This window comes from Thamnophis sirtalis, unplaced genomic scaffold (assembly GCF_051295495.1).
Source record: "Thamnophis sirtalis isolate CommonGarterSnake01/CBP01778 unplaced genomic scaffold, rThaSir2_p1.2 scaffold_6, whole genome shotgun sequence".
Taxonomy (NCBI): Eukaryota; Metazoa; Chordata; class Lepidosauria; order Squamata; family Natricidae; genus Thamnophis; species Thamnophis sirtalis.
Window position 1 is genome coordinate 100884603 of NW_028261386.1, and position 144179 is coordinate 101028781.

General features: G+C 38.0%; 4 protein-coding genes across 11 annotated transcripts; 3 read left to right on the forward strand and 1 right to left on the reverse strand.

Moving 5' to 3' along the window:
- Window positions 1-2407: 2407 nt before the first annotated feature.
- LOC148045119 (uncharacterized) lies at window positions 2408-5489 on the forward strand. The gene is given in 3 exon segments (XM_087719030.1): window positions 2408-2444; window positions 2447-3705; window positions 5301-5489. Coding segments are annotated over 3 exon segments (1485 nt in total).
- A 1473-nt stretch (window positions 5490-6962) lies between these two features.
- On the forward strand, window positions 6963-59306 carry FAM184A (family with sequence similarity 184 member A). 8 transcript variants are annotated; one of them, XM_087718563.1, is made up of 20 exons: window positions 6963-7148; window positions 7813-7986; window positions 16908-17762; window positions 20902-21037; window positions 25545-25726; window positions 26535-26732; window positions 30032-30154; window positions 32481-32642; window positions 33677-33802; window positions 34170-34316; window positions 36745-36786; window positions 41668-41880; window positions 42178-42331; window positions 44320-44447; window positions 46887-47071; window positions 47500-47646; window positions 50929-51046; window positions 51643-51747; window positions 55994-56193; window positions 57666-59306. In XM_087718563.1, exons 2-20 carry the CDS (start codon window positions 7813-7815, stop codon window positions 57745-57747), a joined length of 3477 nt encoding a protein of 1158 aa, XP_087574689.1. In that variant the 5' UTR covers window positions 6963-7148; the 3' UTR covers window positions 57748-59306. The 8 variants fall into 8 exon arrangements, 5 of the variants coding, with proteins under 5 accessions (XP_087574689.1, XP_087574693.1, XP_087574691.1 ...); XR_015697057.1 differs by lacking the exon at window positions 6963-7148 and adding an exon at window positions 56957-57039 and having other exon boundaries at window positions 7186-7986; XM_087718567.1 differs by lacking the exons at window positions 6963-7148; window positions 55994-56193 and having other exon boundaries at window positions 7186-7986.
- Window positions 59307-62536: 3230 nt separating this feature from the next.
- MCM9 (minichromosome maintenance 9 homologous recombination repair factor) lies at window positions 62537-104013 on the forward strand. Its single transcript, XM_014060833.2, has 13 exons — window positions 62537-62607; window positions 64585-64902; window positions 66355-66671; window positions 67349-67430; window positions 68701-68901; window positions 70581-70706; window positions 72911-73030; window positions 89510-89684; window positions 93830-94032; window positions 96197-96400; window positions 98418-98500; window positions 100358-100503; window positions 101338-104013. The coding sequence occupies exons 2-13, from the start codon at window positions 64590-64592 to the stop codon at window positions 102797-102799; spliced, it is 3432 nt and encodes a 1143-aa protein (XP_013916308.2). The 5' UTR covers window positions 62537-62607; window positions 64585-64589; the 3' UTR covers window positions 102800-104013.
- Window positions 77305-83560, reverse strand: ASF1A (anti-silencing function 1A histone chaperone). Its single transcript, XM_014060834.2, has 4 exons — window positions 83134-83560; window positions 82044-82159; window positions 79725-79901; window positions 77305-77705 (listed from the first exon to the last, which is right to left on the reverse strand). Exons 1-4 carry the CDS (start codon window positions 83240-83242, stop codon window positions 77493-77495), a joined length of 615 nt encoding a protein of 204 aa, XP_013916309.1. The 5' UTR covers window positions 83243-83560; the 3' UTR covers window positions 77305-77492.
- Window positions 104014-144179: the final 40166 nt, after the last annotated feature.

Here is a 144179-nt window from a genome sequence, read left to right on the forward strand (position 1 = left end):
ACAGAATATGTGCACAATTTGTGGGTCCTCCTTCGTCTGCCCAGCACAAGAACAACCCAGAACAACCTAGTTCTTTATTTGTTTACATTATAGAGACAGAATCTTGTCAGATTAAATCTATACTAGTCAAACCCTGACAGATATATCCTGGAAGACCCTAGGGCAGCGATGGCAAACATTTTTCTGCTCGGGCACCAAAAGTGTGTGCATGCGGCTGCCCATACCCATAATGCAATGTCCTCCCCACTGCGGATGCTCGCACAACCCCCCATTCCTCCCCCCCCCCCCCAAGCATGCGTGCAGGCCTTACTGAAGCCTGTGGATTTCCGGTAGGCCCATTGGGCCTTTTTTCACGCTCCTCAGGCTTCAGGAAAGCCTCCAGAGACTGTGGATGGCAAAAAAACCGCCCCAACGGGCAGGTTTCAGGAGGCTATCCTGAAGCCTAGGGAGGGTGAAAAATGACCCAACGGGCAAACTAGAAGTTCATTTCTGAACTTCCAGTAAGCCCATTGGGCCTGTTTTTCACCATCCACAGGCTCTGGAGGCTTTCCTGAAGCCTGGGGAGGGCGGAAACGGCCTTCCCCTGACCTCCAGAAGGCCAAAAATCAGCTGGCTAGCACACACATGCATGCTGGAGATGATATAGGGCAACACCTCGCATTTCTTTAGATATGGCTCCATGTGGGGAGTGGCTACCCTAAATCTCTTCCTCTGTCTCCAATCCAGTTCTGAACTGTGTTGTCTTTTGTCTCATCCACCTCCTTGGAATGTGTTCCCTCCTTCCTGGAAAACTGCCTCTTCACTGTAGTCACAACACTTCCCCCTTCATAGCCACAATCCATTACATCTTGCTTGAAGAACAGGTGGCAATTTAGCTATAAGGATTTTCTCACAGATTCATTTGGTATGCTAAACATGTCCTTTCTTGGACAAGGAGTCTCGTGAACTCTCAGATCTTGGTCACTTTATAATATGTTCTAGCTGGGACTGCTTTTTTTAAAAAAACAACTTTATTTTAATTCAAACATCATCTTCCATTAAACAGTGTGTCACCTGGGTACATATATTTTGTGCAAATATGTATTTTATACAAGAACAATTACAATTTACAACCATATCTATTCTTTTATCTATTCTTAACTTAATACTAATACTAATATATACCATACCCAATACTATAACAATCCTCTTCTTAACTTATTTAACTTTATTTAACTTCCTCAGATATACAAGCCTTCTGTGAACGGTAGCGGCGGGAGCGACGGCGCTTGAGCAGCATGTTTGGAAGAATGTGAGCTTTTGACTTTTGGAGTTGGTATACTACATTGGGGCCCCGAGAAGGAGCGGTGAGTGAGTTAACTATTGACCATGTCTGCCAGGATTGGGCGACTGGCCTGTGCTGTTGCTGTTGCAACAGGCTTTCCAGGCCTCCCCCCTCCCTTCCTCCCTCTCTTTCTACTCATTATCCGCCATCTGCTGCTCCTCAAGAAGACTTTTTACGACCACACCCCAGGCCGGGTTGGTCATCATTGTGAGGAGGGGGAGGATGAGACTGTGATCTTACCATCGATTTCAACAGGCGTCCACCACCCCCCTACAACCACTCCAGCCATTTTTGGACTCTGGACCTTTGGAACTTTTGCCCCCGCCCCCTCCCCCTTTCACTCCATCTCCGGACCTACAAGAGGGGGAAGGGCTGTGGAACTCTCCCTCCTTTTCTTTCTATCATTGGTTTTCGACCGCGATTTTTGCACTATCCCACTTGAGTGGTACCTCTTGTTAAGATCTGCGCAATTTTTGTGTATGGGGAATGTATGGTGTGATTGTTGGACGAATGAACCCACCTAATTTGAATTACTTTTTTTACTATACTATTGTATTTTTATATGTTTTAAATGGATTTTGTGGGGTATGTATGTGAGAGTGACTGGAAGTGCATCTAAGAGGATTGAGGGTACGACCTGGTGCCTCCCCCACTGAGTGCACAAGGAGAAGTGGGAGGGGGGCCCAGGCCTGCCCCTCATTCTAGAATGAGTGATAGATGTGTCCTGCCGGGTAGAGTGTGGGCCGTGGGAAGGGGGAGGGACCCTCTCGGATGGAGGCGGGCCAGAGCATTCTGGTCATGTTGGGGAGGGGCAGGTATGATGGGGGCTACAGAGCTAGCCATTACCGGGGAAGGAGGGCTTGCTACGTCACAGCCATCCCTCGTTCCGGCCCTGTAAGCTCAACTCTAGGGCCAGATGGCAGGAGAAGCCAGGGCCCTGGTCTCAGGTTGCTGTTGCTAAATGCCAGGTCTGTGATCCAGAAAGCTCCCCTTGTCCGGGACTTAAAACTTGATGAGGGGGCAGACCTGGCATGTATTACTGAGACCTGGTTGGGCCATGAGGGAGGAGTCCCCCTCTCTGAAATGTGCCCAGAAGGGTTTCAGGTGCTCCATCAACCACGACACCAGGAAGAGGTGGGGGAGTGGCAATTATTATCCAGGAATCTTTAGTACCTCGCAGGAGCCCTGCTCCGGAGATTGTTGGGTGTGAGTCCCTTCTCTTGAAGTTAGACCTAGGGGTTCAAGTGGGTGTGTTGCTGATGTATCTACCTCCTAGCTGCGTCACAACAGCCCTGCCTGCGCTCCTGGAGTCAGTAGCCAGGCTGGCGATTGAGTTCCTCAGACTGTTAGTACTGGGGGACTTTAATCTGCCATTCTTAGGCAAACGCTCTGATGGGGCCCAGGAGTTCATGGCTTCCATGACAGCCATGGACTTGACCCAAGTAATCCAGGGCCCGACTCATAGAGCGGGACACATGCTTGACCTAGTGTTTCTCTCGGGGCAGTGGAGACGTGATCTCGAGTTAAGGGCAATAGACATCTCGCCCTTATCATGGTCGAATCACTACCTGTTGAGGCTTGATTTTTGGAAGCTACTCCCCCACCGCAGGGAGGTGGAACCGATTAGGTGGTTCCGCCCCAGACACCTGATGGACCCGTTGGGTTTTCAGAAGGAGCTTGGGGAGATACCTGACTCTCTTGCCCACAATCCGACAGAGTCCCTGGTCACCGCCTGGAACACAGCGGCGACTGGGGTCCTGGATCGGATTGTGCCTATGTGGCCTCTCCGCGGCAGTGGATCCAGGAGGGCCCCTTGGTTTACTGAGGAACTCCGGGAGATGAAGCGCCAAAAGAGATGCCTAGAGAGACGCTGGAGGGCTAGTAACTCTGAATCCAACCGAACACTGCTAAGAGCCTTTATTAGGACTTATCTCGTGGCGATACGGGCGGCAAAATGTGCACATTTTTCTGCTCTTATTGCATCCGCGGAATCGCACCCAGCTGCCCTGTTTAGGATAACTCGTTCCCTCCTAAATGGGGGGGAAACAGGTGATGCCTTACAGGGTCGAGCTGAGGAGTTTGCTCAGTTTCTGTCGGACAAAATCGCTCAGATTCGGACAGACCTGGACTCCATTTGGACAGAACCAGCCGAGTTGCCGAGGGAGGGTCTTGCTCAGATTTTCTGGAATGAGTTCCAGCTTGCCACCTCTGATGAAGTGGACAAGGCCATGGGAGCAATGAGTGCCTCCACCTGTTTACTGGATCCGTGTCCCTCCTGGCTGGTCTCAATCAGCAGAGAGGTGACACGAGGCTGGCTCCAGAGAATTACAAACGCCTCCTTGATGGAGGGATCCTTTCCACGTCCTCTTAAGGAAGCGGTTGTGAGACCCCTCCTCAAGAAGCCTTTTCTGGACCCAGCTATTTTTAAAAACTATCGTCTAGTCTACAACCTCCCTTTTTTAGGGAAGGTTGTTGAGAAGGTGGTGGCCCTCCAACTCCACGGACCTTGGATGAAGCAGATTATCTAGACCCTTTTCAGTCTGGTTTCAGGCCTGGTTACGCCACCGAAACCGCTTTGGTCGCACTGACCGATGATCTCTGGCGGGCCATGGACAGAGGCCATTCCTCTGTCCTTGTGCTCCTTGACCTCTCAGTGGCCTTCAATACCATCGACCATGGTATCCTTCTGCGACAGCTGGAAGAGGTGGGAGTGGGAGGCACCGTTTTACGGTGGTTCTCCTCTTACCTCTCCGACAGGTCGCAGTCGGTTGGTCAGAGGACAGAGGTTGATTCCTAGACCCCTCAATTATAGGGTCCTGTCCCCCCTCCTATTTAAAATCTACATGAAGCCACTGGGTGAGATCATCCGCCGGCACGGGATTAAATACCACCAGTATGCGGATGATACTTAGCTGTATCTGTCCGCCCCATGCCAACTAAGTGAAGTGGTGGAAATGATGTGCCAGTGCCTGGAAGCTGTTAGGGTCTGGATGGGAGTGAACAAACTCGCACTCAATCCTGACAAGACCGAATGGCTGTGGATGTTGCCCCCTAAGGACAGTCCATCTAGTCCGTCCTTAATCCTGGGGGGAGAAAACTTGCCCCCCTCAGAGAGGGTTCACAATTTGGGGGTCCTCCTGGACCCGCATCTGACCTTGGAACGCCACCTGTCGGCTGTGACCAGGGGGGGCCTTTGCCCAGGTTCGCCTGGTGCACCAATTGCGGCCCTATTTGGACCGGGAGGCACTTCAGTCACTCATGCCCTCGTCATCTCAAGACTGGATTACTGTAATGCGCTCTACTTGGGGCTGCCCCTAAAAAGTGTTTGGAGACTGCAACTAGTCCAGAATGCAGCTGCGCGAGCGATACTGGGTGTGCCAAGGTACACCCACATCACACCTATCCTCCGCGAGCTGCACTGGCTGCCCATTGGTCTCCGAACACGATTCAAGGTGCCGGTTATCACCTTTAAAGCTCTACACGGCCTAGGACCTGGGTACCTACGAGACCGTCTTCTGCCACACACCTCCCTTAGACCGATAAGATTGCACAGGATGGGCCTTCTCCGGGTGCCTTCAGCAGGACAATGCCGGCTGGCGGCGCCTAGGAGTAGGGCCTTCTCTGTTGCCGCTCCGGCCATATGGAATGAGCTGCCCCAGAGATCCGGGCCCTCCCCACTCTCATGGCCTTTCGCAAAGCCATTAAAACCTGGCTTTTCCGGCAGGTCTTCTGATTGGGTGTTTGTTGAGTTTCTTTTTTAACTTTGTGTGTCCTATTGTTTTTAAGTTCTTTTAATTTCTTTCATTTCTGTAAGCCGCCCGGAGTCCTTCGGGATTGGGCGGCATAGAAACCAAATAAATTCAATTCAATTCAACTTCATTAAACCATTTTCTTTATTTCAGTCCTCTGCTTTTTTCACTTTTAATATTTGTTCTCTACTATTGATAAAATAATTCCCATATGTTATAATAATCAGATTGTTCCTTCTCTACCCAGGACTGCTTTTGAAGACCACTGGGAAGCTATAGGCGATCCAGAATGCAAAGGTATGAGCAATTTTGGGTTCACCTCAGAACAGCCAGGTAACATTTCTGCTGTGTTAAGTGCAATGGTCATCAGTGAGCTTCTACATACAATTCAAGTTCATGCAGTTTATGAACTATAAAGAACTCAGATATACAAGCTCTGTGCCTTGGAATGCTTCAGTCCCATCATTTCTGCCTGGATCATAAGATCTGACATAGCAAGGTTGCCTTGTGTCTCATCCATTAGGCAATGTCATTTGATGGGATTAGGAAATGCACCTTCTCTGCCACAGTGCCTGCCTTTAGAGTAGCATCCCCACTGGAGATTCAGACTGCCCTAACCCTGCAAGCTTTTAAACAATCTCTGACCTATTATTTCCCCCAAATCTGAGATCAGTTAGGGCAGCAATGCCCATCTGGAGTGTAGCGTGTCATTCACATATTTATGTTTACTATTTTTCTTTTTCCTTAGGCATTGCACTTTTTAAAAAAATCAGCATGCTTTCCAAAATCAATTTTGAGCTGGACAGTCTTTGTTGTTGTTGTTAGTTGCAAAGTCCTGTCTGACCCATCATGATCCCATGGACAATGTTCCTCCAGGCCTTCCTGTCTTCTACCGTCCCCTGGAGTCCATTTAAGCTCATGCCTACTGCTTCAGAGACTCCATCCAGCCACCTCATTCTTTGTCATCCTCTTCTTCTTTTGTCCTCAATCTTTCCCAGCATTAGGCTCTTGTTTCTCATTGGGTGGCAAAGTACTCGAGTTTCATCTTCAGGATCTAGCCTTCTAAAGGGCAGTCATGGTTGACCTCCTCTAGGACTGACCGGTTTGATTGCCTTGCAGTCCAAGGAATTCGCAGCACCATAGTTCAAAGGCCTCAATTCTTTGGCACTCAGCCTTTCTTATGGTCCAACTTACACAGCCATGCATTACAACTGGGAAAACCATAACCTTGACTATCCGCACTTTAGTTGGCAGGGTGATGTCTCTGCTTTTAATATTCTGTCTAGATTTGCCACAGCTTTCCTCCACAGAAGCAAGCGTCTTTTAATTTCTTGGTTCAACTTTTATTCAAACCCAGGCGCTTCATTCATGCTCCAGTTCTTCAGAGGATTTACACAACCTAGGAGAGAGCAGTTCCTCCTCCTGCCTGAGAAGGATGTGTAGTTCACTTCCAAAGTAGTAAGTGTCACACAAAATCCTGGGGGTGGGAGAGATATATTGTCTTTCTTGGCCACTACTGTTCGTGGAGACCAGAGTAGTCTCAGCCTAGCAACACTGTTATACACCTGTCACTGTTGATTGCAGCCCAGGAAACAAAGCTGGCTGCTTTGAGGCTTGACGCCGGGAGGAGGGGAGTGGCAGATTCCAGAGTGACATCCATAGAAGACCCTGAGGGATTCCTTTTCTTGCCCCCTGCCCCTCCCCCTCCCACCCACCCCCACCATTAGCGCGGAAGTATCCATAGCAGGCGGGCGCGCGAAGCGCTTCGCTCCTGCGGGCGAGTCACTTTTTTAAAAGCCTCTTTCCGAGGTTCTGAAAGGGGGCGGAGACCGGAGGCCGACAGAGCCGGAAATGACGTTCTCCGTACGGTGTAAACAGTTTGGTGGGACCCTGGTAACCGTCGGCTCGCGACGGCGGTCTGGAGCGCGAGGCGGGGAGGGTGACTTAACAGTCGCCGCGGTGGCCTCTTCCGTTTTCTTTCTTTGCGTCGAGGAAAGAGGAGCCCTGGAGGCGCAGGCCGGCTGAAGAAAGGAGCTCCCCTCAGGGTCTCTCTTCTCCTTCCGCGCGAGTTCAAAGTGGGTCCCGCGGGGAGTGATGCTCCTGTGAGGGAAGAGCGGGGACCACCTTTCCTCCCCCTCCCCTTCCCCCCTCCCACCTCGCCTCCTCCCCTGCCCCACGTCCCTGCCATCTCTCGACGGGAGAAAGGATACGGACTGCTGGGACTTCCCGGGGGACGGGAGGTGTCTTGCAGGAGGCTGTTTTTAATGCACCCTTAAACGGAAGTTCAGTTTTTTGGGGGGGGGGCGGATTTTTTTTCTCTCTCTCCAAATACCGGTCTCCCGCATCACGGTGAAACGGGGGAGGAGAGGCTGTAAGCCCCTTGGGGGGGGTTGTCCCCCCTTTTTCTTTTCTCCTCCGAGCCGAATAAGATACGGAGCAGAAGATGCTAAAATGACCACTTGGGCCTGAAAGAGAAGACAGGGAGGGGACAGTGCTGGTTTTGTGTGTGAGCGCGCGCGCGCGGGCTTCTCCCTAAAGCGGGGAAGGGGATGAGGGGGTATTTTCACCACCCCGCTTTCCTTTTGGCACCTTCCCTTTCTTGCCCAAAGCGCTAGTGCCCGGTCTCTGTCCTTCCTCCCTTTACCCACATTTGCGTTTCATCCTCGTTCCCCTCAACTCCCCCCCCCCGCCCCTCCGGTGCCTGCCAACTCCGTTAACCGGGTCTCTTTACTGTGGAAGATGGCGACACCAGGGATGAGCTGGCAGCAGCACTATTACAGCGGCAGTTCTTCGACCAGCACTGGGAAATTCAACACCAGCTCTTCTTCCTCTGTGATGTCCTCCCATTTCGGCATGGAATATAACCAGGATCTTCATCTCAAAATGAGCAAGAAAATAGCTCAGTTAACCAAGGTAGGAGAGAGCCCACCCCCCACCCCCAATCCTCCTAAGGCTTTTCCTCCTCAGTGTTTCTTTTGCTCACTCATACCATTTCTGTCTGTATGTATTTTGAAACTGCATTTCAAACTCTGCATAGGTTAAAAGAGAATACATATCATTTGATTGAACATCTGAATCTTTCAAAAAAATTAACAGGTTTATTACACGTGACTGTTCTGTTATTTGTCAGTGGATCCTAGTAGTAGGCATATTCTTCTCTGCACTTCTATTTTCTCCCAATTCAGTATATGATGGCCTCGGATTAGGTGGAGATAATGAAAGTTGCAATCTAAAATTTATTCACAATGATAAACTCCACTGAAGGTAGTGAGATTTGACAAAATGTACAAATGGATAGTATGTTTGTATACCTGATAGCCAATGGTGCATAATTGCATTTATTTTTATTGTTGTTTTTATAATGCTTAACAACTATTGATTTGTTTCAGAACTGCTATTCATGCATATCTTGGCAGTTTTCAAATATTAAAATAAATAGGTTTGCCTTTAGAAAGGAATTACAAAGTTCTCTTGGGGAATGTTTCATAATCATAACCTACTACAGAAAGGCATTCGCCCTGATCATATAGCTTGTCATTTAGAGGTAATTTGGAACAAGTGTCATCAGAGGATTGCAAGCAATATATTTCAGCAATCATATTCCTGGTTATAAATGTAAGATGTATTTTACGTATTTATTTCCTATACACATTGTAGGAGACTGCATATGCTGTATATAGACATGCCTTGACAGTTTGCAAGAATATTTTTCAAGAATATAAATTCTTTTTATAACCCAACCATAGTTTAATAGGCTTGGTAAAGTTAAAATGTATATTAATCAACCTCAACTAATGTACATATCCTTCCCAAACTTCGCGTCTTCAAATGTGTTCAACTACAGCTGCTATAATCAATAGATAATTCAACCATATGGTTAATTCCCAACACATCTGGAGGCACTAGATTCCAGAAACCTGATATTTACAAATATTGCTCACTTTATGACAAGCTCGGTATGTTAATTTCAGCATTGTTTTATGAAGCATGTCTGAATGACTCTGATATTGTGGGGCAGCTCTATTTGAAGAAAGGGTTAATGATAATTTAAATGGTTGAATCTGTTTTATAAATATGATTTTAACTTTTTTTGGTATATAAGAAATGCCCTGTGTTTATTTGAGTGGCAGATGATTGCTGTGAATTTTCTTTCTTGGTTAACTATTGGATTTCATCGAATTTATGTATACTCTTAATGCAAGCATAGCCCCATTCACAATTGTATTTTACATTTTAAAGAGGCAGCTGTCAACCAAATACTGTATAAACTTACATGAAATGTCAAATTCAAAAATAATATGGTTCCAAATGCAACTTCTAGGACTAAGAGTGGATGAAGAATACTTTTAAACCCTACATAAACATTTCTCCAAACAGCTGAGTAGCTCTGGTTTCATATTGAATACTGGATGAGATTAAACTTCATTTTTTTAGCTCTATATAATGTGGAAATTCTTGAGCAACTTTTTAAAATGGTTGTTACAATGCAAAATATATTGAATGTGTGATGAGGAGAAATTGATATGCCATATCATTTTTTAAAACCACTAAGACAGGTAGATCTGAAATTATGATCATAATGGAGCCTGGACATTACTGCTGAAAGTTGTAACAGTCATAAAAGTGATTGGTCATGTGACCAACATGATTTTTTTTTTGCGGCAATTGATAAGCAAATGCTATGATTGAAAGTGCAAATGCCACAGTCATTAAATGATCACCATGCTGTTAAATGAACCTGCTGTTCACTATGGACACAATTTTGCCAAAAAGTAAGTGCCACTTTTAAGCAAAACAGTTATAGAACCCAGTCATGTAAGCACAGGACACTGCAAATGTTTGTAAATGCAATTGTGTTACCATTGTCTGAAGTGCAGCCATGTGATCATTGTGGGGGAATCCAACTGTCAGAACCTCACATCCAAATTGCAAGTTCCTTTTTTCAAGTAGGTCCTAACTTTGAATGATCACTAGGTGGCCTATTGTAAGTCAATGACTACAGGTAGCCCTCGACTTATCGCCATAATTGGGCCCAAAATTTCCATTTCTAAGCAAGATTCAGTATTTTTCAAACTATAAGACGCACCAGAATATAAGACGCACCATGATTTTGAAGAGGTAATTATTATTATTTTAAAGGATTTGCCCTCCCTGGCCCCGGGGAGCATTCTTGAGGCCTCCCAAACCCTCTGCACGCTCTTTTTTTTGTGAAAAACGGAGCATGCAGAGAGTTTGAGAAGCCTGTAGAGTGCTCATGGGGAGGCCAAAAAATTGGCTGGGGAGACCAAAACTTGAGCAAAAAAGGCCCGTTTTTCGTGAAAATGGGCCGTTTTTTGGAGGAAAAAAAGGGTGTGTGTGCAGAGGGGGTGGGAGGCCCGTAGAGTGCTGCCGGGGGCTGGGGAAAGCAAAAACTGGCCTGTTTTAAAAATGGGCCCATTTTTTTTTTGCAAAAAATAGACATGCAGAGAGTTTGGAAGGCCTGCAGAATGCTCCTGGGGGCTGGGGAGGGCAAGCCCCCAGGCCCATTTTTCACTCATTTGTGCCCTCCCCAGCCCCAAGGAGCACTTTGCAGGCCTCCCAAACAAACTGGATGCGCATGGTGGGGTTTGGGGAGGCAAAAAATGCTGTATTCAGTGTATAAGACACACCCAGATTTTCATCCTCTTTTTTTTGGGGGGGGGGGGGGAAATGGTATGTGTTACATTCCGAAAAATACAGTAGGTGTTAAATGAGTTTTGTCCCATTTTATGGCCATTTTTTGTTAAGTGAATCACTGCAGTTAAATAAGTAACATGATTAAATGAATCTGACTTTGCTTGTCAGAAGATCGCAAACGGTCATCATATGACCCCAAGATACTACAATCATCCTAAATATATGATGTTACATGCATCCAACTTTTGATCATGTGACCATGGGGATGCTGCAACAGTTGCAAGTGAAAAAAATAGTCATAAGTCACTTTTTTCAGTGCTGTTGTAACTTTGAACTGTCATTAAATAAATGATTGTAAGTCGAGGACTATCCATTACCTGTAAATTTATGCTTATTAAAATATTCCCTTTAAAAGCATGGTCATACAATAAAATCATTCCAATATTGGAAACTGAGTTTTTTGGCACTTCATATTTATTCCATTTATTCTCCTGAATTTGATGAAGAGTTATAAAGGAGCCTGTGCTATGCTAGCCCTGTGTATACTGTGTCTAGCACCATTAGGCAGCACATATTCTAATTGAATCCTATCTAATTATCTTTACACTATCACCAGATGCTTCAGGGAATAAGTTTAGATACTCATTTGGTTTACTTTATGCTACATTGCCTGAGGTAAGGTTAAGCTGTCTTCTAGAAACGAGAGAACAGAAGAAGCTGCAGGACCTCACTAATGATATTTACCTTTAATCCAGAATCCTTCATAAAATGGTCAGATGACCGGAACTGTGCTGAACAGTACAGATATGTTTGTCTATTTCCACCCTTTGTTGATTTACTTTTTTTTCTGTTATGTTTTGTTCCCTCTACTATATAACATATTATAGCCAGTTTGGTATAGTAGTTAAGATGTCATCTTAGAAACTAGGAGATTGTGAGTTCTAGTCCTGCCTTAGGCACAAAGCCAGCTGGATGACTTTGGGCTAGTCATTCTAGCTGAGTTCTTGAAAGGGTGCAAAACACTCCCAAAAAGTCTTGCCAACTGCAGAAATTAGTTCAGAAAGTCACGAGGAGTGATAATATGACTCGAAAGCATCCTGCACGACCACCAAAAAAGAGTAACAGTTTCTCAACTGTAAGAAATTTGAGTAACCATTAGATGGCAGCTGTTAATTGAAACTTTCTTATCTCTTTGCTGCCATCTTTTGGTTGTCTGGATTTTTACAGCCCAGGTATGGTATCTCTACTCTCCTGACTTTTCATGGCATCAGATTTGGAAATAGAAGAGCATGTGCAGATATAATACTGACCTGGCTGGTGTCCAGGGAGTCTGCTTATTATTGAAGCAGAATAGTTTGGGCAGGGAGGAAACAAGAAGACAGAACAATCAGATGTCTTTAAGGCAAAATTCCAAGGCTTTCTTTCTTTACTTGGCAGCTACTGGTGCAAATTTTAAAATTTTGTTATAAGGCAACTTATTACCTGCTAGGAAAAAAAGCTAAACATCCCACCTATGTATTAATTGAGGGTGCAGAGAAATAAATAAATTTTGTTTATTCTTTATTCCTTTATTTGAATGATTTATAGAAGATGGCTGCCAATCTCATAGCAATGACTCTGGGAGGCATACAAAAAGTTAAAACCAAAATGATAAATAATAATCTACATAACAAATGCCCAAGTTTGAAAAAGAATGTTCCCAATTTTCAAAGAGAAATAAAAGCCATTTCATGAGAGAAAGTGCCACGTGGCAATAATGAACTTTAAATTTATTAGCCGTCCAACTGTGGGTGGCACACAAAACTAAAAAAGATACATAAAAACTAAAATATTAAATCAATAGGCAGCCCAAAATTAAATGCATAGAAACAAAATCCATAAAGCAAATAGGGGCCATTATTCAAATAACAAAAATCAACTTCAATACTGAAACCAAAGCCAGTTTTTTAAGCATTTTGGAATCCTAGAAGATATGCCACTAACCTTCTCTCTGAAGGATGCTATTTCAGAGGGAGGAAGCTGCAACATATAAGGCACACTTCCTAGGTCCCACAAAATGGAAATATTTAGAAGAGCATCTACTCTGCTGGAATGTAGTACTAGGATGGCAAGACAAGCAGAGACAAGTGGTCTCCCATTATCCAGGCCCTAAGCCCTATGCCATATAAGGCTTTATAGGTAATAACCAGCACCTTCAATTGCACTCAAACCCCCACTGGCAACTACCCAGCTCACACATAAATAGTGATAAATCCCCAACCAAGATCCCCTCCCACTTAATTGCTTGCATCTCTTTGAACCATCTGTAGCTTCTGTGTAGTCTTTGAGAGCAACCCTCTATAGAATGCATTGCAATAATCCAACAGTGAAGTGACCAATGCAGGAGTAAATGTCTAAATGACACCATTCCTTTTATGAGTACCTATACACTAATAAATCTATAACTCCTTGAAGAGATTGTTTTTAATTAGGGAGAGGCAGTTGAGTTCTGATGTCAGATTGGAACCCCACTATCACAGAATTATGAAATATTTATTGGAAGTTAGTGCATTCAGAGGCTTAAAATATCTTAATCTTAGAAAGATATAATGAAAAATTTATTTTAATCTTTAAATGTATTGTTACTATCTATTTTGTTTCATTTTATTTTGTTTATTTTCTTAATATAATTTTTTAACTGGCAAGTGCTTAGGGTTTTATTCCTTTCATTTTATTTGAACCTGCTTTTAGATGTTTTATTTAGTGTTGTAACTACTTTGCTGGTCATTGACCATAAATAAGTAAAGTTTAAAACATAAGAAAAACACCAATAAAATTAGTCAACCAGCAGAATTTGCTTAACCCCGAGATCCAAATGCCTGAGGGAACAGTCAAGTCTTTAGTGCCTTGTGAAAGGCTAGCAGCTACGGTATGTGTATATGTGAAAAAAAGTGTTCTTGTGAGTGGAGAGTGTCTATGTTGTTTGATGAAATACTAACATTACTCATTGCTGTTATAATTATTTTTAGTTGGGGTTAGCACTTTATTTTTTTTTAAATATCACTCAATTTCCTCCTCTTTTCATATCCTCTTTCATAGGAAATTTTAATTGCTATTCTATCCCTTCATTTACAGTAGATTTGAATTTATTCCACCCTCCAGCAATTAAAAATTGAGAGACAGAAATAGTTCTAAGTGGCTTTAAAATGCAGTTAGAATATTTTCCCGATGTACCTTTATTTGTGATGGAATACTTGGCAGTGATAAAACAATTAAGGAGGAAATATGATATTATTGACTTATGACCACAAATGAGCCCAAAATCTGCATTGATAAGCAAGACAGTTGTTAAGTAAATAACATGCTTGTCAAGTGAATCTGGCTTCCCCATTGACTTTGCTTGTCAGAAGGTCACAAAAGGTGATCCCATGACCGTGGAACACTGCAACCATCATCAATACATGATAGTTGCAAAATTTGATCATGTGACCATGGGGAAACTGCAATGGTCATGTCACTTTTTTCAGTGCTGTTGTAACTTTGAACAGTCATTAAACCAATGGTTGTTATCAAAGACTATCTATATTTGGATACAGATATAGATATTTCAGAAATATATGAAGCCACTCATTTTATTTTGGATTTTATTTTCTTGTGGTATATAAGCAAGAAGAAGCATAAAGGAGTATAAAACAATCAGAGCAATATGTAGCATATTCTACTACAGTTTTATTTGGTAAACTATTAGCATCTTCGATCAAGCCAAATCTAAAAAATGCTAGAGAATTCCCAGAAGTGTAGCATTCAGACAAATGAACCATTAGTACCTATACAGAGATAAGCCACATTTACACACTGTTCACATCACAGAGGGTGGGGAGGTGATGGCTCAATGGTTAAAGACTTGGTTTCAAGACCCATGTGCCTTGCAACGTGGTAAGCTCCTGTTATCTGTCCCAACTCCTGCCCACTTAGCAGTTCAAAAGCATATAAATCAGAGCTGGTATTCAGCAAGTTCTGACCGTTCTGCAGAACCGGTAGCGGAAAATATGAGTAGTTCGGAGAACCGGTAAATACATACCACCTCTGACTAGTCCTGCCCCCATCTATTCTCTGCCTCCCAAGTCCCATCTGATCAGGAGGAAATGGGGATTTTGCAGCAACCTTCTCCTGAAGTGGGGAGGGAATGGAGATTTTACAGTATCCTTCCGCTGGAGTGGGGTGGGGATGGAGATTTTACAGTATCCTTCCCCAGCCATGGGGATGAGCAGTGCCCCCTAGAATTGGACATGACTGGACAGGGGATATCTTTACCTTAACACACTATTCAAAAGAGGTAATAAAAACATCTAGAAAGGAAACAAGAAGACTAGTACACATCTCCTCTAGCAGCTAACATTTAGATAAGCAAAGATCAGCACCAGACAAGCAATCAAGCATCCCCACCAAAAGTGGCAAAGCATATAAATAAGCAACAAAACCCACCATCATTGCAGTGGGTAAGAAAGGAGAAAATCTTTTTGCACAAGAGGACCTCAATATTATAGCTTGATTCTATGACTCACAGATCTTAATTATTTAAATTAATTAGTCTTGTCTGTTTTCCAACCAAACAGCACAATCATAGCCATGTGGTTAGCAACCACTTTGCCTGTCCCAATTAGGGTTATTAAGTGAGGACTACCAGTTTGTTACAGCAGGTTTTCATTACATATTTTCATGTGTGGATATTTTGATGCATATCTACAATATGATTCATTTTTCTGATTTAAAAATATAAACCACTATATCAGATATGGGTATTTGGGCACTTAACCCTTTACTCCACTGCTCCTTATTTAATTCTCTCTTTCTCTCATTCACACTCTTTCATAATTTTCTTAATATGAGTTCAAATGTGATGAAGAACTAGAAACATCACTGATGAGAAACTAACAGAGCTAATAAACACCAGTCCTTGCAATGGATGTACCAATTTAACATAACCTTGAGGAATGGGGCAGTGGCTGTTTGAAATGTAAATAAAGTGCAAGTGGTCCTCTTGGGTTATATTATTCTCCTGCAGGAAGTACACTAAATGTTCTAGGCAAGTTGTTGTTGTATTCTGTAGGTTAACTTATATCATCTGTTATAGTATTAAATTATCGGAAGCCTTATGAGTTGTAATGAACATGGTAATTGATGCCTCTAAAGACCGAGAAACCAAACATTTTAGGTTGGTATGATTATTGTCAGAGAAGAAATGCAGAAACAGACTTGAGAGCAATCCTTACAAGATTGTGTGGCTACATATTTCAGCTTTTGGGTGCAATTCAAGATAGTGGTTATCACCTTTGAAGCCCTTCAAGATATAGGCCTATGAGGAACCACATAGTTCCTGTCGTCTCTGCCCAGTAGTACAGTCTAGCAAGATAGATGCTCTTCATGTCCTGTCAATTAAATGACACAGACTGTCATTTTGTGGAATTCCGAATGTCTACCAACATTGTTACAGTTCCTGCCCTATAGAATGACAACCCCCTCCCCCAAAGATCTGTGTGCTCCCCTTCCCCCCACACTTATGTTGTTCAGGGAAACTCTTCAAAACCTTGTTCTCCCAGATGTTGGAGACAAGGTGATTGTAGAGTCCCTTTTTGTTCCTTTGCCTGTTTGGTTTGCTTTTGGATACTCTGCTCTTCCAGTCTGTTGTATCTTTTATATGCTTTTTGGTATATATTGGTTCTTAGTTGCAGGCCTTTCAGAGTCATTTGGGAATCAGATGCCCAGATAAAAAGATGAATATATATATATAATGTTCAATTGTCAGTTTTCTGCTTAGGTGCTTCATAGGATTTGCATCTTAGAGAAGTCTCAGTCTTGACTTCTGGCCAGTCTCTGTCCCAGACCTGATCTATGGAGAATCTTTTTTTTTTTTGTTTATTTGCTTTCTGGTTCAGGTACACACATAGGTTAAATGTGCTTCCTCAATTTAGGTGTAATTTAGCAGCTGTAGTACACATACTTAGGAAACATTATAACATACTTAATGTATTGCATTTTAAAATAATTATTTTTTCTGCCCATTAGATATTAATTAGAAAATAGCCATTAATCTTGTATATTATATTTTTATGTTATTCTGAACTGCACCACAGTTTCTCATTGTATTATTTTGAAATAATTTATAAGAAAATATCTTTTTATATATTCATTATATGCAGGTAATATATGCTTTGAACACAAAAAATGATGAACATGAAGCTGCTATGCAAGCTCTCAAGGATGCTCACGAAGAAGAAATTCAACAAATTCTTGCAGAAACCAGAGAAAAGATTTTGCAATATAAGAGTAAAGTTTCTGAAGAAATGGATCTAAAAAGAAAAATCCAGGTTTTAGAAGAATCATTAGAAGATCACAAAAAGATGAAGCATCAAGCCGTAACTGAATTTGAGGCTTATAAGGATAGAGTTGAGGATATGCAACTCTGTGCAGAAGCTCAGCATGTCCAACGGGTTGTAACTATGTCACGTGAAGTGGAAGAAATTAGAAAGAAATTTGAGGAAAGATTACGAAGTTTTATACAGCTGCAGTTACAGTTTGAGAAGGATAAACATTCAGCTCTTGAAGATCTGAAAGCTGCACATAGACTTGAGGTCCAAGACCTTATGAAGACACATCAAAATCAAAATGTTACTTTAAGCAAAGGTCAGGAAAAAATGGAAGAATTGCACAGGCAGGATGTTGGACAGTTGAATGTTAAAATAGAAGAGCTAAGAATAGAAAGAAAAAAGCTTATTGAGGACTATGAAGGTAAACTCAGCAAAGCTCAATCTTTCTATGAACATGAACTGGATACTATGAAAAGATCACAACTGTTTACAGCTGAAAGCCTGAAATCTTGCAAAGAAAAGGAAGTGGAGCTAAGAAAGGAATTTCAGAGTCAAGAATCAGTTATACGAAAAAATCTGGGGAAGCTTAAAACTGAGTTGCAAATGGCTCAGGATGAAGCAGGGGCTCTTCGAGAAAAATGCCAGAAGCTTCAAGTGGCTCTAAGTACCTCAGAAAACAGTGCACAGGTGAGATAATTATTGTTATGCTGTTTCTTTAACAATAAATAAATACAGTTGTTAGATTGATGTTGACAAACTTTTATGTTGCTCAGCTGGGTGTAAAATCAGATTAGTTTACCTGCAATAGATTGACAAACAAGTAATTTCTTCTATTTTATTTAAAGCTGTGACAAAGTTTGCTTTTCTATATGAAACTGCAGTAGCTTTTCTTCTAATAAGGAAGGCCAAAGGCAACTGAAATAGTTAGTGTTCTGTTAAAATTAATGGTTTAGATTTTTAGAGCTCATTGCGGAAGCAATTTTGGTTCTAATATCCTTTCCCTTCCCTGCAGGAGCCACTAAACATTCTATTCTGTTTTATAACATCTACCGAGGTAAAGGAGTGGCTTAAGAGGCCGCAGTAGAAGAAAGCAAGTAGGGAAAGTCTTGTTTCTCTAATCTGAGCGAAAGAGTAGATTTTCCCTCATTATATCTGGAACTTTTATGTAATTATTGTTGTTGATTGCATGTACATTCTACCTTTTTCCTTATATATGCAAGTCTTCTTACTTGGCCATCTTCTCTGATGGAATTTGAAATGTTAGTGTATGTATATGCCCACATACACATGTGCACAGATCAAAATATTTTTACTTGTTTAAAAATTAAGGTTTTATTGTTCTACCTTTTCCTAATTTTTCTTGGAATAAATATTTTTATAGAAATAATTGAAGAATGGAACTGAAATACAATGCTGTAAATGTCACTTGATTAAAAATGCTTACCAAATAAAAATACTAAATACTGAATTGGATAAAAGTTACAATATGGATGTATTGTGTTTATGGGATGGCTGAGACTTTTCTAAAGGTGTAAAGTTTATCTGACAATTGGAAGAAGGCTGTTTATAGTTTACTAATACAAAAGAAAACAGCAAGAACAAATGAAAAACCATAATGGGGTTATTTCATTAAGGCTGACTGGAATCATGCTTGGAAAAATTATGATTGAAAGTTACAGTATGTGACAATGAGTCAAAGCTGTGAAGTACACTGTGTAGGATATGTAGAGCAATGTAATGTATAGGCAATGTGTGTAGACTAGATTTTTGCTCTTTAGAAAGATACTAAGAAATGCATGAATATGAAAGTTTATGTTCATTTGTTGATATAGAGAAGGCATATGATGCAGTGAATAGGCTTGAATTGTGGAAATTTTACATGAATACAGAATCAACCATTGATTGCTGAATGTACTAAAATATTAGGCATAAAAATAATACTTTGCAAACTGTTCACTACTAGCCAACAAAGTAAGGCAAGTATGTGTAGTGCCTTTTGTTTATTTAATGGATTTGTGGATAAATATATCATGAATGTTTGTGGTGAGATTTGTTATCTGGTGCCAATTGGTGTTGAATTTTTTTGGGTAGATTCTTGCATATAGTCTTGAGCAATAAAGGCTGAACTGCAATTTAATTCATGGTTCTGATTTTTGTGTCATATAGTCAGTAAGTAAATCTAGCTCCTGCAATTGACTTTGCTTGTTGGAAACAGTCTGGGAAGGTTGCAAATTGTGATCACATGACAGCAAGACCTGTAACTATCCAGGTCTCAAACTGGCGGCAGTGGGCTGGATGCGTCACGTGCAGGCCATGTCCACGCCAGCTGCGGAAATGAGAAAAATATCATGAAACTTCATGTGACAGTGACGTGATACCGCAAGTTTGACACCTGTGTATTAGATATTTGCCAAGTGCCTGAATTGTGACCACGTGACCATAGGGGAAGTGCAATGGTCATAACTTCTAGAACAAGTTGTAGGTTACTTGTTCCAAGACCACTTTATTTTTTTTAGCTATCGTTAAACGAATGGTTGTAGTCAAGTACTGCCTGTATAGTTTATTTTAAAATAAGGAGGAGTTCTGAAAGCGTAGTGGTCAAAATGCAGTATTGCAGGCAAACTCTTCCCACAACCTGGAGTTTGAACCTGACCAGGGCTCAAGCCTTCTGTCCTTTGAGGTTGGTAAAATGAGGATTCAGATTGTTGGAGGCTATATGCTGATTTTGTAAACCACCTAGAGTGTGTGTGGAGAGCACTATGAGGTAGTATAGAAGTCTCAGTACTATTGATACTTGTCTAGATATTTCATTTGCTTTTCTTTCTACAAAATTGAGCAGTTTTAAGTATTTTGTACTTACAAATTTGAGAAAGATTATTGTGCTAAATGTTATTTTTTTGCCCAATGGTATTTTCACTCTCATCTTCTTGCATTTTAAGCACTTATCAGTTTTCCCTTGTTGTCATCTAACACAGCCTGAAGAAATAATTAAAACATTATATAATTCTGATTTGTAATCAGTAACAAATGTATTAATTGGTTTCAATCTTGCTTCTAAACTGCATTTTAAATTGTCATGGGTTTTTATTTTTATTTTTAATGGAATATTTATACCTAATTCACATTTTTTCAAATTTTATATTAGCTTTTCCTAGGGCAAAATGCTAACATATCTACAGTATTATTGGAAAATTTAGTATAACTTGCCAAAATATCCTTAGCATTTTTTCAGTATATAATGATATACTTATATCATTAGTAACTATATTATGTGAAGCCTTTTTGACACTTCACAAAGACAAATTCTCTTTTAAGGAATTCTCTTTTAATAAACCTATTTGATTTATCCTACAGTTTTTGGAATTTTGTGATTATCTAATCTCTTTATAATTTAATCTTTCAGTGTATTTCTTTTATAATATTATTGTAAAATTGTAATATTTTATAATATTGCAATTACAAAGTATAATCCAGTTTTTTTTATTTTCAGTAGAAGAATAAAATTGCTGTATGTTCAGTAATTTATCCTCCCTTTGTATCTATCTGCTTTACTTTGGATGGGATTATTTTGCACCTGAGATTGCAACAGGGCTACACATAAAGGTGGAAAACCATTGAAAACCTTTTTCCTTCTTTTGCATATGAAATTAGTTTGCAACTGGAAGAACATTGATCAGATTCCACACAATATCTTTTTTTAAATGGCCTTTGTAGGGGTTTTTATTATTACAACTCAGCCAAGATTTGAAGAAAATATTCCTCTAAAAGGCAATATCAGAAAAATGAAATAAACCCAGGTTTTTTTTCTATTTTCCTGTTTTCTTAGGCTCTTCAAAAACAACTAGATGATGTCAAAGAGGAGGAAATGTCATTGTTAAGCAAACATAAAGAGGTTGAAATTGAGTTAGCAGCTACAAGAGAACGCTTACAACAACAAGCCACAGACCTAGTGCTAAAAGCTAGTATGTGTGTATGTTTCTATTACTTTGTATATAACCCATTTTATGTTATTATTGCTAGAATGTTTGCTCCTAGGTAATATTTGATGCATAAGAAAAATGTTAACTTTTTCATACAAAAGTATCTTCATTTTTTATTTTTATTAAAAAATAATTTTTTTAGTCTGTTTCCATTGTTTAGGAAAAATATCAGATCCAGCACAATCTACAGGGTTTGTTATTTTAGTGAGGCTTACAACTAGCAAATATGCAGACGATTGCAGTCTTATGACCTAAGACTTACTTAGCCAATATCCTCCTTACAGAAATGTTGGCAACATTAATCTATAATTCCAATATAATTGGAAAAACACTAATTTGGGGGAGCAGGGTTTGCAAGTGAAATCTAATGAATTATAAGCACATGGAATTATTTTTCATGTTTTTCTGGAAATACGTTACAGTTTGAATTTTACAAGATAAAATATATTAAGAACTCAGAACTTAGAATTTACCATATTTTTCGGAGTATAAGACGTACCCTTTTTCCCAAAAAAGAGGCTGAAAATCTGGGTGCGTCTTATACACTGAATACAGCATTTTTTGCCTTCCTGAAGCCCCGCCCCTTCACCAAAATGGCCATGCATACCCTTATGGAGGCTTTCAGAGACCACCTGGGGGCTGGGGAGGGCAGAAATGAGCAAAATATGGGCCATTTTTTGCCCCCCCCCAGCCCCCAGCAGCATTCTATAAGCTTCCATAAGGCTATGCATGCAATTTTTTTTTCAAAAAACACCCGTTTTTATGCTCGTTTCCAACCCCCCCGCCCCCCCACAGGAGCACTCTGCAAGCCCCCTCCCAAGGCTATCTATGCCTTTTATTTGAAAAAAAGGACCGTTTGGGGGAGGTTTGCAAAGTGCAAAAACTTTTTTTTTCCTTTTGGAAAGCTCTTTAACTGATTAATGAGAATTACTTGGATCAAATGCTGTGCCAGCAGGAACAAAGTTAGGTGCTGCAGATTGTCAGCAATTTCCTTCTCCGGCGCATGGATAAGTACACCTGGAAACATCTACCTACCTACCTACCTACCTACCTACCTACCTACCTACCTACCTACCTACCTACCTACTTACTCTCTCTCCCTACCTATCTACTGTATATATATCTCTCTCTCTTTCATTTTTCTCTCTCTATCTCTCTACCTACCTACCTCCTACTCTCCCTCTCCCTACCTACCTACTGTATTTCTCTCCCCCTCTCCCTCTATCTACCTACCTACCCCCTCTCTCCCTACCTATCTACTGTATCTCTCTCTCTCTATTTCTCTCTCTATATCCCTCTACCTACCTACCTACCTGCTCTCTCTCCCTACCTACCTACTGTATTTCTCTCTCTCTTCCTCTATCTACCTACCTGCCTACTCTCTCTCTTTCTATTTCTCTCTCTATCCCTCTGCCTACCTACACTCTCTCCTTATCTACCTGTTCTGACCCCCTCCTCCGTCCAGTAACGAATGCCGAGACAAGTTTAAATGGAATGTCCTTTAATAACAAGACACCAAAACCTCGGTGGCTGAAAGCCAAGCAAAACAAACAGATAAGGACCTTGGCAGCAACTCAGACAAACTCAGGCAGCAATAAACACAGATAAGTCTTGGCAGCAATCCAGCTTGCCAAGCTCCCAGTACTGTCCTCCAACATTCAATCCTGCATTGACTTCTGCAAAGAGGGCCCTGTGCACAAGTAGCTTTTTATAGTCTGGAGAGGAGCCTAATGACCACCAGCTGAGTACAATCACCTCCTGTAATTGCGTAATTGTTCCTGACGCCTAGTAGCTCTTCTCACTGCTGGCCTCCGCTTCACTCTCCCTTGTCTCCTCCCCACTGGTCCAAGGCTCAGGTGCCTCCTAGTGGCCAACCAGCCTCTCTGCGCCCTGCTTGGAGTCGGAACCCTGTCCAGGGTCCTTCACATCTTCCAGAGCCGACTCAGGGCCCCTCGCTGGGCCACAACATCTACCTACTATATTTCTCTCTCTCTCTCTCTCTCCCTCCCTCCCTCCCTTTCGCTCTACCTACCTACCTACCTACCTACTTTTTTTAAAAAATTGCCTCTTCAAAACCTTGGTGCGTCTTATACTCCAAAAAATATGGTAGTTAATTTATATATAACATGCAAAAATGAATATTTAAAGAGTCCATTTGAACAAAATATCCACATTGAAATAATTATGACACTATTTATCATCTGACTATTACAATGGCCTAGTTCTGTTTTTTAAACTGGTTGGATTTTGGATATCTGTTATTTTGTACATGATATACCATGTTTCATTCTAATTAACTATTCCACATCTATCTTTTTATGTGAAAGACTATAAGGTTCATTGTAAATTTTGCTGTAGTCACACGTTGTAATGTTTTGTTCGTTATTACCTCTGCGCATCATTCAGCTAATATTTGTTGACGTTGGATACTGTTCCAGCTAACAAAGCTAGATCTGGCGGATTGTGGATATTATTAATATGTGAAGGACCACAACCTTTGTCTTAAGTGATTGAGTAAAGGATCCTTTACTTTTATCTTTAATATAGTAAATTGGCAATTTTTCTATTTCCGTGATGGTGAACCTATGGCACGTATGCCAGGTTTCAGAGGGAGAAAAACAGCCCAAAAGGCAACTCAGAAGTCCGTTCCTGAACTTCCGGTTTATGTGTTGGGCCATTTTTGCCCTCCCCAGGCTCTTAGAAAGTCTCTGAAGCATGGGGAGAGTAAAAAACGGACCTACTGGGCCCACCAGAAGTCAAAAAATGGGTCATTTCTGGCCTCCAAGGGGCAGGGGAGGCTGATTTTTGGGTTCCACCACAAATGCGCGTATGACAAAAGCACGTGTGACTAAAGCGCGGTGACAAAACCGCGCCGTCAAAACCGCAGAGACGAATGAGTGCTGAAGCGCGCCGACAACAGCGCGCTGACAGAAGCGCGCTGTAACATAACCCTAAACCTAACCCTAAACCTAACCCTAAACCTTACCTTAACTTAAATTGCGCTTCTGTTGGCGCGCTGTTGTCGGCGCGCTGTTGTCGGCGCGCTTTTGACATCGCGGTTTTAGCGCCGCGGTTTTGTCGGCGCGCTTTTGACGTTCGCGGTTAAGTCGTGCCACGGTTTTTTGCTCTCTCCAGTCTCCTAGAAAGCCTGTGGAGTCTGGGGAGGGTGAAAAACAAACTAAAGGGCCCACTGGAAGTCGGAAAACGGGCCATTTCTGGCCTCTAGCGGGCCTCTGGGGGGAATGGGGAGGCCATTTTCACCCTCCCCAGACTCCAAGAAAGCCATGTGTGGGGCAGCAGCGGGGGAGGGCATTAAATTGTGGAGGGCGCACACGGGTGCTTTTGGCACCCGAAAAAGGTTCGCCATCCCTGCTCTATTTTATTTGTTTTGACTGTATTCCACCTCTGTTGAAGAAACAGATGATTCATAATGTCTGCAAAATGTCCATAGATCTGTCTTTCAGTATCTCACCACTGTTTCCTAGGATCTACTGCTTAAGATAACTGCCTCATTACACTTAAATTCTGAAAGAATTTAGTCATTTTGACATCTTTTTTCTAAAAATGAAACTAAAATTCTTGGTGCCTTAATTTGTTTCTAATTATCTTATAGGCATAGACATTGATTTCTTTTTTTAAAAATGTGATATATAACAAACCAGAAAAGGATGTCTTTTTGATAGCACCTTGTGTTTTTTTAAGCAGAATTTGTTTTGCATTGTATGGGAAGCCTAATAAATAAGCAGTATGTTATAAAGATAAGCATTTCAGTCTCCTATACAGCTAACACAATTTTGTTTAGCGAGTAACAGCAAAATATATATAGTATATAGAGAAAATGTATATAGAGAAATATAGTATATTTCAACTTTAAATCATGAAAGGTTTATGTGATAACATCATAAAAGTGCTTCCTAGAGGTGGGGGGTGGCAGGTGAACTCCTGAAATATTTTTATTTCTACACACCTGATTGTAATTTTGGTTTAGATAAGATGGCATTGTAACTAGAATGAATTCTTATTAAAAGCATCTGTTTTTATGAGAAGCTTTTTTCACTACTTCTTTTATGAAACAAGTAGCATCACAATAGGAGATCGTGAAAATATGTACAGGAAGGAGCAAAGTCACCTTACTTCAGATTTTAGCTTGCTTCTGTTGTACTTCTGGTCAATGAACCAAGTCTAACATTGCATGATATTGTAGTGGGGCATTTCAGAATATTTTCTGTTTCAAATATGTCCCAAAATGAATGGGATTAAGCCAAAATCTATATAACCATTGTTCACTGAATAAAATAATGCCTGGATTAATACAATACCTGGAGTTATCATCTGCGTTTACAAATTTCAGTGCCTATACTCTTACAACCCAGTAAGTCAAAATCAGCCATATTATAGCTTGATACATTATGTGAACCAGGCCAGTACGAGAAGCCATTCAAGTATAAATATTAATATTCCAGAAATACTTAATATTTCATTTTTACAGGTCATGTTGGAATGCTTCAAGCTACTCAAATGACCCAGGAAGTTACAATATCTGATTTGGAATCAGAAAAATCTAGATTAAAGGAGAAATTGTCTCAATTGGAAGAGGAAAGAAATGTGTTACACAGTAAAACACAAAGTCTGGATGAAAGACAAAGGCAGCAACTTCTTACATTGGAGAAGGTAAAATATTCATGGGTGGGTTACAAATGAAAACTGAAATTATGTAAATATGTAAACTATTTGTTCTCTTTTTTTGAATGGCCTCCATGTTTTTTAAAAAAAAACTTTAATATTCAAAAGTGTCACCACTTGCATAAAAGCTGCATACCTTGAAAGGACACAATTTTGATCTTGGTCCATAAGAACAATAGTAGTATCTTTAAGTCTGCTTGTACAACTTATTATACAATTAATGCTATTTCATTATTGTAAGCATTAGTTGTACAAGGTGTTAATTAGCAGTTTCTTAATCTTAATATCTGGTATAACATACAATTGCTATTGCATAGCTGATTAAACTACAAGCTGTTAGAAATATTTTGGGAGTTACAGTTAATGAGGACAAGAATTCTAGATATACCAATAATCACCACCTTCCACTAGAGGTGGAATTATTGAGAAATAAGGTTTCATTAGTATGTGGAAAAGGCAGGGGAATAGTCCAAATTTATAATAGAGAATACAAAAGGCCTGCATCCTGATTTAAGCTGAGGGCATTTAGCTGCTTAAATGTGTAATAAAGATTCATATCTAGATCTGCTATATTAAGTAAGCTTCTATGTGAAAGTTGAAGGAAAGAATCTGAAGACTTGATTGCCTTATCATTCCAACATCATTAATATATAAATGATATATATATGATATAGATTAGATATTGCACGCATAGGAAAAAAACCACAATGACAACTTAATATAACGAACTCAAGACTATATAGTTTTCAAAATACATTTATCTGATTTTGATTCTGTTGTATTGTTTAAATTAAAGAGAGTAAATGAAGCAAGGGAAACACAACGAGAATATTATGAAAAGGAGATAATGAAATTGCAAGTCAAACTAGAAGGAGAGACTACGCAGATAAAAGAAGCTCATTCCAAGGCTTTGGAGGAGTTGGCATGGAAACATAATACTGCTCTTGAAGCAGCACATAACAATGCTAATAAGGAAAAAAAGAAATTGCAAATGGTAAGAGAAATATATATGATTGTTCCTGTTTTACTTTAATAACATATGTTGAGTTGTGTTTAATTGTAATAGCAGATTTTAAGTTGTTCCACATATTTTGCAGCAAGAAAATTTCTAGCTTCACAGATTATTTTAGTCAGATAGAATAGACCAGTGATGGCGAATGTTTTTCTGCTCGGGTGCCAAAAGGGTGCACGCACTCCTAATAGCACCCACATGTGTACCCACACTCACAATGCAATGCCATCCCCCCTGGCACATGCATGCACAACCTCCCTGCACCACCACCCCCGCGCATGTACGCAGGGCTCACTGAAGCCTCTGGACTTCCAGTAGGCCCGTTGGGTCTTTTTTCGTCCTCCCCAGGCTTCAAGAAAGCCTCCTGAAGCCTGGGGAGGGCAACAAACGGCCCAACAGGCGTACCAGAAGCTCGTAAATGAGTTCTGGTAGGCCAGTTATGCCCATTTTTCACCATCCACAGACTCCAAAGGCTTTCCTGAAACCTGAGGAGGACAAAAATTGCCTCCCCCTGCCCTCCGGAAGGCAGAAAATCAGCTGGCCAGTGCACGCATGCGTGCCCTCAGATATGGCTCTGTGTGCCTCCTAGGTTCGCCATCATGGGAATAGACTGTTAATATCAATTAAATAACCCAGACAACTCTTTTTTATTGCTGATATTTAAAAAGATTAATTACATTTTTACACCGCTCCTATAAATGGATGATTATGGATGACTGGAGTTTCATGTAAGACTATGGATTGGGATTGTTTATAAATTCCAGAAGGACTTCAGATTGGTAGTAAGTAATTAGATTCTTGGTCATTAGTTTTGTCATTTGGTCTGCACATCAAATTTAAAAGTAAAACAAAATAGGCAAAATTACAGTTTATTATATTTATTCAAGGGAACGCCATGGCTCAATGGCTAAGACGCTGAGCTTGTCAATCAGAAAGGTCAGCAGTTTGGTGGTTCGAATCCCAAGTGCCATGTAACGGAGCGAGCTCCCGTTACTTGTCCCAGCTTCTGCCAACCTAGCAGTTCAAAAGCATGTAAAAATGCAAGTAGAAAAATAGGGACCACTTTGGTAGGAAGATAACAGTGTTCCATGCGCCTTCGGCGTTTAGTCATACCGGCCATATGACCACGGAGATGTCTTCAGACAGGAGTTGGAAACAACTAGCACATATGTGCGAGGGGAACCTTTACCTTTACCTATATTTATTCAATAATATATTATTTAGATATATTAATCAGATACAATAAAAATGTAGCACTGAAAAAATTAAAATACGTCAAACAATTTAAAAGTTAACATTAAAAGCAATCAGTCTAAAATAAACCAGATTTTATGATTAAATCGATTGGATTGAGAGTATAGCATCATAGACAAGAAATTTTAGGGCTCAGGAATTACTATAGAAAGGTCCTATCCCTTGCATCCATCTTCTCTCTCTAGCTAGACCATTTGTTTCAACAGAAAAAATGTCATGCAGACCAAAATCCCCATTAACGTATATCCTAGGTTTACTTCTTTTATGACTAATCCTAATATTGTAGTCATATTGTAGAATAATCTAGAAGAAATCAGGTCAAATCATCCAAGTTACTGATGGTTATTTTGAATTTCCTTCTATAAAACTTATTTGCTTTCCTTTCTTTAGGAAGGATACTCATTTCCTTTGGCAAAGATAAACTACTTTTATTTCTGAAATATTTTCTTTTCTGTCTTCTATACTTTTGTAAAATTGCTGCAGAAGTTGTCCCAATTTTAGTTACATAAAGAAAACAAGGCATCAAAAAAATCTATCACCATGAAAATGGTTCTACTTCTAAACATATTAACTGCCATTTATTCCGGCTCTCTGTTTCATGTTTATTATCCAAAGAGAAAATAGGTAACTCATTAATTTAATGCTTAATTCACAACTAAGGATAGGGAAGAAACTTTGATGAGGGGTTTTGTAAAAAAAATGGAAATCTAAATAAGCTATCTACTAGATACCTATCTACTACCTACATAGTACTTCACATTAAAACACTATAAAGTATAGAGATTTGGCAGCTTCTTTTATTAAGCTGCAGTTACAGTTGCCCTGATTGCCCAACTCCATCTACCTGTAGAATTAGGTCTAATGTGCCAGCTGTGAAATTGCTGAACTGAATGAACATGGCAGTAGTTACCCATATTTTTTATAAAACTTGATTTTTTTTAATTATTTAAATTATTTATAAGGTCACGCTTCTTGTGTATCATAACCCTGGACAACTCATGGAAAGAGCAATGAAAGCATAAAGAGGTAATGAAACCAGCACCAAAATTCCTGGTAGCCCATAAAAAAGCCCTTTTCCATGCAAGTAACCTTTGTCTGATGACCTTATTCACTTAATAATAGTTCAAAGTTATGGTGGCCTCAGAAAAAAGTGACCTATGATCCATACTTGTATTAATGACTGTCATATCCTCCATGATCACATGATTTCAGCTGGGATGCTTGGCAACCGGCTCAAATTTACAACCAGTTGTAGTGTCCTGTGGTCATGTTATAGTGATTTGTGGTTTTTGGGGCAATTTCCAACAAAAAAACCCTGGTTTTGCTTAACTGTCATCAAAATTGTCATGAAAGTGGGTCTGACTTGACTTATGACTGAAGTGACTTATTAAGAAAGTTTAGTTCCAATTGTTATCATAAATCAAGGACTACCTGTATAGCAATATTTAGATTGACCATACTCTACCATCACCCTTGAGGGAAGAGTCAGCTTTTCAAGGCTTTCTAGAAGGAGAGAAGGCTAGGGATCTGTTAGAGTTCATCAGAGAGGATGTTCCACATGGCAGGAGGTTCTACAGAGATGTTATGCTTTCTAGTCCACCAAATGACAAAACTTAGGGGAAATGATATGGCGCTCACCTACCCTATTTGATTTGGTAGAAAAGGCAGGCACCGCCAGGGAGAGAGATAGTCCTGCAAATAGCTTGGTCTTGTGCCATTCAGAGCCTGAAAGGGGATAACCAATACTATGAATTGCATCCAGAAAGAAACTAGAAACACCTTATGCAACAGAGGTATAATGTAGACTTGATTGATGAATTATCTTTCTCAATAAAAATCTTTCTATGCTTTAAGGTTATCTAGAGAGGACTGCCTTAGATCCATTTGCTCTCTGAAACCAATTTCTGAATTATATGGGAGACTGATTAGGAAAACAGAATTTAAATCGTTAAGCAATATTTTTGAAGAATATAATCAATAAACAGTAGAAGACTTAACATTTTTCTGCCTTGTTTTTTTTTTTTAAGGAGCTGGAGCAGCAATTTGAGAAAGAGAAACAACATTTTGAAGATGAGAAGAATCAGCTTCGACAGCAGTTGGAAAGCCTAAAGGAAGAACTGACAACCAAATTGACTTCCTCCAATCACGAGGTAAGAATCAACATAATCATATTACCTAAATGCTGTGTGCATTCAACTAAGTTTAATTAATGTTTTTTTCTTAATTGGTATTTTAGACTTCTGTTCTGCTTCTTTTTGGCTATGTAGCTATACATATACACATACACACACACACACATATGTGTGTGTGTGTTTTCGTAGATTTTCACGGGTGTATGTATGCTGGTCTTGTTGTATTCAGGTCTTTTCCCAGATTGAGATTGAGATTGTCTTGGCAACATTTCGGCAAGGTCTCACTTGCCATCTTCAGGCTGGGTTATACGCCAATATCTAAACCCAGCTGTGTGGTTGTATCAGGATTGGTGGATTGGTGCTGATTGGTGCTGGCTGTGTGTCCGTTGTTGTTTTGTGTTGTAACGGTGTGGATGGTGGGTGGGTTCATTTGTTGACTATGGCTGAATAAACGTGATGATACCTCCCACCTACCAGACATCTGGAAACCAGCCCTAGTCAACAAACGAGCCCCACCCACCATCCACACCATTACAACACAAAACAACAACAGACACACAGCCAGCACCAATCAGCACCAATTTACCAACCACACAGCCTATCAATCCACTTACTGAAACAAAGCCAGCACTCCACACACCCCCACCAAGATTTATAGAAAGATGGCAACTCAAACCACGCTTTAAGCCGAAAACACCAACCTGAAGATGACGAGTGAGACCTCATTGAAACATTGCCAAGACAATCTCATTCTTACACCGGAAAAGACTCAAATACAACAAGACCAGCATACCATACCCGTGAAAATCTACGAATATATATATATATATATATATATATATATATATATATATATATATATATATATATATATATATATATATATATATATATATATATATATATATATATATATATATATATATATATATATATATATATATATATATATATATATATGTGTGTGTGTTTTTATTTGTGCTGATAAATAAATAAAGGAAGACTAGTATAGATCTATTTCAAGCTATTTAGCTCTCATCAGCTAGCCATATCCTTACTGGGATTCGAACCTGTGCTCTATTGCTTCCCAGGCAGGGAGTTAACCATTTGAGCTACAGAGAACGACTCCTTTTATCAGCCAGCCAGGGTGGGAGGTATATACTTAAAGTCACAACCCCTGGTATGCCCAAGAGTGGGAGGAAGGTCACACTTCCACTCTCTGTCATTAGGCTCGTCACAAGAGTCCATCCAGACAGAAACCCAATATTTTTACTGTTGCCTTTGTTATATTTGTGTTTTTATTTGTGCTGATAAATAAATAAAGGAAGACTAGTATAGATCTATTTCAAGCTATTTAGCTCTCATCAGCTAGCCATATCCTTACTGGGATTCGAACCTGTGCTCTATTGCTTCCCAGGCAGGGAGTTAACCATTTGAGCTACAGAGAACGACTCCTTTTATCAGCCAGCCAGGGTGGGAGGTATATACTTAAAGTCACAACCCCTGGTATGCCCAAGTGTGGGCATACCAGGGGTTGTGACTTTAAGTATATACCTCCCACCCTGGCTGGCTGATAAAAGGAGTCGTTCTCTGTAGCTCAAATGGTTAACTCCCTGCCTGGGAAGCAATAGAGCACAGGTTCGAATCCCAGTAAGGATATGGCTAGCTGATGAGAGCTAAATAGCTTGAAATAGATCTATACTAGTCTTCCTTTATTTATTTATCAGCACAAATAAAAACACAAATATAACAAAGGCAACAGTAAAAAATATTGGGTTTCTGTCTGGATGGACTCTTGTGACGAGCCTAATGACAGATATTACAAGTGATAATATTAACCACATTTTATTTCTGTCATATACATATATGCACATGTGTATAGATTACAGATGAATTTCTGCTGTCAAATGTGGTTAATATTATACACTTTCTGGCTATGCACTATTATTGTTGGATTTACTTTGTGGGGATTATTCCCTCCCTTATTTCTTCCCTCAGACTTTGATATAACTTTTCACTAGTATTTTCTATCAGAGCATACTGTATGATGCTGGTAATAAATATGTTATTTATTACCAGCATCATATAACACATACATAATGTGTATGCATTTAGTTTTTCTAAATGGATAAAGAAAACAACTGAATGTTAGAGATATATTATGTCTTCATTTGTTTTACGTGTTTTAAGAACAATTTTTTAATTAATTTTGGGTTCAGTATATTAAAATGATATATAAGTGAAGACCAAAAATGTAAAATAAGTTCTGAGAATCTAAATATACGTTCATCAAATCTGATTTCTTTTTTTAATAAACAATCATTATTTTCTTTCTGTATTATAGGTGGAGCATCTACAGGATGTCTTAAAAAAAAGTGAGCAGGGCCTTAGTACTGCAGAAGGGCACATTTCTAGCCTCCAAGAAACCCAAGAAATATTGCAAAAGGAATTAGAACTAACCCAGGCAAAACTAAGAGAAACCGCTGACTCCTTGTATAATGTTGAGGTAAATGCAGAATTCTATCAGATGTATTCACTCCATTAGGCAAGCTCAGGTGGTCATATAACCTTCCATGCCATATATGGAGTAATATATTTTATTTTATTTCTTGAATATGATAATGATTTTCAGCCTAATTAGAAGGGTGTTAGACAAAATATGATATTTCTATTAAATAATGCTTGCTAATACACTTGTTTGCAACCTTGGGGTTTACAATAGATCTACCTTAGCAGTAGTTGGCAGGAGCAAATGAAAGTGTTGCTTTCATGTTCTGCTAATGGTTTTGCTAAGATGTTGGTCAAACTAGGCTTTATTTAGCAAGTATTGTATCTTTCATATATAGGTCACATAGTGGTTAAGCTGTGGGTAAAGGTCTGTCTTATATACATATCAATATTTTGCAAAACTGTTCTTACAGTTATAGACATGATTCTGTGATCTCCCTTCTAATATATACATAAAGCCGATGGGTGAGCTCACCCATGACCATGGGGTGGGATATCATCAGTACGCTGATTATACCCAACTATATATCTCTGCCCTTGGCAAATTAAGTGAGATGGTGAATATCTTAGTGTCCAGAGCTTGTGAAGGACTGAGTGGAACATGGTAGGCTTCAACTGAACATCAACAAGACTTAATAGTTTTAGGGTCTTACTTTTTCTAGGACTACGCCATTTTGGCATTTGGGATGGGATGCCATCTACGATGACACCAGGCCTGGGAATCTTTGGGAACTGGAGACATTCTTAAGATGATTGATATTCTTCCTTTTTCTGGGATTTGTATATTTATTTTTCCTCTATAATGGTCTCATTGTAACAATTACATTTTATCATTCACCGTGATTTATTTTATTTTATTTATATTCTGTGTTATTTAATTGCTGTATGCTACCTAGATTTGCTTTGTTTGAAATGGGCAGTCACATTAAACATTTCCATGTTAATGAAAAAATACTAATAATTCTGCATTTTGAAATGCATTAATGTTATTTCTTAGCATAATATTGTTATAGATTTTTATTTTATTTTAAGGGGGAATTAAATCAGGAGAGACAGCATCATGAAGCAATGATTGTAACCATGAGGGAAGAGGAAAAATTAAAACTCGATAGAATGGCTCGTGACCTGGAAATAAAATGGACAGAAAATCTTCGGCAAGTATTGTTTCCATTTATTTTCTCTTTTAAAGAAATGTGAATCTTAATAAAAAGGAGCCAATTCAGTGCAGTAGTTAAGGCATCTGGCTAAATACCAGGAGACCTAGTCCTGCCTTAGGCATGAAGCCTGTTGAATGACTTTGGGTCATTCCCTTTCTCTTAACCCAAAGGTAGTGGCAAACCACTTTAGAAAATCTTGTAAAGAGAACTGTAGGGACTAGTCCAGGTAGTCACCAAGAGTCAAAAACTGATTCAAAGGAACAAACTTATAGCTTAATAACAATGTTTTGACCAAGACTGTGCATTTCAACAAGGTTCCTACAATGTTTTAAATAGTAGAATAAGTTTTAGCTCTTTTTTTTAGGCAGGAATGTACAAAGCTTAGAGAAGAATTGAGACTTCAGCATGAAGAAGATAAAAAGTCAGCAATGACACAACTCTTGCAATTAAAGGAGAGAGAAAAAAATGCCGCCAGAGATAGCTGGCAGAAAAAAGTAGAAGATCTTTTGGATCAGGTAACCAGAATAATTAGTTGATAAATTAATGTCACTTTTAGATTAATTGAATTGAGATTTTTGTTGCAAAATTAATTCTCTTAAAATTTGATAAAAATAGTTGTTAAATTTGATATGAAATGTGTAGATTTCTCTGTATGAATATATGACTCAATATTGTTTTATTAATTATTAAAAATAGGAATGTGCCATACAACCAGCACACTAGAATGCTGCCTATAAAGGTTATGATATCATTCAGTTCTGCTCAATGTATAATGTTACTTTAAAAAAACAGGCAGGAACCATTCCAGATTTTTTTTAAAAAAAATAAGTAAATAAGTTAATAGGTTCTATATAAATAAATCAATATATTCAATTACAGAGATGCAAAAATCACAGTAAAGGACAAGTAAGAAATGTATTGAAGCTTATTCCAATACAGATAGTCTTTGACTTATAACCACAATTGAGCCCAAAATTTCAATTGCTAAGCAAGACAGTTATTAACTCAGTTTTGCTCTATTTTATGGTTTTCTTGTCACAGTGGTTAAGTGAATCACTGTAGTTGTTAAGTTAATAACATAGTTGTCAATGAATCTGGCATCCCCATTCACTTTGTTTATCAAAAGGTCACAAAAGATGATCACATGACTCTGGAATACTGCAACTGTCATAAATAAATGTCAGTTACCAAACATCCAAATTTTGATCATGTGACCATAGGGATGCTGCAACAGTCATAAATGAAAAACGATTGTGTCACTTTTTTCAATGCTGAACATTGAATAGTTACTAAATGAATGATTGTAAGTCAAGAACTACCTGTGTAATTGTTAGCTGATGCACACATTTCTTCTGCTAGCAGACACGAGGAAGCATGTATCTTTTTTTATTCTGTCACATGTTTTAAGAATTTCAAATTGAAACCTTTTGTGTTTCTTTTTCTGAAAGAAGTAATTTAGCTTCATCCATTACTAGTATTACGTATCATAGCTAGATACTGAAAACAATAACTAGGTATCTGAACACAAATTAAAATCCCAAGAAATAATGTATACACTAAGATTAAATAGGATATGGGATGTACATTTGTGTGTTCAATTTACACATTTTAGAAATTAATAGCAAAAGATAATTTTAATTCTGAAATCCTTTAGAACAATCCCAGTAATTCCTAGGATTGTTCTATTGAATTCAGTGGAAATTCTTCCAACGATACAAAAGTAAGACTCTATTGGTAGATAATTGCATAATAGCAAGAATTCATGCTTTCATCACTAAGAAAAAATAAAATGGTTGTAGAATGTCCAGTAAAATGAGCAGCCATACTGAATAAAGTTTGAACTTGGTTTTTAAAGTATGTATCTGGAAATATATCAGCCTACTTAACCCCAAGTAGTTGTGGTTTCTTCTTCTTAATTATGGTGTCATAAATGATTTCATTTTCAGTAAAGGAAGCAGGTTTTGTCATTTGCCAAGATCTCCTAGTTTTTCTGGATTAGAGTATTTTTTAATGGCTGAGATTTTCTGAATTAATTTTATTATTAGCTAACGATTCCTATGAGATTGGTTCAGCAGCTACAAATAATAGTTTGATTAGTACATAATTTTAATAGTGAACTGATCTCTTTGTAAATTGTGATTTTAATAAAACATTAATTAATAATTTAGGAAGTATCATATCATAGATCAGTAAGCATTTTAAGGTTGTTAATAATTTGATTGAAAGAACATATGACTAGAATGAATCATGTATCCAACAGTGAAATTATCCATTATTCAATTTTAACAAATATGGTCCTCATATCCATGTTACATTTAATGTATATGGTGATGTACCCCTTATACATGCTGACAATACATCTTTAGTTTGTTAATAAATGGCAGGATATAATAACTTTCAAGTATAATTTTGCTATGGAGTAGATATTATAAAGTAAAGTTCATATTTAAAGAAGGAAAGAAAGTATTTATGAATTAAGTTGGTATTGGTAATAGTAAATTATGATGCAAAATTATTTTAGAAGTAAAAAATTGTATATGTTCAGTATTGAAAAATGTAACTGAACTCCCCCCCCCAAAAAAAATCTAAACAGATATGCTAAGAAATATATTTGCCAGTTTTTCAGGAAATTATTTATTACATTTTATGCAGAATACTATTTGGGCTAAAAGATAAAATACTTTCATTTAGAAACTATATAATTCTGAAATAATTTAGATATTTCTGATTTTTATCTTTAGATTCAAAACATTTTTATTAAGTAGATTTTTAGAAATGTTCAGAAGATTTATAAAACCATAGCAAAACTGTTCTGTATTAGTTTTTCTCAACATATTTCCTTTATCATATCAATATGAATGTTCTGTCTTTTACTGCCCCTTTTTATTCCATCTTAGTTATTTCTGAATTATTTCTTTTATTCTTGTGATCTTTTCTTCATAGCGGCACTATCTTGGTGAAGCTTTGCATAAATCTATCAGCAATGTAAGTGAGTTGCACTTACAGTTTGTAATAGCATACAAGGGCATGCCTGTACTTTTCAGCTTGCACACTGGGCAATGTTGCTTTAAAATCTAACCCTTTGAAATAAAATAATTAAAATATTTATAGAAAGAGATTACATATTTTCATAAAAATCTGTGACCTGCTTTCACTATGTCTGTATTCATATTTGCTATCAGATATCAGTCATTCTATATATTGAAAAGAAGCTTACAGCTAATATATTTGCAAATTACATAGCCTTTTTATAAAGCATGAACTAATGCGACTCAGTTATGGATGAACTATTATAAATCTTGGACTTCTGATATTCAATTATTGTAGCAAATATTTTACGGGCAACTTCCTTTAATATGCCACTTTTTGGTAATGCAAAATATCTCTTGAACTACAGTATCATAGATTTGCTGGTATTTTTTTCTGTTTGGTGCAATCCTATAGATGTTTCTTCAAAAATAAGAAACTTTGAGTTCAGAGATTAGGAGGTATAAGATTGCAATCTCCATGGCTGTAATTTTTGAGAAGATTATAATCATGGCTTGCACTTTGAGATGATGACTTATAATTTAAAAGTAGCATACACATATCAAGAAAATTTATTGTGGCAGCCTTTCAATTTTAAACAAGGTATTAGGTCATATGAATGCTCAATTCCGGTAAAAAAAAATCAAAAATATTACGATACATGTATGTGTTCAATCAGTGGTGCAAATAACTGTTCGAGTTGCAGGTTGGGGAAAAAAGAAAATAGCATTTCTTAATGTTATGTTTATGCCTGTGACTAGAGCAGGACAAAAAAGATTGTGATTGAAACTTTGGAACAATTGTTCCTACTTCTAAATGATCTTTAAAAATAATCTAATCTTGAAATGGAAATTGGAATTGGCCCATTTCAAAGCCATAGCACTTTCAGCATACTGTTCCAAAATCATAAGAAACATTCCAATAGCATGGCAAGATATTAGTTTTGTAATTTTGGCCACTAAATACATTTGCACTTCTGTTTTTGGCTTAAAAATTAAAGTGTTAAGTTAAACATATAAGAAAAAACATTAAAATATGCATTTCTAACTCAAGTCAGTACAGGTAATTCTCAACTTATGACCACAGTTCAGCCCAAAGTTTCTGTTGCTAAGTGAGACAGTTGTTAAGTGAATTCCTGCAGTTATTAAGTTAGTAACATGGTTGTTAAATGAATCTGACTTCCCCATTGATTTTGCCTGTCAGAAGGTTGCAAAAGGTGATGCTGGGACATTGCAACTGTCATAAATATGAGTAAACTGCCAACCATCTGAATTTTGATCACATAACCATGGAGATGCTTCAGTGGTTGTAAGTGTGAAAAATAGTCATAACTCACTTTTGTCTGTGCTGTTGTAACTTTGAATGGTCACTAAATGAACTGTTATAAGCCAAGGATTACCTGTATTCAAAATATCAACACGATTAACCAAGTTAAATTAATTTGATAGATTGCATGTTTCATATCTATTTTTGTCAGTCTCTCTTATTTGTTTAATCTCCTTGACGCGATTACCTCCCTAAAACTGGCCTTGAGAAATTTATTAGGATGTGATCTATACAGCTACAGAAAGATTAGAGTTAAAGGTATTGGCAAACATTTGGTATCCAAGCTTGTGAGAGTAAAGCATTTTTCACAGATATAACAGTACCACTGGGAATATTTCTGGGCAAATCTCAATATTTCATGCAGCTTCACAAAATTTAGTCATCCTTTTTCCTGTTCATTTTTCAAAAGGGAATAATAAATTTATAAAATTGTTTCTTTGGTTAAATGGTTTATTTCATGCATGTTTGCATTCCACATTAAATATGTGGGGGCTGAATGTGATTTTTTTGTGGGAGAATGAGGGATTTCTCTTTATACCAAAACATTAATTAAGAATAAGATGTTGCTTGTTACAGTAATACTGTAGGTAATTTTCATTAATACATTGCTATTAGGCATTTTATAAAAAACATGATTCATGCATAATCCTGATTAGTGCTGTGGAATGACCAAGTGAATATGGATCGTTGGCAAAGGGGAAAAATAATGGGGCATTTGTGTGATTAGACTTCTTTTAAAGCCTTATTCAGTTCTGGGTAGAACACAGCTCCTGTGGTGAACATTGTTAAACAATGTGAACAATTTTAGTATTCCGTTGTGTTTGGAAATTCAACGTTCAAATAGTGGGGGAAATGCATCAGATTAGGCACGGGTATACCTTTACTATAGCTGTCAGTATTACCATTAAAAAGCCACATCTTTTCTACAATAGCTATGCATTGCATCCCAAGGTATTTTTTGGATTTTAGGAGGCAATTTCCCAGAAGATTCATTTACTAAAGGGATATTAACTTTAAAATTTCCAGAGATTCCATTTCCTCAAAGGCCTCCATAGCAGAGATCTAGCGAATAAAAGTAAAACAAGACTAATACCCCTTTTACCCTTCAGGCTTTTTGACTTTGGAAAATGTTCACGATATATAGATTTTGTTCTTCCTCCTTGCTTCAAGAAAACTATCTAGTTCTACCATGCAGTTTTCTTATAGTGATGGACTACCAATATAAACTACTCTAAATGCTACAGCAGTTAAATAATATACATTGTACAGTAGCAATTTGACAGGCTTTTTTAAAAAAAAATCAGGACTCTAAAGGAGCCATTAGCTCAAAATTGTTTCCAGCCGTAGAAGCTGGATGATCTTCTGTCTGAAATACTCTAATGTTAAGTTTCTGAGGGTTCAATCGAAACAGGCATATAATCAATTGGTCATAATACATATATCTCATTCTCTGTGCTAATTTCAGCAGTATAGATATTGAAAATTACTTCAGTTTACAATGATTGAGAAAAGATTGAGAATCCCTGCTGTAGTGGATCCTATAATTCTAAGATTTTATAAAAGAAAATGGTTTGGTAGAAGGAAACTCAAACATTTATCCAACATCTAACAGAAGGTACTGAATTTGTTACAAATGCTTTTCTACTGCACAAATAGGTCAAGGGGGTAATTTGAATTTCACATTGCCCAAAGCAATGAGCCTCTGTTGTGTTGAAGCAGCTGTGTTCTCAGGAAGATGGTTTGTGCATGGGTATCTCCAGACAAAACTACTTTGGGGACCACTGATAAAGTAAAGCAGTTCTGCATGCACAGACATGTGAAGACAAACTCCTTAGAGTACCCACATCCACCTGAGAATACTGCTACCTCAACATTTCAATGATGAATTGTTCACACTATTACATTTGACAGAAGTGCCTTCAGAAATTTTGCACAGGTGTAATACATTTAGCATTTATGTTATCTTGTAAATGAAAGCACAATAGAAATCTTAAATCTGAATTAACTTGTGTATTAATTCTTTCATCTATATACAGGGTATCTGTACCTTCACTGAATTATTTGTGAGTTCATCTGTGTTAAATAATACTCTTGTAACTATTTGGCATTATGATCTTCATAATAAATATTTACAGACCAATGAAGTATAATGCTTGCACTGATCATATGAACTAAATTTAACCAGTTTGCCCTACAGTTAAGCTATTTGAAAGCTGATATACTATGAATGAAACTAGTGATAGTGCCTGTGGTCTTTACTAGTAATTACTTTATGTGAACTTATTCAGAGAGTGACAGTAGTACCAATATGATATTATAGTAATATTGGAACATTACACACTATTGTAGTGTAATGTGGTTTTGATAGAAAGAATGCCAATTGGATCTAAAAGCAGCATAGCTCTTCCTTCTGATCTCAGCTGCAGTACTATTATTTTCTCCTAATCTCAATCTCCAATATGAACTTCCCATCCTGAAAATACCATGTAAGATCTGTACATTACTGTGCATAGTTAGCACATCACTCAATTTATAACTGTGTTTTAGTAAATTATCTACCATAGAAAGGTGTGGATTAAGCCACAAAATCATAATATGGAAATAAGGAATTACAAATTAGGGGGATTACATATTATTTTTCCTTCCAGAGTTTAAGGCATTGTATATAGTACTTCTACTGCTTTTCTGTAAAGATATGCTTGTGAGGTGCATTTCATTGTCAGATAATACCAGATGTAGTCAACTGAGCAACATGTCTAAATAGCAATTTGAAGCTGGTTGTCCTTAGTCCATAGTTGAATACACTAAGCAGTACACTACATTAAATATAATATATGATTATTCTTTTTCAGTGTCCTAAACAATTCTAGAGGTAATATAAAAGTCTAATATTTAATTTCTTTGAAATTATTAGTAATTTACTCTAGAATCCAAAAATAAGATTGTAAACCCAATTGAGTTCATTAGAATTCCTGCCTAAGTAAGTGTATTGAAGATTTTTCATCTATTATTTTTATGAAGCAATCTTTTTGTACTTTTAAGAAGACTTTCTCTAACTCTGACTAACAAACTTTAGATATTAAAAGAAACTGTCTGAGTACTTTAAACTTGACTTTTAGATATCTGAGCATGTCACGGACAGTTGGGGAGAGGCAGTTTATAGAATGCAAAGTGGCAATCTTTGTAGTAGTTCTCCTATCTTTTGTATCATAAATGTTTGTTTCATGTTATAATGTATACCCGAACATTTTCTAAAAGAAATGTGTTGAACAACATATGCCAGAAGATAAGGATGCAATGTTTAAAAAGATACAAAATTTCTGTGTACATTGTACATTTCCTCTCATATCTCAAACTGCAACTCGGATTGCAGTTGATTAGTGGACTAGTAACATGTTTATAGATTTCTGTACTTTTCCAAAATTAATCTTAGTTTTAATAAAAATCTATGCATACATTTAATTAGAATTTTATTTTGATATTTCTGTGTCATTTTGCTTTTCTGTGAATTAGATCACTCTGCTAAAGCAAAACCTAGAAATGCAACTTTCACAGTCTCAGAACACAATGCAACAATTGCAGGCACAGTTTAGTCAAGAGCAGCAGAGACTGACTCAAGAAATTGAAGAACTGGAGGAAGAGCATCAGCAGAGACATAAGTCCATGAAAGAAGCACATATCCTTGCCTTTCAGAGCATGGAAGAAACAAAAGAACAAGAGCAAAAGGTGTGTTTAATGGGGGTTGGCAATATAACACATTTTCAAATAAAAGGTCATTAAAAAAAGAAACATGAACATTATTTTAATTAAATATTTAATTTTTATTTTGAACATCAAGAGACCCTCACCTATTTTCATCTACAGTTGTCTTGGAACCAAACCACTTTGCTAAATAGCATCCAGAGTATAGTGAATTACTGCATAAGATAGGGAAGCTACAGATAAGATTCCATAAGATAAAAACAAACATAATTTTATATGCTTCATTGTAAGAATATCCTCATACTGATTTACTTCTCATAGGAACTTGAGGAACACTTGCAACAGAAGTATTCAGAAGAACTTCAAGCACTGAAAGATGCACACAGACAAGCGATGGATGTTTTCAAAATAGAAATGGAGCAGGAAGTGCAGACTCTTCGCTTTGAATTGGAAGACGAAGGGAAAGCAATGCTTGGTACTGTACTGTACTTTCATGTCACAATTTAAAATGTAAGCTTTGATTTAGAAGGGCAGATATAATTTTCTCCCTGATACACAACAATGTAGGAATTTGGCTTTAATTTTGCTAACAATACAGAAATGGTTTGCCATTGTCTTATTATGGGCTGTTTTTTCTGACTTTCAAGCTAGTTTTTAGAGTTTGGTGGCTTTCAATGTAAAAACTTTTTGAAATCGACCAGCCTTTCCTAGATCATCTGCAACTTTCTATGTTTGGAGGACATACATACAGAGTACAGAATAGAGAATAACAGAGTTGGAAGGGACTTTGGAGGTCGTCTAGTCCAACCTTCTGCTCAAGTAGGAGATCCTATACCATTCTGGATAATTGGCTGTCCAATCGCTTCTTTAAAATCTCCAATGATGGAGCACCCACAACTTCTGGAGGCAAGCTGTTCCATTGGTCAATTATTCTCACTATCAGGAAATTCATTCTTAGTTTTAGGTTGGCTCTCTTTGAAACCATGTAGGTTTTTAAGATGAAAAATAGCATTCCTCAAGGTATTCCTTGAAGGGCAATTAATACCTCACAGTTTATAATATAAATAAGATACTATAATTCAGTCTTTACAATTGTTATGATTTATCATCTCTTAAATCAAGTTGATGACTCTGCTATGAGATTTTTCATAAGATTCTGCCTGGCTAAATAAAGCTTTTCCATAGGTGTTTTAGATAGATGTGTTCTGTTTTGATATTCTCCTTTTTCATTATCTTTGATAATGTAAAGTAGTTTCTTTAGTGTTATCTTTATATCTGTTTTTTTTACTATCAATATCAGTGTCTCATTTCAACAGAAATAGAGCAAAATCAGACCATAAAGAATTAGGGAGAAGTATCCACATCATTAGAGAAACTCAAGGTTTGCAAAAATACAATGCAGTATTTAAAATTTCAGAGAAACAAATCACTAAAAGTAGTAGTGGTGATTGCTCAATGTCATCAAATTGAATATTAGAAAAGAAAAGAGAATACTGGCTTAAAAGGAAGATAATGAATAATGTTTCCTTGAGCCTTTCACAGGTGATATAATATACTTACCTTGTATGATTCGCTTATCTGGTTGCTATTATTATCTCTCTGAGCTTGGTTGTTTTCTTGCAGACATTTCACTACCCAAACTAGATAACATCATCAGGACTAGCAACTGATGATGTTACTTAGTTTGGGTAATGAAATGTCTTCAAGAAAATCAAGGTCAGAGACCACCTCATTTCAACCCTTATCTACAAATATTCTTTATTGGCTTTAATTATCATCATCATTATCTTCTTTGGATTATTTTTGTTTCTCTTTTTGGAATATGCAACTGATGTTCTTTGAAAATATTTGCTTCCAGCTTTGAATGTGCATGGTACAAAATATTGAGTTGTAAGTCTTTTAAATATAGATATATAAAATATATACATGTTATGTAACTATCCTAGAAAATAGTATGACTCCCTGAAAAAAGAGCACTTTTTCCAGAAATAGAAATTATATTTCTGGTCTAATAATATCAAGATAATAAGGATAAAGCAGAAATTTAAAAATATGTCATCCTTTATTCTGGTATTTTGCCTTTATGAGTTTCCTTCCAAATTCATGAGTTCTCTACACAATTCTTTTATACAAAGTTCACATACTTGGATATGAACAATTTTACTTCACATTTTGAAATGACTTTCTTGCTTGAGCAACATCAAATTTTGAACAACAAAAATAAATTGAAAGTGTGGATTGCAAATACCATAAATATAGAAGACACAAATTGTGGTACTCTGAATGAATGTCAGGGTAATACACTTATTATAAAAGGTTTTCCCACCAATGGCTGGGAAATAGTAAGGAAATCAGTGAGCAAATTGTGCTACATATATTGCATTCAGTATACGATAATAATATGTATACCCATCAAAATATTAAATATTTATGAAGTATTTTACAATACTTTATATCTCTCAGCTTCTTTGCGCTCTGAACTGAATCACCAACATGCTGCAGCAATTGATCATCTCAGGCACAATCATCAGCAAGAAGTAGCAGCAGCTAAAATGGAACTTGAAAGAAGCATAGAACTCAGCAGGCATCAGGTATATATACTCTATGCCCTAAAGATTATTAGCATATTTAAAACTAAAGCATATGTGTTTGACCTTTATTTTATCTTTTTGATCAAGAAGTAACAAAAAAGCTATTTGATCAAAAATTGATATATGGTATTTGAGTCATTTCCCAGTTAACACATTTGAATCTGTCCAGTATTTCTTTCGACATTTTCTCATCTTTTAAGGCATTGGCATCGAGCAAGGCTTGATGTTCACCACTGTTGATCTAGTTGCCAGCTCATTGCCATTTAACTTTCATTGTATTGCTTTTGCATTTAATTTCCAGGTTTCAACCATATATTAATATACACTAATTGTAAATTAGCATTAAACATGTTACTATGTTGCTTTTGAATGAAACATGAAATTGTCCACATGCTATAACCACATGCTGCAACTACACCAATCTAATCATGTCTGATTCAGCATTTACCTTACACCATCACCTCAATGGTAATTTTTTGACTGGTGTAATTGTAACTACTATTCCAAAGATAAGTAACAGAATTAAATGACAGCAGCAAATTATCAAACTAGAAAATGAAGACGTTTGGCAATAAAAGTTTCCCAAACTTTGCCAATAAAAATTGAAAATCACAAATTGCAGAAGATCTGTAAAATGAGTACCCAGATTTTGGGGGGCAACATGCTGACTCTGTGAACCGCTTAGAGCAGTGGTCCCCAACCCCCGGTCCGCGGACCGGTGCCGGGCCGCGGACCGGTGCCGGGCCGTGGAGTACCTGGCACCGGGCCGCGCAGCGGCCGGGGGCCATGATCGCTGCAGCGGCCGGGGGACATGATCGCTGCAGCGCAAAGGCTCCTGGGCCGTGCGCAAAGGCTCCTAGGCCGTGCGCAAAAGCTCCTGGGCCGTGCGCAAAGGCTCCAGGGAAGAGAGCGGGCCACGGTAAAATTATCAAAGGCTGACTGGTCCGCGGCGATAAAAAGGTTGGGGACCACTGGCTTAGAGGACTGTAAAGCACAGTGAAGCAGTATGTAAGTCTAAGTGATATTGCTATTGCTGTGTGTCTGTCTGTCTACCCACCCACTTACCCACTCACCCATCCAAATCAAGAACCTGTATCTCCATTATGCACTGCCTGCTTCCTTGTTTTATCAATCTAGGATACCAATTCCATTATTCTGTTAATTTATATTTCATTTGCCATTCAACCATTCACTCTCTACCCACCAACATTCCATTCCCTCTCTTCAGCAATAAAGATTAAAAGAGGATGTAGATGAATTAAAGAGATAAGATAGTTGCATAAAGAAAAAAAAGTGAGAATAAAAAAGGATAAAATGACACAGGGGAAAAATAAACAGACAATTGGGGGGGGGGAGTGCTGCTTAAGCATTATGAGAGAATTAAATTGAACAAGCATCTCAAACACCAGCCAATTATTATGGCAATCCTTGGGATAATCCATCTCTTTCAGCAGCAAGTCCACAATAATTTAAACCAGCATCTTCCAGAATGCACTGTATATTTTATACTAATGTCTATAAGCTTAAAGCCTGATCATTTATGACTGAAATTTCACTCATAGAATGCTTCTACAGGAGAAGGGCTATAGGTGGTTCCCCCCCCCCTTACTCCTTCTGTTTCCCTGAAAGAGATTGGGGGTGGCAGGAGAAATCTGTATTATTTGTTAGTTTTAGGAATCACTTATGGCAGTAAAAGTAAAGTAAAGAGAACTTTAGTTCAAATCAGCTATTTTATTTACAAAAGAACAAGTCTGGATCTAAACATTTTTGTTGAAATATGTTTTGGTGCTAAATAAAGGTGAAGGCATAATAACAAAGATAATATAGTAATTGTAGACACTACCAAACTTCTGGACAAATAACAGAAAACCTGAATTGGAGATCAGTCTTAGTAGACTCTCTAAGTCTGGGGGAAGGGGGTGCTTGTGTTGGCTGAAAAGATGAAAGCACAGTCTTAAAACTCAATTGCAATCTCATAATTCTTATTCAGTATTCCATTTAACTTTATATTTGATTTTTCACAGATGAAGAGGAATAAAGAGAAGACAAGAATCCCCTAATTTAAGGAAGATACATTGTCATTTAAATCAGGAGTGTACAACCCATGGCCCACAGGCTGCATATGATTCTGGACAGCTAGTAAAGTAGCCCCACAAGATTGTAAACTTTTAACAGTATTATGTGATGCATTATGTATTAATTAATTATATATGTTATATGTGGCCCAAGACCATTTCTTTCCACACAATGCAACCCAGGCAAGCCAAAAGGTTGAACACCAGTGATTTAAATATTCTGTTTTTAAATACAATCTAAAGTACTAATAAGGAAATAGAAATATTTTAATAAAAAAACTGAGTATGTTTTTTTCTGCAGAAATGAATACACTATGCAGAACTACTACAAAGTGTTCTTTGATTATTAATATTTGCTTATTAGGAGAAAGAATTTATGTGCCGAATATCAGATGTACAGGATGACCTGAGGCATCGAGACCACCATATATCAGAATTGGATAAGGAAATACTTGCTTTGCATGAGAACATAAGTGCATTAACTAAGGAACTGGAGTTCAAAGGGAAGGAAATTCTACGAATACGTAGCGAATCTAATCAGCAAATTAGGTATGAGTATTTCTGATGTCAGGTAACAAGGTCTAATTAATGCAGTTCCTAAAGCTGATAACCTTTTTTTTTTAACTTTACATGGAATATTTTAGGTACTCAAATTCAAACTGCTGTACTCATCAAAATCTAATATCGATTAATGTAAAAATGCATTTAGGCTGGGATTGCCTGTCATATGGCATTGCACATTATTCTAGACATTAGCAAGTGAAAAAACTATTTTGAAAATTTAATTAAACAAATTTTGTTTGCTTTTCATTATTAAAGCATTAAAGGAGATGAAAAAAATTATAAAAATAAGCTAAAGGTTGGAGAAATAGTAATTTTTCAATTATCAGTATCACTGTGCACAAAGCCTTTCAAATATCAACATTAATGAACCCAACTGACATAAGAATAACTGTTTTTAACATAAAATGAAACAGGCTACATGAACAAGATTTAAGCAAGAAACATGAGAAAAAGTTGGATGTCATGACAGCTGACCACATCAGAGAGAAACAAAGTATGCTGGCAGATTTTAATAAAACCCAAGAGCTGCTCAAGGAAATTAATTCAGCTTTGCAAGTTTCGTAAGTTTTACTCCCTTGAACAATTTCATATATGGGCTGAGTTTGAGTGGAATAATATATAACCATTATCTGTTTCCAATTGATACTGGAGAGGCATAGGCTTGTAAAATTACATATAACTGAGAAGCTTAGTGTATCTGCTATCTTTGACAACCATTTCAACAAACATGCAGAATTGAACCCATGGGAAAAAATAAGAAGACATCCAATTCATACTTTCACTTAACCCTTGTAATATCTTAAGTATTGGAAGCTAATACAAAATAAAAGTACAATGGGCATTCTCATAAAATCAATCAGTCAGCTAGATGAAGCAGTTCAAACAGTTCTACACACTCTTAAAAAGTATTTGGAAACTTCAATTACTTTCCCAAATGCAGCAGCCGGCATGGTTTTTTGCAAGCCTAGTTTTGCACATGTGTCACTTCTCCTGCGGGAGCAGCATTGACTGATGATTTGCTTCTGGGTCCAATTCAAGGTGTTGGTTGTCACCTTCAAAATCCTATATGGCTTGGGACCACATCTTTTCCCAGTCATATCTATTTGATCCACTAGTATGGGGAGGCAGGAAAAGCTATGGGGTCCCCTCTCCTAACGAGGTCCATCTAGCAGGATAAAGAAGGGCCTTCCTCATGGTGGCTCCTCCCTTATCACTGCAGACATAAGATTGACCCACACTTTTAGAGTCTTTCACAAGGCCCTGAAGATATGGTTCTGCCAACAGGCCTAGAGACCCAAGAGTGATAGGGAACCAATTAAAAGGCTTGAATGATTGTTATTGCTGGGGAGCGGTGGGGAGTAGTATTGTTTTGGTATTAAGATTTTATCCTTGTAAACTGCCCAGAATCACAGAATGAGTTGGGCAGATATTTTTAAAAAAAAAAAATACCACCATTTAATACATCCTTTCATTAGGACTGAACATCACACTAAAGATGCTTGGTAAGCCTCTTATTTTATTTTTGTGCCTCTGGTTAAATTGATGCAATATTTTTAAAACTAATAACTCCCATATTACATAATGTTGTATATATTAATGGTTTTAATTAACTGTGTCTTCCCACAACATCTATGTCACCGTATGATCCTTATATTTCTGTGTTTCATGTTTCTCTTTGTAAAGTCAATTTCATTATACTGAAGCTATGTCTTCTAATTAAGTTTCCAGTTTACTTTCCCAGTTATAAAGCACTGTTTTATCTTAAAATAGTCTACACTCTCATTTCTTTTTGGATACTTTTATTATTGGAGAAAAATATGTCTTTGGGAGGGAAATGCAACTAAGGACCTTTTAAAATTCTCAAGCGTTATGGTTACTGACTAATAATTATTGGCTATCTTTACAGTGCAAGGACATAATAGATTGTAAACTCTTGCCCAGCTCTTATTCATCTGAGTCTGAATCTTAGAGAATAATGTACAAGCAAAGTTAAATAGCTGTTTGTATAGATATGCTTTTTTTAAAATGGTAAGATTCCATTTGTAATGAAATTTGAACTGACAAACTGCCTGAAATAATACTGTTTTCTATTTAAGTTTTGCTTCTTGTAATAAAGAAGCGTAGAGATTTCTGTAAGAAGAATAGTCTAAACTAGCGGTCCCCAACCTTTTTAGTTCTGCAGACTAGCAGTGTTAGAGGTGAGGGGAGAGGGGATGGTTTTCTGTGTGTGCCTGTGGCTTGGGCAAATGGAGCTTCGTGCACTCACACACTTGCCTGTCGCTTGCATATCCCAAGGGTTGGGGAATCTGGTCTAAACTGCCTCTTCAGGAGAGGATAGAAGATTTTGTTCAATATAATAATATTTATCATAAAATATAATGAAATCAAAATTAGTTTTACTATATAATAACCCAATCTTAAAGCAGTAACTTTGGAGACATGACCACAAATAAAAGCTGAAGATTTTAAGGTATAAAAATATTTCATAAAAGTTTTTAAACTTTCCAAATATAGTCTGTCTGTAATTAGGGAATAAAAGAGTTATGTTACTATATGAGCCTGGCTGATAGAAAATATGCTATGTAGTAATGACCTGAAGATGTTCTAGGATTAAGCTTTAGAAGATAGTGTTAACAACTTTTATGAATTCTGGTAATCGTCAGAAAACCTGATTAAAGTTATGAAGAACTTTTAAAACCAAAGCAGATTTTCAAATTTATGTATAGTAAGAAAAAGGCAATTGGTATATTTAATATATATTTAGCATAATACAATCTGAACATCTCTTGCATACTCTGGAATTCAACTGGAATTCATAAATTGACACTAATCGAGCCAGATACAGTATTCTAAACTATCTTCCAATTGGGCCACAGAGCAAGTTGGCAAAAGGTCTTCTTCAGCTATTAAAATCATTTGAGAGGATAAAATCCAGCTTTCAGAATATATACCCTCTTCATTTATATGGCCTCCCATCTTTCAACCAACTCTGGGCAGCTACCAATTAAAAATTAAAATACATATAAAATCATTTTAAAACTATAAAACTCAGCCGATTAAAACATTAAAAGCAACAAAAACTTGACACCAATCAGTTCTAATGTGTGTCCAGGCACTTAGGGGGAAACCTGAACTCTATCTATCTATCTATCTATCTATCTATCTATCTATCTATCTATCTATCTATCTATCTATCTATCTATCTATCTATCTATCATATATATCATATATATAAAAACTCCATCAGAAAACTGGTTCTTCAACTGCCTCCAGAACCAACGCACCTAATCATATGAATCCATCATATCAGCATATAGCTTCAGTTTGTTCGATGTTTACCCTTGTCTGTTAGAATCCATATAAAAGTCCAAAACCAGAAAGCAATCTGAAAGGTTAATTCAAAACTTATTAATCTTTCTACAAATTCAAGGGTCTGTTTTTTGGCCTTTCAGTATTTTTCTGTAAATTATTTTTTTCCATTCACTCCTTTAATGCTTCTTCACTGTCTTTTTAGAACTTTTCTGCAATTTTCTTAATTTCTGCTTTCATTCTGTGGTGTTTTGACTGCTTATACTAACTTTTTTTTTAGTTAGCATGATACTTTCTCACTCATTAGTTGATTTATTATAATTTTATTATTGAGGTTATGTTGTTTTAACTGTAAATTATGACAGCATTTTCTTTAGCATAACCAACCAAAAGACGTTTATAGGTATAAATCTATATCTCTTTTTATATATAATATTTATTTATTGAATCAATCTGATAATATGGATTTATAGTATTATCTTTTAACTTTGACACACTACTAATGCATTGGTGATAATTTTGTCTTTATAAAGTTTAGAAGAAATGGAAGATAAATATCAAAACAGGGAACCAAGGCCAGAAGACCTGAAGCTTATTGCAGAGCTGAAAGATCTGATTGCTGAGAGGGATCAGCTGATAAAGAAGCTGATTGTAAGATAATTTGGTGGGCTTTGTTTTGAGCATGTGAGATGCTAGTATTTTTTTGTCAAATATTCCAAACATCTATTACATGTGAAAGACAACAATCTAATGAAAGTGACTTTCAGTTTTAATCTCAGTTATCTAGGCTGCACACACAATTCCACATCTCTTTTTGTACTATTAAACAGTTGTTGGAAATGTTACTTATAAAATTGTATCTTTTGTACTGTAGATAAATCACAATGCTATCGAAATTTTAAAACATTTGGGGGGAGTATCTTTTCCTTCCTGGTTTGCATTTATATAAACAATGTCTATTTTAATGTTTTCTAATAAGTATGTTCTGAATTTTGCTGATAAGAAATTTGCTAATATGAATCATTTGTGGCTTCCTGTATCACAATTGTCTTCTAGAATCTTTGAACTCAATGCAAAGTTAGAATGCTAATGCTGCTATAGAGGATTATAGGAATGCCACAAATTATTACATAAATGGAACAAATGTTGCCAATCTTAGTTCAGCTTCAACAGTTTCATATTTGAAGTGAAGATTTTTTCTGTAAATAGTCACCCTAACAACATGAACTTATACTTTTCTTTATTAGGATGACAAAAAATTCTATCAACTGGAACTAGTCAATAGGGAGACTAACTTCAACAAAGTGTTTAATGCAAGTCCTAATGTTGGTGTTATTAATCCTCTAGTAAAGGTATGGAACATAATTATTACCTTAAAAGTAGAAAATGGGGGTTGGTAATATTACAAATAACAGAAGTCTATTAACAACACAGGTTGGAAATAAGCAAGTTTTTCACAATGTGGTCAATTTTTCTTTTAAACAGGATATATAAGTGTGCTTGTATAGTATATTTGTTTAACATGGGATATCTTTTTTTAAAAAGCAACATTTCCTTAAAGTCACACTCAACCTGCCACCCTTTAATTCTTTTAGCAGCAATACATAGAGATTATTTCATGCTGCTATTTTTTTTACTTCCTGACCTCCTCTATAGGCTGTTGATGAGCCATCCAAGGACTAATTTATTTTGAGCTTGTTTAGCATTTGAGGTGGTTCTATCATCTACGTGGGTACTGTATTTTAGAATCACTTTATATTTTATTTCTCAGAAAGTTTGTTCCTGAAAACTTTCTCAAACTACATTGCTAATTATACCCATTTTTGCAACTGCACTTTGATTGCTAATATCCTCTTTCAAAATCAAATTTTGATATTTATTTGGTTTAGCATTTACTAACACTGTAGTTAAGTGGACAGGAAATCTTAGTAAAAGTATCAGTATAAGGTTGCTTCTCTTCCTTCTTCTGGAGTTTCTGTTATAACAAAGTCTCTTCCCTGAAAAGAAGAAATACTTTGTTACATAGCAGCAATTCTGGACTCAGACTATTATCTTTATTTGCAGTTATGCCTTTGCATATTAGCATTCCAGTGTTGTGGATGTGTTTTCTTTAGTAAATTGTTATAAAAGAATCAAATGCTTCTCCCAGAAGAAAAAGCAATGGGATGCATGTTAGTCCAAAGGAAAAAACCTCAAAATCCACAATTGAAAAATACTTGGAATTATTGGATTGACTTGAAGTATCAAAAATTGTGGAAATCGTGTGCTGTATTCTGTTTCAGAATATAAAATAAATAATATTTAATGTTAGGAAATATGAATAATTATTGCTAAAATCCAAGATTTTGTTATATAGTACATTTTCTATAACAAAAAATGTGCCATCAAGTGAAAGAATTATCTTTTTATACTTCCTAACATGATGCTGAGTTAATAATAGACCTCATTGCTTCCCTTTCTCTACAATTGTCATCTATTTTTCATTTACATTTTATAGAGGATTGCTATGGTTGTTATTTCCAGTTGATGTTCTCATAGTACTGGCTACAGTACACAAAGTGAACATCTCTTTAGAATCTCATACTTGATTTAAGTGTATTCTGTCTTCCTGTAATGGAATCCTTTAACATTGTTACATGCATCTGTTTAATTTTTATTGTGTGAAATACGAACACAAGAGTTTTGATTTGAAATCTGTTTTATCTTTTTCTATACTTAAATATAAACTTCTTGACTTTTTAATTTTTTTGTCAGTTTTGGCACTGGAAATATCTTTACACCCTCTCGGTAATTTAATTATATTTTTCAAACCATCTTTGCTAGACATTTGAACAGTTCTTTTGATTCAAAAAGAAAAAGAAAGAAAGCAGTTGAAATGGGTGTGTACCCAATTAAAAATAATTAAATGGGTCTACTCTTGAATTATTGTAGAATGAGTCTATTTCAATATACCATATTTTTCAGAGTATAAGACGCACCTTTTTCCCTCAAAAAAGAGGCAGAAAATTTGGGTGTGTCTTATACACTGAATACAGCATTTTTTGCCTCCCAAACCCCGCCCCCTTCACCAAAATGGCCGTGCAGAGCCTCTAGAAGGGTTTCAGAGAGCTCCTGGGGGCTGGGGAGGGCAGAAATGAGTGAAAAACAGGCCCATTTTTTGCTCATTCCCCCCCCCCCAGCACTCTGCAAGCCCCCTAAAGGCTATTCATGCCTTTTGGGGGGGGGGGGGAACACAGCTTGATTGCAAATTATTACAAATGAAATAGTATCATTTACCCTGCTACAATATTATGTAAATGAGGCTGGGTGATTGTACAGTGAAAACATTGATAGCCTGACAGGGTATAAAAGCCATCAGTCAAATCATTGCGATCCAGTATTTTCTGCAATATACTTTTATGTTTTGTTAATTAATAACCTTCCCCCCAACAATAAAATACTGTGGAACTAGAGAAAATAACAAAGCACTGTTGCAGTTTTTTCAGATTTCATTTGTTTATTAGAAATTTGCCTTTAGTAGGTTTTTCTCACTCTGCTTCTAACAGGAAGATGGTTAACTCCTTATGTTGTCACTGCAATTCTGCGGGGGAATATAATTACCAAACTCCTTTCATTGACATGATCGTTGTTTTTTTTAAATACAGCAGATTTTTTTTTATAAAACCATGAAAGAAAAGCAATAGATATGGTGAAATTAAGAATGGCTTTAAAGAATTTAAAAATACCTGTGTCAACTTGAATCAATAGTAAACAGTTACCAGGATCTTCAAACTAAAATTAAAAGGCTATCTCCAGTGAGGATCATTTTGATTGTAAACAGGGCACTGCGCCCTGGAGAATTGTACTGCTAACTAAAATAGTGTTAGTTCCGTGAGGAATCTTTCAGGTAAAATTATAGCAAAGCATGGCTTTGCAAGGTGACACGGCTTTTGTGTGGAAGCAACCTAAAACTGAAAAAGTAAGGGATCTTCACCTAAAACTATTTAATTGGGGAAAATTCTTCCATTTAAACTAAAATAAAATGAAGGAATTGGACTGCATTAGTTATCTATCCAAAATAAGAGTTCTTAGAACATTTTATGATAAAGTGTTTAAAAAGAGGTAATACCAATTAGTGTCAAAAATTATTATATAAAAAACTTAGTACATGGCTATAGAAATCAAATAAATAAATCATATTAATAAAAGATAACACTGAATTGTTTTCTGATATGGAAAAACCTTGAGACTGAGCTTAATGCCAAAATCTCTACTATATTATTATAAACACTAAAAAAGAAAAAAAACCCTATTAAATAGTGTAGGTAAGTATTTAATTTCTGACTTCACATGTGCACCAACCAGCTGCTCTCTTTCTGGCATGCGCATGTGCACACTCCAGTTTTGGCACTCAGTGCCAAAAAGGTTAACCATCACTGGTATATATGAAGTAGTTTTATTAAACATTCTTTGTTTAACAAAATTTAGTTAAAATCTATTATGTATATAAATAGGCCCTACTGATTTTAATATAATTAAATAGTTTATGGCCAGAGTAATTGAGATCTTCTTCGCCTGACCCTAACCTTGACATAAACATGCCCTGGCAAACTGATAGCTAGCTAAATCAGCTATTTTAAAGATCTGACCAAACTCATAACATACATGTTTAGGGATGGTGATTGGTTTTTATTTTCCAATTAACAGGTGATATTTATCATGGTTTGCTCTTAATTGATAAATTGGTTTTCCCATCTATATGTTCAAGAATATAGAAAATGAATTAGTTGTATCTGGTAGACCATTATTATGTTTTAGATTATTCTGATTCTAAATCAGTACCTTCAGCAAAGTAACAAAGAACAGATAAACTTGAATGATATTGAAAATAGAGAGCAGATTTTTTTGTGAAAATCTGAAGGTTGTGGAATTAAGATCCTTAATCCAATCAAAAGATTTGTAATTTTTGAAGAACTATCTTATAGAAGAGTTCACTTAAGTGAGGCACTGCGTGGCTATTGGAAGCATTTTATTCAACTCTTCACCTGTTTTTACTCAGGCTGGCAGAATATAAGAATTTGGTACCAATATGGCAACATCTGTTATATTCTCTTATCAGTTAAAGCCAGAAAAATAAAATAAATGGAAATTAAATATTTTTGTTGCAAGCTCTTTTTTTCCTGACAAATGAAACATACTGGGCAAAACTTTTGCTTATAATCCTAGTTATTTATTTGTGGTTTTTTTTTAATTGTCACTTTCTATGAAAATATTTTGAAGCGGGATTTAATTCATTTTATGGCAACCAGGAACCATGATTATGTAAGGAAATGACTGCAAATAGAAAGTAAAATCAGTTTTTCTGATACACTTAAAACTTTCCAAATTTTTTGGTTGGGAGATTCAAAATTATAACAACAGTGTTACTTTTAACAGAAAAGTAGTTTCCACTGTTCTTCGGGAATTGAAGCTAAATAAGATAATCTACTAAAATTATTGAAAAGTCAGGCATCGTATTGCAGCAATCCCCAAACCATTAATAAAGAATAATAATTTAAACATTTCAGTAATTTCCTGATTTGTACACTCCCTTCCCTACATGTGTTATTTTTAATGCAGCAAAAGAAGAAGAATGATAGATCAGCAAACAGGTTTGTGAGTGTCCCCAATCTAAGTGCTTTGGAATCTAGTGGAGTGGGCAATGGACATGCTAACCGCCTGGACCCTATTCCTAATTCATCCATCCACGATATTGAGTTCAACAGCAGCAGACCACTTCCACAACCAATACCACCCAAAGAGCCCAAGATGGTTTTGAGGTGAGCAGAGCCTCACCAGTTTTTGATTATTATTTTTCCTAACTTGGAAAACAAAAATTGATTTCTTTTTAGTTGACCCCACCCACCCACTTGGTTTAGGAATACTGGAGTATAGATATTATTTTAGAATCATAATTTTTGCACTCTATTTTGCACTCTTTATAGTATCCCTTTTTATTGTAAAGCTTGTTGAAATATGATTCCCCCAGTAAGTCTTATTTCCCTTAAAATTTCAAAGTGTTATATTATTACCAATGTGTTGTGTGCTTTTACCTTTATGAACAATTGTTAAATGTTTGTTATTTCTACCTGCCCTTCGAGAATATGTTACAATCCCCCAAATCAAAATGATATTTTGTAATAGTGCTTCTAACAAAATATTTACCATATTAGATTTGTATTGATTTTCCTCACCACAGAATATTTTTTTCGATAAAACAAGCTTTGAGTATATGTGAATATAGTATGTGCATGTATTACATACCATTTAATGCTATGCTTCAGCATTAAAATATCAAGCTTCACTTTGCATTACAATTGGAATATGTTTTATTATCTAAATGAAATATCATTATATAATGCTAGATATCCTGGAAAAGTAAATGTTTCTTTATTCTGCTTTAATGCCTTTTTGCAAATCTGGGGCAGAAAAAAAAAATAGGAAGTTTGCACTATAACATTTTATTTCTTAACTTGAATAAGAATCCCATAAAATGTAATCTTCCTTATTTTCCCTTTGCATGTAAAATGCATGTATGCTCAGACGCCATTAACAAGCATGTGCATGAATTATGATGACGGAGTTTCCTTACAAATTATTGTGTTCCCTGATTTGTCCTATAAACGGTAGGGATTATTTTAATGTTCTAGCTATATAATGTAATTATACTAAAGCAATAAAAGTATATGTAGTGATTGTATCGATACAGGTTTACTCGATAATTATGGGTAAAAAAAGAGCTTGCTTTGTACTGAATCCCTTGTTCTATTGTATCTGATTTCATATGCATGCAATTTCAATAATTTACTCTGAGTATGTATTATTTAAAGTATGTAATTGTTCAGTACCAGATAATTCAGCATGACCTAACGAATATGATGCTTGCATCATATTTGACAACTAACTTGACCAGAAGAAAAGGATGCTAAAAGAGGATGCTCTTTAAAAACAAACTTTCCCTTGCTCTTGCTTTTTTTTTTTTTTGACAAAAGCAGCAACTCCAATTTTTTCCCCCCAAAACACTATTTTTCTACCCTGTTGTGTGGCTTAGTGACTTGTCTATGCTGCTGATGCTCTCCAATGGAGTGGATGACCGAAGGTTGAAAATGGGGAATTAAACTACCTCACAGACTAACGTGACTTTGAAATTATAAAAGTTGATTCTGTGCTGTTTTTATATGCTTTTTCCAGGCAGTTTGCACCTTGACTCTTGGTTGTGGGTTAAATCTGTCTTTTCTTTTTATGAATCTAGCCCTCCTCAGACTGAAGCTTCCCCAATGGCTTCACCAGATCCACAACGTCAGGAATGGTTTGCTCGTTACTTCACATTCTGAGAGATTATTTTGAATGGCACAGCATGGTGTGGACTGTACTGTTCATAATAGCATGACCTTAAAATAAACCCTTATGTGAAACAAGCTTCCTTGTAATATGTCAAACACTGTGAATGAGAACGTATTTGTCTCTCTGATTTGAAAATGCACTCTATTTTATGTGATACTTGTTGGAATCACTTGACATAGTTATATAAATGTGCTTAATGACACTTATTTTTATTTAAAATTGAAAAGTATTTAAACTTTGTAATTACTGCATAATAAAATTTCATAGAAGAAATACAATCTTTCCTTCACTTTTCCTATAAATATGTATTTTCTTTAGTTTCAGAGAAGATTTTCGCATCCCATTTCTCTCAAATGCAATTAATTGCATGGTTACTATATATTAAAATAAATTGTTAACAATTTAAAAATCAGACAATGGCAAAATATGTGCAAATCCATATATTTTTAATTAAATTAGAGAACAGACTTTAAAAATTGTGGTTTATTCTAAAAGTGGAGAAGAGTGCTAAATTATAATAATATATAAAGCAAGGTGGTGATAAGATTATAGTAAGAATAATGATGGATATTTTAATGTTGAAATTCATCAACTTTTGTCATAAATATTTTATAAATACATGCAGAAACTAATCTCTTTAGACATTTAACATTTGGGGTTACTACATTAGGTAATGCTGTTATTAATAAAGTGAAATGTATGGAAAGCTGCATTTTGAGGATATTTAACTTTTGGAAAAACTCAGGCATTAAGGAAAAATAGTTCCAAACAAAATAATTATGCATAATAAAGCATGCAAATCTTTCATTAGAGTTCCAGCATAAATGTTAACATTTTTCTCTTCCATTACAAAATTAAGCCACGACCATGTAATCTTTTTCACCTGGAGAATGAGCCTGATTTTCCACTCTATTACATTTATCTTATAATTGTGCAGGTTTTCTGAGAGAAAAGATGTAATATACTGGCAAATCTGGTTTTTATATATTTTGTTAATACTATTGATGTTATTTCCAAGATTACCACAATAAAACTAACACTGGTAATCTCAGGGAGAAGCTTTTCTTTGTTTTATGAGTGTACTTTTAAGATTTGATCTTTGTATGCATAAAGGGGGAGTAGGAAAATTGTGTTGTTATTTTAAAAAGTTTTTATTCTTAGATACAAAAATATAGCTCTCCATTATTTCTGCTAAAGCCTGACTGCATCTTCCCATTATGCAACAGCATAATCAACCAATGGTTCCACCAATAATATAGTAAATTTTATATGTAGCATATGTACAAAAAATTTGTATGTTTTCATATAAAATGTCCTAATCAGACTTTTCAAATTGTATCTCCTGTAAACTCATCCTGAATGCTTCACTGGAAGCAGTGTTCTAATGCTTTCCTGCTAATCTAAAGCAGTATTTGGCAGATATTCTATGGTCTGTGTAAAGGTACATACAACCTTTACATTAGAAGAAAGCCATATTAAGTTAAAGTTGGATTTCTTGGCTGTTACGTATAATAAAATATACTGAATAATTTTGCAATGATGATTGCAATACTATTGTGTTATGTTTTTCTTTAAAATTGTATGATTTGTTTACCTTAATACTAAAGGATTGGCTGGAGGGCACCAGAATTCTGTAGTTAACATGTTGAATTAGAACTACTAGTAGGCAATCCCAAACAGAAGTAGATCCACAACAATGGAAACTTATTTGGTGACTTTTTATCCAGTTACCTTCTCTAAGCCCAGCTTACCTCATATGGTTGTTGTGGGAGGAAAATGGAGGAAGGATATCTTATATATCATCTTAAACTCCTAAGGAAAGGTGGGATATAAGTCAAATGTTAAACTTCAAAACTATAATAGTATTTTAGTATTCTTGTTCACATTTTTTCTAGTGTAATATCAATGAAATCAACTTCTTTTCTATACTGAGAATATGAAAGAAGACATTCATTTGCATATTTTATTCTGCCGCAGCAACTTTCTACAAGACAGAAACTGTTTTATCAGAAAACACAAGTCATCTCCCCATACCAATTTTAAATTCAGTCTTCAAATTTAATAAACTAACCTTCAAAATAGTATTATCCAATGTGTTAATGCATAGAAACTTGCTTTCATATTATATATCAAAATTATGGAAAACATTCAAAAGAGCTTTGCAAAGCAAATCACTACAAGCTTTTCTCCACAATATACTAACAGTCACATCCTTTGGAAAGTGTGCATGGCTACTGCAAAAGCTGTTTCCAGGATGTGTTCAGACATCTCTTAAACTGTTATAGCACCAAAGTAACTGTATATGGCTCAGGCAATGGGAGACAGCCTTCAAAGCAGTTTTACATGCTTTCCCAAGGTACAGTTGCTTTAATACCTCAAGGATGAGCGCCTCACCATGCCAACACACTTTGCAAGGCACCTTTTTTCAAGATTTCACAGATTCAATTTTGTAGGAAGCTGAAAGTGAGCTTTAAAAAGCCCAGTCATTTCAATATGAGATGGCAAATAAATAGATAAACTACTCTCCTTGCAGTCTAGTCATTTGTTTTCAACAATTTGCTATAAATGATACAATTTATTCTCATTAACTTATAACGTTCAACCTATACATGTAAAAGTTGTTCTGTAAATAGCAATCTGCTAATACTGTGATCTCCAATATGGCAACTTGGAATGCTAGTGCTCTTGCTGTGCAACAGGTTCTATGCTACCTTTTATAATTTTTTAAATTAAAAAAAATTGGTGATGCTGCAAAATGAAGTATTAGTCTCCAGAACTGGAAGCACCTCTGGTTATTCTAGAAGCTTACTTTTATAACAACAACTTAATGCACAGCAGTGTATTAAATGTCATATATTTTGAAGCCACATACAGCACCTTCAAGGCAACATACGTTATGTGACATCGTGTCACTTTCTAAAAAAATATTTTATATATTTAAACAGCATGTTTAAAAGCATACATCATATGATTTATTATGAGAAAGCAGCATACATTTCATTACTGCACACTTAGCTTCATTTCTACAAATGTAAATACTGGTAGATTTGAGAAATCTATTTTACTTGTATTTCCTTTTTATTTTGCAAACTTTTTAAGGCATAAGCAATCTCTCACTATCATAAACAGAATAAAAGAAATGTTAGTTTCAAAGTTTGCCTTGAAAATTCAGCCATTTTGACTGTCAAAGGTAGATTGCTCAAACTATTCCTATATCTTGGACCTACTCCAATATGTCCTCTAGATATATCTTACTGTACAATCGCCCTACTTGACATTTTCCAGTGGGATCAGATGTCATTTTTGGTTCGTTGGTTTTTAAATGATGTACAACTAATGGAAAAATGTGTTAGAAGTAGGAAACGTGGAGGTTTATACAAGCAGGAATTTTATAGGACAATAGACTTATCCTTAAATTTCTCACTACCAACACTCAATGGTACAGAAAAGGTCCAAAAATATTTGCAAAGCTTTTTGTTTGTTCATGCAGTCATCCAATCCCTTCCATATGAGCCTATTACTGACTGACAATTTCCCATGAAAAAATCCTGCTTACTGATTCCCATGAAGAAATATTGGTTATATCCTGCAGTAATTTTTCCACCGTACTGCCTCTTTTCAAAATAAATGCAGTTCTTTTTAAGTGTGCATAAGCTCTAGCATATCATAAACTAAATCAAGTAAAGTATATACAGCAGTGTAAAAAACAGACACAATTCCCTTCAGACATAGAAAAATGTTCAGCTCTTCTAACTCTAGGGCCGCATGTGTGTTTATTAACTGATACCAACTCAGTAGGAACCCTAAAGATAGTTGATACAAAAAAGTAAAATACTGGTACATGAGGATCATTGCTGGTATTTCCAAAACAGGATTCAAGTATTAACCTTCCTGAGGACTTCCCATCACACTTAATTTCGCGTTTTCTTTCTCTTGTGTCTTAATCTGAGGACAAAGCTCTCTTCCACTATAGTACTTTTGGTATGTTTGTGCTTTCTAGACTAGGGGTCTCCAACCTTGGCAACTTTAAGACTTATGAACTTCAACTCCCAGAGTTTCTCAGCCAGTTTTGCTGAGAAGTCCATAAATCTTAAAGTTGCCAAGGTTGGAAACCCCTGGTCTAGACAGCGATTCCTGGAATAAGCCCCTGCGATTTTCTTGGCAAGATTTCAGAAGCCACTTTGCTTTTTCCTAGTTCTGAAAATGACCGGCTCAAGGAAGACGAGAACTCACGGTTTCCGGCCTACACCGAATTTTACTGCTCAAAGAAATAATACAGATAAGAACAGATTGGGGGGGGGGGGGGGAACAGCCACGGATAATTAATTTCTGCTTTTTTCCGGTCTGCAAGAGAAACAACTCTTCCCCCCCCCCCCAATTCCGGTGCCTTCACGTTGTCTAACTGGAGGACAGCTTCAATTCCCACTCTCCAATTTTAAAGTTCAATATTGCAGCCCACCTGCTCCATCTCACGCCTATTCACGGAGTAGCAATTTATTACAACCCAGTCAAAAAAGTGAAGTCCCGAGGACGGAGCCGGCAAGCCTGCTTCGATTTTTCTTCGAAGGGCTTCATTTACTCAGCGAGGCCTGATCACCGCCAATCGTCGTCGTCGTCCCCCCCGCAATCCTCGCCCCAGGGGCAGCACAGACAGATCCAGCAACCCAAAAGGGGAATCGCCCGCCCTTTCCCCGCCTGTCATCAAGCGGCGAAGCCGGAGGAGAGGAGCCAATCTTCGCCGGTCCCGCCTCCTCCTTCTCCTCCTCCTGCCGGCTGGTTCCTGGCGCTCGTTTTTGCCGCCAGACGGGTAAAAGGTTTTCCCGCCAGCCCTAAGCTTCGCCTTGCGGATGGTAAGTGGCGTGGAGTGACGGAGAAACGTCCCGCTCCGGGGAGTTCGCGCTGCTCCTCTTTTGCAGCGCGGCCCCCCTATTTCTCCTTCACCGACCCGGGTAAGCCCGCCGGCGTGAAACTTGAGGGGCAAACTTCGCCTGCCTCTTAATTGAGCCGCTCGGAGCTTGCCCGCCCCTCCTTCAGCCCCGCCCTCGTCACTTCTGATTCTCCAACAGGGTTTTCTACAATAACGGTAGCACCTAGATGTGTAGACCGCTTCACAGTGCTTTTACAGCCCTCTCTAAGTGATTTACACAGTCAGCATATTTCTTCCAGCAATCCCTAGCCCTTATTTTATCCATCTCGCAAGAATGGAGGGGAGAGGTTGGGGGGGGGGGGAGAAGTATCTTTGAGCTCAGAAGGCTAAATTGGAGCGAAAGAACCTTCACTTGCGCCAAATGCAGCCTTGGACTCTCTCTCACACACACACAAACACTCACTCAATCACTCACCTGAAGATTGAACTATACAAATCTGGGGAGAAGCAAAAATATTTTGAGACACGATGCTGCCCTACCTTTTCTAAATGTTTACATCAAATTCTTATTTATTTAGTTGTTCTATACTTTGCTGCATTCAGGACTATTCTCAGAATATTTTTTTTTACCAGTTTGGTAGGTCTCCTTTTCTGGATTTCCTGGAAAATACCTGTTTTCTCTTCATTTGGTTTTAAATATGCCTGGCATAATATAAGTAGCTGGTTAGATCGGTAATTATAAAGCACTAAAATGAGTACATTTAATAAAAAAAAAATGTTGCAGGTTGATTACCCAAAAATTGAAGTGAAAAGGGAGACAACAGGGAACAGAGATAAACAAAAACTGGATCTGAAATTGCAGTTAATCTAACAATCTGTTTTTCTGCTTCTGTTGGCCAGATCATTGTGGAAGGCTTGATACAATAATTAATATAGCTCTGTAGCTACTTAATGCTCATAAGAATGCTCAGGAATCTTTTTATGAAGTTACGATTGAAATCACACCAAAAGCAACAGTTGGAGCTACCCTGTATTTGGCTAATTCTTGAGGAGTAAGAGGAAATTTTTCTGTTCACTGTTTCACATATATATTTTTTCTGCAAATTAGGAATGTTTCCAATATTTTGATATATTTTCTCTGTTAACAAGAAATGTTTTTTTTTCCTACTCTGGAGTTACTGCTCTGTTGTACTGTTTCTTATGAAACTGTTCAACGCTTTAAAAACCAGAAATGTAAAAAATAGCTTTTAAAAATTGAAGGTCTTCCAGACTAGATTTCTCTTATAGAATCACATCACTACACAGAATTTTACAGGAGATCCAGCTCTTAATAATAATTCATTCATAGTTCCCCCAATTCTGTTATTTATTTTATCTAAATAAATTCGGCAAGAATGATAAGGTGTAAGACCTTTCCTTGGTTACCATCAGGAGCTATTAATCTGGAAGCACCCTTTTTCAAAGAGAAGAAAGCTTTTTTTTACTGTGACCCTGAGATCGAATAAGTTCTGCTCTTCTGTACACGAATAAACATTGTTTGAAAGTACTAACATGCCAACTGAACCCAAAATGAGTTGACTCCTCATCTGCTATAGTATGTTTATCTTTGATTATTATTTATTTGTACAGATTTTGCATTTGTTAGCTATTCTGAGTCAAATTTGTAAGCCATATATACATACATACATACATACATACATACATACATACATACATACACACACATACATACACACACACACACATACATACATACAGTGTATGAACATAAGTATTATTGAAATGTGCTGGCAAGGAGATAATAAAAAGATTTTATCCAAGAAAGGAAGCAAAATAGAGAGCAAGGATTCAGGGGAAGAGTTGAAATATAATTATGAAGCAAATTAGTTTGATGCAATGCGCTAGAAGCATAATTTAATTAAGTTAGTTTAATACTGTTTTGTATCTCTTCTAATTATAGGATTCATGATGGTTTTAACTACAGAGCAAATAAACCTGATTGGACAAGTATTTGAATCATATATTCTGGCATATCACCAAAATGACGTCTTGCAGATTTTAAGGGAAAAAGATGATGATGCCCATTACCCAGTTATTGTTGATGCATTGACACTTTTTGAAACCAACATGGAAATTGGTGAATATTTTAATGCCTTCCCCAATGAAGTGCTTCCCATTTTTGATAATGCATTGCGTAGAACAGCTGCGACAGTTTGTCAGTCAGCTTCCCAAGCCCAGGAATTCATCATTAAACAGAATCTCCATGCCAGAGTATCAGGTAAATTGCATTTCTTGTGATACATAAAAATCTTGGTTAGTTTTGTAAAAAGTTTCTGTGGATTATGTAAATATACTTTTATAGCAGGACTCTGCTTTTCATTAAGATAGCCTTATTGCACATGCCAAACTTGAACAATAACTTTCATAATTTCCAATTAATATTGGTAGCTGAGGATAATTGGAACAATTTTTAGCCAGAAAAGGCTGACTTACAGAATTCAAATCCAAGAGCAAAACTGCTGACTAGACTACAGAATTGAGAATAGGGACCAAGATGCTTTTTCTTGGTCCTTTCTCAAGAGGTTTGGGGTGGTTTATGGAAATTCTGCACACACACACACGCTGATGCACACACACTGTCTTCTTTTTCTTCTTTCAGTGGTAATTTTCAGTATACTTCCCCAGTTCTAAGCTTTTTTATTTATATATCTATATCTTTATATCTACAGTACCATTGATGGCATGCTCTTTTTCCAGTTTCAGTTCAGTGATTTAATTTCTTTCCTTCACAACAGTCAACACTTTCCTAGTCAACCTTCATATCTCTTATAATTTGTTAAACAAATTGGATGGACGGACAGATAGACAAACAAGGCACACAGACAAATAGTTATAAAAAAAATATCCACACTGCTTATATTTTATTTCTAGATTCCAAATTCTTGTTTGAAGGGGTTTTTTTTTGCAAGAGAGGCTGGTAGTTCTTTGAAACAGTGTATCTCTTTTTTCTCTTGACATGATTAACCCCTGTTTTAAAATAGGTCACATAGCTTAAGCCAATTAATAGAGGGGAAAGGATATTACAGGGAAAATATGGGAAACAAAATTCCACTTTTAATTTTATAAAGAGTATAATCTATTTGAATCTATAGAAATATAAGGTCGCCTCAAAAAGGAGCAGGAGTTCTGATGGAATATTTTTTTTGTTTTAAAAAATCTGTTTTATGAAGTAATTTTAGATGATTTAACCCACTAAAAATTATATATTGTGTCTATTGTTTTTATATGATAGCAAGTTCCTTTCTGATGCTGAGTCTCTTTAATGTTTGCTGTTGAAGTTTTGAGTAGGAACACTAAAATATTGTTAGGTGGTGTTTCTAAAATTTTTGACAAATATATCCTTAAATAAGGGATACATAAAAAACGATCAGCAAACTTCTTCAACATCTGATTAGATATTGAGTTTACAGATTATATAAATCCATTATTTTTTCATTTGGTTTTAGCTTAGCATGCTATGTGTAGCCAGCCTCTTTAGTTTTAAATGATCGTTTAAATCTTAGCATGTTATCCAAAGAAAGTACTTGGTCTCCTGTATTTGGCCATCCACACTTAGATGAAATGTGTGAACCAAGAATTCCTGAGGCCAAGTTGCTAAATCAAAATTAAAAGTTAGTGGAAACTGCCAATGAAATAATCTCTCTTTGTTGTTTGATTGTTGTTTCAACAGGTTTACCTGTGTGCCCAGAACTAACGAGAGACCACATCCCAAAGACTAGAGACGTAGGGCATTTCTTGTCAGTCACTGGCACTGTTATTCGGACCAGCCTAGTGAAAGTCCTGGAATTTGAGCGGGATTACATGTGCAATAAATGCAAGCACATCTTTGTGGTCAAGGCTGACTTTGAACAATATTATGCCTTCTGTCGTCCATCAACCTGCCCTGGGAAAGAAGGTTGCACCTCCTCAAAGTTCACTTGTCTCTCTGGAACATCCTGTGCTCCCAGTAGATGCAAAGACTATCAAGAGATAAAGATTCAAGAGCAGGTTGTAAAAAAAAGTATTCACACAGATTTGGTTGGCTATACATTTCTTGAGGGATTTACTGGGTAAATGGTAGAAGCCATGTAAGATCCTTTCTCCGTGTTACTGTTGCCTTTTCCATTATGTGAAAAATGTTTCATAGGGAACTTAGCTGATGGAAGTGTAAAGTCAGATCTAGGGTTCCTTTTGTCCCCCTTTTGCTATATTCTTGTATCCCATAAATATACTTTTAAATCTTTTAAAAGAATCAAATGTTTTAAAGCAGATTTGTAGGAGTATAATGTGAAAGGATTGCATTCTAGTTATTCTTCCAGAGGGCAAGCATGCTTCTAATTGCAGTGTAAATGCAAGGGCATCTGCTTCTGAATCAATCATTCAATTTTTATTAGAGTCACAGACCAACATTGGAATCTGATTCTGAAGAAACTTATATAAGATAGACTCTAATGGAAATTTAGATCAAATGAAAACAGATTTCTAAACAGTTGCTTGTCTAAATACCCACAGGGTGATCACTATTTATTTCTAGTTCATCATACCTTCTGTAAAATTGGACTCATAGCCAATACAGTTGGCCACTGGTTCTCATCTGGTAACATACATAAATTTAGTTGTAGTCCTTGAAACTTGTAAGTATTTGCTAATCTTACAATAAAATAAATACATTTTATGTTGTCCAGGCTCAAAGGCTTTCTGTTGGAAATATTCCCCGTTCTATGATGGTGGTCCTTGAAGATGATTTAGTTGACGGTTGCAAATCTGGTGAGTTCTATGACATATTCTTTTGGAAAATAACTTCATTTTAGGCATTCATACTTAAAGAAGAATTCAAATTAACATTTTAAACATGTTCTTCTCTACTAGTAATGTTCAGGTCATGTTGTTTCATTGTTGTTACAATTTTATTGATTGTATAACATGAAATGCCATTGTCTTAGATCAAAACTTCAAATTATATGATGATTGATATTTAAAATTTCCAAGTCTCAAAAAAACTATTCGTCAATAATGGACACATTGCAATACACACTCTTCTATGCCAACACCTTTCCACAGAATTTGAGCTGATGTGTTCAAAATACTGTTCCCCGTTAACAATCTTTATTTTTTATGTTTTAATATAAATTTAAAAGAAAATAAAAATTTAATTGCATGCAAATATGTGGGGTGGGTGGGGGGAATGGAGTGTAGATTCCTCTAGGTGTTTACTTTCTTGTTAACATTTTCCTGCAATTAATTTTTTAAACAGTCCAATAGCCAGAGCTCTCTGGATTTACAATAAGCACATACACTCCCTAAGAGAGAAAATACAATTTGTGTTAAAACATATCCAATAAAATAAAATACAAAAAACATTACACAAGTTAGGCAAGCTGGTCATCACCAAATATAATTAAAAGCTGATGGTAGCATGCTAACATAGGGATCATTTGGGATTCTCTGGGAAGTGTTGCATAAATAGTGCTACCACCTTGTAAACATCCTCTTCACCTCCTTTGGTATGGAGAGACTCCTCAGAAGATAGTAAGGTCTGGGTACATACATACAAGAGAAGGCACTCTCCTTCAGTTCGTCCAAAACAGGTTTCAAAGTAACTGCTTTGTAATTTCCTCAATTCCTTCTCTATCTCCTTTTAAAGATTTGAGTGATATTGGCCTTTTTTCTAATCCTTGTGGAAGGATTCCTGTCTTTTGTGAGAAGTAGCATATATGGTGATCAAAAAAGTTTTTGAATTCCTTTAGAATCCTGGAATGTCTAGAAAACTATAGCCAGTTAGAATAAACAATAATATGCTAAATTAACATAGGGATTAGCAAGATATACGAGACCATTATGTTCCCAAATGCAAATAATTACGTGAGTTGATGTTTTGACTTGACACAATGGCATTTCACATTGTAACATCAGTATAATTATAATAATAGCAATGAAACAATATGACATGTACATTACAGACAGGCAAAGCTTCTATACTATGGGTGCCGAATTTTTATGACAGTTCTTGGTGTTTGTTTGTTTTTGTCTTCCTTAGGTGATGACATTACAGTTTATGGAGTAGTGATGCAAAGATGGAAGCCTTTTCACCAGGATTCCCGCTGTGATGTAGAGATTGTTTTAAAGGCCAATTATATTCAAGTCAATAATGAGCAAATTACGGGCATCACAATTGATGAGGATGTTCGCAAAGAATTTAAAGATTTTTGGGAAAGACACAGGAATGACCCTTTAGCAGGTTTGGGAAAAAATAAAAACATTTGTACTGACAGCTTGCTTTTGAAATGCACCAATTTTATCCTTTATAATCAAATTGTATTCCACACTCTCTAAAATCTATGAGAAAAAGGGATAAGAATAGTAATTTTTAACAAAAAGAATGGTGGCTTAAATTAGCTTTAACTAGCTTAAAGCATGCAGTCTTAAATTTTAACCTTGCTATGTGTATTAGGTTGATGTATAAAGAGACATCAAACAGCAACCTTCTTCAATTTAGTACGCTATAGATTCATTGAACTGCAGCTTCCTTTATTAGTTGCACTAGACAAGAATGATGGAAATTGTAGTCTTGGAATGCCTTAGACTGGGGGAAGATGCCGTACCATGTACTGCTGTTGTGGAATTGAGATGCTAGCTTGAGCATAGATAGAATGCAAATAGCCTTGTTTATTGCTTTTTCATAGTTGTAATCAAAGAAACAGAAGACAGATGCTGGCATTTGTGTATATATGATCAATACATTTTTATATATTATTTCTCCCACCTAAAATTCTATGTATCTTCCTAAATTGCATGTTGAGTTGTAGAAGTTCCAGTTCATTTCACTGGAGACACCTATTCCATTATCCAACTAAATGAAGAAAGGAAGCTTTTGTTGATGTAACAATTCTGCACCTGGAGTAAAACTCTTAAGGACCAATAATAATCTCTGGAATCTTTCTTAGAATCCTTAATTCTACCCTTTTAGAATATTAAGCTTTACCCAATGTGTTATCTGCCACATGTTTTCAACTACTTTTCATTATTATTAAATTCCTATGCTGCCCACTTCACTGGAATCCAGTTCATTAGACCACGTTAAGGTAAAATGTGGTTAGGAATGATGGGAGTTGTCATTCTAAACATCTGGAAATAACGATTCAATAAATCAGTGAATAAACTGAAAGAAAAAAACACTTTCTCACTGTTATCTTTGTCAAATTATCCATAAAAAGCATTGGATCTAGAGGTTTATTTTTACTATAACTGAGTCAAAATGAAATTTAAAGACACTCCAGTGATTTCTAAACCATCTATATAAATGCTAAGATGAATTAGGCATGGTTAGTATTTGGATGGGACACCCGAGATTACAATATTGTCTAGATTGAGAAACTGAAAAAGTGTTGTAGAAGGAAACAGTGGCAATGTTGCCTTGAAAATTATATAGATGTTCGAAAAATCAGCAAGATCGCTGGAAATCAAGAGACTTTACTGATCATTTTTCAGTTTAAACCAAGCATAATAAATAGAGTAATAGATGGGATTGTATGTATGTCACAGAAAGATATATGTGTGTGTGTGTGTGTGTGTGTGTGTGTGTGTGTGTGTGTATATGTATATATGTATGTATATATATATATATATATATATATATATATATATATATATATATATATATATATATATATATATATATATATATATATATATATATATATATATATATATATATATATATATATATATATAATGTATTTGTGCTGATAAATAAAGGGAGACTAGTATAGATCTATTTCAAGGTATTTAGCTCTCATCAGCTAGCCATACCCTTACTGGGAATCGAACCTGTGCTGTATTGCATCTTAGGCAGATGTGTTAACCACTAAGCCACAGAGCTCGACTCCTTATATATATATATTATTCTTTTCTTTGCAGGGAGAAATGAAATTTTAGCAAGCTTGTGTCCTCAGATTTTTGGATTATATCTTGTGAAACTGGCTGTAGCTATGGTGCTCGCGGGAGGGGTACAGAGAACAGATAATACCGGCACTCGGGTTAGAGGTTGGTATACAATATTCTCTTCCTTCTTATTCCCACACCGTAATAGAACTCTTTTCTTTCTCTCTCTCCTTGTTAAACAGTGGCCTGAAAAATAGTTTTAAACTTAAGACTAGTTTTCTTCATTGTGTACATTCTTGGGGAACTAAATAAGTTAAAGATTCTATTTTATGTTTTGACAAGGCATAGGAATAATAATGCATACCGGCAGAATCAAGAATATATATACAAAATGCATATGTTGCCCTCCTTTTTTTTGCCCTAACCAAATTTGCATCTCTTATTTAATATTGCACCTTAACTTTACCCAAAGCAAATTTTTGCATTTAAAATTAATATCCATAAATATCATATTGTTGAAAAATTGTTATTGTTATGTCTCTGTGTATGTTTAATCTGAACAATATTTTAGGCATAGTTAATGCCATAGTCTGAATTTCATTTATAATGAAATCCAAAATATCTTTAGATCTTGAAAAAATAAAACTCTTTGTGATATCTTAATACATAAGTTTCTCCCCTTAAATTGACAAAAGAATGATGACCTCATGGTAGACATCTTTAAAAAATGCAAGAGGTTAAAAATGTCTGAAACAGAAGAAAGTGCTCAACAGGGATTCTTCTGTACATAATGCTAAAGATACATAATATAGTTTGAATTTTAAATATACTATTCCATAGGACAAGGTCCCACTTGTTTGAAAACTTTTAGAGTATTTAGCTGTTAAAGGTAAAGCTATACATTTTTATCACTACTTTAAAATTAACGATATATTCAAATAATATTCAAACAGAGAAAATATTAATCAGTTTCAATCATTTGTAATCAAAGGAGCAGCTTTTTTTATCTCAAACTAGAGTGTTTGTTTAAATTGGTTATGATAAACTTTCGGCCAGTTTTTATTTTATTTCATTCCTTTGATATTGAATGCCTGAATTACTGCTTACAAGAAGGTACATTATCTGCCTCTTGATTCTCAAAGGGTTTTGTTAATATGTCTATAAACATAAATTTAAATTTAAAAACTTATCTTTGAAATAATGGTATCATTTCTGTCAGGGGTGGGTTCCTCCCAGTTCGCACCGGTTTGCACGAACCGGTTCATGGGTGAACCCGGAAGTAATTAACTTCCGGGAACGCCGGTACCGGTCCTGGCCCGTCGCTGCAAAGCGCCCTTTTGCCAGCGCGTCGCAGCTCACTTGCTCATTCCCCCGCCCATCCGCAGCTCGCTCCCCCGCCCACCCACACTACGCCCAGCCTGCCGCTCACTGATTGGCTGGAATCCAGCGGTCTGGAGGCGAAGCGAAGCTTTTTTTGCGCTTGACCTCCATTTGAAAATTCCCTTCGGCCCTCGCTTGCTGCTTCCCCCTCAGGTAAGCAACAAAGCCCAAGCAGTGGGACTCGGGAGGCTTCGGGTGGGTGACGGGTGGCGGGCGGCGGCCCAGCTTTCGTGAGGGAAGGCCTCCAGGCTTTCACTCACGAAAGTTGCGGGCTCGCATCCAGCTCGCGGCCGAAGCTGGGTGGGGGGTGGCGGTAGCGGCGGCAGCGGCGGTAGCAGCGGCGGTAGCAGCTGAAGTGGGGGGTGGCGGCCTAGCTTTCGCGAGGGAAGGCCTCCAGGCCTTCCCTTGCAAAAGCCACGGGCTCGCGTGCACTACGCGGGCGGCGTTAGCGGCAGCGGCGGTGGCGGCATTAGCATGGGTGGCAAGCCACGCCCACAAAGGAGGCCACGCCCGCCGAGTAGGTTCAAACAAATTTTGAAACCCACCCCTGATTTCTGTGTAGGTGTAGAATATCCAGAACGGCTTTTTGGAAATTAAGGTTCTTTTCTGAATAAGAGATGTTTTTGTCAACTCTTTTGTTTGTTTTTGTACCTGGCCATTTAGAAATGATTGTCAGCAAATGTTTTTGCAAAGTATCAAAAGGATGGACAATTCTGTCATTTTAATCACAGTTTTACATTTGCCTTTTCCCATATTACGATTAAATTAAATTAATTAAATTAAAAATGTACGTATTAGTGTTCAGTAAGATCATGCAGTTATCTGCATGAAGAAGAAAAGGTGATTCATCTAAATAAACTTCCATGGTTTCCCTATGAATTATAGACTACATGTGGGGTTATATTTCTGCATTTTATATTTCTTCAATACAATTCTCTCTAAAATTTGGTCTGTAGAAAACTTGGGCATCTTTACTCTACCTCCAGGTGAATCACATCTTTTATTGGTTGGAGACCCCGGTACTGGTAAATCTCAATTTCTGAAATATGCAGCAAAGATTACTCCACGATCTGTACTTACAGCAGGAATTGGATCTACTAGTGCAGGTAAATAACGCTGCGTGGGTATCAATTTTTAGAAAATGGGTAAGGGCCTCAGTGGCGCAGTGATTAGAATGAAGTACTGCAGGTTATTTCAGGTTACTGACTGCAATTTGGCAGATTGAATCTCACCAGGCTCAAGGTTGACTCAGCCTTCCATCCTTCCAAGGTCGGTAAAATGAGGACCCAAATTGTTGGGGACAATATACTCACTCAGTAAATCACTTGTAGAGGGCAATAAAGCACTGTGAAGCGATATACAAGTCTAAGTGCTATTGCTATTGCTAAAAGCCAAATTTCCCAAATTCTCCACTAATATGTAGCCTTTCACAGACTAGTACAGGCAATCTGCTTGTCTTACTGTTGACAATCACAGTTGTCCCTGATCACATTTCTTCCTGCTATGGTTCATGCCCCCACCGGTGCTTCATAACTTCCCTCTTTTTTACCATCACCCATATGATGTTGCTAGATCTCCAAAACCCTTGCTTAGCTTCCTCCACATTCAGCAAGCCCAGATATTCCTGTGATCTAATATGTCATCTCTTGTTCCACGGTTGGCTGCAAATGCTATGATAGAGAAAGAAGCTGGTGCTGATGGCAGGCAAAAGTGCAGCTCTAGGCAGTTTTTTTTCCCCCCATGCAGAAGAAAACCGTTCCTATTTCAGTGATTTATGTTTGGGGAGGCAGATGACAAAGGATGCTCCTTGAATTATATTTGAATTGTAATGTGTGACAGATGTGCCCAGTCCAATAATGCATCTTCAAGTTAGCTTGTAATTAAGGAGTGATTCTGTGCATAATCATTATAGCACTATTTGGTAGCTCAGGAAGAGAACTTTCATTTCTAAACAAGAGAGAGCAACTCATGTACTTTAGCCTCTTTTTTGCAGTGCCTTCAATTTTCCAGTTCACCAACCCTGAGTTAACAATGGCAGAGTTTTTCTCTGATAAATGTGTTCACACATCTTAATATATTTAAAAAACCCAAATACAAGAACAGTGGGAGAAACATATCAAAGTATCATCATCCTGCCTCTGTAGCCCTCACGGGCAGAATAATGGATAGATATATCCAAGGCAAAATTCTCCAAAGTAAAGAGGGGGGTCGGGTGGATTCAGGCAGCAGAAATTAGGAGACACTGGAAATGCACTGCTGCTCAGAAAGAATTAAGAGTATGTGCTGATCAGATTCATTATAAATCAGTAGTTTTACTTAGGAGGTGGTAGCCTTCCCAATGGATTTTATAAGCATCATCAAATAATCTGTCAAAGTTTGGAAACTACATGCAGAGCTTCTTTTCCACTGACTGCTCCTAGGAATTCCCACTAAAAAACAGAGTTGAAGTTCACCCAAGTTGAAGATTTTGGTTTGGGGAAGGACAATCTAGGGATAATGGGGGTAAATGGTGGGATTTTTCTTTTGAAAGTTAGTCTCACTTGGTAATTTCTAATAGCTGATATGTGAACAGAAGAAACTGCTAAGCTCCATTGTTTTTTCCATTTTCCTTTAGAGGGATGGATATGGTCTTCATATAGTCAAACAACAAAGAATGAAGGTGAAGTTCAATACAGAAATTGTTGGTTGCCTAGCAGACAAGGGTCTTTGTACCCAAACCATAATCTTAAAAGATATGGATAAATGCATCAAAAGTCAGGTGTGTAATTCTAAGACCCTTATGTTAAAAGTAATTCTCCCTTGGTGCCAAAAAGAAGGGAAAATCCTGGTACTTGAAGATGAGATGGAGCAGTGGTGGGTTGCAGGTGGTACGCCCCAGTATGGGCGTACCGGAGCCTGCCCAGAATACCGGGTACTGTTCCGGTATGGTGCTCCAGAGTGCCTGCCCGCCCTTGCTCCTTACCTGTCTTTAAAGTCTTATGCGCATGGCACATACAGCACCTGTGCGATACTCCACTGAGCAGCTGGAGCATCGCGGAGGCGTCGCTGAACAGTAAGACACATGTGCGTGTTGCACCCGTTCATGTAGACAATACCGGGCCCATTCCAACTGTACCGGTTGGAACAAGATCCAAAACCCATCACTGAGATGGAGGCTCAGAAAGGGACATTGTAATTTAGGATATGTTCCCAATGATAAACTCTTGAAATTGCCTGAATTGCTGAATGTTTTGGGAGTAGATTATGCAAAATCCTACGTCCTCTAACATACCTCTTAGTAGATAGTTATTTAAAAGGATGGAGAGCTGACTAAACCTATGTGGCTATCTAGGAATGCAAGCTCCTAGTTCAGTAAGCACCAAAGTCCCCTGCAGAATAATAGCTTGTGCAACTGATGTTAACCTAGACTTCATTATCAGAGTTGATTATGTCAACTGACCAATTCTTGAGCTGATTACTAAATGATTAATTCTTGACAATCAGCTCAGGAATTGGTCAGTTTGATATATTCCTTCCCTCTTCCTAAACATTTTTATTGAAACTAGGGGATGCTAACTTTTCTGATATTTCTGAGATATTTAACAGCGAAGAAATTAATATACGTACTGAAAATGCTGTTTCACATACTAACATTTTCACGTCTTTAAAATTCCTACTTAAATCATTAAGTCTTATTTCCACATTAAAGCCAAAATTCATTTTCTTCCCATCTTACTTTGCACAGCCACCTTCATATATCAATTTTAATCTTAGTAGTTGCTCGCTGAATTCCAGTAGTGGCGTGATAAGCTATATGGCACTTCCCTTTTCACATTGCTAAACTTTATAGCAGAGTAAGCTGCATGGAAAATCATGAGATGTATGGCAGACCCAGTGATACTGAATCCTGAGCTTCAGATACAACAATTCATATCAAATGTAGCCATTTTGAATCTTAACTTTCCTTTGGCCTTGTCCCCTCTTAGGTTTTCACCTGGAAAACACATGACATGCCTTGCAACCTTTGTTGGAATATTAAATAACAACAAAAAGCTAAAAAGAACAGAAAGTTGAGTCCCAGACCAGAAATCTGGCCATCTCCAGACTCACGTCTGTTCTTGTGTAGAGATTCCACAAAATTTCAGGCCATAGTAATTTTAGCACTTTCTTCTATCTTCAGGGAAGGGAACTTTTCAAGGAATAGGAGCGTTCTAAGATTAGCCAAGAGGGGCAGCTTGGTCTAGTGGTTAAGGCACCAGACTGAAAACTGGGAGTCCAGGCGTTCTAATCCTACCTTGGCCCAGCCACTTTCAACTCTTGAGGACATAAGACAATGATAAGCCATTTCTGAAGCCTTACCAAAAAATCTCCAGTGATAAGTCCAGGCAGTTACCAGGATTTAAAAAGCAGGTGTGTGCGCAAACACACATACATACACACAGCCAGACATGGACAATTTTGGTGTGCCCATATTACTAACCAATAGTTTCAACCAAATAATGTAATAATAATTTACCGATATAGATTCGTAACACAAATATACTCTTAAATATGAATGGCATCATCTAGAGGAGTCGCACTGATCATGTTCACATCTTTATTCTTTGCAAGTCCTACATTCTACCAACTATATGTAAATCTTTCATCCAAGAGCCAACAACAAAGCCTGACATTTAAATCTAATGCACTAAGTTTAGCTGCTTAGAATGAGAGAAGAGGCCAATAGTTACAAGTTAAAGAACAATGTCCTTGTGGATAATCGTACTGTACTTATAAAGATCTGGGACTTGTGTTTCTTAAATCACAAATTCCTGTAACAGTATTTGTCACCTCATCAGGGAAAAAAGTCTGGAGTACCTTGACCAGCCAATGCTATTAAAATCCTCTATTTTTGGTTTGAGATACTATACAATCCCAGTAGCAGCTGTGCCTTTTCCAACATTGCCTGGGAGCTTAAAGCTTGAGAGTCTTTGAAGTTTTAGTCATTGGTCACATTCTTTACTTTTACTTGCTGTGACCATCATAATCTGACAAGAGTGCAATGGCATCTCCCCACCCAAGGCCCCTTTGACAGCCTGCATATAACACTGTTGTCACTGATAAGAGTGATATTAAGTTGCATTAGACTGGTCTCATATGAATCTTAAAATTAATATCTGCAGTTTGCAGGTAGCTGTCACCTTTTGTTTGGGCCAGCTCTGCCCACTATGCAAAAATTCACATTCAAAGCTTCTAAAGCATAAAAAGACCATTGCATTCAAGCTAAGCTTATATAGGCTTCACTAAAGCCCACCTATAATTTACAACTAAAAACATGTAAACGTTATCATCCCTGCCTATGCCTAGTTTGCATATCTTTATTGATACCTAACACTAGATTTTAAAAAAAACCTCAGGCAGCTACTTAAAAATAGTTTTATTTATACATCCACTCAAATACTTTTCCTTATAAACTTTCTACAGGGTGTGTGTTCTTTAAGCAATTTTCACATTTGTTTAATATGTAATTCCAAAGAAAAAGTTTCCGTGATGGTTGTGTTCTGTGTACTGTGTGTGTTTAGAGCTCAACATATAACATAGCGCAGAAGGTCACATGCAGTCCATATGAGATTCCAACATGACATTTAAAGAGTTTTCAGATGTTGGCCACCCTTTTGAGGCTGAAGGCAGGGCATCTGTAGAAAGAAGTGACTGGAGGTTTGGGTTACTGCTCTCAGCATCTGTCAGTTTTTCAGTGTTGTCCTCCCAATTAATATGGAATCTTGTGACTCTGGGATTAGATGCCAAAATATTCCTCTGGAGCTAGAAAACAGAGAGATGAATGTTTTAGAAGATGCAGACTTTCTTTTATATTAGATAATGTGCACAATATAAACCAGGAAAGAGAAAGGTCAAGGTTGAGAAAAATAATATAGCTGTTTAAACATCAAAAGGCAGACTATTCAAAACAGGCTTATGCTCTTCAACAAGATAGCAATCAATTGGTGCAAATGTGGGTAGCAGAGAAACAAACCTGTTTTGCTCTAAAAACAAAGCCAACTGTCGTGTCGTCTCCCTGCCCCACTTCCCCTTATGTTTTCACTGAAGGTTAAATTTGTGATTCATATCTACAAAAATAAACAGGTTAACATTTTTTCCCAGTAGGAATTCACACTCCCTGTATCAGTTCAATTAATGATGAAAGAACTTTATGAACACAATGGGTAGTTAAGTGAGAATGTCACATAATCTCCATAAGCTCTTGCAAGCTTCCCCATTTACATTGCTTGTAGGAAGCTGGCAAAGAAGGCCACTAACAACGATCATGAGACGTTGGGATCACAAGGCCTTGGAGTCATTGCAATGACCAGAACTTGAAGGACTGGTCATAAGTACTATGTGTTTGATGCGACTGTAAGTTCAAACAATTGCTAAACTAGTGGTTGTTAAGGGAGGATTACCTATAGATATTACATTGTATAATACCAAATAGTACATCCAATACACTCTTCCTTTCAATAAGGGTAACTTAAGAGTTGGGATATTTTTGTTCGGCAAAGTGAAATACTAAATTTACAGCAAAGTCTAGGCAAAAGGAGGAAATTTTTATGACCGGCCTGCAGTGAAGAATTTAAAAAATCCTCCCAAAATGAAGCCCCTTTAAGCCTACCCAGAAATGATATGGCCAGGCTTAGAACCTGCTCCATCATCATGCTTTCTGCTACAAATTGTTAATAAGCAGCATCTGTCACTAGGCTAAGGGCATGTTTACTCTACAAAAGAACATATGGATATTTACACGCATTCCTAGACTAACTCGAGTTGATTTATGTTCTAGGCCTTTACGTCTAGCTCACATTTAACTTTATCATAACTTTGAGACATTATTAAAATTGTTATGGTAATTTCGTGAGGCCTATACACTAAAGATGAAGTAATGAGATTTCTCTGAGCATATATGCTCAAGTTTGTCATTTGTGAATAGAATTAAGATTTAAACTCCATTTGCCACAAATCCATCCTTGTTGGTTTAGGGTACAAGTTCATATAGCAAAAAACAACAACAATGCTTTCTTCCACACACAGAACAAATACAGTAGAGGCGACATAGGTCTACTTGCAGGAAACCCGAAGGGTGGTTTGGGTTTCCCCTAAAACAAATCTGGAAGAGTTTTAAAGAGCAGGTAGAAGAAGGCTAGTGCCTTTTGTTCCTCTCTCTTCATCTTCTAGCTGTGCAACAGCTTCGTTCCCTTTATGTTCTCTTTCAATTACTCTGCACCAATGCACCTTCCCCTGTTATGGGCGCTTGTACTCTAAACCTACCAGGATGGATTTGTGGCAAATGGATTTAGACTCTTAATCTCAGCCCCTACCAGCATACCAGGCCCTCACCCACCTTTGACAGATGTACACCACCAGCCTGCCTTTTCCCTGCTGGCCCTGGGTCCAAGCCCAGAGTGCTGATACTCACTGAATGATGAATGCTTTGAATGCTCAGTGCCCAGAACAGTTTGTAAGTTTCTAGTTTGGAGGAACACTTTTCTCAAGTAGTTCTTTTCTTTTTAAAATCACAATATAATGTAAGGGACAAAGGCCAAATTTTGGGGGAGGGCCTATCCTCACTGGTCTACCAACATTCCCTCAGCTCATCCTGGAGGAAGAAATGGCCCCAGAGGTACAAAATGAAACATTATCACTAATAAATGACTAAAAGCTGCTTAATTTTTCCCTATTAACTGTTGCTTACGTTTAAGCAATGTTGATTAACCAATTCTATTTTAGTTTATTGTAGTTTTAAAAAATGGACATTTGGATGGATTTACACAGTATATAATATCCTACCTTAGAAAAGTCTGGCTTTACTGGAGGGTTTTCCCTCAATTCTGTTTCAGTATATTCATTGTTTACATAATACCCAACTCTGATAAATTCTTGGCCTCTGTAAGTGCAGGTGATTAAGACAACAGTTACACCTACAGCATCTGCATCAGGAATAAGTCCTGGATTAGGAGCATCTGCCTATAGTAAAAAAATAAAAGAGAACAGGATTAATCAAGTTACATAACTTAGATTTCAAATGCTATCATTATTTCATTTCCTGGGATCAGACCAGTTAATTTTTAGAAGACTTAAGTGTAACTAGCCTTTTACCTTAGAATTTTTGAATACCACCACCAAGTCACTATACATGTCATTAACCAGACCATTTAATTAAGAAGTTACCTACCTTAATCTCTTATCTCAAAAGGCAACTTCTAAAGATTAGATGAACTCCAACTAAACTTCATATTCATACACACACACACACACACACATATTTGAAGTGATACATCTCAAAAATGTTTTCCAGACTTCAGACATACAACGAAAGTATATTATAAACAGGTTCCATAACAACTATGGTTTACAGTGTTAGCTTTAAAATTATAAAGTTTAACGTGTAGCTAATATAAACTGACGAATGCCATGTAAATTTTAAAACATCATTCCCTCTTCACTTCACACAAAGTATTTATCTGGAATGAACCTGATCACTTTATGTTGAAGTTTAGAAATATCCCTGACTTCCAATTTCCTCCCACTCAAAAAGAGATAAATACTATATAACATGCATTTTTACATGGAAACTCATTCTCATTCACCTCTTTTATAAAAGTACATTTAAAAGAAATTTCCTTTTGCTTACAAAATATAATTTCTTCAAGAGCAAATACACTGCATTTCAAATTGCCTCCAATTTCTGCTAATGGATAGAAATGTACATTCACAGAGTTTTAGACAAAATCATGCAAGAAAAAAATTATTTTTATTGGCAATGCGCAGTAAAGCAACATGAAGGATGGTGATAGAAGCATTTTGGGATTCATTTTTTAAAAATATATCAGTTATGTGTATTTAACTGATTTTGCAATGTGTTTTTTTTAGTTATACATTAGGAAGATAGCAAGTAATACAATTTGTTCAACAAACAAGTTAAACCAAATCACTACAAGATAAAATTAGATGCTCACAGTACTTTAACTAACTGTACTCCCCATTTTTGGTTCTAGATAACCAGTTAATAACCAATGATAACTAATAATATTGAGAAACTACCGGTAAAAAATAAGAGCCAATCAAAAATTTTGTCAAAAGTGGAATCAACTAACCCAGGGACTTAATGCATTAAATAATTATTGTATTTAGTATTTCTGAAAGTTGATTTCCAGTAATAGGAAGCTGCAGAACTTAGAAATATACCAAGAAGCCTTCATTATCTATTCTAGCAGCAAACTAGTTCCTATTAAGAGCAGCCCCTTTTAATAGTATCTTAATGAGTAAAATTTTGTCCTGTCTGGCACTAGCCATGGTGCTGGACAATTGTAGAAAACTTAAGCGGCCCAGATTCGTTTGTGATCCACTGATATCGTAGCTGCTTTTGCAACTATCTCTTCTCCTGCCTCTCATGTTCAATAAACAAAGTGGTTCACTTAAAGTCAGAGCAAGGAAAAACAAGTGGGAGGCTTAGCTTTAGCCACCATAGTTGTGGGGAAAAATGTTTTTAACAGAATAACCCATTTTGAGAGATATACCATTCTTCTACTTCTAGAGATCAAATAAGAGGGTTATCTTAACAGAATAGAAATATTTAACAGAATAAGAGTTGGAAGGAACCTTGGAGGTCTTCTAGTCCAACCTCCTACTCAATCAGGATATTCTATACTATTTCAGACAAATGATTATTCAATCTGTTCTTAAAAACCTCCAGTATTGCTGCCCTCATAACTTCTGGGGACAAGTTGTTCCACTGATTGTTTTAACTATCAGGAAATTTCCTCCCCAGATTGATTCTACTCCACTTATGGACTCTTCTGTTCCTTAGCAATTACTTTTCCTTTGGTCACTTATTGTTCACAGGCATATATATGATTTAAATTAGATTTCAGGTAAAGATGGTTATCTAGCATTGGCGGAAACTGTTTTAAATAAATGGCAGCTCTAAATTTCAGTTCCATTTAACCAATGAATTGGTGACATTTGATCATGAAAAAATTATTTCTATTATATTTTTACCATGATATATGTGTAAACTCAGTAAATGTAAGAAATATTCCTGCCTCCTATTTACCCCCAAATAATTTAGAGGAGCAACTATTGTGCGGCATTTAAGAACTGACTTACCTGAAATACAAACATGTGTCTTCCTGCAGGAACAGGGCCTACTAAAACTGAATCTAAAACTTGATCGTATTCCTCACTTTCTGCTGAGCCCACATAAATGATTTTCCATTCCAAATCTACATTTGGAGAAAAAGACTTTTAAATGAAACATTCAACATTTAGGTTTTATTAAAAGCCCCCTTCCTCCCCACAACAGTAGTAACAAAACCCCTTCGAAACCACCCATCTCTTTGAACTCTACACTTGAAAACAAAAATAAGAAATCCTATCTTTAAACTTAACTTCGATCAAATCAAACCTTTACAACCTAATGCTGACATCAGTGGCACTTGCTGAAAATTAGTTGGGTGGGGTGGGTAATTGAACTTTCAATTTCAATTTCAAATTACAGCACCAATTCTCCAATACCATCGCCTCCGTCCAAAGGGGGAAGAGAAGACAAGGGTCTCTTTGCCCGCCAATTAAGTCCCAGTTTGCAAAGGTTGAATTGTCTGGGTGGTTTTATTTCGCCACCGAGGGGAGCGAAAACTGGAATTGCTCGCCTAACTCCCGACCTGAAAAAGGACCGTAACCGAAGCGCTCTTCCGAAAGAGGAGCTTAACGGAGGCAAAGCAGCGCCACGGTTACTCCTGCCAGTACTTTTCACGCTTTGCAACCGCGAGTCCCCTGGAGAGAACAGCAAACCGCGCTCGGGGGGGCATCCAAGCCCACCCAAAGCTAGGCCAACGCTGGCGGGAGCCTTGCCCTGCCTCGGTGCCCCTTTCCCGGCTCGGCGGGTCCTGCTTGGGCGGGCACTTTAAAAAGCCCCCCCTCTCGCGTAGGCGGCAACATGGCTGCTCCCAGCACCCGAGCAACTTCCCTGCAACTTGCGGCTTCCCTTTTTTCCTCCCGGGCGCTCGCCCCTGGTCCCGAGCCGCGCGGCTGGAGTGCGGGAAAACCTAGCGCCTCCGGCTCGCTTCCTCCAGGCAGCCCGCCCGGCGGAACGCTTCCCCCACTCCCGAGGAAAGACGCTCCCGCAGCCGAGGCCTTTTGCAAAGTTTTAAGCCTGGGAGCCCGAAAAAAAGGGGTGGGTGGCTCGGCGGGGACTCACCTTCGGAGAGGTCCTCTATGCACTCGAAGGTGATTTCGAATTGGAAGGGGTTGTAGAAAGGCGAAGGGTTGTCCAGCACCACGACGTTGTTCACCTGAACCTTTGCCATGTTGGGCGGGGAAGGGGAGAGGAAGCGCGGGGAAAGAGGACCCGCGAACAATAGTCGGAGCGCGTCCCTCCTGCCGCCTGGGAAAGTGCAAGGGAGCTTGCCTTGCGCGGGAGGACGGATGCTGGCCAGGGATGGAGGGATGGAGTTAGGAAACTTCGCCGCTGGCCCTCCCTTCTGCTCCCGCCGCCTTTGGTGGAGGCATCAGGCGGGCGCTCGCTTCTATTTCTCTTCCTTTTTTTCCCTCCACCCCGAGAGCGCTCCGCGCTGTTTTGCAGCTTTTGCTACTCCACCAAACTCCAGCCCATTCTCCTCGGTTAACTGGCAGCGCGGGCCCGGATTGGCTACGGGCGGAGCCGTGACCCTCCTCCCGCTGCCGAGGTTTCCCTGAGAGAGCAAGAAGGGCTCCGTGACTGGAGCGGGATGCCGAAGCTTCGCTGGCGCTCCACCTGCCGGGCTCGGCGCCGGCTTTCGCCAAAGAAGCGCCCGCGGGACTTCGCTGGAGGGAAGGGGGCGTGAGCTGCAGGCCCGGCCCGGGGATTGCCTGTCGCCTCAAGACCGAGAACATTACCTTAGCTGGAACTTATGGTATATGTGGGCAACAAGGAGAACAGCAGGGACTTAAAACGGGGAAAGTTAAAAGTGAACATGGGTATTGCAATTGATCCCTGAATTTTGTAATGAGAAGATGTGGCTTAGAGACCTAACAATGAGGAAGGAAAAAAAAGTTGGGCTGTGAATGACTGTCACCGCGGGGGGGGGGGGGGGGTTGTATGTTTAAAATTGTATTTGTATTTGTATGTTTTACTCTTAAAAAAATGTATAACTAATAAAGATTACTTTAAAAAAAAAAGACTGAGAACTCTTCCCTCCTGTCCGCCGCCTCTTTTATTTTGCTTGAAAAAGTGGCTCGGTTTTAATTTGAGAGATTTGGTTAGTAGTTAGTAAAGCGGTGTTTTTTCCATCTTAGTGCAGAGGACCTGATAGTGATGGGTTGCAATAAAGAGAATATAAGGTAGTCCTCAACTTACAACAATTCACTTAGTGACCGTTCAAAGTTTTTTTTTTAAAGTGACTTATGACCATTGCGACATTCCCTGTGGTCACATGATTTACAATACAATACAATATAATATAATAGCAGGGTTGGAAGGGACCTTGGATGTCTTCTAGTCCAACCTCCTGCCTAGGCAGGAAACCCTATACAGTTTCATACAAATGGCTATCCCACATCTTCTTAAAGACTTCCAGTGTTGGGGCATTCACAACTTCTGGAGGCAAGCTGTTCCACTGATTAATTGTTCTAACGTTCAGGAAATTTCTCCACCGTTCTAAGTTGCTTCTCTCGATTAGTTTCCACCCATTGTTTCTTGTCCTGCCCTCAGGTGCTTTGGAGAATAGTTTGACTCCCTCTTCTTTGTGGCAACCCCTGAGATATTGGAACACTGCTATCATGTCTCCCTTAGTCCTTTTCATTAAACTAGACATAGCCAGTTCCTGCAATTGTTCTTCATATGTTTTAGTCTCCAGTCCCCAGTCCCCTAATCATCTTTGTTGCTCTTCTCTGCACTCTTTCTAGAGTCTCCACATCTTTTCTACATCGTGGCGACCAAAACTGAATGCAGTATTCCAAGTGTGGCCTTACTAGGGCATTATAAAGTAGTCTTAACACTTCACGTGATTTTGATTCTATCCCTCTGTTTATGTAGCCTAGAACTGTGTTGGCTTTTTTGGCAGCTGCTGCACACTGCTGACTCATATTTAAATGGTTGTCCACTAGGACTCCAAGATTCCTTTCGGTTACTACTATTGAGCAAGATACCACCTATACTGTACTGTGCATTTCATTTTTCTTGCCTAAATGTAGAACCTTACTCTTTTCACCATTGAATTTCATTTTATTAAATAGTGCCCAATGTTTAAGTTTGTCAAGATCCTTCTATATCTTAAGCCTATCTTCTGGAGTGTTGGCTATTCCTGCCATCTTGATGTCATTTGCAAATTTGATGAGTTCCCCATTTATTCCCTCATCCAAATCATTGATGAAGATGTTGAAGAGTACTGGTCCTAAAACAGAGCCTTGGGGTACTCCACTGCATACTTCCCTCCATGTAGATGCAGTTCCATTGAGAACTACATGTTAAGTGCGCTTGGTCAGCCAATTACGAATCCATCTGGTGGTGAAGCTGTCTAACCCACATTCTTCTACTTTATCTAGTAGTAGATTATGGTCTACCTTATCAAATGCCTTACTGAAGTCCAAGTAAACTATATCAACACCATTCCTCTGGTTCACTAATTTTGTCACTTTGTCAAAGAATGCAATAAGATTAGTCTGGCATGATCTGTTTTTGACAAACCCATGTTGGCTTTTGGCTATTACTTTGTTTACTTCTAGTTTTTCGCTGATTCGTTGCTTGATCATTTTTTCCAGAATCTTCCCTGGTATTGATGTCAGGCTGATAGGTCTGTAATTTCCTTTTTTGAAGATGGGAACTACATCAGCTCTTTTCCAGTCCTCTGGCAGTTCCCCGGTGCTCCAGGATCTCTGAAAGATATAGTTCAGTGGTTCTGAGATCTCGTCTGCCAGTTCCTTCAGAACCCTGGGGTGTAATCCATCCGGTCCTGGTGATTTGAACTCGTCTAGGGTAGACAGGTGCTCACTTACCATTTTCTTCCCTATTTCAACTTGTGTTCCTAATCTGACTTTTGTGGTGCTGTTTTTGATAGGTTGGACTTTTATCCCTTTGTGTAAAGACAGATACAAAAAATGAATTAAATAGTTCTGCTTTCCCCTGTTGCTTGTCACCTTCTCCCAGCAATGGACCATTTGAATGCATGGCAACTGACTTATATTTATGACTGTTGCAGTGTCTTGGGGTCATGTGATCACCTTTTGCAACCTTCTGACAAGCAAAGTCAATAGGGAAACTAGATTCATTTAACACCCATCTTACTAATTTAACAACTGGTGTGATTCACTTAATATATGTGCAAAAGTTGTAAAATGCAGCAAAATTCACTTAACAAATCTCTCACTTAACAGTATAAATTTTGGGCTTAATTGCAGTCGTAAGATGAGGACTACCTATACATGGATGCGTGTCTGTGTGTGCGTGTTTGGGATTAGACTTCAGCCTCTGATAAATGCGTTGCATTTTTTAAAGGCTTCAATTCTTCTTTAATTCTGCTTCTGGATCAATGGACGTGTGTGTATGTGTGTCTGTGTGAGGGAGAGAGAGAGAGAGGGAGAGAGATTGAATTGCATCAGGACTGTGGTTCATACATTTCTGGAGAAAATCTTTATGCTGTGGCTTGTAGCTTTACATTTTTTGGTAGTATTGTTCCATGGTTAGGAATGAATCTTGGTCATACTAGTGTGGCTGAGTTTGAGTTTCCTTTTGCCCCAAAGTAAATCTATAAGTAAGGGACGCAGTGACTCAGTGGCTAAGATGCTGAGTTTATCAATCAGAAAGATTGGCAGTTTGGCGGTTAAAATCCCTAGTGCCTCGTAACGGAGTGAGCTCCTGTTACTTGTCCGAGCTTCTGCCTACCTAGCAGTTCAAAATCACATAAAAATGCAAATAGAAAAATAGGGACCACTTTGGTGGGAAGATAATAGTGTTCCGTGCACCTTCGGCGCTTAGTCATGCCGGCCACATGACCATGGAGACGTCTTTAGACAGCGCTGGCTCTTCAGCTTTGAAACAGAGATGAGCACTGCCCCCTAGAGTCGGGAACTACTAGCACATATGTGTGAGGGGAACCTTTACCTTATATCTATAAGTATATATTTAAGCATAAGTAAAGTTGCAGCAGATTGTCAGTGTTTTAGCCTTTTCCAGCTTGCGTACACACCAGCTACAATATATAGCAATAGCAATATAGCAATAGCAGTAGACTTATATACCGCTTCATAGGCCTTTCAGGCCTCTCTAAGCGGTTTACAGAGAGTCAGCATATTGCCCCCAACAATCTGGGTCCTCATTTTACCCACCTCGGAAGGATGGAAGGCTGAGTCAACCCTGAGCCGGTGAGATTTGAACCGCTGACCTGCTGATCTAGCAGTAGCCTGCAGTGCTGCATTTAACCACTGCGCCACCTTGGCTCTTATATATGGACTTCAACTCCCAAAATTCTCAGCAAATAGCCATGCTGGCTTTCAGATTCTAGAAGATGAAGTCTACAGATCTGGAGAATGCTGAAGTGGGGAATAGTATTCTTCAGTACAGTACAGTATTGGAAATAAAATACAATTTTACGTCTGCAGCAAAACAAATACAACAGCACTAAAATTGTATTTTCAAATTAGCAGACTGTAAAACAAATTGCCAGAGCAGTGTGAATATGAAAATATATTTTTTCTGGTCTAGTTAAAATCAATTGTTAATCCCCTTTAAGAAATGAAAGTGTCTTATTTTCTATGTGATGAACTGTAAAAGTGGTGATAGTTTGCATGTGATGAAGTATCAGTGATATATTTTAAAAAAAGGAGTAGGGCCTTCTAATACCAGTAGGGTGGCTTCATGTTTGAAATGGTAAATGTACAAATTAAATACTGTAATTTTGCTTTAATTTGTCTCTTGTGTATATTTCAAGCAAATTCTGTACATTTAAAAAAATGCATATGTGATTAGCATTGTTATAGTCTTTTTAGTTATAATCTGGTTAAAATGCAGAATTTTCATGAGGACAGAGTGAGATAGTTCCTTGGTTAACAATGCAAATGCCAACAGTGTCAAATTTGTGTTCACCTAGAATTAGTAAAGCTTTTATGTTCCTATAGTTTAAGTATGGAAAGTCACACTGAGATGACATTCAGAGCAAGAATACTCTGCTTTCAAAGGTGCTTTTTCAGAGGTAACTGGACTTTCTTATTTTTCTTTGAAGACATTTTACTTCTCATCCAAGAAGCTTCTTTTTAAAAATAATTTAATTATAGTTTTTTCTTTAACATCCATAAGTGCTTAGTGAACAGTGCATTGTCAGGGTCAATATACTCAAGGCGCAATCCTAATAATACTGATACTATTTAGATATACATATTCATAATCTTTCAACTTCCAGCATTTGTGTATACATTGTAATAGTAATACATTCTATTATATATCAGTATACATAATACTATTTACCCAATTTCTATTTTCTACCTTTTTTTCTAACTCTTAAAAAATAGCCACCATATTAAGAAGCATTCTATATCTATCCATCATCACTTGCCCTTTTTAAAATTTCAACTCAATAAGAGTCAATTTGGTAAAAAAGTCAATTTGGTAAATCTTTCATGTTTCTCCCTTGTATCTCTTTACATCACGCTTATTTAATCTCAGGTATTTCTTCTGCCTCAATACCTATCTCTTGCTGTTGGAATTCTAGAACACCCATCTGTAGTTTTTTCATCACTTTTGAGAGATCTTTCTCTTTATTCTCTTCTATATTTTGAACTCTTAAAGAGTAATCTGTCTGTTCCGTTTTAAGAATTATTACGATCTCTTCCATATCTTTATCTGCTTGTCTCATTTTTTATTTATCTCCTCTATTCTTTTCTCAGCTCCTTCTTGTTTCTCCTCTATTTTCTGAATTTTTTGTTCATCTTTTGTTGTCATTTGCTGGGGGTTTTCTAGTCTCACATCTGTCTCCTGCATCAGTTCCATCATCTCCCTATGATTCCTTGTCATATCTTCCTGTTATATTCCTTGCAAACAGCTGGTCAATTACATTCTTTTAGAGAGTCATTAAGGCTACCTGGACGTTTATCTATGTCATCAGGGTCACCTGAATAGTGCAAATGCATGTGGAGCCTTCTTGGAACTGTTAAGAGTTGTAGACCAGAGACAGATGATGTCATATCCCCCCTCCCTCTGTTGAGAGAGGGCTGTTCAATTTTGACATAGATGGCCTCTTTTGAACAGCCCTTTCTCAATACAAGGGAAGGGATACTCAGCTGCCTGATGACACAGATAAACCTCCAGATGGCCTAAATGACTCTCTAAAATGCAAACGACTAGCTGTCTGCAAGGAGTATAATTCCTTCCATTCCCCACCATCCAGCCAGAGCTGAAGAAGCTTTTTGGATGAGAAGCAAAATGTCTTAACACACACACACACGCACACACATGAAAGTCCAGTTGCCCCTTGAAAAAGGTTGTCCTTTGGCACAACCCTCACCTAGATGACAGAACCTCCATAGGCAATCTGCTTTCAAGTGCATTTTTAAAACAGCTGCTTGTAGTCCTACCAGGCTTTTACAGGGAAGATTGTGTTCTCAAGGTTTGACTGTAACTGCTGTGAAAGATTCTGGAGAATGGAATTTGGAGGCTGGTGCACTGGTCCTGGCCGATGGAGGCCTCTGCTGCATAGATGAGTTTAACAGCATCAAGGAACATGACAGAACAAGCATCCATGAGGCCATGGAGCAGCAAACCATCAGTGTTGCCAAGGCTGGGTAAGTGTGTTTAAAATGTTAATATTGCAGTTGTACTTTTTTAAAACTTATTGATCCTTGTGCTAATATTGTAGGATTGCTTGTGTGATGAAATAGTTTAAGGCAGTGGTTCCCAATGTGGGCTGCATGCCCCACAGAGGGACAATTTGATTTTTAATGGGGGCAATTCAAACATGAGCTATTAACTGAATTTTTGAAAGCCCACTAATTATTCTTATATATTTGTGATGAAACATCTGTGTTCCATTTACCTATTGTTGCCTTTGTTAAAGTGCATTTCCTATGGCCTGGTCTGAAAAGGATAACCCAGCTGGGGGGAGGAGAGAGCAACTGCCAGCCAATCAGATGTATTCCTACAAAGGCTCATGTGACTAGCAGTGTGTGTGTTTGTGTGTGTGTGTCTCTCTCTTTCCTGTGGGCTTTGCTGCTAGGTGATTGCAGGGCGAGTTGATCTGTGGGGAGACAGAGTGGGTGGCTACTGAGGGAAGCCCAACAGTGAGAATACAGAACCAGGACCCAAGTTTAAGTAAGAAATTGTTAGATTTACAATTATTTTTAGTCTGTGTTTTTCCAGACCATGTTATACAAGACTTTTCCTCTCAGAGCAATCTGGGGCTGGGGCACGCATGTGTAGGCCTTCCCAGGCCTGTGTGATTCACCTCCACCTATTGAACTACCAAAGCATTTCTCCACTAAGCTACAGGTTCATACCGAGTGGGCAAGTAGGGAGGGGGGGGTCATAGACTCTACTGTCTTTCGTTCTTTTATTTTTCTCTTTCATGGATGCCATGTTCTTTGGAATCTTGTTTAAACCAAGCTAATGGACTTTTAGTCTTCCTCCGCATGAGTAGGAGTACACTTTTTGAATAGTACGAATTATATGTCACGGGGGGGAGGGGAGCATCAGGATTTTAGAGATGCTTAGGTGGGGCATGGCCAAAAAAGATTGGGAACCACTAGTTTAAGGGTACAAAATAAGCCTGAAAGATCCAGACTCCACTCCTCATTTCATTATGAAGCTTTTGGAATAAGCCAGCTTCAGTCCATATCTGCCCATCCATCTCACCAGCCTCACAGAGAATAAAATAGGAACAGAATGGAAGAAGAAACATGCCTTGGAGGAATGGTGAACTACCGTATATACTCGAGTATAGGCCGACCCGAATATAAGCCGAGGCACCTAATTTTACCACAAAAAACTGGAAAAGTTATTGACTCGAGTATAAGCCTAGGGTGGGAAATGCAGCAGCTACCGGTAAATTTCAAAAATAAAAATAGATACCAATAATGTTTTTGAATATTTATTTCAAAGAAAAACAGTAAACTAGCGGTGTATTCAATGAAATACTTCACTCACCTCATGATGCTGATGTCCCGCTGTGATGATGATGTCCCGTGCAGCCGCGGGAGCGATGTCCCGCCTCCTATGACACACGGCACAGTGATTCCTACCATTGGATCACTGTACCAGAGGAGGTGGGACATCGCTATGTGGCTGCTTGCCATAACAAGGAGGAGGTGGGACATCGTTGCAGAGCGGCAGGAGGGGGAGGAAGGGGAATCGTAAGACAGCCCTGCATTACATTAGAACGTGAGGAGGGGGGATGGTGCGGTGCGCGCTGCGCGGCAAACTGACACAGAGGGAGGGGAAACTCACAGGGGCACTGGGCCATTCACGAGTGTCACCCAGCGGCATGGCCCCGCCCCTTTTTCTCCTCCATTTCGGGCAAATTTTTCACTGACTCGAGTATAAGCCGAGGCGGCTTTTTTCAGCCCAAAAAGTGGGCTGAAAAACTAGGCTTATACTCGAGTATATACAGTAAATGAAGCAAACAAAATATTAAAAAGTTTTGATATTTATGTATTTACTTACCAAGCACATCTAAATTATGTTAAAGTAACCCAAATGTCTTTATAATCCCCAAGGCATGTCATAACTTTTGCATACCCCTCATGTTTGGAAATTGAAAGTTGAAAAACATTGACATGCCCTGCGAAGTAATTAAACATTTTCAATTCTATTACTGAGATCAGAGACAAAACAATTTAACTTCAATTTTTTTAAAAAACTGTGTTCTATAAGGATATTATAAATCACGACCCATCTAGATGGGTTGTATATGAACGTTATAGATTGCAACCCAGCCCACTCAAAAATAACAGAGATTACAGTGGGCACTCTGCAGCTCCAAAGCTCTTTTACAGCCCCTTGATATCTTGGGTGTATTACGGCATTTTAACATCCTTCCAACTTTTTTTGAAATTGCCAGGTGAAGAAGCAGCAGCAGCTTTTGATTAGCTATTAGCTCTCATTCCACACACACACACACACACACAATCTCCCGTTTGAGATTACCACACTAAATTGTTAAAATTTGCAGCAAAGCTTTCTGGATGTGTATAAAAGCTAGATGCATGAGAAAATAATGCACTTTGGTTTTATGTTTACATCACCCTTGTACCAATGTAAGTCTGATCATAAACACGAACTTGAAATAACCATTACTGGATACTATTTTCAGCAAAAATGAAAATCCATTTTTAGTCAAGAGCGCAATGAAACTTGTTTGGTGCTGCCGATGGAATTTTAGAACCTTTTTTCCATTCCAAGTATGTGTTCCGGCGTTCCAAATTTTCCCTTCCATATTTAGCAATCCTTATGGCATTATGCAAAGGGGTCAACTCTCATTTCCTTTTTGAATCTCTGTTGATACTGGCTTCAAGTCAAAATGCTTTTCCCATGTTGCGTACTGTTACAAATATGAAAGCTAAGATGATTGGTGCTGTATTTGTTCCCATTCAATATGTGAGGTAAGGTCTAAGATGGCACCAACTAGAAATAGATCAAACCTAACTCAGATTTAGAACAGCTGCCTGGCTGCCTGCAACAACGGTTATGCTATGACTACTAGGAGAAAAAATATCCTTCTGGTTCTTTGAAAACAAATCTGGGGTCAAGGTCAAACAAATTAAAGAAGGCAAAAGCGTATTGTGTTCAAGAGCTGCCATAGAAATTCTTACTACAAGTCAGACTGTTTGTATGTTGATTCTTTGAGAATATGCACAATAATTTAAGACGTGTATGTATTTACAATAGGGATGCGGTGGCTCAGTGGCTAAGAAGCTGAGCTTATCAATTAGAAAGGCTGACAGTTTGGCAGTTCGAGTCCTTAGCGCCATGTAATGGAGTGAGCTCCTGTTACTTATCCCAGCTTCTGCCAACCTAGCAGTTCGAAAGCACATAAAAAAGCAAGTAGAAAAATAGGAACCACCTTTGGTGGGAAGGTAACAGCGTTCCATGTGTCTTCGGTATTTAGTCATGCCAGCCACATGATCACAGAGATGTCTTTGGACAGCGCTGGCTGTTCGGCTTTGAAACAGAGATGAGCACCCCCCCCTAGAGTTGGGAACAACTAACACATATGTGCGAGGGGAACCTTTACCTTATGTATTTACAGTGCATCAAATAAGTATACAGTAGCTGTATGTATAAGTTGCCTCTATCAGAGTGGAAATGAAAGTTTGGATGTGAGTAAAAGTTTTTCAAGTATCAGGATAATCTGGTTTGGATTAAACAAAGAGGGTCTCCTGGGGAAGATTACTTGGTCAGGGAATATCTATGTAGATTGAAGCAAACCAAGAGAAGAATTCAATTAATTGTGATTGGGACCTGACAAAATTTAAAGTTTTCAAATTCAGTATTTCATTTCATTTCATTTTAATTTATTTGTATTTAGTATTAAATACAAAGTATTAGTATTAGTATTAGTTTTGCAAATAGTTAATTCCTGTTCTCACTGAAGAAACTGTTTTATTAATCAGATAAGAAAGTATTTGGCAACCCAGCATCATTTTGAAATGTGTAGTGTTGTTGCTTCTAGTCAAAATAGGATTGTTGTTATCCATCACCTATATGTTTGGCTTGCCATACCTATGCAAATTGTTCTTTGTTACAATTCGCAAGCCTTTTCCATGGACTTGTACTATCATCCAGATTCTTCAGTTCACATAAAATACATGGAAATCTTTGGGATCCCTTAATGAAGATTTAGGATGAAAGATGTTCTACTGGTAACATATTAAAAATTCATTTTTAACAGAGTTCAGTTCTATTTAATACTAATTCCACCCTCTTTTTCCTTCAGTTTAGTGTGCAAACTGAATACAAGGACCACAATTTTGGCAGCAACCAATCCAAAGGGCCAATATGACACTAATGAATCCATCTCTGTCAACATAGCCCTTGGAAGCCCTCTTCTTAGCAGGTTTGATCTTGTTTTGGTATTGTTGGATACAAAAAATGAAGAATGGGATCACATAATTTCATCCTTCATACTGGAAAATAAAGGTAACCTTTTTATATTACTTTTTATGGAATTATGTGAATCAGTTTGTCACTGATCATAATAAAGTTTTATGCACAAATAAAGGTTTCCCTTGCCTTACGTGAATTCACTTTGTGTAAAGTTACTATTGTGAATCTGTTTAAAAATTCCTATTATGCAAAAAGAAAAAAAATCAATGTTATTTGTGCCAACAACATCTGGAAATATTCAAAACTTCTCACTAAAATTGCTTGAACAGTTCCCTATCAAAACCTCTTTCTACTTCACTCGCACATTTACTCTCATGTTGTGCAGTTGTTCTAGTTGTGCATCCTGGCTTCTACTTATTTTCATATTGGCCATGTACTCAATGCTCAAAATGGCTATCAACATTTTCCCCAATCCCCTTACACAAAATGAAAACAAAGACGTCTCCAACACCAAAATTGGGCGTATTATATCACACCAAGCTGATGAAGGATCATCAATGGATCATCATCATAAGTCAAGTTTTTCATCAGGGTGATGTTATTGTATGCAATAGAGCAAAGAATGCTTTTTTTCATTTTCTGTTTGATACTATTATACTGTAAGGTATTTTCCATAAACTAGTGATCTCTATACGAGATATATAGATATGTGTTTAGTATTTAGTGTTTTACTATTTTTAAAAATTACCTTGTTTTCTCTCCTTTTTTTATTCTGGTTGGGTTATTGTAGTAAAAAAAAACAGTTTTTACTTTTCAGTATTTCTTTCACCATTTTAGTTTGGTATTGTCACATTCTGTTTATTTTTTTGTATTCTCACTTTAAAATATAATGAAATAGATACGATAATAATAACTAGCAACAATGAAAGAAATACTATTTGCCTGCAAGCAAAAACTTGTAGGACCACAAAATGGACAAATAATAGGAAATAAAAAAGCTAAAATACTCTGGGACATTAGAATTCAAATAGACAAGCACCCGCCACATAACACTCCACCCTTAACCATTGTTGAAAAGAAAGACAAAAAAAAGTTTGAATGGTGGACGTCACATATCTGGAGACAACAATAGCAATAGCAATAGCAGATTTTTATATACCGCTTCATAGGGCTTTCAGCCCTCTCTAAGCGGTTTACAGAGTCAGCATATTGCTCCCAACAACAATCCGGGTCCTCATTTTACCCACTTCGGAAGGATGGAAGGCTGAGTCAACCCTGAGCCGGTGAGATTTGAACCGCTGAACTGCTGATCTAGCAGTCAGCTGAAGTGGCCTGCAGTACTGCACTCTACCCACCTGCGCCAGAAGGGAAAGAACGGGGGGGGGGGGGGGCGGTCACAAAATACAAAGACCTGAAAATTGAAGAAGGATGACTAGAAAAGAAGACAAAGATAGCACAAATAGTAATAAGCACCTTGGGTACAATCCCAAAACATCTGGAGTACCAGTACAAAACCATCAGCAGTAACACAAATCACCATCGGTCAGTTGCAAAAGACAGTTTTACTTGGAACTGCTTACATCCATGATTATACCTTTAATTATACCTTTAATTAATTATACCTTTTTGAGTTGTTCACCGCCCTGAGTCCCTCCCGGAGAAGGGCGGCATACAAATAAAATAAATCTAACTCTAAATCTAATACTATTATACCATATCTCCCTGTCTTATGTCCTTGGGAACTCAGTAAGTGGATACAAATGCCAAATCCAGTCTAAATATTTGGCTGACTGTGTGACCAATATTAATACGAATAGTATGAGACCATTGCAAAGTGGATTACAATAGCCAAGGTGACTTGTTATGCTAAGCAATTTTTTTTTTCCAAATTTTCAAATAATAAGGTTTTGACACTCTGGTATGTGAATCTTGCATAGTCATTCATAAGCTACAGATAGGACTTAGTGATAGGATGAACCCAGCCAATGCAGATCATACAGTGAACCACAAATAAGTAAGCGGAGGCATAGCGAAGGGTCAGAGTTCAACCAGTGAGATAAACTTAACAACCCAAGCATATTACATTGAAGAGAGAAATTCAAATTTATCAAATACAATTACTGAATGCTGATTAGGTTTTGGATTGATCAGAAAACCACTTCTGCAAGACTAAGCCTAGAACACTCCCCCCCTTCCCCCCCCAATGCTATCATGCATATAGTGTTGCTGTTGCTTTATTATTTAATTCTTTTTTCAGGCTGCCCAAGCACATCTGAAAAGCTCTGGTCTATGGAAAAAATGAAAACTTACTTCTGCCTTATCAAGAATCTCCAGCCAACACTGACCAATGAAAGCCACCTGATCCTTGTTCGCTACTATCAAATGCAGCGGCAGAGCGACTGCCGGAACGCAGCCCGAACCACCATCCGCTTATTAGAGAGCTTGATCCGGCTCGCTGAAGGTGAAACCTCTTCTTTCCCCACTTGCTTTTCCAACAGCTGCATTGCACAGAATTAATTAACAAACACACATTAAAGAAATGTTGCAGTCAATATTTTACCCAGTTCGATAGATTTGATTTCTAAAGTCAAATGCTATTGTCTACCTCCAGAGGCCACCAAAATAGCTTTCTTTGTTTTGACGTGTTTCAAGGGCCAAGATGTCAAAAGATTCTTGCCCTATATATAAATAGGTTATAAATGTAAATGTAAAGTTTCTTCATGCATGCATAATATGATCAAGGCAGAAATTTCCAGCTTACTCGTATGTGAGTTGAAACACAGAAAAAGGAGATATTACATTTTGTACTTTGTTTATTATGCTTTGTACTTTGTTTATCACAGAAGCACACTATGAGCAGCTATGTGTGTGTGTAAGATTTTCTTATTAAAAGAAGATTTTACATAAGATTAAAAACTACAGAAGCACAAAAAGAAAAATAGGAAAAAGATACATTAGTAGAATAAAAGAAAAAGTGAAGGACAAGGAAAGAGAACGAAAAAGGAAAATAAATTGAGCATAATAAATTGTTCTACATTGAAAGACATCTGGTCACATGTATTCAATGGCCTTACATAAAGTCTTCTGCTGTTTCTGGAATGGATTACAATACAGCAATTTGGAACAGAATAGGGTTACATACATTTCCCCAGAATATAACTGAGGGATTCTCACCATCAATCCTCAATTGTTACCAATGACACAATAGCCTTTTTGTTTCGTACTGGGTGTGTGCTCTTATATATACTCTGAAATAATCCAAGCTTAGAAATTATGGCTGCTTTTTTTACCTGGAAGCTGTAAGCAGTTAGGGATATTAATAATTTTGACTTGCTTAAGTTTATAAAATACAAAATAACAGAGTTGGAAGGGACCTGGCAGGTCTTCTAGTCCAATCCTCTGCTCAAGCTGGAGACCTTATACCATACTGGACAAATGACTGTCCAATCTTTTAAAAACTGTCAGTGATGGAGCACCCACAACTGCTGAGGCAAGCTGTTCCACTGGTTAATTGTTCTCACTGACAGGAAATTTCTCCTTAATTCTAGGTTGCATCTCTCTTTGTTAAGCTTCCATCCATTAGTCCTTGTCTTAGTTGGTGGGTGGTTCTCATTGGGAAATATAAAAGGAAAGAATGTGATATACACCATCTGGAGCTCCTGATCAAAAGACAGGATATAGAAATAGTATTTAGACTTCTATACCGCTTCATAGTGTTTTACAGCCCTCTCTAAGCAGTTTACAGCATATTGCCTCCAACAATCTGGGTCCTCATTTTACCAGCCTCAGAAGGATGGAAGGCTGAGTCAACCTTGAGCTGGTGAAAATTGAACTGCTGCCAGTGAACTGAATTAGCCTGCAATACTGCATTCTAACCACTGCGCCACTACAACTTTTTTTTTCATCTAGTGTGGACTAAGGTGTTTCAAGGTATAAATATTAAAAGATGTGTATGTGAAATAGAGATGCTTCTAATAAATAGGAAGATGATTCTAATAGGTAGAGAAATAAAATGACAGATATGTACCTGTATTAGATATGTTTGTTTATTTATGATATACCCCATTTTGAAACCTTACATGCACAGCAAAAGGGAAAATAACAGAAGTAAAACAAAATAAAACAGGATAGCACAATAATTCCAGAGGAGAACAAGATTTTAACTACGTCAGTAAATTTCCCTTTCATTGATCATTTAACTCTAAAAAGCAGCTGAAACAGCTGTGCAGTATTGAATACCTGTGACTAAATTAAGCTAGTAAATACATTCCAATTAGATTAGATTAGATTAGATTAGATTAGATTAGATTAGATTAGATTAGATTAGATTACATAATAGATTAGAATAGAATAGAAATAGAGGTATATATAGGTATTGGGTGTTCTTAATAAAACTTAGGTGTATGTGCATTTAATTTATTCCATGTAACAATTTACTCATCAACTTTTATAGATTTTCTTTAATACCTGTTTTTCAGCACATGCTCGATTGATGTTCAGGGAAATTGTAACTGTGGAAGATGCAGTAACAGTGGTTTCAGTGATGGAATCCTCCATGCAGGTAAGTTTGCATATATGCTATAGGTCAGTGTTTTTCAACCTTTTTTGTGCAAAGGCACACTTTTTTCATGAAAAAAATCACGAGGCACACCACCATTAGAAAATGTTTAAAAAATTTAACTCTGTGCCTATATTGACTATATATAAAGTAATTCTCCCACGGCACACCTTACACTATGTCACGGCACACTAGTGTGCCGCGGCACAGTGGTTGAAAAACACTGCTATAGGTAACAGATACAATTGTCTATAATATAAGAGACCACAAACTAGACACTTTTTAAAAAAATAAAAAACATGTTCTCCAATTTAAAAAAACAAACATATTCTCCACTTTCCAGATCTTGTCACTTAAAAGTCCATTCCTGTTCATAGTCAGTTATGGAAATTGGAATGTGTCACATCCATGTACCTCACAAGTAAATTTTTCTGCATAGACAATATTGTTCTGCTTTAAATGACTTTTTGAGACCTTGCTGTGTGATATTTATATAATATGAATACTATTTGTGGCAAGCCCAAAGAAATGACCTTGGAGAAGCAAGGTAGAGTTGAAAGCATATTTAAACCCAGGATACAGAAAAAGGGTGGGTGAGCCGTTAAGTCTCATTCCTCCCAAATTCATTAGAGTCTGACCTTCAAGTTTTTGTTTCTATAGCCTACGTCAACATGGTTTCAGCTAGAATTGGGGAGCCTGATTCTTGACATGCTCCACCTCGAAGGGATCACAGTGTGTTTAAGTGGGTTTTGCCCCATTTTACAACATTTCTTGCTGCAATTTTGAAGTGAATCACTGCAGTTAATTAGTAGCATGGTTGTTAAGTGAATCTGACTTCCCCATTGATTTTGTTGGTCAGAAGGTTGCAAAAGGGGATCACATGACCTTTGGACACAGCAGCAATCATAAGTATGAACCAGTTGCCAATCATCTGAATTTGGATCACATAGTCACGGGGATGCTGCCAAGATCGTCAGTGGGAAAAACAGTCCTAAGTCACTTTTTTCAGTGCTGTTGTGACTTTGAACAGTCTCTAAATGAATTATTATAAGCCAAGGACTATGTTCAAAATGAGGAAAGTGGGTTGTTTCAAACATGGGATAAGCCATTTTATGGCAAAAGCGCAGGGGGGCATGGGTATGGGCACGCTTTTGGCACATGAGGACAAAAAGGTTAACCATCACTGTGATACGGGGTGGGGGATCTGGGTGCGTAAGTACAGAAAAAAGTAGTTCATACCAGCTCTTCTTTCCTCTCAGCAGCTCCTGCCGTTAAACATAATTTCTAGGTCTCAAGTTTTAATGAATTAAGAGCCTCAGTTTATGGAAATGTTCTTCTTTCCTCAAAATAATCAATTGTGTACTATCCCTTTTTGTTTGGGAGTGGCCCATGTCCCCCTAAGGCTTCTCAGGAGCAGAACAGGGGATGGGAAGCCTTTTATTGATTAAAAGTCTATGAGATTCTCAATCATCCAGATCATGGTTATTTCAAAGATGCCTTTCAAAAGGCAGTTGGACTTCCTTGGATTTTTTTTTTCCCTTGAAAGCTTCCTTTTTAAAAAAATTACCTTATTTAAGATCGGTCAAAGGTTGTGAATATTTTCTAGGCCTTATGTAACGTCCCAAGGATGCAAACTCCTAAGGTTTTTTGGAAAAACATAATTTTGCTCCATGCTTGCAAACTTTACCAAGTTTTTACTATGTTTAATTTAACACAATAACAGAGTTGGTAGAGACCTTGTAGGAATTCTAATCTAACCCCCTGCTCAGGCAGGAAACATTATATACCATTTCAGACAAATATTTAATTTAAGTTTTCACAGAAAACAGTTTTTACATCACAATTCTTGTCTTACTTCAGGGAGGTGCACTTCTTGGTGGTGCCAATGCACTCCACACTTCCTTTCCTGAAAATCCGATGGAACAATATAGAATGCAGTGTGAACTAATCTTGAAGAAGCTGGAATTGGAACACCTTCTGCAGGAGGAATTAAGAAGGCTTGACAGGTGCAAAATATTTATATTTGGCAGGAAAAACATCAGCTTTAAATCAGATGACACATCAGCTGCTATGACAATGTGTGATGTGATGAATATTAATATTTTCTTGTTAGCCATGGTCTTGAAGGCATGTGGATAAAAATAATTAACAACATAAGAGAGAATCGTTCTGTTATTTGTTTATTTATATTCAATACCAATATCAATACCTAGTATTGCAGTCCTAAACACATGACAGAAAAATCTGAGTAAAAACAGAATTTTACTGCAGAAGAATGCTTTGCTTGAATATTATTCACAGGTAGTCATCAACCTATTACCGAATGCTTTACAGCTGTTTGAAGTTACGATGGATTTCCCTACAGCTACTTATGACCCATATTTAAAGTTACAATGGCCATACTTCGACCCACAAAGTCACATGATTGCATTTTGGGCACTTGGCAACCAGGTTATTCTTGTGGCTGTTTTCAGTATTCTGCAGTCATGTGAACACCCATTGGAGAAAATGGATTCATTTAACAACTGCAGCATTTGCTTAACGATTACAGCAGTCGCTTAACAATCACTGCAAAAAAATGTCCAAAAATAAAAATGGGTCAGTTCATGTGACTTATGCAAATGACTTAACAACCATAGATCTGAATTCAATTACAGTTGTAAGTCGAGGACTACTGTATTCACAAAAAGCAAATCTTCTAGTCCGATTTTTAACTCAAATTCCTAAAGTCATAGTTTACTAATGTTTGCACCCATAAGAAAACATCACTTCTATGTTTCAAAGTTTATAAAAATGCAACTTATTTTAGCAAAAAATATTTTCCTTTTAATTTTTTTTAGGTTTTTACAGAATGGAAATTTAAGCCCATCTCTGCAATGCATAGGAGCATCTTTAAATAATGACATGTTTGGGGAATTAGAGCAGAGGATTCATTCCCAACATTCAGAAAAAGAAGAAAATAACATTCAGTTTCAACCTTTCTCAGCCAAAGTAAGTTCTGATGCTGATACGCATCTGGGATTCCCAACCAGACAAGAATCTAATGATGCCCAAGTAAGAGAAAAATTGAAGAGTCTTAATGAGAGCAACAGTGATAACACTTTGAATTGGTTTGATAGTATAGCAGAAGGTAACATGGAAAGTGAGAAGGTCACTTGTGATTTTCCAGTTGCAGTAACATCTCAGGACAATCTGGCTTTGGAAGCAACAAATAGTAGATCTTCTAAAAAGACCAACTGTTTAAGAGAAGCTGAGCAAACCAAGAAGAGGGAATCAGTGACAAAAGAAGACCAGGGGGACTCTTGTATACAGACTATTTTTTCCTTTGAGAGGATACAAAAGCCTATAAACTCCCCTTCAGGGGCAAGCCATAAAGGTTCAGGTGCTACACCTGGCACACCTAATTCAGTCATTACTCAAAGAGCCTCTAAGAAGTGGCGGAAGAGAAACATTGAGAGCATCCAGAGATTTTGTATAAAAACAGCAGATTCCAAGACTGAGGATCATCAACCTCCATTATCTTCTCATCCTGCAATTATCCCAAATTGCCCTGGAAAAGATACTGGAGCTTCTCCGTATCACAATGTGCCTTCAAGGCACTTGACATCAGCAACATTAAATCGGAAGCGAAATAGAGACCAAACCAACAAAGTAAGAAATTGCAATGAACCTGCCGTCCCTGAGAACTCAGAAGCTGCCCCTGCTAAGTTCTCTAAATTTTCCTTTCAACGAAAGCCTAAGCTAACTCTGTCTCCTGAAAATGAGGGACATCACACATTACAGGAGACTATTTGCAACCCTGACCTTTTTACCCCAAGTACATCGAAAGGAGAACATCTGATGGAAGAAGATCCTGATAAACATCAGGGAAGCCATAGTCTTAACACAGGAAATACGGCCAAGGAGAAACAAGCCGGTGAAAACAAGAAAGAGGAAGAGAAGCCAAAGCCAGCTAAGGCCACCGCCATTTCTTTCACAAAAACACCAGGGGCAAGAATAGAACATGGGGACCGTCCAGACTCAAGAAAAGTGTGCTCCAGCACTTTGGCAAAGCTAGCAAAATTTGCCTTTACGCCATCAGATGAATCTCCAGTTTCCTTGAATATCACCACTAAGGAAAAAGTGAGAGAAAGGCAGCCATTGAAGACTCAGAAAGATTGTGCAGAACCCACCCGGAAGTGCTTTGAATTAGGAGACACTCACAGAATTCCAGGGAAATCATTGTTCTCAGTAACTGATTTGGACGATGCACTCTTGGACTTTGACTGGGATGGAGAGGTTCAGAAATATGCTAAAACTTAAACCTTAATGCCTGCTACCTTCTCAAAAATATATTGTGGTACTTTTATAAATGCTTTAATTTTTTGATGGGGGAATAATGCTGCAAATAATAAGCAACCTAACAGACTTTTTAAAAATTGAATCGGGTTCTAAAAAGACCATGCTCCTACAACACACTTGCAAAAATGTGATGCTATTGGAATGCTCAAAGTGAAATAAACTTGGTGCTCTCCAACTCACCAGGTAAAGGCAACAGCCCTGAAAAATACACCTCCTTCCTGGGTTTTCTCTTCATTGAGAGCTAGTATAAATACTAGCAGTATTGGGAAATCCGGTGGTAGATTGGGAATGTTTATCTTTTTTATGTCTGTTTAAGCATATGGGTTTGATAGAGGACACACATCATGTTAAATTGTGTTACAGTATCACATTTTTGCATCATTTTGTGTCAACATGGGCAATGTCACTTGTCTTCCTTCCTGCAGATATCCGGTGATATTAAGACCTTTCCAACAATGAGCTTCAGATTTTCAGAGGACATTGTTCAGGGCCTAAGGTTTATGTGGACTAGGGGTGTTATATTCCATGATCAGGACAGAGATGTATAAAACTACAGCTTTAAGGTAGTCAAGTCTGCAGAACTAGTATGGATAATCGGATTGAAAAGCAATGAGTGAGACACTATTTCATTTGGATGTTTCCCTAACATATAAATCCATACGTTATTCAATTAGCATATTTTGGTGAATTATGAGATGAAGAATACATATTGAAGACATACACATTAAGGTTTTTTAAATTATCTGAGCTTTCTTCTTAGCACCCCATAGAAATGTGTGATTTCAATTTTGTATTCAAGTAAACTGAACTACAAAATCTTTGAAAAGTGGGAGTGGCCCTTCCTTCTTTAACTTCTGTTTCACTTTACCATATGTTTGTCTAGCTCCGTTTCATAATGAATACTGATCTATGACTTTAATTAGGTAACAGATAACATTTATTATGTTGGGCTCAAGTAGGAGCTTCAATTCTTTGTTAAAAAGGACATTTTAGCTGCTAAAGTTTGTAAGCCAATGTAGCTATTAAAATTATTAATGTGGCAATTTACTTCAATTAATATGTATGATTATCACTGCTTTCCCCCAATAAAATGTCAACCAATTGCTGTCCTCAGTTCATTTTTAGTGCCATGCTTTGCTTTACAGAGGATGTATAAAATGCTCTGAGAATTCCTCTCCCTAATTCAATAATCCAATGAAATTGTAATAAATTGTATATTGAACAACATCATACATGACAGTATCTCCTTTGCTTTCCTTGTATTGTCTGGGATCTAATCTGAAATTTCATATAGTTTTGTGAAATTTAATGTAGGAGATTTATTCATCTCTTGCTGATTTAGACACAAGTTAAAGTATCAGTGTGATGGTCTCATTCTTAAAGCTCCTTATCTACACAAAGTCTTCAACTACATCATCCACAAAAGGAGAACATTTCAGTCACTTGGAAAGTTATAGTACTAAGGGAATGAATAAAACATCAAGCAAAACTCCCAAGTTGGGAGGATTCATGTCGTGACTTACCTAGTTTTGACTTTTGGCATCATTGTGATTAGAAACTGATTGCCCACAGCTTCTGGATGTGTGCTGTGATCAGACTGGTGTTACCTAGAAACACCCACCACAATTAATTTTGGATTCATGGAAACAGCGGAAGGAAGATTTACCAACTAATAGAAACAAGGGGGAATAATGTTGTATACCCATGATGGCAAACCTATGGCACGCATGCCAGAAGTAGCATGCAGCACCCTCTGTGGGCACATGAGCCGTTGCCCCAGTTCAGCTCCGCCAAACATGCCTCCCACTGGCCAGCTGGTCTTTGAGTCTCTGTCGCACATATGAGGGGGGGCAGAGCACATGCGGGGGGCCACACATGAATGCAGGGGAAGGCAGCGTGCATGCAGGAGGGCCATGCATGTGCGGGGGGCAGGGAGCATAAGGGCCATGTGCATAAGCATGGGGCAGGCCATATGTGTAGGGGGTGCACCTGCATTGCATTTTAGTTTGAGCACAGGCATGCACATTTGCTTGTGCACATGTGCACTGTGGATACTGTGGGCATGTGCACTTGGTCCAGAAAAGGTTAGGGTGGTTGTATACACTCGGAAGGGTGTTGCATTCGGTTGTCCTTTCACAGATTGGCATTCTTCTATCATAAAATAGTTGCTTAGTTGATCACAAACAAGGATGCAGTTTGTGAATCAGAACCACATCCTGTTGGTTCATCAGTCATCCAATCTTTGTCAAGACTATTTTTTTTATCCATCTCTAGATCAACTTAACAATATCCACTTAAATTCAGCACAAACCTCATTCCTTACTAGCATTGATTGTGTTACCTAGGCAATGAAAGTCTGTAAGAAAACAACCAACTCAGAGAGCCCCAAGAACTCTTCATTTTAATCCTGAGCAACAAATATTTACCTTTATTGGCAACATCCAGTTACTCATTCCAAAACTGAAAGCAACGTGAGGTTTTAGATGAGTATCATATAATTTCTAAAGCCAATGCAATGGATTATGAAGCATGTTGCAGTTTCTTAAGAAAAAGAGAGGTGAGGTAGGTAAACTTCTGCTTTAAACCATGTGATTTTGAAAATCAAAATAGCTTCCATTAGGTTTAAATCTCTTACTCTCTGCTAAGACTTAATACAAGATTTATCTTCCAAAGCACTGCAAATATACACTGGTTTCCCTAAACTTTTTGTATTAAAGCCTTGTCACTCCTTATGGAACAGTGAAGCACACAACAGCCCCTGCATTTTCGGAGATATTTTCTAACCACCAGGAGGTGCTCTAACTATTTCAGTAGACATTTAACCGCTAAATCTGACTTCTCTTTATATATCCCTGCTTCCTACCTCTAGAACTGTACCGTCTTTAATACTCTTTTCTTAAGGCTCTATTCTATGCATAAAACGAACTGTTCTATTATAATAATAAATGTATTTTGTTGTTAAGGCATTGCAAGAGTGTTGTATTGCTTTTGTGGTAACATACCAGCAGTATCACAGAGTTTTGGAAAGTGTGTCTGTGTGTGTTTGTGTGTGTCTGTGTGTGAGCTTCTGTAGTTGAAGGCGGATTAGAAACTGGATCTCCCCAGTCCTAGTCAACAAGACAACAGTGTACCCACATAACATCAGTCAAATCCAGCTGTTGGCTCTTTTGGTTTGGATTAATGGAAACTAGTCCAACATATCTGGTGGTAACACGTTGGAGTAGCTATCAAAACATTGCAGACCTGTTCATTAACTAGATATGTAAAAGATTTATCTATGACACATTTATTATTAAAATGTTCTTTTTTATTGTTTTTCCTACCATTTAAAGTCTTCCTCCTTTGCAGTTGAGCTCCCCCACCTTTAAATATTCAGTTTTTGTGGGCATAGTAATAGGTATAATAGTATATTTTCATGGAGTATTAATTGCTCTGTGTGTCCTTAGGCCTATCCCCAAAAATGATATTAGACAGATCTTCACCAACAATTGCTAATTTTTTGAATAATTAACTTTTTGTTGCAAGAGAATTTTATTTCTCAATTTGTGAGTTTTATACTATTGTTTCAAGCTAAACCCTATGCTGAGCATTATTCCAAATATCATTTAAACATTCTCAAATATTTTCTTGCTCAATTTTTCTTTGTGCAACAACATAAAATACTGTTGGTAATAAAGATGAGACTGGAAGCTGATACTGGACTTTATAACTGTAGAAAGCACAGACACCCTCTCCCAGAAAAATGAAATATCCTAGGAAATATTGCAAAGGCAAAATATTATATTTCCCTGGATCAGGAATGGAGAAACATGTTTTTAGGCAGGAAACAGACTCATTCTTAATAGCCCCCACTTTTCTTAATGGGCCATTAAAATGCCCAAGCCAGTCTATTCTACATAACATAGAGTTCCTCCCTTCAGCTCCAGGGGATGGGATTAAGGCATGATTAGCCCTTTATCCATCTCACCATAGGGCACCTGAGAAAAAGCAATGCTCCACCAAACTTGATTCAAAGCACAACCTAAAGAGTTGCCCCTGCATGGTCCCATGGGAGTCTGACAACCAATCAGAATACATTTATTACACAGGAACAGGAAACAGAAAGGTGGGGTCGAACAGAATATAAAAACCCAGCAATCCCTTTCTTCCTCTTCTCTTCCTCACCCAACATCTGGAAGCATGTGACCCCCTTTTCTGTTCAGGAACTCAAGCCATGTGATCTTGTCCACCATTAAACCATCTTTCCAAGCAGCCTCCATGTTTCCAGTGTCTTTTTCCCCACTTGGAGCTGAACCCAGAAGGACATTTCTTTCAACATAACAAAACAACCCTTTGTTTAAAAATTATGTTGGTTTTTTAAAAAATTGAATGGATCAAGACTGGAGAACACCAAGTTGTAAGATACTGTTGGAAGAAATGTCCTGGGTTCAGCTCCAAGTGGGGAAAAAGACACTGGAGACATGGAGGCTGTTTGGAAAGATGTTTAATGGTGGACAGGATCACATGGCTTGAGTCCTGAACAGAAAAGGTGATTGCACGCTTCAATGTTGGGTGAAGAAGAAGAGCGAGAAGGGCTGAAAGTTCCTGGCTTTATATTCTCTGTTCGGCCCCACCTCTTTGTTTCCTGTTTCCTGTGTAAGAAATGTGTTTTGATTGGTTGTCAGACTCCCATAGGGCCATCCAGAGGGACTCTTTAGGTTGTGCTTTGAGTCAAATTTAGCTGAGCATTGCTTTTTCCCAGGTGCCCTGTGGTGAGATGGGTAAAGGGCTAATCATGCCTTAATCACATCACCCTGGAGCTGAAGGGGGAAACTTTTTGTTATGTAGAATAGAGTAGCGTGGGCATTTTTATGGCCCATTAAGGAAAGTGGGAGCTATTAACAGTGAGCGTTTCTCCATTTCTGATCCAGGGAAATATGTTCTGCCTTTTCAATACTTCCCAGGATATTTCATTTTTCTGGGAGAGGGCTGGGTGCTAACTTCCTACAATATCATCTTGAGCTCCTAAATGAAAGGAGAGATAACATGTCAAATAAAACCTGCTAATAGCTGCATATCAAAACATTCTTGCAAATCTAGTTAACAATACCAAATGAAAAGTTAGCAATGGCAGTGGTCCTACCTTCCCGATTAATGAAGAAGCATCATAATTAGCTAAACTGGACTTCTTTGGAGAGATTTCACCTCCTCAAATGGAGAAAGCAGAACTGTCAGAAAGGGTGACACACAAAAAAAACCCACCTAGATGCTGCCCACAAAAGTCTGTTTGGCAGCACACACAGAAAGGATGGGACTTGATCACAGGTGTGGTTGGCGTAGGGAGTTAGAAAGAGAGAGTTGAAGGAAAGGGCCTTCATAGGGTGTCCCTATGTGTGGCTTTTGAAATAAGTCTCGCTTTTTAAGAGATAAAAAAGGAATCGCCCTTCCCTTCCATCCCGTCTTCTTCCCTTCTTCAAGCAGTGTGGTTTCCCAGTTCTGTGTGCTTCTAAATAAATCTGCCTTGTCCTTCAGAAGCAATGAATGCCCGCTAGCATTCACTAATAGCTGGTCTCAGCTCATGCTCGACCTTCCCAACAGCTCTGTTACAGTGCACAGGCATTACTCTTTTCAAATGGGACCTGATGCAATTTCCTTAGTTGGTGTTGCTGGAGCCCTCCACAATGGGCTAAGGAGTACATCTTTTAACAAGAATCCAACTCTACAGCAATTCTTTCACAGAACACTTTGAAGGACAAAAGATCTTCTTTCCAATCTCTGGAGATTTTCTCAAAGGAAGGGTGACATTGATCAATACTGACTTGGCTTGCGCTCATGTAAAACGATCCTGCGTGCCAAAGAGAAGGAACTGCTGAAGTAAGGAGCTTTCACCCGCATCTCTCCTCGCTTTCACCTCTGAGCAATTGGCACAGTTTTCCAAGCTAGAGAGGATGGGGGGGTGGGGAGGAAACTGCGGGATCAGAGAGAAGACAAGGAGAAGCATTCACCAGTCAGGCAAAGTGGTACAGTTTTCAGCTTTGGGCTATTTAAACAATGGCTCTGAATTGACCTTAGTGCTTGGTTGGAAGCACACTTTTAACATCTCCATAGTGCAGTGGTTCCCAAACTTGGCAACTTTAAGACTTGTGGACTTCAATTCCCAGAATTCTCCAGCCAGCAGAGCTGGCTGGAGAATTCTGGGAGTTGAAGTCCACAAGTCTTAAAGTTGCCAAGTTTGGGAACCACTGCCATAGTGCAACATTTTGAGGGAGGGAGGGAGAGCGAGAGAGCTTTCTTTCCCCCAATTACATTCCCCCACCCCAGTTTTGCATCAATGTCTGGTCAAGTAGTGGAATATAAACCAACCTTGTCTTCCTTGTCTGTGTGGTGAATAAGTGTCCATCTTCCACTGGACAGTTTGGTTCTTTGTTTCTTTGCATTTGTTACCTTCTAAATATTTTTTCCCTCTATTTCTGGTCATTATGGTCCTCTGTGTATTGTTTTAGCTTCTCCTTTGCTAGTAGCTACACATAGCTAGACAGCCAAACTGTAAGCAAGTGCTTGAATTTCCAGTTAGTATATATGACCAAAATCTGTAGTAAATTTAGCAGCACGAACATTTTCACCACAATACTTCGATTACTACCCCTTCCTTTTCTTTTTAATGCCCTAACAGCTTTGGGTCAGCATTTTATGACATACAGTAGAACCTCTGGTCATGACCGCTTCTGACCACGACCAAATCGGGCTCCGACCAAAAAATTCACAATTTTTTTTTCCACGGCCGATTTCCCCTTCCTTACCATTTTTTTTGTAAGCGCCCAATTTCCAAAATTAGGTTTGGGTCACGACCAAATTGGGTTGTGACCAAAGTATTAGATCTCATAGATTGGGCCTCCTCCGAACTCCATCGGCCAGCCAGTGTCGGCTGGCAACTACAAGGAGGAGGGCCTTCTCAGTAGTAGCCCCGACCCTTTGGAACGAGCTCCCCGTGGAGATTCGTACCCTCACCACCGTCCAGGCCTTCCGCACATCCCTCAAGAACTGGCTAGCCCGTCAGGCCTGGGGACAAAGATAGCCGCCCCTCCCGAATGATGAATAGCAATAGCAATAGCAATAGCAGTAGACTTATATACCGCTTCATAGGCCTTTCAGGCCTCTCTAAGCGGTTTACAGAGAGTCAGCATATTGCCCCCAACAATCTGGGTCCTCATTTTACCCACCTCGGAAGGATGGAAGGCTGAGTCAACCCTGAGCCGGTGAGATTTGAACCGCTGACCTGCTGATCTAGCAGTAGCCTGCAGTGCTGCATTTAACCACTGCGCCACCTTGGCTCTTTTATGAATGTTGCTTATTATTTTTATTATATGTGTCTACGTCATTGTCTGTATCCCCCTTCCTGATTTTATGTGAGCCGCCCTGAGTCCCCTCAGGGAAAAGGGCGGCCTACAAATGTTAATAAACATTCAAAAACATTCAAAACATTCAGTTATGGAACAAATTATGGTTGTGACCAGAGGGTCTACTGCAGAACATATTCTCCTGTTATGGATTTCTCTCCTTTAGGCTTTGTTTTGCTGTTATATTTTATTTTACTTTATTATTTTGTATTATGGTATTTCTTTGCATATGTCCATGTTCCTTCCCTCTACATAAGTATTCAAACTGAGAGAACTGGGATCAGGCTTAATAATAATGGTGCTGCTGATGGTAAATTTGCCCCAGCTGGTTGTTCTGAGATGTCAGACTCCTCTCTCTGGAGACTGAGATGACCTAAAATCTGATGGCCACCATAGCAATCCTAGGTTGATCCTAGATCATCATTAGCCTGACCCACATTATCAGCAACACGTTAGCTCTGATTTTTAACTCTGGACAAATGGAACCAGATTTCATTCTGTGGAAATTTCCATCAATCATTTGTTTTAGATAGATTGGCTCCTTTCAACAGAGGAAGGCTTGACTGATTAAGGTGACCCATACCAGGCACCTGAAGGATCCAGAATGCTTGAAGAATTTGTCAGCAACCTGGAAGGTGATATTGATAGATATCTGTTTAGTATCTGTTTATGTAGTGGGCCTACAAAACTTGTATATGGGAAAGGTTTTGTAATTGAAACATTACACAAAAATTTGTAATTGAAAAATCACAAATAATTATGGGCTTCATCGAAATCCAGGTGCACCAATCAGTTTAGTAGCTAAAGCAGCCATAGCAGCACTAGAGCTGGTGATAGCGGGAGGGGGGGGGTAGAGAAGGCTGGTAATATTTGAGGTGCTCAACAGCCGACCTTTCAGAGTGGTGGTGGTGAATTTACTGAGTTTTTAAAAAGCAAAGCACAAAGACCAGAGATAGGTTCCAGCAGTCACTACTGGAACCTATTCCTTGTTTTGCTTTTTAAAAAGTCAGTAAATTCACCACTGCCACTCTGAAAAGCGTGCTGTTGAGCACTTCCAACATCACTAGCCTTCTCTCTCCCCCCCCCCTCCACTATTACCAGCTCATGGTGCACTTGATGTGCGCTGTATATGAGTGCACGCTTTATGTGCGCCGCACATGCATGCACAGTACAATAAATATTGATCTGCACATGCGCAGAAGCAAAAAACCAAGATGGCAGCACCATGGCGGCGCCTGGAGAACCAGTTCGGGGGAGTGGAAGGCCTGGGTCACTGCCAGTTCCAGCGACCCAGACTGCCAAACCACTACTGTTTTGGCCAAACCAGTCCAAACAGGTAGGAATCTTCCACTGACAGAGACAATATTTTCCTTGGCTTCTTCCCTTCTTTGGAACAGCTTACTGTAGGGGTCCCCAAATCTCTGGGCCACGGACTGGTACCAGTCAACAGCCTGATAGGAAGTTGGCCTTACAAGTGGCAGACAAGCAAGCAAAGCTTCATCTGCACATACATGGGATCTAGGTTGCACACAAAACTATCTCTCCTCCCTCCATGGTCATGAAAGACAATTTTTCTTCCAAAATTAGTCCCTGGCATCAGAAATGTTGGAGGCTGTTGCTTATTGTACCTCTCCAAGGAAAATGGTTGACAGCTGGCTTTGATGATTAAGTGTCTAGTTAGAAGATCTGTACCATTATGGTTCCTATTTATGATCTAATCATACATACATACATACATACATACATACATACATACACACACACACACACACACACACACACACACATGCATACACACACACACACACCCAAAATTTTATATTCTGTTTGATTTTGTATACTGCCTGAAACTTCTGGAGTAACACAATTTGTAAACTTAACAAATAAATGAGGTATACTCTATATGAAAATATATTATATGTATGCATATGTGTAACACATTCAATAATAGTTCCACTAGTCACCCCAGTTCTATTCCAATAAGAATGGATTTAAACTTTGTTAGTCTCTAGTACATCAGAGAGCCCTGTGGGTTAAACTAATTCTTTCTTTTTGTGGCCAGAACTTTTAAAGTACATGAAACATTTTTTATTCAGGATTTTTCTTTCTTTTGCATTCAAGTGCTATTAGCAGCCAGCAAGCCATGGGGCTTCTGTTTACTGGAGCAGAAGAGTTCTTTTTCATAAAGTCCTCCCTCTCAGAATACTGTGGGAAGGCTTCAGAGTTCTGCGACAATTTAATACTTGCTTCATCTGATTTCACTAGTACCTTACCAGATAACATATTAAGTGCAGAGAAATCAGGAGGCTGCATAATCTATTATGCACAATAAAAGGAAGACTAAAGTTTCCACTGGCATTTGCTCCACTTTAGTTCATTCTTACAGTGGCATTTTAGCCAATTTGGCCATGATCCAAGGATACAAGGCTACGCGTTGATTGTTGACATTGGCTTTTGGAACAGCTTTATCCATTTTGGCAGAAACACCTCTTATTTATTGGCAGCTGAAGAACCAAAAGCTGTAATGTTTGAAATGCTTGATAGTAGTTGGTTCATGAGAAAGAACATCTTCACAAGAGGAGAATCTTCTAATTGCAAATCTAAAGATACCAACAGGTTAGTTGCCTAAAGCACTCCAAAATGATCCGTGCTGGCTGTGGAATTGTAGGAGTCGATGTCCATGTATCTTAAGTATGCCAAGTTTGAATAACACTGCTTTATACTATAAAACACATTCATTTTTTTAAAGACAGTCAAACCAACTCCATTCAACCCAAAGCAGATGTATCCCAAATCTTAGTTTTAAAAAAATCCATGCAAAGACACACACATGTACACGCACAAGAACTCATGATAAGCACTGACATCCAGAGAGGAAAAAGGACCTTGTGTATATGCTGAGTGAACATGGATACTGTTTTGTTAGGAAATGAGAAAATGGAAAATTAAGAGGTTGGGAAAGGTTATTTTGGAACAGACTTCCAACTATCTGACTTCCTGAATACGTACACTCTATAACACAGTGTTTTGTAGAACATTTTATTGCAGGCTTCACACTTTTTGACTTCTAATATGTACACATCCAGCTGCTGTAAAAACAGTAATACAGAGTTCAGTACATCCATATATAATATTTGTATGAACAGCAAATTATTGCAGATATATATCTTTGGTTACATGATAATTTACTGATTCCAGAGAAAATCAGATTTGCAAAAAAATCCAATTCACAGCTGCCAAGGTATATGTAATATTTGGATTTTTCCTGTTCTTGATGAAAGAAGAGTTTAGTGCTCTGCAATCCTTCTACCATTATGGTACCCTTTTAATAGGGAATCATATGCTGAGGAAATTTTAGGACATTAGCCATAAATTTTTCATACGTTGGCTTCCCAAACCAACACTGCAAGCCTGAACTATCAGTTCAAATGATTCCCTGAATTTCAAAGGACAGATCAACCGACCTAAACAATTACATTTAAGTATTAAAAAAATGTCTTGCTTTGAAAATCTGTTTCGTGCTATCTGGGGGGAAAGCAGATTTTCTTTTACACTGAAAACTGATTCACTCACATTTAAGGCCAATGACATCAGATGGTGATTTGCATGGGTGAAGGAGTCATCATCCAACAAACATTCCATTCATCTGTGTGTCACCTCAAGATAAGAAATCAATCAACCTTGATGTAAAAATGAGCCCTGAGATAAAAGCTGAGCTTGTAAGTAAAACCTGACCATATATTTGTCTTATCAGTTTTGAAAGATGGGAAAGAAACTCCAAAGAATTTTAACTGCTTAAACTCATATGAGTATTATTGAACAGATCCACACATTGTATATATACACCTTTTAATCTGGAATGGTCTTCCACAAATGCCTATAGTTCTTATTCTTAATAAGATAACAATACTTTCACACTGAAAGAATAAAAATGAAATACAAATCCATGAAACAGAAATCCACTACCTAGCAGAGCAAATTTAAGACAATTGTGGGAGGTTCCTGGGTGTTTAGGAAGAGGGAATAAGATACAATTTAGAGATACTATAACCGTTTTCCCAGTTGCAATGTATGGCTGTGAAAGTTGGACCATAAGAAAGGCTGAGTGCCAAAGAATTGAGGCCTTTGAACTATGGTACTGGAGAACAGTCCTGCAAGTCCCTTGGACTGCCAGGCCATCAAATCAGTCAATCCTAGAGATCAACCCTGACTGCTCCTTAGAAGGCCAGATCCTGAAAGTGAAACTCAAATACTTTGGCCACCAAATGAGAAGGAAGGACTCACTGGAGAAGAGCCTAATGTTGGGAACGATTGAGGGCAAAAGAAGAAGGGGACAACAGAGAATGAGGTGGCTGGATGGAGTCACTGAAGCAATAGGCATGAGCTTAAATGGACTCCAGAGCATGGTAGAGGACAGAAAGGCCTGGAGGAACATTGTCCATGGGGCTGCAATGGATCAGACACATCTTCACAACTAACAACAACTATAACTGTTGAGAAGTATTACGACAGTTAATAGATTACTGTAGAATTAATATTGCATTTAGAGTAGAATTGTTGTCTGAACTTAATATATTAATAAATGCAATGTAACTAAAATTAGATCATGGAAATTCATAATTAAATACCTTATCAAACAAGTGTTTGCTTTTGCTGGCTGGCTGGCTGGCTGGCTGGCTGGCTGGCTGGTTGGTTGGTTTTGGAATGAGACATTTGATGAACAGATCCCATCTTGCAGGAGTTCAATTTTAGCCTCTCTAGTTTCATTGGGGGGGTGGGGGACACCAAAATTCCATATATCATTGCTGTTACAAATATTGCATTAATCTGCAACTTGATTCAGCTTTCTCACAAAGTAACGCTCAAATTCCCTACTTGGCACTATAGACTTGTTGATATTATAACATCAACAGATAACATAGGAAGTACTAAACTAAAATAGCATTTGAAACTAATACACTTTATGACTATTCTAAGAATAGTTCTCTTAAATATTCCAGGACAAAAAGTATATTTCCATTTAAATTCAGGTTATCAGTTAACTGGAAAAATCTCAGCTTCATGGCAACATCTTGCAAGTGGACTTCAGAAAAAGCAGTCACTGCTTCAAATTCCTCTTTATGCATTTGGCAGTTCCTTGGCTTTCCCCTTCCAGCAGGCCTGCAAAATAGACTCAAAGAAAGGAGAAAGTTCAGAGAAATACTTAGGTATGCAATACATAGACTTTATAGGGGAAAGCTGAGATTTCAAAGCAGTTTCTAGTTAATCTAGGCAGCTAAGATTTAATGCAATTGTTTTAAAATATGTACATGTCCTTTTGAGGTCTGAAATATCTGCACATATTAATCAACAACCAAGAAAGATAGATGCTACTGAGATTTACATTTGACATTCTCTGAGAAAATAAAAATTACACATTGGCCTAAAAGACGTTCAAAACTGGAGGCCTTTAGTTAGAGCATTCCAGGGACTGCAAGTTCTCTCTTGTGCAAAAAAAAAAAAAAAAAACCTCTATGACTGCAACAATGTGTTATACTATTTATTCATTTATCTACTTAATAAAATAGTCATACTTTAGGTCAAGGCCTTTCAAACACTAAGAATCTTTATTTATCACATTTCTGTGCCTTGCTATAACAGTATGTTCATGATTGGGCTACTGCCCTGAGGCTATGAAGTTTGTTGTAATTGAACACATTCTTCCCCCTCAAAACCCCCAAACATTACGTGAAACAAATGTGCTTCTCAAAACAACCACCCAGTAAATTAAGTTTCACTGTAATACAGCATAGCTTTGCTTCAACAAAAGGCCTTTTTCTTACCAATGAAATCTACATAGATTTGCCTGTAAGGTTCCAGCCATCCCAGCCCAGGAGCTTACATCTAACTTTCAGAAACTGGAAAATCACCATGTGAGATTTCTTTCAGTCTAGAAGGAAGGAGGGGGGTTTGACAAGAGTGAATGGATGTTTGTGACCTGGGAACAATTACATGTTCAAGTGAAGGTTCCACCACAAAACCGCGGTAGACTAAAGCGCGCTCGACGAAAGCGCGTACGTGATGTCATCACAGCGCGATGAAAGCAGCACGCTGTGAGCGGTAAACTTAAAATTAACGCGTAAATCTAAACCTAACCCCCCCAAACCTAACCCTAAACCTAACCCTAAGCCTAACCCTTAACCTAACCCTAAACCTAACCCTAAACCTAACCCTTAACCTAACGCTAAACCTAACGCTAACCCTTAACCTAACCCTAACCCTAACCCTAACGCTTAACATAACCCTAAACCTAACCCTAACCCTTAACCTAACCCTAACCCTAACCCTAAACCTAACCCTTACCTTTATGTGAATCGGCTTGCTTTAAAAGCACTTTTTAAAGCGCCCTTTTTTTCTCCGCGGTCGTATTTGTCGCGCTGCTGATGACGTCACGTACGCGCTTTAATCGGGCGCGCTTTAGTGGACCGCGGTTTTGTCGTGCCACGCAAGTGAAAACACCATTGAGGTCATGGCATCCTGAGAACAAGAGCTGTGGGGACAAGCGGTATGTCAGGCCCGCAGCAATCTTTTCTTTTGGGTCTTTGGCCTGCCACACGTTCTATTATACTGCTATGCATTTTCCATTGTGGGAAAATGGGAGGGGGGGATTGTAAGGAGTCACATACTATGTAGCCACAACAAAATTCTTTCTAGAAAGCCAAGGTCATCCTTTGTCTCTGCACCGCTGCACCTGACTGGAATTGGATGGGTGGAACTGCCAGCATGACAGTGGGAGATTGGACCATGTGATGGACTTGTGGGTGTGGGGGCAAGATCTTGATCTTTCAACTAGGTGGGGAAAACAGGCAAGCTTTCAGATTTGGATTTTTCCAGATGTGCCAACATGGCTCTCTTAACAAATTTGAACTTTGAGCAATACTTCGCCTTGGACTCTGATTTATTTTTGGATGCTATTTGGAACCCTGACACAGTGATTAGAATGAAGTATTGCAGGCTAACTCTATCCACAGCCAGGAGTTCACTATTGACTGGCTCAAGGTTGACTCACCCTTCCATCCTTCCAAAGATGATAAAATGAGGACCCAGATTTTTGGGGGCAATATGCTCATGGTAAATCACTTAGAGAGGGCTGTAAAGCACTGTGAAGTGGTATATTATGAGGTGCTATAGGTTGGAGGGCTGGATGTTGTAAAGATCCATGGGGTGGTGAGAACGGTATGTCAGCAATGTAGGGAAGAGAATTGTGTGTTAGTGAATATTTACAGAGAATACTGAATTTTAAATCTTTGATGACTTTTATAGTACATTTGTCTGTGTGTGTGTGTGTGTGTGTACACACATATACATAACACACAGAGAGAGTTATTGCCCATTTTAATCTGACGATAATAACAAAAGCAGAATAAAAATTTTGATTCATTTATTAAATATTCTATCACCAGATGATTTTACGGCACTCTCTCCATTAAATTTAACTTTTTTTCATTATTTCATTTCCCACAAAGTAAGAAAAATGCCTCTCTTCCTTCAGAAAAGCATTTAGTACAGGGGTTAAATTCATTTTCCTCCTTGCTGTAAATAATTCAGTTAGAGACTCCCAAATGAACTAACTTTTGCTAGCTAATCATAAACACATCAAACACAAAGATAATCTCTGGCTCCATTTTCTACCCACTGGGATAAAAATAAATCAAGGATGCTTGCTTATGACTCAGGCATAGAATTTGCCTGCAGAGAGATGCAGGCACCTTGTGTTATCTTGACAACAGGGCAGCTTTAAACACAGTGCCATAGGAAGGCATCCTTGAGTGGCCAAAATCATTGCTCTTCTTCCCCAACATATTTTCTGTTCCTTTTGGTGCTTATGTTGAGATACTTCACTTTACTTTGTTCTTTCACAGACTTTAGCATTCAGATCCCAAATCAGCTCTTATCCTTTTATTGGAATTCCAGAGTGAGAGTTTGTTTGTATGGATTTTTATTAATGTAAAGAAGGGCTATTAAACTCGCTGCCCACAAGCCAGATAAATCATGTGCTGGCCACACGCATATCCGCTTTAGGGAAGGGGGGAAGTCACGATACATCATGTGACAACACTGTGACAATGCGAGTTTGACATTCCTGATGTAAAGTGAACCAAGGTTGATTTAAAAAAAAAAGTGTATGTTAAAAATAAAAGTTGTCATATGTACATCCAGAAATTTTTATTTCCTCAATAGATAGATGAATCCTCACTCCTTAATAGCACACCTGGGATCAAGGTGCAAGCTTCTGCACCAGGTAAGTGATCTTTATACTTCAGGCTACTTTCTAAAGCCTTCTTGGTCAACCTTAGAACTTTTTTGGTCCCCTTCAGGTCTAACTAGCTCAAAGACATTTGACTTCCAGGGAAGATATGACATAGGCAGATGACTCAAGCCACCTTATTAATGTTGACATCACTCTTGGTTGCAGAGCATTGTGAGAAATCATAGGTGTTACTATATGGATTCTCCAATATTGTTTTGAATATTGTCAGACCAGCCATATCAACTCAACAGTGCTTACTGAGAGTGAAGATTGTCTACCAGATAATAAATTTCTCAAGCCCATTCCAATGATTGTGTTGTGGTAGGCTCAACTGATAATAGGGCTTTCTATTAAAGGCACTCAGCATGCTTTCAGATCGTCTTTAATAGGAATGTGTCAAGTTTTCTAACAGTTCTAGTCTGGTTGTGGCATACATCCTGAAAAATAAATAGCAATGTGTCCATAATCAAAGTATTCTGTGCAAAGGCAATTTGTATTTTGAATCCACTTACATGGTCCTTGGTGTGAAGCTCTTCAGTGTTCCAGAAAATGCACAAGAAATTCACTTTTGATTATAAATCACTATTGAGATGGCTTCAATGGACATCCTGGAAGCCACTTAGGAAAGCAAATGTGGGGCATTTCTTCAATTTTCCAAACTTTGTTCTGTGTTTCACTGTCTTTAAAACTTAATGTTCTTGGTAGAACTGGTTAACAAGAAACAACTCTCAAGGAAGCCAAATGTCCACAGAAGAGAGAGCGGCCAGATCTTCCCTGGGTTTCCCATTTCATTGGTTAAGATTTAGCGATACTCCTTCCAAGAATGATGGTGGCCATTTCTCAGAAATATCTACAAAAGTGCCATTTCAGTGCTGCTTTTCCAAACAGAAATTAAAGCAAGATCTGACAGGTCACATTTGCTGTCACTTGAGTGAAAAGATTAAAATTGATGGCATATCAAATTAGCTAGCCAGCCTTCTTTTGTACATGCATGTGCATCATGGACTAATCTCTCTCCAGAGGATAATGGGGATCAGGTGGCTGAGAAACCTGTCATTACTTCATACAAAATCCATACAAAATCACCCAGAAACTCTTGGCACTGATTCTCCCCCTCCATCCCTCCCTCCCACCCTCTCTCTCACACACACACAGACACTGAGGGAGAGAGAGAGAGAGAGAGAGAGAGGCAGACAGACAGACATACTAATTTCTTCTCTTCTGAGCAGGCTCATGTCTCAATCCAACCAATTCCATCTGGAAAGCTCTCCCTATTTCGACTGAACAGATTTCCCACCCCAAGAGAATTGCTGCCAGAAAGAGAAACAGAGTTATGGTTCTGCCAGGGAGTTCACTGACTTCAAAATAATCTTTCAAATATTCAAATGGAATTTATTCCACATTCATTGTTATTATTCTTCAAAAGAAATCTTCCACAGGGCACAGAGCTCAAGGCCAGCCTTTGAAATGGAAGTAAAATATCTGCCTTTTGGTTAGAAGGCAAAGAGGAGTTTCCTGGTTTATGGTGGCTGTTTATTGTTTCTCCTCTGCACCCACCCCATTATGAATCTACAGATAACAACTCCACTTTCTTTGTATTATTTCATTCTCCGTTTCTTTCTCTGGATGTAGCATTTCACAGGATTTGTCAGATTGGATTAGCTAGGAAATCTTGCTACACTCTAGAAAGAAACTGCGTCTTTTGATGACTCTGAACCCTGTAAAGGAAGCAAGCTGCCTTAAGCTGTGTGTTCATTTTCCAGCAAGAAAAAAATCTATAAGGGTAGGGTGGAATTCTAACCATGGCTGATTTTGCAAATGTAAGTGAAATCAGATATGACACACTTGAATGGGAGGCCACTAAGAAACACCAGCACTGTAGATTAGACTGGGAGTTCAAACAAACAAACAAGAACAAAACATAAATTTATTATGTCAAATTACTTCCATGTTGCTGCCAAGAAAACTACATGGGGATGACCATAAAGTCACCCAAAGCTGAGGATGATTTGAGAAAGAAACCATACCTTTTAATTCTAAACATATGTATGAAGGAGTGTGTCCATGAAAACAGATGGACACCAAACAAACATGTGAAATTGGGCACATGTAAACATAGTTAAGGTGGAACAGGATTGTATAGATGTGTTCTTTGTGAGAGCTACAATATATTCAGAATGAAAACAGGAAGATTGCTGTTGCAGAACTAATAGAGGGGCCTCTAGGCATATTTTATTACTTTAATGAATTCAGGATTTGATAGTAAACGCTTATATAGTATATATAGTACTTAGCCTAACCAAGAAACATTTGAAATATCTCTGTGGTTATAGTAATCTTATAGCAAGACATTTTGGGCAAATAATTTGTGGGTAATTCAAATTGTTGTTGCTAATCTTTAATTAATTTAATCTTCACTCAAAACAGTCATAACTTAACTTTGCATTAATATTTGCCACTAAGGCAGGCAATTCAGAGTTAACATTCCCAAGTAATTATACTTTGCTATCTAATATTATTTTACTATTCAGCCAAAAATTATCAACATTCATCAGCAAAATAAGACTTCTAGAGATTCTATACATATAGATCCAAAACCATTTAACTAATAGAATGGTATAAAGTATTTTAATTAATTCATCATTAGCCATATGTAGAGCATATAAAAGCAGTATAATCAGTCATGAATCCACAGCCTGTTTGGTGTAGTGATTAAGTTTGTAGCCTAGAAACCAGGAAATTGTGAATTTTAGTCCTGCCTTAGGCAGGAAAGCAAGTTGGGTGACTTTGGGCTAGTCACTCTCCCTCAGCCCAACTCACCTCACAAAGTGGTTGTTTGGGGGAAAAATGAGAGGATGGAGAAGTGTTTGGCATGCTTATCACTTTGAGTTATTTCTAAAAGGAATAGGACTGGAATTTTAAAAAAATAATTTAATTTTAATTTAATTTAATTAACCACATTTATATGCCGCCCAATCCCGAAGGACTCTGGGCAGCATACAAAAATAAAGAGGTAAAAAAAGACACATAACGAACACATAACAAAAGAAAACGGTTTAAAATAGCAACACCTCATGCATTCATTCTAATCGGGGCTGGACCTCAACAGTGAGGTCAACAGCCCCAGGCCTGCTGGAACAGCCAAGTTTTTACAGCTTTCCTGAAGGCCATGAGAATGGGTATGGTCCGGATCTCTGGGGGTAGCTGATTCCAAAGAGTGAAAGCAGCCACAGAGAAGACTCTCCTCCAGGGGCCCGCCAGCCGACACTGTCTGGCTGACGGCATCTGAAGGAGGCCCAATCTGTGGGGTCTTACTGGCCACTGGGAGGTATGTGGCAGTAGGTGGTCTCGAAGGTACTCTGGCCCTAAGTCATGTAGGGCTTTAAAGGTGATAACCAACACCTTGAATTGCATCCGGAGACCAATTGGTAGCCAGTGCAGTTTGCGGAGGACAAGTGTAATGTGGGTGTACCTCAGTGCACCCAATATCGCTCGCGCGGCCACATTCTGGACTAACTGCAGTCTCCGAATGCTTTTCAAGGGTAGCCCCATGTAGAGCGCATTGCAATAATCCAGCCTTGAGGTGACAAGGGCATGAGTAACCATTTGAAGTACCTCCCGATCCAAATAGGGCCGCAATTGGTGCACCAGACGAACCTGGGCAAAGGCCCCCCTGGTCACAGCCGACAGATGATGCTCCAGTATCAGCTGCGAATCCAGGAGGACCCCCAAATTGCAGACCCTCTCTGAGGGGCGTAAATTTTCACCCCCCAGGGTTAAGGATGGACTGTCTAAGCTGTCCTTTGGGGGCAGCATCCAAAGCCACTCAGTCTTATCGGGATTGAGCACAAGTTTGTTCACCCCCATCCAGATCCTAATAGCCTCCAGGCATCAGCACATCACATCCGCCACTACACTGAGCTGGCACGGGGCAGAAAGATACTGTTGAGTATCATCTGCATATTGATGGTACTTTACCCCGTGCTGTCGCATGATCTCACCCAGTGGCTTCATGTAGATGTTAAATAGGAGGGGGGACAAGACCGAACCCTGTGGCACACCACATTTGAGGGGCCTAGGGATCGACCTTTGCCCCCTGATCAACACTGACTGTGACCTGTCAGAAAGGTAAGAGGAGAACACCATAAAACGGTGCCTCTCACTACCACCTCCCCTAGGCATCGCAGAAGGATACCATGGTCGATGGTATTGAAGGCCGCTGAGAGGTCAAGAAGCACCAGGATAGAGGAATGTCCTCTATCCCTGGCCCGCCAGAGATCATCGGTCAGGACGACCAAAGCGGTTTCCGTGCTGTACCCAGGCCTGAAACCGGATTGAAAGGAGTCTAGAAAATCCGTTTCATTCAAGGTCCGTCGGAGTTGAAGCGCCACCACCTTCTCAACAACCTTCCCTAAAAAAGGAAGGTTGGAGACAGGACGATAGTTTTTCAAAATAGCTGGATCCAGGGAAGGCTTCTTGAGGAAGGGTCTTACCACTGCTTCCTTTAATGGTTGCAGGAAAGACCCATCCTGCAAAGATGCGTTAGTAATCGTCTGCAGCCAGCCTTGTGTCACCTCTCTGCTGGTCAAAACCAGCCAGGAGGGGCATGGGTCCAATAAACAGGTGGAGGCACTCATCGCTCCCATGGCCTTGTCCACTTCCTCAGGGGTGACAAATTCGAACTCATCCCAGAAAATTCGATTAAGACTAACCCTCAGCATCTCGGCTGGTACTGCCCAAGCAGAGTCCAGGTCTGTCCGAATCTGAGTGATTTTATCCAACAGAAACTGAACGAACTCCTCAGCTCTTCCCTGCAGGGGTTCCCCGGCCTCCTCACCTTTCAGGAGGGAGCGGGTCACCCTAAAATAGTTGGTCTAATTTTGTATGGTGGAGTTGAGGATACAGACAACTGATTTAATTATGAAGATAAGAGTTAATGTGTAAGCCAGAGTGTATGAAATAGTGTCACATAGATTGTGGTCAATGCACATTAAAACAGAATTCATTAGGTTGGTGATATTTGAATACTATAGTAAAAAAAATTCTTCTCACAAATTTTCTTCAGAGGTTGTTTAAAACTGGAGACATATACAATTATTGTATTTGTTTCTTTCGCTTAACAAGTGGTTAACTTGTTTAATCAGTGTCTCCTATGTTATGCTCCACCAAATGATAATAGAAATATAAAATATGAATTTTGAAGAACATTGTACAACATTCTAAATGAATGTGCTAAGGGAAAAATTACTCTGTTAGATGAATCATAGAATCATAGATATCAACTAGTATATTTTGAGACCATCAAAGAGGTCATGGAATCATAGAATCATAGGACTGAAAGGGATCTGGGACATCTAGCGATTAGTCCAAGCCCCTACCCATGGAAGGAGTCTTCATTTCATCCTGCATAAATGGTTGTCAACTCTTTTCTTGAAAACCTCCAGTGATGCAATTCCAAGAGGAAAGCTGTTCCATTGATTACCGGTAATCATTTTTACTGTCAAGGTAAAAACATGATGACATGAAGGAATGAGAAGAGAACATATACAAAACTAATTTTTGCTATTTAGTTGAGTATAGTAAGCATCTGCTTAGAGAAAGGTATGTGTTTTGATCATGTAGTTTCAAATGTCTATTCATATTCAATGATGGAATGAATCTAAAGGAATGAATCTAAAGGAATGAATCTAAAAACAAACAAATGAATCTAAAAACATAATGAATTTGATTGAAAGAATTAGTGAAGACTACAATAGAATGGAAGGATAAGCCCTTTATTTGATAGGGATAAAACTATTATTTGGAGTGGTTCTTCAGGAAAAAAAAGACTTTTAAGAAAAGACAATAAGTGAGATAAACTACATTGTAAATGGATCAATTGTAGAGAGAAAGGGTGTGATTCCTGTATTTTAAAAAATGCTAGAAGTTGGATTAATCACCCAGAAGAATGAATGTAACATAAGGAAAATAAGTTGTGAAAGCTGCATGGAATATGTAGAATGAAAAAAAAAAAAAAGAATGTGGCAAAGTTTTGTTAAGAGTATCTGGATTTATACTGAAGGGAAGTATGAAAAAGGGGGTTTGGTGAAGCTGTAAATGAGCTAAATGAATACAAGAGAATGATTGCTGCAAAACTGAGGATAAAATACTGTGCTGTAGGAAAGATAAAATGTTGTTGCATATTATGTAATCATAGGGAACAACAAATAGTTGCGATTAAGGGAAGCAGAGGAAAGGTAGAGCAATTGTGATGCAAACAAATAATTGGTTTGGGAGCGGCTGAAGAGGTTAAACTAGGAGCCTCCAATAGAGTGAGTGGAATGAAAGATGAAAACAATTATAAATTAGCTTGTAAGTAATGACTGAGAGGCAATTTAGGAGAATTGTAATCAAAATGGTACAAGAGATAACAATGAGAAATCTGGTGTGGGTTTATTTCAAGGAGGAAATATTTGGACCAGATTTTTTTTCTCTTTAGCCAATCATTCAAAAAGCACAAGAAAGTTTATTCATTGGTTGATTTAAAGAAAAGGCATTAATAAAGTGAATAGCTGAAATTACAGAATATTTTGCATTAGTACAGCATTAGGTGGTTGGCTGCTGAATATAAGAGCAATATAAGGTAGAAGTAAACCAGGCATGAAAAGAAATGGCATAAGTAGCAAATGAATCACTAGCAAATACATAAAAAGAATCTGATGTACCAATAGTTGTTTTCTATATTTATGGACTAGAGTATCATAAATGCTTGTAATATTGCTATAACTGGGTTGTCTGGGGAATAAATGTGGTATATTTTTATTAGATGATATAAAGTTCATGGCTGGGATCCCAGTTTATTTGCAGTAAATGTCAGACAGACCATGTGTGGCAATGAAGAATATCAATCCTTAAAAAAACAAAACCCCAAGGTACTTGTTTTGGACAGAGCAAATGGATTGGATTGCAAGTTATCTATAAAAAGCAGTCAAGGAAAACAAATAATCTGTATGCCTTTCTAGAATGTAAACAAAGTACCTTGATGTGGCTGGATTTTATTGAGACAATAATTGAGGATGAGATTGTAAAATAAACATTTAAAAAACTTTGAAAGGGTAGAGAGGAAATGGAAGACTGAGAAGTTGGCATTGGTTCATGAAATCCTGAAAAAGAGAGAAGTGGAATGATAGAAGAAAAGTCACCATACAAAGCAATGTGGTTGCTGTGATGGAAATAAGAATAGATTGCAAAACTAGAAGATTAGAAGGAATGTAAGCTGGCTTTAACTATCACTATTGCTTATCTCATGCTTTTAATTACTTTGGGTTACTTTTTTATTTTTCTTCTGAACTCTACATAACATTGCTTTCCTTGAAAGATAAAAGTGATGAGTAAAACATATGTGGAAATTCTATCCTTCAGGGTCATTTACGTAACAGAAGCTCTGTCCATGCTGGAGGGCAGTGAATTTCTGTGTATTTCTGTTTTCCTTGAGGGACCCTCTGGATCTGAAAAATCAAATCTTGTAAATATTTCTTTCTTTTTTCCTGATAGCCTTCTAAGATGAGGACAAAACAATAGCAAAATGAAACAAAAGAATCTAGAAGCTGGTAATGGAAATCCTAGACTTCCTAGAGCTGAGAATATAAACCAACATATTCCGACAGTACAAATAACTTTTAAAAGAGGACTTTCTGAAAAGGTGACTCTTATAACTAACACAGTAATGACAGTAGGCTGAGAGTGCTTTTTTTTTAATGTACCCATATCCATATCCTGTTTTTCTTTTTTTTTTCTTTTTTCTTTTTTGTTTCTTAGCAGTAAAGAAGGCAGATCTGAAGCTGAGAAAGATTGGAAGCTGCCAAAGCTTTCAGCCCAGAATGGCAGAGAACTTGGCCAAAGGAAAGCTTCCCAGCTTCTCCCTGTCTCAGTGTCCTTCAGGTATGAGAAACTCAACTCCTGGAATATCCAGGGACCATGACCATTGCTGGGGCAGCTGCAAGATGGCAAATAATGAAATCAGATATTGTATAGTGGGCTTCAGTAGGCAAGAACCAGACCAGCATAGCTGCAACAGCTTTTATTGACTCAAAATGGAACTGGGGAACTTCAGGCAAATGCCTGTGATTTATACTCTAGGTCCACAGGGCTTTAACCAACCATAGAACTAGAAAAAGCCCACCTAAATAGAAATGTTCTACATTTCCCTCCAAAACAGTTGGGGTCATCTAAAGGTTAGTTTCACTTTAGCATAGTTAACACAACTATATACAACAGCAAGATTGTGCCATTTTAATGCAAATCTCAGACCCTTGTTTATGTGTTTCCTATGGCACTGTATACATGCTTGGAAGCGGCCATGTTTGTAATCTAACAGCACAACACTGTGTATCTCATTTAGGCAATTGTCTCCAATCCTGCAGGTCTCTAGGCTCGCAATAGCACACAGAGCCACACAGGTGGCACACAGAGCCATTTCTGAGGGCATGTGAGGTGTTGCCCTGTCAGCTCCACCAGCTCATTTTCAGCCTTGATTTTTGGCCTTGATTTTCGGCCATTTTTCACCCTCTGGAGACTTCAGTTTGGGAACAGACTTCCAGTTTGTGTATTGGGCTGTTTCTTGCCCCCTGGAAGCTTCAGGGAAGCCTCCTGAAGACTCTGGAGGGTGAAAAACAGCTCAATGTGCAAACCAGAAGTTCGGTAACTGACTTCCGGTTTGCACATTGAGCTGTTTTTCCCCTCTGGAGGGAGAAAAACGACCCAAAAGGCAACTCGGAAGTCGGAAAATGGGCTGTTTCTGGCCTTCAGAGGGCATCTTGGGGGGGGGGGAGGCCATTTTCGCCCTCTCCAGGCTCCAAGAAAGTCATGCGCGCATGTGCGGGGAAGCTGGGGGGTCACGGGCACATGCACAGGGGGCACAGCATGGGGTGCATTAAATTATGGGGGGTGGGCACACGAGCATGCGCAATAGCTTTTTTGGCACACGAGGCGAAAAGAGTTCACCATCACTGCTCTAGGCTTTACTGAGAATTCTGTGAATTGATACCCAGTTCAACTGGGAAATTCTGGGAGTTGAAGTCCAATATCTTAAAGTTGCTAAGGTTGAGAAACACTGCTCTAAGAACAGCTGCTTGCCCATTCTGGTAGGCCTATGAAGCGGTATATAAGTCCACTGCTATTGCTATTGCTATTGGTATGAGGGGAGTCAGGGGACTCCCTCAGGGGACAAGCAGACAACACACACCTTCAAGCTGCCAAGGTTGAGAAATCCAGCCTTAGATTATAGGCTTTATCTTAAATATGTGATGTGCTGAAAATACACCAGATGTGCCTGCCTGCCTTCATCCTCCTTGCAACTGAATGGAAGACCTGATCCAGTGGCATCTATCACACAACTCAAGCATCATGCTGCTAAATACCAATTCTCCATTTCCTTTAGCATCTCTCTGCTTTACATGCCTCATTTCTCAGCTAATGGCTTTCATTTTGCTGTATAACATAAAATACATATCATAAAAGACAAAACTGGACACAATCCATTAAACAATTTAACCTTCCTTCCTTTTGGTTCAATAAGCTACAATTAGAATGGAATTAAGTAGCGAGGAACTTCATTATGAACAATGAATGGCTTCTCCCACTTAACAAGAGTTATTTTATGGCTGTCAAGGGAGGTGCTTTCACTAAGGATCATGGCAACTTTGGCTGTAATGCAGGGCACTTCTCAAGAAGTGGTGAGTGGCAGTCATCATCAGTATAAAAGGACATTACTTTTGTGTTTGCATCCACGGGCATAGCAGGGAACTGATATGTTCCTACATTTCTCTTAATACGTTGTCTTGCAGCAAGACAATTGCCTGCATTTGTGGAGAGTCACATGCTGCCAATAAAGTGTGCAATGTCATAGACCTGATTAATCTGATTATTTTGGAATTACCTGCTTTATCTGAATCCAGATGCAGTGTTTTTGTCCTGTGATTCTTTTGTTAAGGTTGTTTATTTTTTTAAAAAAAGTCATGGAGTTATACAAGAAGAAAGGAGAAACAGATAAAGGTGATAAAGAAGAGCAGAGGGATTATAACACACAAGCAAAAAAGCCTTGAAAGAATTATCTTTAGGTTGATATTTGAGTCACTTTAGCCCCTTGGTGTAATCTTAATTTTTGGTGTGGGACAAAGTTTCTGAGGTTCAGAATCTTTTGGATACCATGACGGAAACTCTGCAAAACTATTTTTCCAGCTTGAGTAGCTATATATTATCAGGAATTTGTAATAGCGTTCTCTTGCATTTGCCGAATCTACTGTATGTAATTGGTTGGGGATCAATAATCACTTTAATTTTCCAGCCCCACAGATAGACTTTAAGTGTTTTAATATCCCACTGGAAAACACATGCCTCTTTTTCAATAGTACTCATATTTGGGGACCAGTTTTTAGACAGATACAAGACTGAATGATGTCCATCATAGTAAGTTTATATGAGGACTGCTTCTAGTCCAACTGCAGAAATATCTACAGACACAATGTAAAAAGGATGACTGTAATATAATCCTTGTAAGCCTAGTTCAATTCATCAAGCCAGTTTTAAGTACTCAAAAGCTTGTTGACAGCTAGAAATTTATTCTACTTTGAGTTTTAATCTACCTATTTGATTTCATGATTTCTTTTTTTATGTCTTTATCATTTATAATTGTTTTATATATTCATCATAACTCTGATTACAAATGGCTGGGCCATCCAGATAGACCTGACTAAGGAAATTCATGGTATGCACATAATATCTAAGGCAACTAAATATCACAGACTTCATTAGTTTAACAATTTTCTTGCCAATGAAAGTTCTTATTGCCTCTATGGAATGTGTTACATAGTCACAAATGAGCAACGTATAGTAATGGCCTTTGTTAGTCTCAAAAAGTAGTCCACTATATATAAGGCAATCTTCTAGAAAAATACTGAGATAAGAGGCATTCTAACCATAGGTATCTTATCTCAAGTTAAGATGGCTAGAATTCCTCTAATTTCAGTATTTGAGAATCTTGAGATTCTTTTCTTTTTAGTAGCTATCATTTATAGTAAGACTGACATTACTGGTTCATCTCTTTAGCTTTTCTCGACAAATTAAATCAATCTGATGGTTGATAGACAGATTTATCCCTCCCTAAATAGCCATATTTCTGTTCTTGGTCTCCTTCTAAAATGTGTCATTTTTTTCTATCTCTTTACCTGTCCCTTTTGTTCCTGTATAAACCTGATAAACCTGACCTAGCTTAGCTTTTCAAGATCAACCAAGGTCAACTAGGTGCTGCCACCTCATCAAGTTTATATTCAGAAAGTGATTCAAGTTAAGGTAACGACAGCAACATCCGTTTTCTAAATAATATTCTCTTAACGAATGTCTTCATCTAACAAAATGTAGCTCCTTACAGATTCATTCCGCAGTTCATCTTGCAAGAATGATTTTCACAGTGTTCTGTTCAAATGTCCCTTTTTTAAAATCTACCAATAAAGACAAGGGAAGGAACAAAAGTCTTTTAATAGCTAGTCTGCCAAAAGTTCAGTGACTTCTTAATTTTAAACATTTTGTTTGTCTTTTACAAAACTTGACTGCCACCCAATGAAGGCTCTATGGAGAAGTTATGTTATTATAATTTACTACTGATGCATTTAAAGAATCAGCCAAGCTTTTATGTGGTAGTTTATCTGGTACTATCTGTAGTTTATGGCTGCTTTAAGTACAGTTGGCAGGAATTCAGAAGCATTTTCACCATGTGCAGGATACAGTGTAGTACAGAGCTCCATCTGTACTAACTGTGAGCCAGTCCAACGCAGTTCCCCATAGATCATCATAGAAAACAATTATTTGAAAGGAATGGGATGCTGATATTTTCAGCTTTTGTACATATTCCTGTTTTTTCCTGTCTTCATAGTGAAGTCGTCATGCTTCAGATCCCAAAGCAAGAACCCTTGGCTGGGTTAGGTACATCCAGCAATTCCAATGGGTTTAGGCCTGCTTAATTATTCATAAGATAGAGTTCTTCACCGAAATGAAAAAGAAAGATCTGGGAATAATACTTGGCTCAATAAGCTATGATGACCATCTGTTTGTCCAAATGAACATATTTTAAATTCCCAAGAAATGCATCGAGAAGAACTTCTATTTTGCTGGGTTGTTTTTGGAAAGTAATAACAGTATATGTTATTTGTACAGTATCTTATATAATAAAAAATATCATTAATTCTTTACCCTGGGTATGCAAACTGTTAAACTAGTAAGTGTTCCCTAATTAATTTGTGGCATATTTCATATAGAAGGTGCATAGGATAAAAATCTAATAAAATAAATATAGTAGCAAAGGTAAAGGTTCCCCTCGCACATATGTGCTCGTTGTTCCGGACTCTAGCGGGAGGTGCTCAACTCCATTTCAAAGCCGAAGAGCCAACACTGTCCAAAGACGTTTCCATGGTTATGTGGCCAGTATGACTAAATGCCAAAGGTGCACAGAACGCTGTTACCTTCCCACCATTTTTAGACATTTTTAGACATTTTATTAAGATTTATAGGCCGCCCTTTTCCCTGAGGGGACTCAGGGCGGCTTACAATCACAGGGAAGGGGGTGCAATATAAAAAACAAACAATATGTGAACAAAAGAAAGAAGATAATAAAACACAACTTGCATTCAACAGTCAACACTCGGGCGGTGGTTCCTATACTTCTACTTGCATTTTATGTGCTTTCAAACTGCTTAGTTGGCAGAAGCTGGGACAAGTAATGGGAGCTTACTTCATTACGCGGCGCTAGGGATTCGAACCACCAAACTTCCAACCTTTCTGATTGACAAGCTCAGCCTCTTAAAACTATTGCTTTGTCTTGAAGTTCCCCAAGTATTTTCTTGAACTGGAAGTTGCAAATCTGTTGCTCTCTGTTGCTTATTATTTAATTCTATCACTGTATAATTACATCTGTAGCTTTCCTGAAAAGGCAATTAATATGGTTTTTAATTGAGTACTTTACAGCAAAAAAAAAAAAAAGGTTTTATGCTTTAGAATGCATTCTTATACATGTACTCCAAGGTATACTTGAGTGAGTTCCAAGGGGGAGATTGATCTTTTGAAGAATATTTAGGAGTACAGCCTCAATAAATGTATACTGTGTAATCTTGAATGGGATATTATTCAGAGTGTCACCAGCTCATGCATCCATACTTCACTTGAAACTTTTACATGTGTGTTTCTATTTTGGAGAGAAGACCATGTAATGGGTTTTTAGAATAACAAAGAAGTATGAAACAATACGATTCCAAAGTGACTGTTATATAATTATTTCTGAGATGTATTTCTATCTTGCCATTCATTTTCCTTCTTTGACTAGATTATGAAAAGGCCACGTCTGACATTTAGCTAACGATTGTCTGTTTCTACACCTATTAATGAATTAATATTATTGGCTAAAAAGAATGCTGTTTGGAAACATCTCATCCTTTAGTACTGGTGGATTGCTAAGCATGTTGCCATATATCTTGAATCCAGAATAGGACAATTTTCTGGCTTGCAAAATCACTGTTATTTGTTTAGTAGAATTCTGCATGTTGCCAGCTGCAACCAGCTGGAAATGCTGGCAGCCTAAAGAGCAGAGCCTTAGTTGCCATATCCTCGCCATTGTACACCTGCATGTTAAGCGGGGATGATACAAAAATATCAAATTGCTCTGAGATCAGTCCACTGAGGTCCATTTACCTTCCACTAAACATTGCTTTAAGCTTCTGAGTAAATCTCCAAATAGGGAAGATGACACATTTTTATTTCTGCTGTTCAAATTGTGCTTCAGTTACAACTTCCCATTTATTCTTTCTCCTGGAATACATCTTAATAAATGTAAGAAATTATTGGGGTTTGGCTCTCAGGACATTTGGACAAGATCCAGATGAAAATTTGAAAATGTGAGTTGATAAACCATCTTCATGGTAATAGTCTGGCAAATAATTTCACTTTGGTAGTGTGCAGGGTTTGTCAACACAAAAGTCTCATGTTCAAGTACTACTGCCTCCTAGTGAAGGATGTTTCATATAAGAGAGATGAACTTCAGATCTGGAGATTTTTTGTCACAATATAATATTATGCTGTGACAAATATAACTATGCGAATGCTTTAGTTTCTGTTCTCTCTCACATCCGGTATTAGCTTCCACCTGGCTTGAAAACACACACACAGACACACATAGACACACACACTCACACAATGAAGATTAGGAAAATTCCTGTGTTAACTTTTGGATGAGAAGGAAAATAAACTGTTATGCTTATCACCTGATGAATCTATATTTTTCACATGTAACTTACATCATTCTGAATATATTTCATTAACAGTGCTCATTTTCACTGGGCTATGAGGCAGACCTTTACATATTCAGCCTCTGTTTAATGTGTTAATTTTCATTTTCTATGTATTATGCAAAAAGAAAAAAGAAATGATATGGGGCAATTCAGCAGGTTTGTGCTTATTTGCTTCTGAAAATTACAGTTGAAATGTGCATTCTCGCTTATACTTCGCATTAGAAAACCACGATTTCCTGTCATCTAAAGATGTTCCAGAGGAAGTTATTAAATACTATGTTGTCTTTATTTGAAAGTTGAAGTTTTTCCTTCTCACTTCATGCTGTTTGCTATAGTCTTCTCAAATTATTCTTTAGCATTCTTTAGAAAAACCAATCTCCATATCGTATGAATGAAAAGGTAAATAAATATTGGGGACATGTTATATATGTAATTTATGTAAAATAATCCCTTTCTGGACTAGGCATATGATTCAGATTCTACAGTTGAATTTGATTCAGGAAATTACTTGATTTAGTACAGTATCTCTGAAAGTAATGAAACAGCTTTTCAAATACTGGCTTTATAATGTTAAGATGCTGTAGAAACAAAATGAGCAAACTGATTCCTTTGTCCCACAAGACAAAGGACTGCTACTGTGCACATATTTCAGAATGAAGTGGACCATAGATTAGATTATACTATTTTAGCTTGGTTAGAATCATGTTTCTTAATATAAAACCAGGAAACCCTACCAGCAGGGACACAGCCCAATGTGCTAACTGGAATGCAAGAAGCATTACAAGATAGCACACACACTCCTATGTTTCTTTAAGGCAAAAGCATGGAGCCCCCATCAACTAGTCAACTGCATCATGATTTGTGAACATACAATGGGCTATGGTCAGTGATGGGATCCTGCGGTTTAACAACCAATTCAGTGATCCTGTGTTTCACAGGTGGGCCAACCTGAACTGGTTCACTCTCAGCTGATCGTCGGAGCTACTGGGTCACCCGGACCCAACTGAATCCCACCCCTGGCTATAGTCAAAAGGAGGTGGGCCAGGATCCCATTTGAAACATTTTCAGGGGAGAACTGAAGGGATTAAAAAAGATACTTCTAATGTAAATCTACTGGATTCCCTGTATGGATTGCCCTGTGACTATGTAGGATAGATGGGAAGGAAGCTAACCAAGAGATTGCAAGAACACAAGCAAGTGGTCAGACGAGGAGACCTAAACTCATTGGTAGCCTCACATTTCAATGAACAAGGACATACATTCAATTTCGCAGCTACTAAAATTGTAGACCAAGCAGGTACAAAAATAGCCAGGAAAATGATTGTGATGACTGGAAAATGGGCACCTTGTCAGTCAACAGGAGCCCTGATTTACCACCAGCTTTTCAGGTACTTAGGATCTGAGGACTTGAGAGCACAAGGAAACAAAAACCCAAAGACTTCATAGCTGGCCATCATCACCCCAATCAACAACTAAAAAGTTGCTTACAACCAGGCACCAGATAAATATTACACATAGAATAGCCTAAAGCTCACATTCTGGTAGAGAGAAGTTCCCTGAGGATAGGCTCCAAGCACAAGTCCAGAAGCTTAGAGGACTATGCCTCTGGTCCTAGTGATTGATTCAATTGGATCCTGAGATTTTAAAAAGTGCCTTAAGAAAGAGAAGTCCTGAAGGATTCTATCTGCCCTTAAATTCAACCTGTAAAGAACAATGAAACATGTTCGTGCCACCCTTAAGGGAGAACTCAGCTCCTGAAAGAGATGCTCTGGCCGATTTGTTGTTAGTTGCGAAGTTATGTCTGACCTATTGCGACCTCATGGACAACATTCCTTCAGACCTTCCTGTCCTCTACCATCCTCTGGAGTCCATTTAAGTTCACGCCTACTGCCTCAGTGACTCCATCCAGCCACCTCATTCTCTGTCGTCCCTTTCTTCTTTTGCCCTCAGTTTTTCCCAGCATTAGGCTCTTCTCCAGTGAGCCTTCCCATTAGATGGCCAAAGTATTTGAGTTTCATACTGTGGCCGATAGGATAACATTTTTTGCATCTTTATCTTAAGAACGTAAGTCACTCTTATCCTTTCAAGATTTTACAACCTCATTTGGGATGGCTGTTGCTCGGGTATCAACAATTTCTTCAAAAGTTGAAGAACTATGTGTTAGAAATAGTGCCCCAGAATGATTGATAACTTTCTGCACTTGCTGCGTGTTGGCCTCTTCTAATGTTTGTATTAAGCGAGTCCATTTAGTATAAACAATATTATTTGTACCTTTTGTTTAATGGCAGTGGCTTCCTGGCTCTGTAACAGGAAATGGGGTGGAGAGGAAAAACAGCCGACTGCCTGCCTGACCTGTTCAGATAACCCATTCTCGTACATTGAATTATGGTGCTCTTCAGGAGAGACACTATCGATACAAATCCACTTAGAGGCAGGTCTTACTGCCTCTGCAGTTCAGTTTCACAAACACACTTGCATTGCAATTATTTTTCAGTACCAAAAAGAAAGGAAGCAAAAATGTACTACATTTTTCCAGTCTGAGGAAATATTGGGGGGAGGAGGAGGGCAAGGATTATTTTGTAGTTGTTTCCAGGGCAACATGGAGAATGAGCCAAACAAGAGTGAGAGATTAAAGCTGTTTGTATCAGCTTCAGGAACCACACATGGTCCTAAGAAGAGCTGACTGCTCCACATTCACTAACCTACGTGTCTGCACACTGTTGACTTTTTCTTGACAGATGCTAGAATTGATACCATATTTCTAGGTTACTTAAGGCTATCAGAGGCTGACTGCACAAATAGGGATAACCACTAGATGGCAAGAAAGAGTGTCGTAAAACACTGCTGCCATCTAGTAAACATCTGGATTTTTGCAGCCTAAATCTGCTGCCCTGTCAGCACAAAGGCGAATAACTGCCACTTGTCTCAGCCAACAAAATTTGCTTTGTTAAAATATTACGCTTTGATAATTGGCTAAGGCAGAGGATCAGATGGGGCTGTTTTTGTTGTGCATGTGTAGCAGGTGAGGGGTAAAACGATTAATCAACTCCTTGGCTTTGCTGCCATCACGCCTCAGCCTACTACTAGCTGTTGTGAAAAACACCCACCAAGCATGACAACTGCAGAAGGCATGGGATGAGTTTGGCTCAGGATTATGTCCATCATTGTTAGATTCTTTCCTATGGACTTCCTCCTACACACATTTCTGCATAACCTAAGCTAGGTTTGGGGGGGTGGGGGGGAGAGAGGAAGAAATAGAGGAAGAGGGAGGGAGGGAGAGAGAGAGAAAAATATAAGAGTTTTGAAGGGAGCTGAATCATAGCCAGCCCTTGTAATACTTCTCTTTATGCAAGAATTAAATGTTAACTTCCAGATTTCAGTCTGCTCTGTTCAGGAGGCCGTAGGGAGAACGATCTTCTTACTTTACTACCATGCTATTTTAGACTGTTATACTCTTTCGCTACGTAGCCTATTTCAAGCACTGACAAGTAGTTTTCATTACACACGGTGGTGTCCAGATCTTTAGGGAAGCAGCTAGGGAATCTGAGATGAAGCTGGCTGAGAACTGTAGGGACAGGAGCATGCCTGAAATAGACCCCAAACCTCACAGTCCTCTGATTTTACTCACTTTGATTTTACCTCTGATGTAATGGGTTATAAGCTGTATCAAATTTTACACACCTTGGGCTGTCATTGGATGCTGTGAGCTTTAAGAGGGGAGCGGGTGGGAATACTACTTTTGCACTGCAGTGTGTTGTGCCCACAAGGCAAGCTAAGACATCTAGAATGTGGTTTGGAAAGAAAATGGGGAAATAATAATAATACTAATAATACCTGGGTTACATCTAATATGACATAATACATTGCTGGAATTATAGGTAGTTCTCGACTTAAACCAGTGTTTCTCAACCTTGGCAACTTGAAGATGTCCGGACTTCAACTCCCAGAATTCGCTGGCTGGGGAATTCTGGGAGTTGAAGTCCGGACATCTTCAAGTTGCCAAGGTTGAGAAACACTGACTTAAACCATTCATTTACTGACCATTTGAAGTTGCAACGGCAACTGAAAAAAGTGACATAACTGTTTCACACTTATGACTGTTGCAGCATCCCCATAGTCACGTGATCAAAATTTGGATGTTTGGCAACTGGTTCATATTTATGACGGTTGCCGTGTTTTGAGGTCAGGTGATCAGCTTTGTTACCTTCTGTTAAGCAAGGTCAGTCAGGAAGCCAGATTCACTTAACAATGTGTTACTAACGTATGAACTGCAGTGATTCACTTAATAAATGTGGCAAGAAAGGTCATAAAATGGGACAGAATTCACTTAACTGTCTCACTTACCAACATAAATATTGGGCTCAATTGTGGTCATAAGCCAAGGTGCTACCTTTATATATGTATTTACTTCATCAATAATTTTTTTTAAAAAACTTATTAAAACTTTAAAAAAAGTTCCCAAAACTTCAATACTTTTTAGATTACTTCCTTTTCAACAAGAAATTATGTTTTAGATATTATTCAATGAATATTGTATATATTGTTGGAGATGCAATTAATGTTGAAATTAACATTTTATTGAAATACTGTATATTGTTCTATTTTAGTAAGAAGCAATTCTATATATTAACCCAAATCTGAGTTCTTATATTTTCAGATATTCATATTCTCTAGCAAATGGGAGTTGACTTCAGACAAAGAAAATTGACTTACAATCAAGGCTTATTGTTCAACCTCAAAAATATAAACATATAACTTAAACCATTTAGTGTTTTGCAGTATTAATTAATATAGTTCAACCTTGGGTGAGTGAAATAAATAATTGGCTCAGTTGATATACATATGTCTGTAAAAATACTTCTTATAAGTTTTTCTTTCTTTTCTTTTCAGCTCCCCCTCCCATGCTCCTTTTATAATCTTGTGTGCTTTTTCTTTTGTATTTAGTTAATGAAAACAACTTAAAGGGAACATTGTTACAGCTATGGAAAGCCCCCCTGCCTCCTAAAATAATGAAATACTTTGGGAAATATTAAAAAAGGCAGAATATTACATTTTCCTAAAGGAGAAATGGAGAAACATGTTTTCAGAGGCAGAAAGCAGCCCCCTATCTTTCTTAGTAGCCCACAGCAGATTCCAGCACTTAAGGAGATGAAGAACTTATTGAAAGAGGAAGCCAATTACCAAGATTTATTGGGTTCATCAATAAATGAATCTCCTTTCCAATCAGCCTCCATTTTATTTCCAGCATCTTTCTCCCAGCTTGGAACTGAACTAGATGGATATTTCTTCTGACATAGCAAAGGATGATATAAGTCTATTTCATCCATGCACTGAGGATAAATGTATACTAAGGGGGCATAGCAAAAAACAAACAAACAAATATAGCCCGGGCATGTTTTCACTGTGGTTAAATGAAATGTAGAAAAACCCTATGATGTGGTTTGGTCTTCATAAATGGCATTACAGGAATGCCACATGGAGATTACCACAAAATTCCAAAAGATCAACACTCCTATCAGTATGCTTTTTGACAGAACAGTCCCACATAGGTTTTGAAACTCAAATGATGGGTAGTCTGTATTATTCCATAATATAATGGCAAATACACTTCGGTTGAAAGTGCTGTCCATTTCTGAGTTAAACACTGAAATTAAAAATACAGTCTGTGGTAAAAAGCTGATGCAGTTCAGTAAGCTGTAAAGCAAAATATCCTTTTGTCATTGAACTGGGAAATTAACCTTGATCACAAGTTTAAGAACATTAACGGAATCTTGAAAGTGGCTTTTTTTAAATAATGGATTGGTATTTGAAAAAGAACCTTTCAAATGAGCAATGACTTTTAGAAATATGGGGCTGAATTGGAGTATCTAAATGTAATCCTGGCCAAGTAAGCTTTTTTATCCTTTCTTTCCACTGAAGCCTCCTGTCTGCCCCTCTAGCTGGTCCAGAGCTGGTATTCAGCCAGTTCTGACCAGTTCTGGAGAACCGGTAGTGGAAATTTTGAGTAGTTCGGAGAACCAGCAAATAGGCTGGCCCTGCCCCCATTGCCTCCCAGCTGACCTTCTTTTGTTGCTCTGAACAGGAGAACAGGGCTGGAAAGCAGGTTAGTGGGGTGGGGAGGGAATGGGGATTTTGCAGCAACCGTCCTCTGCCACGCCTACAAAGCCACGCCCACAGAACCATTATTAAAAAATATTGAATCCCACCACTGAGCTGGTCCTGATGTTCTGCTGAACCCCTAGAAACGAGACATATTTGAGGGGGATGAATATACTTTCAGTGCAGCTATGGCCTTTCCAAGAATTGCTGCCACTAAGCATGCATCACATAAACAACAAACAAAATATGCATGCATCTATGTCCTTCACACTTGCATTCATATGCATTTGGACACCAAATCACAGAGTTACATGATTCTCTCAAAGGAGGTATTGGAAGCGTGAGGTTCATATATCTGTGTTGTTTAATGCTTACTAGCAGGTGTGCCTTTCAAAGTCAAGTCTGGCACCGGATATGCTTCCAGTCCCTAAGGATTGGCTGGCTATTCTTGCTCTACCAGGGTGTTATGAGATGGAAGCAACCCTGGCTGGGATGATTGGAAGAGATTTTCGTTAGAGTTGTGAATGAGTAAAGGGGCAAAAAAGACAAACCAGGATTTCAACCAGGGTTTTTTTTTTTGCTGCCATATATAAACTTACAGACAGTATATATAGGCCCCAAATTTAAATATTCCATGAATTACACATTCATCAGTTTTATAATTATAACTTGAATTAGTGTTCAAAGTTATCCATCCAGACTATATAATTTCAAAGAGCTTTGCAAATAATAGCTTCCTTAAACAAGTAACCGTGGTAATCACATATCAGGCACAGGATGCAATTTGAAGTTCAAAAGTGATGCTCAACTGCTTGTGTGTAGGACCTTCGTAAATTTTCCAGCAGCTGATGTCTCCTCCATAATTTTAGCAAGCTGCTAATTGGGGATTAAAAGTGAGGGAAAGACATTTTACCTAATAAGAAGCTTGGTTTTCTAGTCAAATTGCATATATACAGAAAATGCACATTTTGGTTTTCATACTGCCTGAAAGCACTACATGTATAAGATAGTCTTCCATGTAGACTTTCTGAGCAACAACTGGTTTTTGGGTGGTCAGAAGCTGTTTGGAAAAAAAGAAAATAATTATTGCAGAAAAACTGGAGTTGCATTACATGAATTTTAAAAGACAGCTAGATTATTCCCAAGATACAACTCAACCCACACTCAAGCTGAATTCCCAGTGATGTTGATTATAATCCAACATGCAATTACACCTTAAAGAAAAAGCTATTTGAACAGGACAATTCTTTCAGATTAAAAGTGTCTGGCGGTAGTAATACTTTGGGAACCCATTGCTTGTAGTAGAGTTTATAAAAGACAATGTTCAAATAGATAATCTTCAAATAACATTACTGCTTTAGAGAGTTTGGGGACAGAAACAGTGGCAGTGTAGAAAAACATCAGCAGAATTTTTAAAAAATGTCAGCAGACTGTTCAAAGAAATGAATGTCCTCCATTCCCTTTCTCAAGTAGCAGTTGCCCTGACATCAAGTGATTGGCCTGTCCTATGTCCCTGAACCCCACATACCTGGAAAGATCTGAGGGGATAGCATTAGAAACCAATGATAGACCACTTGGCTGTTAGCAATGTGCTTGGCAGGAACTGGCCTGCTGATTCCATTGTGTTTGAATCATTCTAACATTGTAAAGGACACCAAGATCTAATTGACTTTGTGGGAATATGGAATTTTGCCACCAAGACAATGAATTCTGACACTATGTATGCTCAACTGCGCTTGATCGAAAGACAGGAGATTACAATACAATATATTCACAGCCCTAAGGCCAGTGTATTTATCATCCTACCATCTCTACTAATTTGATTATAAAAATAACAGATATTTAGAAGAAATAAAATGCAAATTAGGTATAGTCTGTTACATTAACAAGGGATTTCAGCAAATGTAACTTTGTGTCAGTTTGCTATGAAAAGCTGTGTTTACTGAAATTCACTTCTCATTGTGATCATTATTCAAATCAGGTCTGTCTATCTATCTATCTATCTATCTATCTATCTATCTATCTATCTATCTATCTATCTATCTATCTATCTATCTATCTAATCATCATCTACAGTATCTATCTAGGTGATGTTCATTAGGATACACCCGTGCTTTTTCATTCTTTATCCACAGATGTCTATATGGGAAAACTGTCATTGTGGTAACTATAACTAACCTATCAGTACTGCATTTTCAGCAAAACACACACACACACACACACACACACACACACACACCACATGCTTCTATGTTGTCTCTTGTCTTTTTAAACCATGATTGGGAAGAAACTAGTGAAGGAATTAGTTTTAGGATCATGAAATCTGTTTCAGGAATGATTTCCAAAGGGTCCCAATATGAAAAAATTAAACATGCACAAGATTTTTAAAAAAAATCTATATGTGGCTCTATATTCATTTTATAGACACTAATCAGAAGCTCCCAATTTAGCATCTACTTATACATTTTCTTCCATGAACTGTAGCAGAACAGGTAGTTCTCAATAAAAAATAATATATGTAGCTCAGAGGTGAACTGTGGAGTCCTTCATTCTCTCTGACCTTGGTTGTTTGCTTGCAGATATTTCATTACCTATGTAAATTGGTGCTCTCTGAATGCCCAAGGTTCAGTGCCTAGCAATGTTACCTGGTCTGGTAATGAAACATCTACAAGCAAACAGCCAAGCTCAGAGAGCAGCAAGGATTCCACAGGAAGTTTTCATTGAGGATTAATTTTTTTCCTTGTAAGAAGCCAATTGATTAAAAGTAGTGATGAAACAAACTGGAAGGGGATGAAATGATAGAGGGCTATTCCCATTATAATATGAAGAGTTTTCAGTGATAGGATAATTCCTCTTGCTTTTTCTTCTGTTGCATCTCCTCTGCACCCCATCTCTACTTTAGAAGATCCCCTAATCCTCCAAAAGGTTGGGCAGAACACAGGATTTTTCAGTGACAAAAGAATTGAACCAACAATGGTGTCTAGTTGTTGATGAAAGGAAAACGTTGGATGCAATCTGGATTATTAAACTATGCATGTTTATTTTGAAGCAAAAGATTATGACTATTTTTTTTTTTAAAAAACCAGTGGAAAAAAACCTAATGCTTAACAGCATGGTATTATCAATCTCTAAAGACTTGCTTTTAAATTATTACAATAATATGTAAACAAGTATATTATATATGCAATCTGTGGATTTATCAGAGAGCTCTAGTTTGCCAGAGTGCAATTTTGCAGTATTAAAGTGTTTTTTTCAACAACAAAAAAACACCTTACTTTTTAATAGTGTACAAAACCCAAACTGGTCATGGTGAGAATGTTCTTATCTCTAATCTGTACTCCCATCTATTTTTGCAAATAATACCATTTAAATTATATTTAAATCTATTATATTTTAGAATGACAGATGTAATCTTCCTTATTTTTCATCACATTTCAACACTGAAATGTTAATCTCTGGGGAAAAAAGCAACAGCTGGTTTTGAAGACTTATTATCTTCTGTATCTTAATGGGTAACAGTTTCATCAATCTATTTCATAATATATTTCAGTTCATGAAATTATACAACAGAAGAGGCTATTGTTTTCAAAAGTAAACTTTATAAAATCATCTTGTGAATTCCATATAATGTAGCAAAGGACATGCAAACAAAAATTAGGCCATGAATGACTTCCGGGGAGTGGCCTGTCGCCGGTCGGCAGCTTAACAGAGCTGCCCCCAGAATTCAGGTTCGTTATCTGCTCAATATCAAGAAGATAACTCTTTTTTCAAACAAGAAAAAAGCAGTGAGGAATCTCAGCTGGTAAGAATCTTCTTTGAAGTTCACAGTTTGTTTTTTTTGTGAGCTGTGGACGGAGGGGGAGGATCAACCCAAAGCTGAGTCATTCAACTCCGACCTGAACTTCGCAGCTGTTATTCACAGCATTAGACAGGACCCCTCCCCCTTAGGACAATCTTTAGAAAAGAGACTATTAAAAATCAATACGAGCAAAGACCAACTTGTGAACTTTAAAACTTTTCTCTATCTGAAATACCAGCTTCAATGTTATAAAAACCTCTTTTGTTTAATTGTTTTCAAAATGGCGTTTACAGCTTCTGCATTTGTTATCTCCGGCTTCCTGCTACAGAATCAAAGAAATAATTTCTTATAATTCAATTAGAGCTACTCCCTTAAAGTTTTCAAGACGCTTTGTTGTTGATAAAGAGACATTCCAAACATTCCAAACGGACTTTCTCTTTTGAAATCCTCCGTAAAACCCCTTGGAAAAAAAAAGAAGGAAAAAAAGGGGGGGGAGGAATTTCTTTTTCTCCACATAGCATAGTGGATTAGTAATTTAGAACAAATAATTAAAACCAAAATATAATGGCATCCAAATCAACCTCTGTCAAATTACCTCCGAAAACGTCTCCCATACCTGGTACAAAGTTGCAGCCCCCACCATCTATGCCCCCTAGTGGAGATGTACTAACAAAAGAATGTTTTCTGGAAATGTTCAAAGAATCCAGAGAACAGAACTTAGAAATGTTTAAAGAATTCAGAGAACAGAATCAAGAAATGATTAAAGATTTCAAAGATGAAATAAGGCGTGAGATGGAAGTTCTATATGACAAATTTGATACCAGGGTCACTAAAATGAATGATAATATGATGGGAATTGTAAATGTGATAACAGAATATATTTCTGGAATGGAAGATAATTTAGAAACTCTCAATGAAGCTAAAATTAACCTGATATCCAAAACTGAAATGGTGGAACAAAAAATTGACAATGCTGAAAAACAAATTATTATGATACAGTATAAGCAGATGGAGCTTGCATTAAGAGTGAGGGGGCTGCGTGAAGAAAAGCAGGAGAACTTAAAGCAAATGTTTTCTGAAGCTTTTGACCGTCTGGTGGGAAAACCGGGATCCAATTTTGATTGGCAGATTGACAGGATTTTTCGTGTTAACTCATGTGCGGCAAAACAAAGGCAACTTCCCCGAGACGTGGTAATATACTTTGTTACAAGAGAATCTAGAAATATAATACTACAAGAGTCTTACAATACTAAGCTTCAAATTGGTGGACAGGACCTGATTGTTTTGAAAGAAATACCACCTCAGATGCTAAGAGCCAGAAGAGATTATGCTTTTCTGGTGGAAGAGCTCAGAAAGCGTCAGATACAGTACAGATGGGATGCCCCATTCGGTATTACAGTTACAATGGACAAACAAAGATATCGTCTCAGCTCTGTATGGAAAGCTCGTGATTTCTATCATAGGA

Coding starts and splice junctions, on each gene's coding strand:
- FAM184A (XM_087718563.1), top strand. CDS start 7,813: ATGGCGACACCAGGGATGAGCTGGCAGCAGCACTATTACAGCGGCAGT. Junction 41,881..42,177: donor CAAAAGAACAAGAGCAAAAG/GTGTGTTTAATG, acceptor TACTTCTCATAG/GAACTTGAGGAACACTTGCA. Junction 51,047..51,642: donor AGCTGATAAAGAAGCTGATT/GTAAGATAATTT, acceptor TTTCTTTATTAG/GATGACAAAAAATTCTATCA.
- ASF1A (XM_014060834.2), bottom strand. CDS start 83,242: ATGGCAAAGGTTCAGGTGAACAACGTCGTGGTGCTGGACAACCCTTCG. Junction 79,902..82,043: donor GACACATGTTTGTATTTCAG/GTAAGTCAGTTC, acceptor TTTTTACTATAG/GCAGATGCTCCTAATCCAGG. Junction 77,706..79,724: donor TAAAGCCAGACTTTTCTAAG/GTAGGATATTAT, acceptor TCTGTTTTCTAG/CTCCAGAGGAATATTTTGGC.
- MCM9 (XM_014060833.2), top strand. CDS start 64,590: ATGATGGTTTTAACTACAGAGCAAATAAACCTGATTGGACAAGTATTT. Junction 68,902..70,580: donor CAGGAATGACCCTTTAGCAG/GTTTGGGAAAAA, acceptor TTTTCTTTGCAG/GGAGAAATGAAATTTTAGCA. Junction 100,504..101,337: donor GAATTAAGAAGGCTTGACAG/GTGCAAAATATT, acceptor AATTTTTTTTAG/GTTTTTACAGAATGGAAATT.